Source organism: Achroia grisella, unplaced genomic scaffold (assembly GCF_030625045.1).
Source record: "Achroia grisella isolate CSIRO2021 unplaced genomic scaffold, CSIRO_AGI_Agris_v1 utg295, whole genome shotgun sequence".
Lineage (NCBI taxonomy): Eukaryota > Metazoa > Arthropoda > Insecta > Lepidoptera > Pyralidae > Achroia > Achroia grisella.
The window spans coordinates 1,090,785-1,211,181 of record NW_026712783.1 but is presented as its reverse complement, the minus strand read 5'-3'; the positions used below and the strand labels follow the sequence as shown (position 1 = coordinate 1,211,181).

The following is a 120,397-nucleotide window of genomic DNA, read 5'->3' as shown; positions in this document are numbered from 1 at the left end:
ACACTAGCAGCGTAACAGCACTGCGAATTATATCCACGCAGTATTTTTCCCACAAAATTCTATAACATTGAAATTGCGCTGCGGAAAAAACAGCGCCATTATACCTATAATTAAAAAAATACGCGTCGGACAAAAGCGCAGTGCTGATACAGCTTAATACTCTTGCTCATTTACAAAAGGGGTCATGATTGTATTTCAACAAAACGCCTGCGTATACATATATATATATATATAAAAAACAAAATAATACTTTATATTTTAACGTTTCGTTGTTCAAAGTATTCAATGTTTAAGAATTATTTTGTAGAAAAAAGAAAGTTGTTATACAAGGAGAATAACATTTCAGAGTCACTCGCTTCGAATTCTAAAGGAACTTTTCGTCTTTTCGCTTTTTCTCACCCGTAACTATACTTACGTCACAACCACATTTCTCTTTTTTTTTTAATTAAAAAAAAGTTTTTTTTTTCAAAGAGAGAAGATTATTTTCTTCTAATTCAAAAAGAATAATTCTAAATTGAGCAACGTTACAGAAGTGACAATCAAACGTTATTCCGAACCTTTTGAAAGTTTATACAAGTGGTTTTAGTGGGATTCGAGATAAACTATACTTAGTAGAAAAGTTACATTAATTTTAGATTAGTAGAAAAAAATTGTCGTTAAAGTGGCAATTTTTAGCCAACATTTATGACAATACAAGTTTTATAAAGATCTGGCAAAGTTAAACAGTGTTTAATAGCTTAATGATAGGGGGAGGGGACTGTTAGTAATGGGACCAGGGACTCCATTACTACAATGGCCTCACTGGTCTGACATCATGCTCAGTTTATCATTCTTCACTAGAGCCTCGTCAGCGTATGCCCATAGCGTGTGTGGACCATTTATTATAATCCATTAAAAAAACATAATATTGAAAAAGTACTATATACAGTTACCTAATAAGGTTTTATACGTATGCATTTTAATAGTTGTCTTTTTATTTATGTATTACTTTAAGAAAAAAAATGACATTTTGTAAATTGTACACCATACTTTTTTAGTGTCTATATTTAATTTATGAACATATTAAAGCAATCTACATACGGTCTTTATATCGGTTCAGTGGTAAAAGCGCCATCGATTTCGTAAATCGCCTCGTGTGTAGGCAAATTGTCAGGGAGAATAATAACAATTATTACTATTTGCCTACATACGTTTTTATTTGAACAATACCGCATTTTTCTCAATCGTACATTGTTTTAAATATTTGCATTTATACATGTTAAAACTACAATTACATGTTATTTACATGCAAATATTACGACAAGTATTCTTGTAGAAAACGGCGGCAAAATGTCACATTTTTTTTTATGTATTATACTTTACGGCTCTGGATACAAGTCTTTTTGAGCCAATATATCACGTTTTCCATTTAAGTTTGCCAGATCATTTATTTATATGTATACAAGTGCCTACATAGGTGGGTAAGTAAATACATGAATTGTTTTATAAAAAATGTGGAAATTTTGCTAGGAGAATAATATATAATGGTATTTTTCATGGCAGAAAAATACAAACAATAATTTTGTATTTTAAATTTGCCCAAATGTATTTTTTTTCAAGTAAGACTAAGGACAAAAAGTTAACTTGATGAGATGAGTTTAATTATGGAATAAAACTAATTACTCCATAAGTTATGGGCTGTTTAGTTTTTATTCGTTATGATAATATTATTTTTGCTTTGAGGTGCCACACTGGCCTATACTCTGACATACTTAAGGTCAGTTGAACTAAATTATTTTAACATACTAGTATTATTTAAATTAGTTTTAGTCTGTCCAAATAATTTAGTTCAAAACCGCAAACCGACTCTCGTTGAATTAGTTTTTAAGTAATAGATAACAATAATTTATTAATGCAGAGTAATAACACAATAACGTAATAGAATTACCGCGATACCCTGTCATTTCATGCCCAAAAGAAACTAAATTAAATGCGTCCACATTTCAGGCAATAAAAAAACCTGGCACTACTCTGATTGAACAGAAACAACGTTTCGTATAATTTCAAATAATTTTCGCTATTAGATTCCCTTAAACTCTATCTTACAGTTTAATTAAAGCATCCACTTATGTGTTAACACACATTGTAATTTTTTAAATTCATATAATATATAATAAAACTATATTTAATAATTTAGTTTATACTCCCTTATAACGGTCAATCTAATGCAGATGATGATAATGTAATAACCAATGTGTTATTTTTCTATTAACAACAAAAATATAATAAACTGCAGTCCAACGTACGTAAAATCTTCCTTTACAACATAATACTGATAATTTACATACCCTATACACTACTAAAACATAACTTCTTTATACTTTTATTATAATTATTCGTGTATCTATATGTTCGGGGCGGATTTACACAAATCACTACATTTTTTTATATTATTTACAAACATTTTAAGCGTTACTACAATTTAACTATCGTAATCTAATACAGAAATCATAATATATTTAATTCACTGAGAACGTGTCGCGTAAGAAAAGATGATATACACATTGAGGAAAGAATCGAATATTCTAGAGACAGCGTGGGAATAAGACTGTATTATTTTGACGTGAGTTTTTTTTTGGAGATATGTGTCTATGTGTCTATTCCTTCTGCTGATTATACTTAATACTTATACACTACTTTAACGCCACAGACAGTAAAACAACTTCAACAGACGGCTCCGATTATTAAACCTTGTATAAAAACCATTACTACTGACTAAATTATACATACTTGATACAAAGTAAATTATATTCACAAAACTGATTTAAACTAAATTAATTTCACGAAACTAAATTGCATGCCGTAAATAAATTTAAAGGATTGGAAAGTATTATTTTAACATACAGTATACATTTGTATGCAGAGAATATTTTATGGTCAGAAACGAAATTAGTGTTTGAGTTTTTATAAATATCATTTACGCGAAATGTTCTCAGATACGAACCAACAAAAATTCAATATAGTTCATTAATTCGTTTCATTGGCCTTACATATTAATTTTTGAAGATATTCCTAAAAGCTGTTGCCAGTGCTATGTGCGTTCGTTTTCCACAATATGTTTAAAGTAGTATAGAAAGTATAGAATTATTCGAAATAATACAATTAGATAACAAAACATAAAATGCTACGAAGCGAACCATGTGGCAAGTCTTTGTATAACCCTCACAATTGAGTTCCAGAATATCTAAAAGTAGAAAAACCTAACTGCAGTCGTAGGTATTTGTTTGACACTATCCTTCGCAAAATATTGAGCAAATTGAGCAATAATAATCGACTATTTTAACTATAAGCGATATCTAGAAGCCATCTCATATTTTCCACACAAATAAACTTCTACTATTTCAATATATCCCCCTACTCGTCCATTAGAAAAACAACGTTTTGTACAACTCTGACAAAAATACAAATTTCCGAAATTAATTTATATATACCTATTATATATATTTCAAAGTCCTCACAAAAGTCATCTGTACTGCTTAAGATTATAGTCGCTAATTTATTAAAACGTATCAGTAATATTTACACCTATATTTAGGTAACTTTATTTTCACTAATTATAATAGAATGTCTTTACGGCGACACTGGATTCTTGCACCACAAACGTCACACAGTCCAACAATTTCAATAGACAGCCTCGTATGATATTCTCGTGGAGTCAGCCATTAAAATTTTCGTATATGACTAAAACTAAATTAATTTCGCAAAACTAAATTAAATTCACAATCTGTATTCATGCCACCGTCTTAGTTGCTTCGTGATCGGTATGGCATACATTTAAGTCACACGGGTTACGAATTTTTGTACTCTACTGATTATTATTTTGTTAATAATACAGGTAATTAGAAAAATGAGTGCAGAGTTACCATCAAAATTATTCTCGTCTAGTTTTGATTTTGTATTTAACACTAATGTTAATTTTGTAGTATTAGTAAATATCGAAGTTATATCTATCATTATATTGTAAGAAGTCCTACACCACAAGTGCCATCTTTGTACAGTCTTCTAATTATTCTATAACCAAATAGTGGTTTGATATACACAACCAAAACTAAATGAGAATAAATGGATGGTAACGATAAATGTTCATAATTATCCAATGCATCTTTAAATGCATAAACAATAGCAATATATAATTAACAGCTAATCTCAGAGTCCCCGACGCAATCACCACCGTTGCTACCCTGTTTTATCACTTTACTTCTATTATCGTTCCCAACCACTACCTCGGCGTAATTCTTCTTATTCTTCTGATTTATAAGATTCTGTGCATTGCTACCAGAACTTGATGATGCATTATCGCTGTCAGCATACGGCACATCAGTCATAGGTCCATTCAGAAGACTTGCAGCAGAATTAGACTGTTTTAATTTAACTTTCTCTTCCTTTACCTCCTCTTTTGGAGTCTGTAGATCATCTATTACAGCTTTCTTCGGATCGATTTGTATAGTTTTTGATTCGGATAGCTTATTTGGCGTGACTACGTTAATGTATGGTGGTAAAATATTCATTGTAGTTAAATTCACTGAGCCACTATTCTTTTTTAATGCGTTTAGGTTTTGTTCTAACTGTGCAGCGTCTAAACATAACGGTTTTAATTTGGGGGCCAGCTTTGGTGGGTCTTTCGGCCATGGATTGATTCGTGGTGGGTCAGGGGAGGCGATTGGAGCAGTCTTACGTTCTGGCACTAGTGTGTTTTTATGATTAGTCTTGTCTATGACAGTGGACTCGATTGCTTTTGATAAAACATTTTCTGGAGGTTTCGGTGAGGTTGGCGTTATGCTTATAAGTTTATCGACCTGTGAAAGGGAAACGTAATGTTATTCTACCATATTAACTTTATCAATTGTATTAATAATAATCAATATCGATATCATGTTGGCAAAGATGATATATGAAATGATTATAAAATACATAATCACTTATGGATGACAATGTTTATTATTAAAATTTAGGATGAATTTCTTAATGCCAAATCATATCGGAATCAAATAAAAATTTTATATTAAAAAATAAAGATTACTTTTAGGGTTGCCCATCCTTATAAATTAGATGTATAAAAATAGACAACAATCGATTTTCAGACCTAACGAGTATACATATAAAATTTAATCAAAATCAGTTCAATAGTTTAGCATTCCATCGCGAACAAGCAACGTGACACGAAATTTTTATATATAACTAGCGACCCGGCTTCGCACGGATGCATTAGAAATCTTTGAATTTCTCGGCTTGTTCTACACTATAACAATACATATACACCTTCCTCTTGAATAACTATATTTATTGCTGAAAACTGTATTAAAATACGTACTTTACATGTAACTAGCTATTCGCCCCGGCTTCGTACGGGTGTACATGTATTATACAAATACACCTTCCTCTAGAATCTATATATTAAAAAAACCCGCTTCAAAATCCGTTGCGTAGTTTTATATATTTTATATTATACCACAGTATTATTATATATTACTTAGTTTTGTTATTATTAGTACATATTACTATGTAATGAAGAAGATACTAACGGCGGGTCCATTTTCTCCATTCTGTTGTGGCTCCACGTTGTTAGTCTTGGGCTCTGTGAACGAGGTCTCCCAGATGACTGGCTTGTCATCGGTTTCTGAGGCTGTATCTTCGTCTATTGAATTGCCTTCCACTGAACTTAGTAGTCTAATATAGAAAAGAAGCATTAGTATTAATTTGAGTAAATAATTAAAAATGATAATCCTGGACAAACTCAGATGCAACTGATATAAATACTTTAATACATTTTTTGTGAACACATACATAATATAGATAGAAAACACCTAGAGCAATACAATCATACTTATGAATACAAATGTTTGCATTGTGAAAAATTAAACCCGCGGTTATCAGAAAGTATCGGCGTGCTAAACCGTTACACTACCGAGGGTAAAAAGTATAGAATAATAACCGTAATTCCAAATGGGGTAAACACTGGCACTGTCAATTATAGATGTTGCAATACACACAGTACTTAACATACTCGTTGAGTATATTTGAATCTAACGTGGTAGAGGGTAAACCACCAACTGTCGAATTAGTTGGTAAGCGTTACTACCACTGCTGACGGCTACGGGCCATCGCTTTTGGCACTTTTTAAAGAACTAGAGTTCTTAATGATACATAGAATATTTTTGTAGATGTTTTCTTCTATTATTTCCTCTTTGATTGTATGCACTGTATACTGGAGTTATCTGCAATTTCTATTATAAAATTTATGACTATTTAGCACCTATATTATCATCAGAAAGGAGACTTGATTTTCGTCCTATTGCTTCTTAAATCGATTCTTATATAAGATCGATTGTATACGCCGGAATCTGGAGCTATCAGCTAATTTCTATCATTGTTAAAAATTACTATAGTTTCTATATCTTTTTTACCTCAGGTACTTTTGATGGAAATATTTTATTTGAATGAATAATTGTTGAGTACTTGTGCGTTTGAACTATTGTTTTATATATTGTGTAATGTCAGTTACCTGTCAGTGGAGTTAGACGGCAGAAACTTTGTGGTGGTCCGCGTCTCGGCGGCGGAAGTAACGGAGGATTCGGCGCGGCGGCCTCCCGGTGCGCTCCGGCACACCATTGGAATGTTGCCATATTCTTGTGATGCTGCACAGTTTTATGACCACATCCGATATTTATTATTTATTGCACTTATTTTTTTATGTAATTAGAATGGCAAACAAGCTAAAGCCTATCTGATGGACGTCTATCAACAGTTAGCGTCACCTATATACATTAACAATACTATGGACATCGCGTTATCAACTGACACTCGAAATCACTCATGCATTTCCAGTCCTGGGCACTGGATTATCATGCATGTTATTCTGTAATTACACTACATAATCTGCACCCTATAGCAGAAACATAGCAAGCTGGTTGGTGACTGTAGTAGGTAAGAGATTAAGACAACTTTTTAGCTCTGTAATTTCACTGCCTACCCTTCATACTAAAATATAGCGTACGGCCCAGCTGTTTTAGTTTTTAATATCATTATAAATTTCTTACATTACCCTGACATGTTAGTCTGTGAAACTGGTTTATAAAATAAAATAATTTCCTATCCCATCTGTTTAGACTACATTATCAATGTATACATATAAAATTTAACTGATAGGCTGTGTATTGATAGATTTGATATCACAAATCTATCAATACACAGCCTATCAGTTCAATAGATTCAATCCAGTTAAATGTCTTTATATATAGAGAAAAAAAATATCTTTGTCATTCACATAAAAAAAATGGGTATTTATGACATTTTGCATAAGTTGGCTGTTTTATTATTAATGACATGTCGGTTAAGTATTCTGAAATTCACTCACCTTTCAGAAGAGGTTGAAATTGTGAATCCTCCGTTTCTTGTTTGTCCTGCGCCGCCGTTGGCGATTTGCTATGAAGAACCAGCTGATCCGTTGAGCTAAAACATCATTATTAATTATAGAATAATGGTAAATTTTCAATTATGCGAGTAGAATTAGTAAAAATTTATTAATTTAAAAAATAATTTTTTTTCAATCTTAAGAGATTTTAAAGAAAAAAGAATGTATGTATGGACTGTGCTGTGTTTTATTGTAATATTTAAGGAATTGCATTTAGTAATACTGTATATGGGGTCAAAAAATTTAGCTGCTTCTCTAGTGCATGCTGCACCACTCTGTCTAAAGAGCAGTTTAAATATCTTGTTATTGATTATTATCTAATTATTCCCACAACTTTAAAGAATGCTAATAAAACTAATGTTTTAGTAAAGTAGCTTTTTGGATGCTCTTAAGCAAATATAGTGTTTAAAATGTAGGAATAATTAGACAATACGATTTGACAGTTATTGTATTTGGTTACTATAACAACATCAAATTTGAAAGGAAGTGCCACATATAGAAGTTAGATTTTAATAGAAGTAAGTAATATTACCCGACGAGGCTTGCAGGTATACTAGTTAATATGTACCTTGCTTTTATTAAAGGTTTACATCAAGTAGAGGTGAAGCAAATACTAGTTAAATAAGACGATTCTTAATCTGAAAATCTAATAATTACTATTAATTATTATATATTTGAAATATTATAATATGTGAATTACAGTATTCATTAAACCAATTAATGACAAATTGATTCAAATGACAATTTTGTTTATATTGAATTTAAGTATGAATATTACATTTCATTTCTTGATTTCTAAATTTGATATTATCGTTTAATGTTGTAATTTGTCATTTTGTATTTGGATCTATGAAACTTAGACGAATCTAGATATATTGTTGAAAATATTTGTATATGGTACTGGAACTACGGAATCCGTAGAAACATCTTAGTCCTCAGTTATGGCAGTCACTGATGCTGTTCAACGTTCCATCAGGTGGGTCAGCGTGTCAATATATAAATGTGAGTGTGTTTATCCCTGCGAGCCCGTCGGGGTAGCGTTACCTAGCGTCGGGCGGCGGGAGCTCCTGCGGCGACATCGGCACGAGGTAGTCGCACGCCGGCGCGCGCTGCCAACATGCCACGCTCAGTACACACGCCCGGGCGGAGAGATCTCATTCTTATTGTATACAATAGTCGTACACGGTCCACGGTCTTTCGTTAACTTCTACAGACTTTTTATATTACACAGCGCCATCTAGTCTCAGACTATGTAGACTTGTATTATAAAATACTTATATTAGTACAAATAGTTATAGTTAATAGAATGTGTTGTTTGTATTGAATCCTTTTTGAAATACAATGAGATTCATTGTACGTTGATATTAAAAAAATACCTCTATTAACGGGGGATTCGAGATTTATTATAATCTCTCATTCATTTGGACCCTATGCAACTATTTGACATACATTCATACTACATATTGTATGATCCTATAAAAATAAATAGTTGCATTTTAAAATGTCTTCAAATAGTCTAAACTAGTCCCAGATTATCGTGTTATGCTCATTTTATAAGTATAGCCACGAAATTTTATAGAGTTCAGGATTTTGCTTAAAATAAACTTTTTATTCATAATTATCCAAACATAATTTGCAGTCTTCAGTTTAGGAAACGAATTTTGAATTGACATTGGTAGGTAAGTTTGTGCTAGATATTGTTTCATATTGCGAAGTCACTTTATGTAAAAACGTTGTGTTTAAGCAATGAATGTAAATTTAACAGTGTAGTGTAATTACGTTTACCCATCGTTCAAAAGACAGTGGACACGCTAAAATAGTCTTTATTGTAATATATAAATATAGTATTTTTATAAAAATCTCTCTGCGCCTGTTCCACTTTAAATCTACGCGTGCATAGTTCACTGGTCTTTGTAAAAAATGTTTATCTTTAATTTTTTTCTCTATATTTTTTTACAAAACCCAGTGCGAAGGGGCAAAGGTAAAATAAAAGAATAGATACGTAGGTATAGATTCTCGCTATAGCTACTAGGCAAGTAAACATTAAGTTTTTGAAGTATTTCGGATAAACACAAGAGATTCTTTGAAATGTCACAAATGAAGGCACGAATGATGTTAAAACAAAACGATAACAAAACATACATTTGATTGGTTAATTAATCAGTAAATTTAATGATACATCGCATGCGATGATGATGATTACGTTCACTATGAATTGAAATCCAGACGTATTTAATTGTTGTTTGAATCAATGATGTTTAATGATTTATCCAACATTCCAATGAATCTCTCTCTAACTACAAGGGTATTCTAATCTATGCGGCTCTCATTCAGGAGGGGGTAGAGTCAGAAAAAATGTAAAACAAATTTTTCAAGAGGAAAAAAAACAAATGGTAGGTTATGGTCATGCGCCACTCTTAAGCACGGAGCTCTGTAAATCCATGGATATCTAACACCGATAGTAAAATAAGAAATTGAATTTAAAACTGTATATAAATAAATAAAGAAGTCCAGTTACTTGCTTCTAGTAGCCAGAGCGAAAACATTTGGAAAAAAAAGAAAAACAAAGTTACAAATTAGTATTATGTTTTTATTATATATTATGTTTATTTCTGTGATAGGTTGTTGACTATTGCCAACTAGGGATAATTCTGTTAATCAAATATAAATTGTAATAATAATATAGTAAGTTTTATAGAGGCATCATTCTTTTTTATTGGAACTATGGCAACACATTCCAAAAATTTGTTTCTGTTAATACAATTTACAATAAATGTTTTATTACTAATAGTCGTATATCTCAGTGTATTACAAGAATATTAATTAAAATAATTTTATTGAATAATACTTAATTGTTATATTATATTTACAAAGTTATATATTTTTTACAGTAAAATAAAAAAAAACTTGTGTCAGTTAATTTTTATTTTTAATAGAGAATTGGCGGGAAAAATTGTAGATAATAGAATAACGCCTCTGTTATGTGTGATGGTACAGTCTCGTGCTTATGCTACATTGTAATATAGAATTGTTAAAAAAATAACAGCTTTTTAATCAATGCAGAGTTATCAATTTGCAGAAACATATATATTTATTGAATTTTTGAATCTCATGGAAATACTACTGAAGATTAGGCTGTATGGTGTCGTACCTTTGCCTATCTACTTGTGGATAAAATATACCACTACTACTATATATTTATTTTTAATCTATGCATTTTAAAAATATTTCTAAAAAAGCTCCTAAATCGATACGTAATCAGGTTTAATAATGCAGTTTGTTTTAAAGAAACTGCATTAAAGAGGATGCGGATTAAAATTGGCTTTTCGTATTTTATTTTATTAAAATATAGTTTTTAACAAATAGTTTTATAGTATAATAACTTGTACTAGAGCAGTAGATGAATGACGAACATTTTTCTTTGCACAGATCAGATTACAGAGTTCAGATATATGACAGCTACAGAGTGATAACTTAAACAGTTGACAGTTTTCTCGTTCTTTGATTCTTGTAACTAATATTAGAAATTTTCACAATATCCTTCCGATGACTCCTGTATATTTCATTTATACACCATTATCGAAAGAGGTTCCATTATTATTCAGAAACAATCTTGAACGACCAAAACGGCAGTCTTCAGAGCGTGTAACATTATCGTAATTAAAAAAACTAATAACCATAAAACCCTAATACGTTATAAGTGTACAAAGCACGGGAATGTATCATAATAGCGGTAGTGTGGTGTAGTAGAGTGGTGGTGAGTGGTACCTGCGGTCCGTTGGCCAGCAGCGAGTCCTGCGGCGGCAACAGTGACCGCACCACCGGCAGCGGGGCGCTCACTATCTCCGGGTCCTGTAGGTCCCAAAACCATTAAATAACTCATCATTAGAGGACATCAAAGAATGAGTGCGTAGCGGTTTCTATGTCTATTATCGCATGCCTCCTAATTGTTACTGTGTATTTATTTAAAATAACATTTATTCAAAACAGCAACACGCAAGTTGCTTGCTCGTTCTTCTTGTGATGAGTCTGCGTTTCGATCGAGTGGTAGAATATAAAATATGACTATTTAAAAGTGCTTATATTAAGTTTATTTGAATAAATATTATTTCTATTTCCTATCCATCCTAAAAGTAGATCACACAAATTTAACGATTATTACCCGGTCACGTTTGTCACACACTTCACGGTCACATTTCCCTAGGTGACGTCACATACAATCATTCCTTCCTTTACTAGTAAGAAAAGTTTGTTAAATTTTTAAAGCGTCACAGCTTACTGCCACGTTGAATCTGGACGAGAATAAATATTATTGTGAACATAAAGCGTTATATTTCTCATTATATTTCCAGTGATAATAACACTAATAACAACCAAAATGTACTTATTGCATTCAAATATATCTTAGCGAAATGTTAATCCTGTTGATTATGTTCACAATGCTACTGTCTACCTCATCCAGTATTACAGTCGTCGGCATATTTATTTTAAATTAATAATAGACGAACAGCTCGGTCCCCCGTCCAATTCAAACGGGGATAGAAATTACAACGGCCGGAGCCGACGTTTGAAACCTTAACGGTGCCATCAGACTAAAGTCGTATCCGTCAGGCGGGAGTTGGCCTTCAGCCGCTCCATAAGTCCTTTTGGTTTGGAGTGCCATCTGCGCTCGCCCTCTGTCGTCCGGTGAAGCTGTAAAGGCCAGCTGCAGCCAACAGCATTAGAGTAATTCAGAAAATTACAGTTTATTTTACTGGATTGCTCAACTTTTGTCACTTACCTGTAAGAACCTTTGCAGTCTGTCAAACATGTGGGCGAAGGATGGACGCTCGGTTGGTGTCGGGTTCCAGCACTCGCACATGAGACGGTAGATCTCTTGTGGACAGCCTGCAATGGTGGATGGTCGAATGGTCATTTATTGGGGAACGGGATTAGTGATGTGGACTTATAAACCCATTGCTAATAATGTACCATGTCAGGTTGATCTCCACGCAGTTTTCCCTGGAAACCATTCCTGATAAATGTGTCACGATGAGCTAACTGACATGACCTCATCTTATCATCCTCCACTGATGCCCCACCAGCGTAAACCGTTAGCACAGAAAGGTGCCCCAAATCTCAACCCTTAAAAAAATACGCCTGACTATCTTATTTGGTTTAACAGGCGTAAAGATATTTATTTATATTATCCTAAAATTTCTAAAGTTTTGGGTCGACAACGCACACGTGACACCTTTGGTGTTTCAGGCGTCCGTAGGCTACAGTAACCGTTTACCATCCGATAGGCCGTATGCTTGTTTGCCACCATCGTAGTAGTATTAGATTGCAAAATAATGGTCATCGGCCATTTGCAGACAAAATAACTTAACGGTGCCCCGCGAGCGTATACCGTTAGCGCAGACGGGGACACCATTCTATTATCACTACATAGTATAAAACAAAGTCGCTGTCGCTGTCTGTCCGTCGCTATGTATGCTTAAATCTTTAAAACTACGCAACGGATTTTGAAGCGGTTTTTTTAAATAAATAGAGTGATTCTAGAGGAAGATATATCATACATGGAAACCCGGGCGTAGCTAGTCTAGTACTAGTAATATATATTACCATATGGTTTCTCGAGCCTGCCACCTCCGGAGACCATCTCCATGACCTCCCTGTTGGCGCAGCCGGTGTACGGCATCACACCCAATGAGAATACCTCCCACAACAACACTCCAAACGACCTGATTGCACAAATAGAATAGAACAACTCAAAAATAAGTCATTGAGTGCTATTGTACTCTGTGTAAAAGACTATAGTTACTCAAAAACATGTATGACGGAATTGTGCTCCTGTAAAATAAAAAAAAAAGTATACTACAATATATGTCTAAGTTTTAAGGTTAACTCATTATAACCTTTTTTATGATAATCAAATTTCTTCTAAAACAATGCATTATTTCTGAAGGTGTTTTTATAAAAATGATATTAATCCTTATTTAAATAAATACGTTATTTATGATTAGTACAGGTAGGCGAAATAATGGCACGCGACACAATATTTTGGGCACGTCGTCGATCATAAAACTGTTTGAAGAAGATGTCTCATGCTATTTTAACAATATTTTCACCTACCTACCTATGCCTGCGTGTCATTATTTTCATAGATGAATAACGTTAAAAACTCAGTTAGAAACCGTTTGACAGACGAATCCAGTTCAGCATGCATTTCGCTAAAAGTAACATCGTACAACCCTGATATAAATTATTTGTCATCTAACCTGCAGCAACAGAAGTCACACTAATTTTACAGTAATTTAATTTATGCGTGTAATGAAAACAATCCAAAATGTGCCTCTTTTATTTACTTTATTTCATAGAGAGTTTTGATAGTATTTATTATTATTATTTTCCAAATAATCAGAAAGTCAAAATTATTTGATGGCATGTCAATGACCCCATTAAACGTTTTTTGGAAAAAATGGCACGTTGATGCATAAAGGTCAAACTTTGACCCTACCCTGTAGTTTAATGTTGAACAAAATTATCCTTTACATCATTTGATTTCAACGAACACTTTATAAGACTTTTCAAAGAAATAACGAAAAGGTTAGTCGACATCACAGAAGACCGAAGAGCTGGCAGCTACCTTGGACAAAGAATTAGTCTAGCTATTCAAAGAGGGAACGCTGCCAGTATCTTCGGAACGTTGCCTAAAGGGCATTTTTAATAATATATTTTAGTCATCATATTATATATTTTTTTGGATAAATTAGATTTGATTTATTTTTCATAAAATAAATCAATTATTTACTTTATAAGATATCTTATTTTTAATTACAGCCGTAATTATTATAAATGACGTAGTGGAGTAACTTGAAACAGTCATGCTCGCTATAAAGTTCAAACAAGTGGCGTGAATTTAAGAATCAATCTGTATTATTGTAATATTATTTGAAAAGGTGAGTTTCTTGTCAGTTCTTCTCATTTCGAAATCATTACGAACTGACGGTAGATTTGACATATAAGAGTCTGTAATAGATCTACATGAATAAAGATATTTTGAATTAGAATTTTAATAAAAGAAGACCATTATATTGGGCCCAAGCGAAGTCGGGGCGGGTTGCTAGTCTTAAGAATTTGGACAAAAGAGAACCTCAAATATTTGGCCTGAACGAAGTCGGGGCGGGGTGTTCGTCTTAAAACTCACCAAACATCCGTCTTGATGGTAAATATACCATCAATATACGCTTCCGGTGGCATCCACTTGATGGGCAGCATCGCTTTTCCTCCTTTCTTGTAGTAATCAGCTCGGTATATATCTCGAGCCATACCGAAATCGGCTATCTTCACGACGCGGCCCGGACCACGGGACGTGAGCAGACAATTCCGAGCGGCTATGTCCCTGGTGAAAGAAATGTTAGGGTTAAGAAACCCAACTGATGGCGGAAGAAATGTATATGTGGATAAAGAAACCCACTTGTTGGAAAGTGGTAATCGCCTACATCAGATAACTTTATTTATACTACGAACAAAAATAAGGCATAATTGGTAAATGAAGGTACAGGAAGATTCAATTGATATTTTTTTATGTGTATACAACTGACGGCCGCGGTGGTGTAGCGGTTTAAACCGCTTTAGTTCCGATGGTCGCGGGTTCGTTCCTCGCACGGTGCAAACATTTATAGTCATAAGTACGATATTTTCTATGTATATTACGTATGTATTTACAAAAAAATATCTAAGTATACTAGCTGTCCCGGCAAACGTTGTTTTGCCTTAAAATAAAAAAAAAATTAGGGGTGGACTACCCCTAACATTTAGGGGGATGAAAAATAGATGTTGGCCGATTCTCAAACCTACTCAATACGCTCACAAAATTTCATGAGAATCGGTCACGCTGTTTCGGAGGAGTATGGGAACGAAAACTGTGACACGAGAATTTTATATATAAGATATATGAGTTGTCTAGTACACATAACACAAACTCTGCTTACCGTGGGACTAAATGGCGCTGTGTTATTGGTCCAGATTATTATGTTGTTAATTGACTAACAAAACTATACATACAATGTAATTTATATTATTTATTATTTCCATTCAAAGTGACCATCCGCCATGTATAAAATTATTGTGCGCAAAATAATTAATTAATTAATTAAAATCAAGATCTACAAGTCGGGAAATTTAAGTTTTCCTTCAGGATAGAGACCTACCTGTGTATGAATCTCTTAGCTTCCAAATATCTGCAACCTTTGCAGACATCCAAGGAGCATAACAGCAGGTCCTTCATGGTGAGAGCGCTGGCCCTTTCAGGCTTGGGGCGACTTTCTCGGAGAAAGTTCTTCAGGTCCCCACCAGCCAATAGCTCCAGCACTATGAACCTGGTGACCAATGTTTTCTTCGACTTCAAAAACTGGTATCTTATATACTAACTGGTATCTTGTATACTTGCTAATATTATAAATGCTGTAACTCTGTCTGTCGTGCTTTCACGCCAAAACTACTGAACTGATTTAAATAAATGGTACACAGATAGCCTAGAGCCTAAGAAAGGGCATAGGTTACTTTTTAATGCGAAAAAAGGGTTGTAAGGGGTTGAAAGGGGAGATGAATGTTGTATGGAAGTATTGCCATTTCTAAAGTTTAAAATTATTTTTACGCTTTTGATTAAATATAAATATCAAATCAAAGTTTGTTGAATTTTTACCCTAAAGGGGGTAAAATAAAATAGGGGATGAAAGGGTGTAAGCAAATTCGTAATTTTTAAGCTAGCACGATATCCTATTTGTAAAATAATTAACGTATATAATTACTTGTTTGCACCAGTTATTACCCACTCAGTACCACATATCCCACTGTTTTAGGTTGACTGGAAGAGATCTCTTCTAGGGATAAGTCCACCTTTGCTCACATTGTCTCTAAATTATAATATCTTTGTATTATCTGTGCAATAAAGAATATTATATATTAAATTCTTAAATTTGGAAATATTATATATTATGTATGCTCCCTCCAATAGGTTGAATACAATGATGGCTCTCGCGTCATACTAGTGAACGGGTGCTGTGGGGACTTGTCTGTTCGGGTTACGAACACTGATTACACTATTTGCTTTTGACAAAATTGCAATAGCATATGCTGGTAGTCATTTTATTCTCCCAAATTTGAATTTGAAAATGAATATGTATTATTGGAAACAATATTTGAAAAGAATACGAGCTGAGAATTCTTGTCAGTTTTTCTTAAGTTGATAGCATTCCGAACTGATGGTAGATTTGACATATCGTAAGAGTGTGTAATAGATCTACATGAATAAAGATATTTTGATTTGATTTGTTTTTATTAGACTTGATTTGATTGGATTTGATTATATTGCCAGATATTAACTTACCGTGGATGCCTGTCGAAGCACACCCCAATCAGATGCACAATATTGGGGTGGTTGAACTTCGCCATAATAGCAGCTTCCATGAGAAAGTCAGATTCTGCCTGCCCGGTGGACAATTCTGGAAGTGTCTTGACTGCCACTGGCATCTCCACCGTATCACCAGTTCGATGACGGTACAGCCCCTGGTAGACTTCTCCGAAGGCCCCCTGCCCGAGGGCTCTGAAGAGATAAAATTTTATTATTACATCTTCGATTAAATTAAAAATGTCATTTTTCAAAATTAGAAACTAGAATTGCCGCCTTTTATATATTACTTATAAGTCAGTTAAATTAACTACGCCTTCTTATTTATCTAAATACATTTAAAATGGAAAGGGACATAAGGGACTAAAGGGACCCCTTTTAATAATATATTTTTTATTTATTTTTAGTCATCATATTATACATTTTTTTTAAGCTTTTCAATTTTAGGTTCTTAGTTGTACAATTAGGTTATGTAAATACTAGTAATAAATACAATTTAAAATGATATATAATAGTTCTGTGTAAATTTAAAACTTTAAAGGAAAGAATAAGTTAAATAAATTTAAAAACTTTAAACGCTTGTCTAGTAAAAAATGTACATTTTGAAAACCGACGACATGTTATTTACTGGTCGGTAGTTTGTATTCACACGTTTCGACTTGTAAAATGTGAACTTACAAGGATTGTTTAAAAGAGCAACACACAAGTTTCTTGCTTATTCTTCTTGTGATGAGACAGCTTTCCGAATAAGCGGTAGATTTAAAAAAATGTTGACTATTCAAAAGTGCTTAAATTAAGTTTATTTGAATAAATGATTTTCTATTCTATTCTATTAAACATTGAAATATAGTAGTACTAATACTAGATTTAAAACGAACTTGCTGTGGCTGAGTATCGTTTAGAAAAAGTCAATAGATCTTTTATGGGAGTGGGTATAAAAATTTACAATAAATCACCAGATGATATACTGGAATATTATAAACGCAAAAGTTTGTGAGTATGGATGGATGTTTGTTACTCTTTCACGCAAAAACTACAGAACGGATTTTGATGAAACTTTACAGTAATATATCTTACTAGCTTTTGCCCGCGTCTGCGGTCGCGTTAATTTATGCCCTTAGGAGTGGAATTTATCAAAATCCTTTCTTAGGGGATGCCTACGTCATAGTAGCTTTATGTATACAAAGTCTCAGCCCGATCAGTTTAAAATTGACAAACTTTCATCCCCTATTTTATCCTCTTGAGGGTAGAATTAATCAAAATCCTTTCTTAGCGGATGCCTACGTCATAACATCTACCTACAGGCCAAATTTCATCCCGATCCGTCCAATAGTTTGGGCTGTGCGTTGATAAATCACTATGTCAGTCAGTCACCTCTGAGTTATACATATTTAGGTATATCAATAACATATGTATTAATGACATGATTTTACGCACATAAGCTGTAAAGCATTCCAAATAAATTAATCCACGGATACTACTAAATTAGTGGTTTCTCTTCATCCCATACGAGCTACAACAAGGCTATAAATTAAAAAGATATTATGTAAATTGGGCGAAATATAATGATAACTGTGATGCAGACGAAGTTGCGCGGGTAAGATAGTACAAAATATATGGTAATAGAATAGAATGAATAAATAAAAGCTTGTAATGATATGGACTTACTTGACAAGTTTGAGACTCTCTCGGGAGACTTGAGGCAGTCCCCTAACGTCGATGCCTTGGGGAAGGAAACTCTCGCTGCCGTAGTGAGGGTTGAACGCCATGCTCAAGGGGTTTTCATTCCCACCAGGGGCGTTACGAAGACGATGCAGCTGAACCTCCTGTTCTAGAAGACGTTTCTGCCGCATTTCAGCTTCTTTCTTCCGTTGATAGGAGTTGTCTGTATATAATATGAATAATAAATAAATATATCACTCTGGACAATTAACACAGCGCCATTTAGTCCCACGGTAAGCAGAGCTTGTGTTATGGGTACTAGACAACTGATAGAAATACTTAGTACTTTTTTCATAATATGCATAGAAAACACCCAGAGGGATACAAGCGATCATGCTTATGAACGCAAATGTTTGGACAGTACGAGGAATCGAACACGCGACCATCGGAAGTAAAGCGATATGCTAACCCGCTAGACCACCGAGGCCGTCAAATGATAAGGAAATGAAGAGAAAATTCAATAATTATGAAATAAAATATTAAGTAACTGCCAGAGCAAAAAATCTCTAATAAATTGTAGTTATATTTTTTTCGATCATATTACTATTGAAATAAAAATCATAATCCAATGCAGGAAAAGAAACGGTTGAGTATATGAATTCAACATGCTCAATTAGTCTTCATTACTAGAAATCGCCTCTTCTTAATGGAAAACAAACTAAAAAAACATTGTGTTTCGATTTATATTTCAGACTGACTTTCCGCCAGTGTAAACCGTTAGCGCGATAGTTTAGGAGTAACATACTTACATAGAAATAGGCAGACGCAGAGTATAGCGAGAGCACAGACAAACACAACGATGGACAACACTATGATGACAACCCAGGAGATGCGGGGCCAAGAGTCCTCCACTGCAAAAGAGAAAAGTAAAATATTTATGTTTATTTAAACAGGATATATCATATAGATATCATAATTTAAATTTTAAACTAATAAAATATATAAAATTTCTAAAATATCCAAATGTGAATGCGAGGAATCGAACCCACGACCATCGAAAGTAAAGCGTTTGTTGTATAACAAATCAAATCAAAATTTCATTATTGATGTAAGTCTATTTGCTTTGACAAAATTGCAATAGCATATGCTGGTCATCACTATATTAGGCTGCCTAATTTTGAGTTTAAAAATTAATCCAAAAATGAATTACAATTTTAAATTTATACAGTTACTAGCTACTCGCCTCGGCTTCACCCGAGTGTACATGTATCATTATATAAACATTCCTCTTGAATCACTCTATCTATTAAAAAAACCCGCTTCAAAATATGTTGTGTAGTTTTAAAGATTTAAGCATACATAGGGACGGATAGACAGCGACAGCCACTTTGTTTTATACTACGTAATGATTTACTCATGCATTTGTTTTTCAAAACCGTAATCCATATTTTTTTATGTTTTTTTCTAGTCTGAAAAAAAAGGTATACTCACAGATGCACTTGGTGCGATCATGGGCGTCAGTGCTCCAAGCAACAGGGCAGTAGCACCGGACCACGCTGCGGTGTTCATTGGTCGCCACGCAACGGTAGTCACAGCCGCAGTCCTGTACATACACCATCATTTAAACCAGATCCTTAGTTGTACAGACTCTATCCTTATGAGATAAAAACCATCGCTCCTGAAAATATCCTTAAATTATTGTCCCTCACGGGTCTGTAACAAACTTTGAATGAGGGCGAGCCCAATAGATCTATGTAGATCGCAGTGCTACAGGTCTTGGCACCTGACAATGGCCCAAAACCTTCAATAAACAAAGACCCTTTAGTTGTCTTTACTGACATTATAAATGCAAAAATAAATCTGTCTATCTGCCTGTAACACCGGACCACGCTGCAGTGTTCATTGGTCGCCACGCAACGGTAGTCACAGCCACAATCCCGTACATACACCATCATTTAAACCAGATCTTTAGTTGTTCTTACTAAATAAAACATCGCTCCTAAGAATATCCTTAATAACTCTATTGTTCGGTCGGTAAAGCTAATGCGAGCCATAATATCCATGCTACAGGTCTTGGCACCTGACAATAGCCCAAAACCCTCAATAAACAAAGACCTTTAGTTGGTTTACAGACATTATAAAATGCAAAAGGATCTGATGATGTAACACCGGACCACGCTACGGTGTTCATTGGTCGCCACGCAACGGTAGTCACAAACACCATCATTTAACCTGCAGTTATCGTATATATCCTTAGGATAAAAACCATCGTTCCAAGAATCTTTCACGGGTCTGTAACGAAACTTAATGAGGGCGAGCCTTAATTAGATGTCTGTAGAAGTAAGGTCTTGGCCTCAACTAAAACCCTCAATAAACAAAGACATTTAGTTGTCTTTACGACATTATAAATGCAAAAGTAAATCTGTCTGTCTGCCTGTAACACCGGACCACGCTACGGTGTTCATTGGTCGCCACGCAACGGTAGTCACACAGTCCTGTACATACACCATCATTTAAACCAGATCCTTAGTTGTACAGACTCTATCAAAAAAAATGTCTGAATCTGTCCGTCACTGGTAACATATCGATGAGGGCGAGCCCAATACTATGGAAAGATCTCGTTATTTACAATAAAGCCTCAATAAACAAAGACTCATATCTTTACTGACATTATAAATGCAAAAGTAAATCTGTCTATCTGCCTGTAACACCGGACCACGCTGCAGTGTTCATTGGTCGCCACGCAACGGTAGTCACAGCCACAATCCCGTACATACACCATCATTTAAACCAGATCTTTAGTTGTTCTTACTAATATCATAAATGCGATAATAACTCTGTCTGTTCGGTCGGTAAAGCTATGGACCATAATATCCATACACCGCCTCACTCAACTCTCTGATCGCGCGAGATCCATGACATGGGAATATGCCAAAATCCAAAACCGCCGTATAGGCTTGGAAAATACGCCTCAATCTTTCTCTCGTGAATTAGTGCTGCCACCTGATAATTAGAACATATTTATTCACAGTCAAGGCTTATCAACTCGTGAAATCAACTAACAAACACAATACAAAAAAAATTTTTTTCTGTAATTTTTTAATATATATTATAAAGATCTCGTTATTTAATTAAAGCCTAATTTCATTTAGTAGGATCATTTAATTAAAAAAGTATCCGATATGTTTAAATGATATATGCGGGTATAATCAGGACTTCCCCCGGACCAGTCCGGGGCGCGACGGTCACTTCACTGAACTCTCTGATCGCGCGAGTTCCATCGACATGGGACCAGCCACCGCCGCCGTGTTGCCCTTCGCTCTCGTGAGTGCTGCCACCTGATAATTAGAAAGCAAAGGTTATCAAAGTGCAACTAACAATACATACTTTAATTTTTTTTCTAATTTTTTAATATATATTATAGTTGTATTTTAGTAATAATTCATTTATAGTACATTTAATTAATCGTATGTTTAAATGATATATGGCGGCGCCCCCCGCGGCCCCCTCGCGTGTGGTACAGTGTACGTACCGAGCCAGCCTCCGCCGCCGCCGCCGCGCAGACACCCGCCGCCGCCGCCGCCGAAGCCCCCGTGCGCGCCCCCCACGCAGGCGGCGCCCCCCGCGGCCCCCTCGCGTGTGGTACAGTGTACGTACCGAGCCAGCCTCCGCCGCCGCCGCCGCGCAGACACCCGCCGCCGCCGCCGCCGAAGCCCCCGTGCGCGCCCCCCACGCAGGCGGCGCCCCCGCGGCCCCCTCGCGTGTGGTACAGTGTACGTACCGAGCCAGCCTCCGCCGCCGCCGCCGCGCAGACACCCGCCGCCGCCGCCGCCGAAGCCCCCGTGCGCGCCCCCCACGCAGGCGGCGCCCCCCGCGGCCCCCTCGCGCACGGCGGCCCCGCGCACCTCCTCGAACCCCGGCGTGGTGGGCCCCGCGCGCCCCACCCATCCTCCTCCCGCACCTGTAACGTGTCCCCAAATTTAACCAGCCACTCTAAGTCGATCTCTCCTAAAGTCGATCCCTTATCCCATTTAAATTTTGAACGAAATTACGACGCCCCGAGTCGAAGTTCGAACCCCAAGCGGTGCCCTTGTACTAGATTCGTATCCATCAGGCAAGAGTCGTCCTTCAACCTCTCCATAATGGTGTCTCCCATTATGTCCAAATTAAGGCCAAAAACATTAAAATAGTTCGAAAAAAAACTCAACATCAATTCATATAGTAGAACTGTTAATCAAAGAAATAGTTTGTTTATAATTTTATAAACCTAACATCATTTCATAATATAATATTATTCATAAATAAATCTATTATTATTAAAAAACAGGAAACCATCTTCTTGAAGAGATTAATTCTTCTTGCTTGATTGAAGAAGCTTTCTCGTCCTCATTGTCTACATTTACATGCGCATTATTTGCTGCTTTAAAAGCCTATTCGGCCGTGTAAGAGCTACAGTTAATGTGTGTTCAAATAAATAAGATATTTTTACCTGAAGTTCGACCAGGCTTGCCATACATGTAACCAGACTCGGGCGTGGCATTGGTGTGAGGTCGCGCGTGCTGCGAGCCGTCATCTCGGAAGATGCCCACCGATATTCCACCACCCCCGCCACCTACCAGTAGCGGGTGAGCTTGCCCCTCTTTGTCCAGCTGCGAAATGGACATAGATATATATTTTTTTAATTTATTCATGACCATGGATACAAATCCTTTAGTCGAAACACACGACTTTATTTATTTCCTTGGAAATTTACACAGCGCCATCAAGTTCCAAGTTAAACAAAGCTTATGTTATGGATACTCCACAACTGACATAAAAACTTAAACATATTTTTTTTATAAATAAATACCTATGTATTTATTTATAAAAAAACAGATACAAACAAACAATCATACTTATGACTACAAATATTTGCCTTGTGCGAGGAATCGAATTCGCGATGAACGATAGTAAAGCGTTGTGCCAGACCGCTAGACCGTTAATGATACGAAGTTGTCTGTATCTATGCTCTAATAAAATACGAATTGTTGTTCTTACATCATATTGATTGTTGATAATACTTCTGCCTACCTCATCTAGGTTTACATACTGTTGTGAAGATATACCAATACCAGGATGGATACTCACCAAGAACACATAAGTGGCACCGCCACCACCTCCTCCGCCGTCTGTCACCTGAGTGTTCCTCACTTCGTGGGTTTTGCTCGTGAACACCAATTGCGAATCGTTTTGCTTCCTTGAGCATTCCTGACTCTCTTGTGCTGACAGTGTCTAAGGATAAACAATCAGAGTAGATGAGACATATGCTATAGTTTAGTTATGTCGTATCGTCACTTTGCATACGGTTATGGTTATTATTGTCATAGGATAGGCTAAAGACCCACATTTTACATTCATCTTGTTCATTCTTAAACGCAGTTGGTTTTTTGTTTCTAAGTTGACATTTTTATAAAGAAAAAAAATATTGGAACCACAAGTCACATGGGATGATCTGACATCAAATTGTAATTGCTGTTGGCAAAAGCCTACAATTATCATAGACACCTTATTTCTACAGCAACACATTCTAATTTCTAAGGGACATACCCTTAGAAGAAAACACAATTTTGATTTGTAACCTATTTCGTTTGTAGTTCTTCTTCCGATTGGTTTGTGGAACTCACCTTCTTGCAAGCGTTCAGACCTTGCTGACCGACTAGCATGTACAGTCGTTCGGAGCGATGCAGCTCGAACAGACCCCGGGCTTGAGCTCCATGTGATACTCCAGCCCAGGCAGACCCTAGCCCTCCAGAAGCACCCGTTGCGATTATACTGTGAAATAATTTATTGAGATGATTTTTGATATTGTATTTTTGAGATTGTATTTCTTAATCAGCATACCTTTTGGAAGATATTTCAGTAAATCTATTGTGTTCTAAAATAATATCAAATACAGGGACAAAATATCGCTGTCTGAATATTAATCATATAGATTCATACTAGCTGATCAGACAGGTATTGTTCAAATGCATTGAAATAAAATATTGATAAATTTATTAAAATTATCCAATTTTTTTCATACAATTTTTCGTTGTATAAATATAAAACGTTGTTTTTATAAAGTACATATAGATTCTCTACTTCTTCTTTTTTCTATTGTTTAATAGAAAGAAATAGAGAAAGATATATAAAAGAAGGAACAAAAATAAAAATCCTTCTCAAGTTATGGCGATAAACCTGAAGAAAAACAAGTATTAATATTTACATCTACAGCTTTAGAATTGGCTACGCGTCCGTGTTATTATTATGTGATTGACGTAAATATATATTTATTTTCATGTATGTACATAGCTTTGGAATTTGGTAAGAGCATGTGCTATAGAAGTGGAAATCTTAATCTTATTTATACTTACGTGTACATTCCTTCAGCAGGTACTTCCCAAACTTGGATGCCCTGGTATGGAGGGGTCTGTATCACCGACACAGCAGCAGGAGTGTTGTTGTACGCAGCGTCGCACATGGTCTGATTGGGGCCAAAACGACCAGTCGCACCGCAGGTCGAAAAACGATAGTCTAAACAAAAGATCCAAAGATAACGAGGTAAATTATGTAATTATAACTTCTTTGCATTCAATAACATCAAGTAAATGAGCATATAAGCATAATTTCGAGGATTCAGTCAAAGTTGATACTCTTAAAGTACCAGCGTATGCAATTATCACAACTACAATGGTATCAAAAGCTTTCCACAATATCTTTTTATTATAAAAAACATAATGATCAACAAACTTACATATTTTATCCGCAAACGCAGTGTGCGGAGTCGTTTTCTCTTCAAATATAGGGTCATAATAATTATATTCCCCTAACTCGTCAGGATCTATATTAAGCCCAAAACATTCTGGAGCCATAGAAAAATCGTCTATAGCTGAGTCTGAGTATATTCTCATTCCCATACGGGTCTTAAATTGTAGATAATACCTAAAATAAATACAATTTAGTTAATTATAAATATTTTTTACGATATAAGTAAAATGGAATTCAATTACGATATAAGTAAAATTGATTCTATTGGCATTCTAAACATTAATGTAAACTTTTGCAGTCATACTACTTATTTTACCCAAATTTAGGTAAATTAGGTAAACGTATGTAGACGGTAATGTAAAGAAATATAACCACATTATGTTTACTATTGTATATTTGTTACAAAAATATATTTTTAAAACTTACCTCCTAGTAACGTTTGGTAAGAAAATAGCAGCTCTATACCAATTTTCGCCCTTGTCCTTGGTGGAAAACCATAGAGACGTAGTAATGTTACCTCTTGTAGTAAGTTCTACCACATCCACACTGAGAGACCCGTAATTACGTCCATTTTGTTGATAATAAAATCTTATCTGTTGATAATGTAAATTACAATTTTAACATCATTAAGAGAAATAAAAGTTTCTATTACAAACAAGTAATTCATTTAATTAATTATAAGAAAATAATGATGATACACATACCATACAACAATTATAATATTTAGAAGTTATATTCCCATGGACTTTTGGAGGTGGATTGAAAACGACAGTTCTCATAACGGCAGTTGAAGCAAAGTCAGCTTTCTCCTTGTTGGGTCCAGTGACGTTCATGTTCACGTAGAAATAATATCCCACGCATTGTGACAGGGAATAATTCATGTGAGCAGGGAAGAGAGGAGGTACCACTTGCGTAGGGTACAGGTCTAAGGGACCACAGGTGTGATCGTAGTTCGGTCCTGTTTTATCAGTAGGCGTTGGCCCGTTGTGTCTCGACCATTTTAAAATTGGTCTGAAAAAAAAATATTATCGCTTATTCGCATTATAGTTGTAAATCTTCTAATCGACTTTTTAATATTAACTAAATATAATCAATGATGTTAAAGTTAGTAATGACTGACTAATCAGGAGTTCCTCAGGGATTAATTTTAGGTCCACTTCTATTCACTAATGATATAGAAATTAAATATAATTTAATTGATGATTATGAATATATTCTTAAAAACTTACTGAGGTACATCTTCGAATCCACAATTATCTTGTTCAAAATTACAATATGATCCGAATGGCATTTTATCTGTAAAAAAATATACTTTTAATGATATTTTTACTTTGTACTAAATTAAAAAATATTGTTATACATTATAATTTAAATCTCCTCCAAAACGGTTGGACTGTTTATGACGAAATTTTGTGGTTTATCAATAGCTTCCTGGATAGCTTGAAAATACAATTCGACGCAGTAGGTGGCGGTGTTGTTTTGGAGGCTACTACTAAAATAAATATTAGACAATTACAAATATACGTACCACAATTCTGGTTTTCATCACTACCATCATCACAGTCTTTCACTAAATCACACACTTGCTGCAGTTTTATACACGACTCCTTCTGCAAATTGTATTAATTAATTTTGTTGGTAACATAGTAATTTAATAAATATCTACAAATGTATGGCATCATGCATGGAATTGAACCCGCAACCATCAGAAAGTAAGGCGGTGTGCTAAACCGTTAGATCAAAGAGACCAATTTAGTAACAGACATAGTGAAACTAAGTAATTTATTAGACCGATTTTCTACAAATTGTACACAGTATATGTATAACGGAGGTCTAGGAGGAATTTTACAAATAAATCTTTCAGAAGAAATTCCTGAAATGATAATGAAAAACGTATCAAATCTCTTATGTGGTTTAGTTGAAGTAAAAAAAGACTAAATAGCGAAAAACAGCTACTTTTCTGTATATTAGTAAGTAATTAAGTATAATCGGATTTGATTCTTCTACATTAGCGGCCTTTACACGTACACTCTTTGACGCGCTATTCAAGTTTCACGCAGAAAAAAATGATCATGAAAATATAGACAAAAACAACGAGAAAAACCGCGGGCGCTGTCAGATCGCGCTTTCCCGCGTCCTTCAATCGCGCCTGTTTTAGAGCCTTTTTGTAATAATTAATTAATATTACAAAATGGCTGACATCTATCCATGAAGCAAAGACATAATTATAGAGTTAATGATAATTTACAAATCGTAAACTTGTCTTTAATAAATAAAATATGTGGAATAAAAATATAATTTGAAAAGAAAGGGAAATCGCATTAAATATACGCCATAACCCGCGATTCACGATTTCTCACGCTATTTTTTCCCACACATATTCGCGCGCGTTCAAACAAGTTTCTAGGTTAAAATCTAATATTTAGGGGAAAGAGGATTGTTAACCCCATTGCTAGCATTGTACCATATCAGGTTGACCTCCACGCGGTTCCCCTGGAGGAAACAATCATGACAAATTCCTGATGAATTTGTCATGATGAACTATCTGACCTCATCTTACATTCAACTTATCATACTGCACTGGCGCCCCGCCGTAAAACGCCAGCGCCGGCGAGTGTATCATTCCATTATTATTATTAAAAAAATCTAGTATTATAAATATAATACTCACATTAATTATATTACATTTCAGCTGTCCATATTGGCATTCTCCATCAAAGACGGGGGGCTCCGGTAGACACTCTACCATCCGGATATTGTCTATGGCTATGTGGGGCAACGTCTGCGATATGCTGACGTGGTTCGGCCTCGTGATCTCTATTATTATCCGCACCTCTTGCTGGACCTTGCCGATCATGAACCTCATTGGGTACCAGCTGAAAAAGTAACCAACTTAGAGTGGGGGGAAAGGGGATCGTTAGTAATGTGGACTGATGATCTTATTGCTAGCAGTGTACCACAGGTTGTCAGGTTGATCTCCACGCGATTTTCCGTGGAAACCATCGTGATAAATTCTTGGTGAATTTGCCACGATGGGCTAACCTGACCTCATGCTCATCTTATCATCCTCCATTGGTACTCCGCCAGCGTAAACCGTTAGCGCAGGCGGGTGCACCATTACATTATCATTCACAAAAGAAAACCAACTTAGAGTTTCTATAATTTAAGACATTGAGATACCCTTCAAATAGCGACAATACTTACAAATATTATAAATGTGAAAGTAGGGATCATCATAAAATTTTGTACACATGTTCTTGGAGATATTAGAATGAGCATAGGATACATTTTATTTAAAAATAATAATATTTTTTTATAAAAAAAAAAACAAAAAATGTAATATCAAATTTAACATCAAAACTCCGAAACGGTTTGACTGATTTTTATGAATTTTTGTGTGTATATTCAGTAGACATAAACTATAATATTATTCGTACTTAAGTGATAAAAATGATTCTACCCCAAAAAAATTTTTAATATCAGGATTCCGCATGTTCTATTTGTAGTCTCACACATGCTAATGGTAACGGAATTAAATAAATAATACAAAACCATTGAGTAAGGATATGTACTTTCGCAAAATAACAACTATGATGTTTAATCGCATAAAATATATAAACGTTTGAAACTTACACTTCAAAGTTGTTCCCCGTAATCTCCTGGAGAATCCACTGCACCTCAGAGATTGTAGATTCGGAGACCAGCCTTATACTGGCATTCTGCATCTTACTCTGATGCAGCTTCGCTTCAAACTGGAGAAGAAGGTGAATTTATTTTGTTAATTCGAGAGCGTCGTAGATTTGTAGTTTACTACCTAGACTTAGAGTTTAAAACTGGTCGACATCAAAATCTTCGCCTGTCAACATATATGTATTTCTGACTCAAGATCTTAAGTTGGAAACACCGATAACAAATTGAAAAATTCAGCTGGGCCAGAGAAATTTAGAGATCTAGCCCCTAAAATGTTGAAGTCCAATATACCCAGAGAATCGTGTGGAAATGTCAAATGATGGGTCTACCACGAAATTGTATTCTAAATTAATAATTGTACCGCTTTGTAAATTATAATAATTTTGCCATTGATTATTTAAATTATGGTATTAAAATTACGTAGTATGGACGTAAATTATAATGACCCATGAAGTATATATAGTACAGACAAATCCTTACCTTACAGAATTCCCACAGTCCCCTGAAGGGTGGGGACTTTATCACCATGTTCTCCATGGTCGGATCCACGGGGAGATATAGGAAGTGTCCTGCAAAAATAAAAAAAGTTTATATCAAGTAATATTAACCAACCAACCAACTAGACCCCTCTTCCCCACTGGGCACACGCACGCACACGTGCCCAGGGTCCTCCCATGAATTGGAGCCCCCTAGTCTAGTCTAGTCCCTACTTCATTACCAAACGATAACCAATAGCTACTCTACTCTCGCCTGAAAATCGGTCTTAATAAATGCTTACCGACTATGGTCAATTTGTTCGTTTTTGTTATTTTTTTTTATAAATGTCTTGCAAGAAATTGAACCGGTTCTTCTTCCTTTTAAATTTATGTTTGCCTGGTTTGTTTTGAAGGTAGGGCTTCCCCATATACATCTCTGAAGAGTCATGTTCAAAAACGACTTTGTCTATTGTCACAAAATAGTGCTTTCTTACTATGGTCATAAGAGCTCCGTTATCCTAATGTGCCCAAGGCCTCTAATAGGTGAAAGACGGCCCTATGTAGTATGAGCCCGATGAAATGTAGTAAACATACAACTTTAGCCTGTAGGCACCGCTAGGCTCCGATCCTCCGGCCGAAGTCGCGGTAGAATTCTAACACGACCTTCGGCAATGGCACTCATAAGTACACCGCGTTTTTTAGGGTGGAAGAATTCCTCACACCCCCTCGTCACATCTCTACTTCCGTCCAAAGTACTTCCCCCACTCCCCAACCTAGAGAAGTGACGAGGAAAAATCTTCCAAAGAATGTCCCCTTTTTTCTATACATGGAAAACATACGACAGAAAAAAGGGTGTCTAAAGTCGGCTCAGGTCGTCGTAATTTCGATCCCCGTTTGAATAGGACCTGGCATCGATCGGAGGAGGAACTATTATATATACGTACTATAATATATACATATTACTTAATTACAGTTTATTAAATATACCCACATAATATACATGTAAGTATATATATGGCCTTTTCTGAACTGTGACCTATGAAATTTGATTTTTTTACAATTTCCAACGCGTGGGAAAGGAACGTAGGCGCTTTTGTTTATTATACCTTACATACTAGTATATACTTTGAACATCAAAATTTGAAAGGCTAGTTATAAATTATTGTATACTGTACTAACTAATCAGAAATGTATTTTAATTCTTATGTATTTAAGTTTATAGTTCTGTTATTGTAGATTTTGTTTATACTTCAACTTCATGACAATCGTTCATACATAAAAATCTTCGTATTCCTTAATTAATTCCTCATATTTTTTTATTTCACATTTACCTACATACATATAAAATAGTACCGGACTTTACTATCAAAATACGAATTTTACTACGTTGTAATATTAGTATCTATAGATAATTATATGTATATATTTATTACTAGTATTATGTTATCTGTGCTAGTATTTACATAACCTAATTATACAATTAAGAACCTAAAATTAAAAAGCTTAAAAAAAATATAATATGATAACTAAAATATATTATTAAAAGGGGTCCCTTTAGGCAACGTTCCGAAGATACTGGCAGCGTTCCCTCTTTGAATAGCTAGACTAATTCTTTGTCCAAGGTAGCTGCCAGTTCTTCGGTCTTCTGTGATGTATATAAAATTACATCTACAATATAAATTAACAATGGTGATTTTTCCATGTTAATGTATCATTTATTTTGGTTAATTTTTATGGTATAGGGGCAAACGAGATTGCGACCAGCCTGATGGTAAGTGATTACCGTTATGAGCACCCGCAACACAGCAAGCTAGGAAATGAACTGAAATGAAAATTTATTGCTTAAAATGTGGTACATATGTAAACTACTTAAGGTCTTTAGAATTAGTTTCACACATTTTGTCATTTCTGAAATGCAACAGACAAAACAGATGTCAATTTTCAAGGAGAAGTGGAATGTTACTATTGAAGTACTAACGAAGCCATTACTAGTAATGTACTATGTCAGTGTGATCTCTACGCAGTTCCCCCTGGACACCATTTTTATAAATTCCTGGTGAATTTACCTTGATGTGCTAACTGACCTGACCTCATGCTCATCTTATCATCCTCCACTGGTGCCCCGCCAGTGTAAACCGTAGATGCAAGCGGATGTCATTATCTATAATTACCGGATTTATATAAAAATACTAGCTGACCCAAACGTTGTTTTGCTATATAAATTAAAGTAAAAAAATAGGGATTGGTGATAGAAGGGTGAAAATTTAGGGTTGTATGAATTTTTAATACCCATTTATAAAAAAATAAAAAAAATGTTAGGGGTGGACCCTTATCATTTAGGGGTATGAAAAATAGATTGTAGCCGACTCTCAGACCTAGAGAATATGCATATAAAATTTCATAAAAATCCGTCAAGCCGTTTTGGAGGAGTATGTAACTAACATTGTGACACGAGAATTTTATATCTATACATAAATAAAATTGGAGTGTCTGTTTGTAATATTGAAATAACCGTCTACATGCATATGAATATAAATATGATACATACACCAAAATAATATTTTTTACAATTTTTGTCTCTCTGTCTGTTTGTTCCGGCTAATCTCTGAACTAGCTGGACTTTTTTTGGCAGGTAGCTGATTTAATAAGGAGTAACTTTGGCTACTTTTATTTTAGAAAATTAAAGTTAATTTCCACGCGGACGAAGTCACGGGAACAGCTAGTTTAAGATAAATTCGGCAATGGGTATGGTAATGGGTTTCAGAGAGACGAGTTGCTATGAAAAGTGTATAGACAAGTTTGGACTGCCGCAATCTATTTCTAGTCACGAGATCATCGACTCGAGCATTTATATGTGTGAATGATGGAAAATATATTTAAAGACGTACTATACTACCGCATCTAGAGATGTGTCAACTCGAGTTACTAACTCGAGTTACGCAGAATACGAGTTAACTCGAGTTGAATTCTGCCAACTCGAGTTGGAAGAATTCTGTAGTATATTTTTATGTATACCGGGATTTAAGAGGAAATTACTTATTTTTTTCGAATCGCCAGTGAGTAGAAGAGTAAAATGTAAAAATTGCTCGGATTCATTTTAAATATGTAGGAAACACGAGCTCCTTATTGAATCATATTAAAAAAATGCACTCAAATAGGAGAAGTTGACCTACAGCCATGCTACGTTCCATAAGTCCCTTCCGCGGCTTTAAGTGCCATTTCTATTCGCCCTCTATGGTTCGGTAAAGCTTTCAAGGCTAGCTGCGGCCAAAAACATTAGAATTGTTCGAAAATTTAAAAAAAACTGTTAATTCCAGGTAACTCGAGTTGACTCGAGTTAACTCGAGTTACCTGAATTTCAACTCGAGTTATCTCGAGTCAGTTTTATTACGAGTTAGCACATCTCGAAACGCATCTACTTCGGCAGTATACAACAAACAACATTTCTAGTTACGACATACCACACTTAGACGTGGTCGCTAACTATGGGCCTCATGAATAATCTCAAAGTCACTCTAGAGGGCTATGCTCCGAGTATCTGCGTGATCGAATCAGAAATGAGGAGATCCGCAGAAGAACCAGAGTGACATAGCCCGAAGAATTTCAAAACTGAAGTGGCAATGGTCAAAGCACATAGCTCGTAGGACAGATGGCCGTTGGGGCAGTAAAGTCCTTGAGTGGCGACCACGGACCGTAAGATGCAGCGTGGGAAGGCCTCCAGCAAGGTGACCGACAATCTGGTCAAGATCGGAATGCATTGGATGCGAGCAGCGCAGGACCGATCGTCGTGGAGATCTTTAGAGGAGGCCTATGTCCAGCAGTGGACATCTTCCGGGCTGAGATGATGATTCACTAGTTGTTACTTGTAACGATCATGTGGTATTTAACTTTTTTTAATTAAAATAACTATATCTAAAATAAAAGTGTTAGGTCAGCGAGGAATTTAATTATTTTCTTCATCATTACATAGTATAAAACAAAGTCACTATCGCTGTCTATCCGTCCCAATGTACCTATGCTTAAATCTTTAAAACTACGCAAGTGATTTTTAATAGATAGAGTGATTCAAAAGGAAGGTTTATATGTAGAATACATGTACACCCGTGTGAATATTTGTAATATGAAATATATCTATTTGACATATGTCCATAATTTTTAAATAAAATATTAAATTATTTAAAATAAAAGTAAAATAAAAGTAACCCTATGTGACTTAACTATCTGCAAGTGAAAGACCCGTCAAAATCGGTTCAGCCATTATCTCATTTCAGATATTAGCAAGATCAAAAGAACAGACAGGCATTTTATTATCATTATTTTCATATGCATTTAGTGAAGTTTTTTTTATTCTTACATTTATCTAGAGACTTATCATAATATGATAATTCAGTGAAAAGTTATGAATTAGTAATTACAAAGAGACTCTTCAATTTTTATTTATTTGTCAAGTCAATTATAAGAAAATCAAGTTTACTTTAAACTAGCCGTACACGCGACTTCGTCCGAGTGGAATTTAACTTTACTTTTTCTAAAATAAAAGTAGCCTAAGTTACTCCTTAATACATTAGCTACCTCCCAATAAAAGTCCCGTCAAAATCGGTCCAGCCATTTCAGAGATTAGCCGGAACAAACAGACAGACAGACAATTGTAAAAAAATGTTATATTGGTGTATATACCGTATTTATATTCATATGCATGTAATAAAAAACTGTTTTTTCAATATTACAAACAGACACACCAATTTTATTTATATGTATAGGTTATCCGCGGGATACAACGTCAAAATCAAAAATATTGACAAAAATCAAAATTCTTTCAACCGTTTAGTAGCTAAAAGCTAAAAAGATAGACACACCTTCCTACCTTACTAATGTTATAAACACCAAAGTTTGTGAGTATGGATAGATAGTTGAATGGATGGATGTATGTTGCTCTATCACACATAAACTACTGAACGGATTTTAATGAAACATTTCAGTAATGTAGCTTAGACATCACATCATGTCTTAATCTTTTCATTACATAGTATAAAACAAAGTCGCTGTCGCCGTCTGTCCGTTCCTATGTATGCTTAAATCTTTAAAACTACGCAATGGATTTTGAAGCGGTATTTTTAATAGATAGAGTGATTCTAGAGGAAGGTTTATATATATATAATACATGTACACCCATGTGAAGGCGGGGCGAGTAGCTAGTTAATATCATAAACGAGAGAGATTGTGAGTATGAATAGATGTTTGTTACTCTTTCACGCAAAAATTGCTGAACAGATTCTGATGAAACTTTACAATAATATAGCATATATATCAGAATAACACACATGCTGAATTTCACGCGGATATAACCGCGGGCACAGCTAGTGTATGATATTATAATGGATTAAAGAGTAACGTACCGTTGTTGATATTTTTACTTGTTTCCATTCTCGACATTCTATAATTGGATTTCATTTAAATTCCATTGATAGATTTGATGGAATAATTTTATGCAGAGCGAGTGGGTATTATATTGGAAACTAGCTGTTACCGGTGACTTTGACCGCGTGGAATTTAACATACTTTTATTAAAATAAATATATCTTAAATAAAAGTGTTAGCTAAGCGGGGAATTTAACTTTCTTCTTTTTTAATAGAATGTCTAAAATAGGAGTAGCCTAAATTAGTCCTTAAAACATTATCTATCTGGGAGAGGCAGTCCTGTCATAATCGATTCAGCCGTTTCAGAGATTAGCAGGAACAATCACACAGACAGCCATTTTTTTTTACAGTATATTTTTTGATGTAAATACCAGATATGCCTTTAGATGTATTTAGTAAATAGCTGTTAATTTGAAATTACAAAAAGACACTTGAATTATATTTATTATATATATTCGTAATTATAAATAGAAATTGAAAACAATGATATGTTGTAACATTCTAAGTATTTATAATCGTCTTAACTACTACTAGCACCCGACCTGACTTCGCTCGTTTGCTCAAAACTTTTTATTACGATACCCGTTAACAAGAATTTCAAAATTATAAATTTTAACAAACACCCACATATATGTAATATACATATATACCTATATCTTTAATATTGGTGATATCTTATATATAAAATTCTCGTGTCACAGTTTTCGTTCCCATACTCCTCCGAAACGGCTTGACCGATTCTCATGAAATATTATGAGCGTATTGAGTAGGTCTGAGAATCGGCCAACATCTATTTTTCATCCCCCTAAATGTTAGGGGTAGTCCACCCCTAAATTTTTTTTTTATTTTAAGGCAAAACAACGTTTGCCGGGACAGCTAGTCCTCTATAAAATTATAGTACATCCTTTTTCTCTATTGGCAATCATTTCTGCAACGCTGCAGATAAAAAAAATTCAAAAAAAAGTTACTCAATGCAGATTTTTTTTGTGTTTATTTCACACATTGGGTTACGTTATCGAAATTAGTATAAATAATATTGCACGCTGAGAGGAAGGGGATTGTTAGTAATGGAGTCCCCATTACTGTAACCCTATGGCTAGTAATGTACCATGTCAAGTAGACCTACACGCGGTTCTTGTAAACCATCATGATAAATTTTAGGTGATTTTGTCACGATGGGCTAACTGACCTGACGTCTTATTCATCTTATCATCCTCCACTGGTGCTCCGCCAGCGTATAGCATTAGCGCAGATGAGTTCACCATTACATTATCAATTAAAAAAATATCTTTGGATAGTATATACTCTATCCTGAGGAGATAAAAACCATCGCTCCTAAGAATATCCTACAATTCTCTGACGGGTCTATGCAGCGAACTTTGGAAAAGGGCCAGTTCAATAGATCTCTGTAGGTCGCAGTGCAACCCCGTGTGATAACCCAAATCCCTTAGTAAAAAGAATTGTAAGAGTGACTCGTAAAAACGATGGATGAAAGGAGACTGCATGCGAATATTGAGATAATGTGGCAAGAACGGATAAGATAAAGAATGAATACATTAGAGGAAGTATGAAAGTGGCTTCGCTGTCGGAGAGGTCGAAGAGTAATCGTCCGTCGTGATATGGGCGTATAATGGGTAGGAATGAAGATAATATTTTAAGGAAGCTGTAACATATGATGATTACAGAGGAAGGCCGAAATAGAGATGGATGCACTGAGTGAAAGACAACATGGCAAGAAAGGCAGTAAATAACGAAGACTGCGAACAGGGATGAATGGAAGAGAAAAACATATTACGCTGACCATAAATAAATGTGATAAGGAAGAAGCAAATGATGAAGAGTGACTCGAGCAGACACACCATTCCATTATCATCTTGCCTTTTATGTAGACTGAGCTTCTATTTAAATATGTTGTCAGTATTCCAGTTATGTCGACTCTAACTTGACCGCGGCCCTATTTCCGTCTACATTTGACTGTTCCTTTTCTCGAGGAATGGTAATTAACTACGGTTAACAAAGGAAGTATAAATAAACCCGGGAGCTATGCACTAGCATACATGAATGAGCAGACAACCAGACAAGTCTCCCGTCCTATGAACGAGGTGGCTAGAATTAGAATAATAATAATCATGATAATATTAAAGCTAGATATTTTCATATAGCGCCATCTAGTCCCAAGGTAAGTAGAGTTTGAGTTATGGGTATATGTTATCTGTGGTACTAGACAACTGATAGAAATACAGATACAATTTTTATTTGAAAATATGTAATATTAATATTACATATTATTAAACAGCCCTGGACAATTCTAAAAAATCTATTCCTAAGCTAAGTACAGTTTGTGTTATGGGTACTAGACGACTGATATAAATACTAAGTTTTTTTTTAATACACATGTAGTATATATAGAAACCCAGACAGATGAAACCATCATAGTCATGAATACAAATGTTTGTACCTTCTTAGGTTTATTCTAATAATATAAACATATATATAATAATGTAAAAGACGAATTTAATGATAAGTACATATTGTACATTTAATACAAAACTGCAGTTACTCTAAAAAAATTAAATTATGAGTAAATATTTACGAGTGAATTTTTCAAAAAAAAATTAAAGCTTTGAGAGCTTTTGTTGACAGATTCGAAAAGTTGAAATTTTACAGCATTTACACAATAAAAGAGGTTTCTGGTGGGCATACACTTTAAGGGTAAATTTTTGAGTGAGTTTTTTTGAGAGTGAATTTTTCAACGTTGAAGTATTAGTTGTTTTTTTTATTATTTTGATATACCTATGTTCTTTTTATAGATACAAAAAGTCAAATTTATTTCTTTTTAATTTCATAGCATATTACAGATTTTATACTCTAAAAGAGGTTTCATGGGAATATAGACTTTAATAGTAAAAATATAGAGTGGATTTTTCAAAGTCAGTAATTTTTTTTAGTACGTATTTTTTGACAGATACAAAAAGTCGAATTTATTTATTTCTAACTAAAGCTGTGCCTGCGGTTTCACTCACGTGAAATTTATAGCTTTATTCTGATGTATAAGCTATAATCTAGAACATTACTGTAAAGCTTCATCAAAATTCATTCAGTATTGACGTGAAAGAGTAACAAACATCCATCCATACTCACGAACTTTCGCGTTTATGATATTAGTAAGATCATTTTACAGCTTTTATATTATTAAAAGGTTTCATGTATGAAATAATGGAAACAAGTGTTTTGCTCGTTGAGTGATTCTCCACTGAGCTATGAGCCATTTTGTATTGCTGTGGCACACATACAGATTTACCCATATTCTATTGTATTGGTTTAAATATTTTGTAATATTTAAACATACACATAAACATATATATAATATCTTTATATAAAATTCTCGTGTCACAGTTTTCGTTCCCATACTCCTCCGAAACGGCTTGACCGATTCTCATGAAGTTTTGTGAGCGTATTGAGTAGGTCTGAGAATCGGCCAACATCTATTTTTCATCCCCCTAAATGTTACCTCTAACATTTAGGGGGATGAAAAATAGATGATTCCACCCCTAATTTTTTTTTATTTTAAGACAAAACAACGTTTGCCGGTACAGCTAGTGCATATATAATAATCTCATAATAAACCTATATGTGAGATACTAAGATACAAATCGAATCAAAAATCAATCATTCATGGACATTTTAGCAACTTATAAAATAATCAAGTTTTTTGTATTAGGTAACATTTTTTCCCAACGGTGCAGTTTTGTTTATATTTATTACTTAGAATATTTAAGCATGAATGTCAAGATTTTTGTATAGGTGTATATATCAACTGAAATTCTTTCAAACCAAAAAAAAAAAGAAATTCTTTTTTTTAAAGAGCACGCTTATTTACATTGTTTACTTTATAGGTGTCTATGTCTAACATTAAATGAAAATCCTGTACATGAACAACTATTGCCATGTACGTTGGTCATTTAGTGAGTAATAAGTTTAGTTCAAACTATATGATTTAAATACATAAAATATCTTATCTATCTATTTATTATGAGCTAATAATTATGTATAATTAGGTATATATATCATATATTGCCAATTATATTTCTTATCTTTTAAATACTGGTTGATAAAAACTGGTTGAAAAAAAAAATATAGAATACCCCATAGTAAACCCTTCATCATTACCGTTACCTATATATGTACATATTTGATGACCTCGGTGGTGTAGCGGTTCGATGGTCACAGGTTCGATGGTCACAGGTTCGATTCCTCGCGCAATGCAGGCGTTTGTATTCATGAGTACGATTGTTTGTAGTGCTCTGGGTGTTTTCAACATATATTATTTATTTATTTAAAAAAAAATTAAACATTTCAATCAGTTCTATAGTACCTATAACACAAGCTCTGCTTACCTTGGGACTGCATATAGCAGTGTGAATTGTCCAGGGTTATTATTATTATTTATTATTAACCATATATACCTATTAATCATATATATAATCTATTAATATTGTGTACAATATGTATCGAAAATACTTTATTATAAATTGTTTATTTACTTTTATTTATTTTATTTATGTCTTCAAATGAAATAAATATATTAAGTTACCTACAATTCAGAATTTCTATATTGTATTTCTTTCGTATAAATAATTTTATTCTGTACACTGAATCTTATGAGATATTTTATTAATTACCTAACTGACCCACGCAACTTCATCCACATCACACTTAGTTGACATTTATCATTATATTTCGCCCAATGTACATAATATCTTTTTAAATTATAGTCTATGTGTCATTCTGATGTATAAGTTATACTCCTGTAAAGTTTCATCAAAATCCGTTCAGTAGTTTTTACAAAAAAAGAGTAATAAACCAAACCAAATTCATACTTCACAAACTTTTGCTTTTATAATATTAGAGAGATACGCTTAATTATATTTTAAAACGTAACTAAAAAGCCTGCTTGCATGCGGAATAAAATAAAAAAAAATAGGTACAGAAATAAAAAAGCATTGCAAAAAAAATCTATATAACATATCCATAGACAAACAAACCACAGCATAATCCGACAATCGTTTAAAACGTAACTAATAAGCCTGCTTGCATGCAGAATAAAAAAAAAGGTACAGAAATAAAAAAGCATTGCAAAAAATTCTATATAACATATCCACAGACAAACAAAACACAGCACAATCCGACAATCGTCCTCACCTTCCACATTTCCATCCGCGTCGTTCTTAGGCCCGGAAAACTTTAGTCCTCTGGTCGTCTCATTCATAATTTTTACGTCTTCGGCAGTAACAACTTTGTACCCTAACCCATGGCTGGATACCGTGTGATTCCATTGCCACATACAAATATCAATTAACGAGCCATTCGTTCCATTTTCAAAATTACAATAAACCCCTGTAGCCTGAGACACATAATTGTGCTTATTGATGGCCTCGTACGTCGGCCCTTCCCTCCGTAACACCTTCATCTTCTCCGCCAAAGTATTAGAATCGTTGTCCGGTACTGTCTTCTGATTAATTGCTATTGCGCCTTGGTTGTCGTTCATCATGTCGTCGTGCTTTCTATTCATTTGTAATATTTTATTTAAATGCTCATTCCTCCTGGGCTTCTGTCGTCTATCCTCGGTGCGGTTCATCAAGGAGCTTAGCTTCTGAAACGAGCCACGTTCGCCCTTAGGGTTGGCCGATCTCGACCTCTGTTCTTTCTCCGCCGCCACGGTTTCCTTCGCTTTACTTTCTGTTTTGACTTCATGGTAATCGCTTACAGCGAGTGACACGACGGCGAGTATGATAATAAGCTTTCCAAGCGCCATTAGTGTTCCAATAATGGTATTAGATAGCGAATTTTTGCCCGCTGGAAGCGGTCGATCCTATCAATATAGTGTTCGACATTTTGCGCGTCCGTCACACTGTTATTGTCGAATACGTTCATAACAAAAGGTATTAGAATCCCTGTTTAGCGTCGCACGCTGATCACTCTAAGAGCTGTGTCGACCTCTCGCGAGCCGGCACGGACATGGATAATCTCCAATAAACGATAGTCGAACTCGATACACTGAATACGAAGTCCATTGAAAAACACATTTTCTATGGAAAACGTTCATCACAACGTCACTTAAATGCGGGTCTAAAGTTCTGGAGACACCCTAGAGCGAGCGCTGCGGCCCGCCCGCACAACCCTGGAAAAGCAGGCCACAGAAATGGACGACGAGATACCACCGCACACGTTACAAATTGCGCGTTTACCCGCACCACTGCACCGGCCCAACTAGCGAAGTATTCACATTACGAATCACTGTACGCGATCCATAAGTTCAATTCTAGATACACATTAGCAATTTTTCAATTTACACCACTGATAATACGTTTTAACAGTCTATAACAAGGTACATACATCGTCCCACTCCCGTGCGTAGCGCCACGGCGGGAGTATGCGGAACTAACCGTCCGTGGACCGAAATAATCATTACTTTTCGCGAGATGTGATCTTGGTACGGCGCTCGGAGATGCTGCGCAGGTGTCACTCTATCTTCTGCCGTTCCCGGGCTTTTCGCGCAGGATGCTCCGTATCGGACACCGGATGTAACATTGGCCCAATTAGAATCATTGCTCACGTCAACTGAACGCGATTGGCTGTCGCGTCAAGTGACAGTATGTGATAGGTTAGACAGAAAATTGCCGCGAAAATCAACCAGTAAAATCGTGAGCAGGATATTAGATGAAGAAAATTTCCTCCCGCAGATATTGTTTACGCGAATGGCGGGTGGTCGATTTTGCGATCCGTCTGCAGTAATCTGCACGGATATTAAATTGAAGATGTTTTTATCGACTCCGGGAGCTTTAATCTCCTCAATAAAATGATTTTAGTAATGCGAGTGGAATAAGAAAATCTTTTATAAAATAAGTACTGCAAATGCTACGAAATATTTAACATTCTAGTGATCAATAAATTTTGTTTGTGTTGTTGTTTGATTAGAAAGTCTGTTTTTTATCTAAATATTTATTAGAATATTGAACTTGTAGCAATTTGCTACACAGATATGTAGCAACATTAATTAATGACATGCAAATATTAATTTTTACAGTGAAATGTGAAATTATTAAAAATAAAGTCAAAAGATGAAACAAAATTAATGAATCAAGAAAATGACAAGTAAGTAAGGTAGTAAGTGCAGCAAAAATTTACATTCCGAAAATTTTATAATATATTTAGTCATTTTTCAGTTAAAAATCTTTTGTATGAAGGTTTTATTTAATAATGTATTTTTAAAACAAAATTTGAATTAAAAGTCCATTACTAAGCTTCACACTATACACTATGACAAACCTTCTGGCTAGTGTGTTAATATTAGCTTGAATTCTTTTAATAGTTTTTTTGGAATTGGTGTAAAAAATATATCAATAAAAAACGCAAATATTTTAATAATCACAAAAAAATTTTCAGCCCTCAGAAGGTATTGATACATGTATTCTAAATTCAAGTAAATTAAGTATTATGAAGTCTTATATTTATTTCAATAGAAATTATATAAATCATAAAAATAGAATTTATTTTATGTTATATATGTGTAATAAACAATAAAAAAATTGCATAGTGAAGTTTTTAAATTTTTGATGTATATGAATTAAGAAGTTAATAAGTTTAGAAACATATTTTTTAGTTTTAGCACAATTTAGCTCCTTTATTACAAGAAGTAGGGCAAGACCAGTAATTTAATTTTTAAATGGTCACACTGCAGCCGTCATTTACCACTCCTATACGAGTATATGTGATTCGAAGGAAATTTATTTCGGTCCTGTCTGTTGTGTCTGTTTAGTGTTCCTGTGTGCAGTGGTTTATTTATTAAATAGTATTAATAAAATTCAGTAGAATGTATAACTTTAAATTATTTTAGGACTACAATTCATTGTCGTGTTTTGTTGTGTAAAAACATTTTACGTAAGTAAACAATCTCTATACCTTTATTTCAGAGATGTACTTCATTGTTATAAAAAAAAATCTAAAAAAATCAATAGATATTATAGATAATTCGCAGAAGTAATGTAGTGTTCTATTTTCAAATACGTTTCCATTTATTTTTTGTCTGCATTTCAATTTTTTTTTTATTATATTGTGAAAATTAGTAAAAAATTGTGTCATTGTTTTTGTATGGAGTTTAAGGCAAGGAATAATATTGTTTGTCATAGCTTCTGGTTTCTACATTGTTACATATACCAGGAACTCCATAAATACTTATGTAAACAATTTGAAGGTGCCTAACTCACTGACTATGAAAGGTTGTTTTATACTTTAGGATAAATTATATATTGTGAATTCACCTATTTGTAGGTACTTTTTCAAAACCAAAAAGTATAGTAAATGTACTACATACATCTTAATTTAAATCCCAATTCCATAGAAGGCTAATTGAGAATTGTTTTATACAATCAATGAATTTTATACTAAAAGTTAGAAGTAATTATTAATTAATAAAAGTTATTATATTATCTTTAATAAATATTAATTAACACCTCACAAAAATAAGTGTTTTAACTAAGTATTTGTTGTTTAAGTACTTCATTGAGGCAGATAAATGTAATTATTGTTTCAATAACCCTATTATAGATAACTAAAAGTTTGCTTGTCAACATGGCTGGAATATAACTGGAACTGCAACTATCTGGAATATATATTTTTTAATTTTTTTTTAAATTCGGTCCAGAATGTTTTGGGCTATTGTCAGTTGCTAAGACCCGTAGCACTGCAACCTCAATAGTTCTATTGTGCTCATCCTTTTTCAAAGTTCGCCTCCTAGACCTGTGAGAGACAAGAATTGAAAGATATTCTTAGGAGCAATGTAAAAACCATTGATTTTTCAATACTCCTTTCATTGCTCCAAGAATACCTTTTAATTCCTCTGGATAGTGTAGACTTTCCAAAGGAAATAATTTGTACATGCCTGAGTGGGCATAACCACAGTGTTTCCTTTTCACCTTAGCAAAATCTGCATATTATTGTTAAACTATTACTACATTATTAATATTAACATTTTTATACAAAAAAAACACATTTCATTACATTTATTAACACTTAAAATCTCATTTCATCCGTAAGGCTGATAATAATAATAATAATCTCAGGATAATTCACACAGTGCCATCTAGACCCAAGTTAAGCTAGCTAAAGCTTGTGTTATGGGTACTAGATAACTGATACAAATACATAGATAATTTTTTTTCGTAAATACATACATATTATACATAGAAAATACCCAGACCGATACAAACAGTCATACTCATGAATACAAATGTTTGTGCCATGTGAGGAATCGAACCTGTGACCATCGGATGTAAAACTTTGTACTAGACCGCTAGACCACCCAGTAAAATAAAAAAAATCATTTATTTACTATCAATATTAATATAAATTCTAAGTAATAAACATACTGAGTGTATAAAATTAGCAATATTTATTTAGGCTAACTGTTGCTGACATACTGGCCACTTACTTTTATAGTTAAATTGTATTTTTTTTATTATTAAGAATTTTATATTTGTATATTATATGAATTTTATATTATATTTGTATATAGAACATTTAGTATCTAATACATAATGTGACAGACAACACTAACAATTAGTAATTCATACTCATACATAAATGTGTCCTGTATTCTTTCTGTCTGTCAGTTTGTTGCCTTTTCATGCCTTAACAGCTGAATGGATCATAGGTAATGAAAACAAGTTAATATTCACAACTATATGCTATATATATAAGAAATGGCTTATATATATTTTTTAATTGACAATAATGGAATTATGCACCAGCCTGTGCTAATGGTATATGCTGGCCGGGCTCCAGTGGAGGATGATAAGATGAACATGAGGTCAGGTCAGCTAGCCCATCGTGACAAATTTATCAGGAATTTATCATGATGGTTACCAAGGGGAAACACATGGAGGTCAACCTGATATGGTACATTGCTAGCAATAAGACTAACAGTCCACATTACTAACAATTCGTTTTCCCCCCAAATGGCTTTATATATACTTTAACATTAAAGCATAGAGTTGATTTTCTGAAATTTGTTGAGATAATGTAGTATTGTATTTTTTTATGTATAATAATGTAATGGAGCACCCGCCTGCGCTAACGGTTGCGATGCGCTTGCGATGGTTTACGCTGGCGGGGCACCAGTGCAGGATGATAAGATAAGTATGAGATCAGGACAGTTAACCCATCATGATGGATTCCAGGGGGAACCGTGTGGAGGTCAACATGACATGGTATATTGCTGGGGTCATGAGTCCACATTGCTAACAATCCCATTCCACCTATTAAGAGTGTAAACATATATATTGAGTATTCAAAATATAAACTAATCCCTCTAAAAAATTTATACTAATATCAAATCTCAAGGTTAAGCAGCTGAACATATTTTAGTGAAACTTTACATGGATATAAACTGCACCATAATAAATATATAGAGTTATTGGGTAAAGATAAATTAGGCAGGAGATCAATAGATTATCTGTCTACATACCAGAATTAATCATATTCATATATAATAATAATTAGTTATTAAACATCCAATAACTCTGTAATTAATATTGTTGTATTATCTCTTAGCTTATTAAAGCTTACTATAAAATTGAAGAATTCGTTAACGATAATAATGTTTTTATAGAAAAACTTTAAATCCATAGCACTGACAATATTATCTGATTACACTAATAATGAGTGTGTAGCGATTTCTATGTTGATATCGCATGCCTCTTACTTGTTATACTGTAATTATTCATATAAAAAAAACATCTATTTATTAATAAGAGCAACACACAAGTTTCTTGTTCATTCTTCTTGTGATGAATCTGCATTCCGAATGAGTGGTTAAATCAAAATATGACTATTCGAAAGTGCTTGTAATGAGTTTATTTGAATAAAGATTATTTCTATTTCTATTTCTCAATTACAAATTTCAGGTAGCCAACTCTAAAATTTTAATATTAAAGTTTATCTCAGATTAATAAATTTGAAGTATAAATGTTTATTAGGAGAAAGAAATACGAGGTTTACTATAAACAAAACAAATTAATAAGAGCATGCACAATAAGTTATAACCGTATGGTTGGTAAATGACTATGCAATCCTTTAGTCTACTGATAAAAAGTCAAGTTTAAAACAATTTGTTTGTATGACTAGTACTATTGTTTTATGCCCCATGATTATACAATAATAACTAATTAATGGTTAATAGGCATCATGACTTATTAATTATATTGTACTGCATAATAATAATAACAATCACACAGGACAAGCTAGCTAAAGCTTGTGTTATGGGCACTGGATAACTGATACAAATACATAGATATATATTTGTTTTCGTAAATACATATGATACATAGAAAATACCCAGACCGATACAAACAATCATATTCATAAATACAAATGTTTGTACCGTGCGAGGAATTGAACGTCCGACCATCAGAAGTAAGGCAATGTGGTAAACCGATAGACCACGGAAGCTGTTAGAATAAAATTATTGTTATTATGTTTACATACTATAAAACAAAGTCGCTGTCGCTGTCTGTCCGTCCCTATGTATGCTTAAGTCTTTAAAACCACGCAACGGATTTTGAAGCGGTTTTTTTAATAGGTAGAGTGATTCAAGAGGAAGATTTATATATATAATACATGTACACCCGTGCGAAGCCGGGGCGAATAGCTAGTATAAGAATGTAACAAATGTCTCCCTCAGCCCTTTTTTTATGATAATGGAATGATGAACCCGCTTGCGGTAACGGTTTACACCACTGGTGCCTCACCAGTGGTGTATTATAAAATGAGCACGAAGTCAGGTCAGTTAGCCCAACTTGAAAATTCTTGGAAAATTTATTGTGATGGTAATGTAATGTCAGTTGAACTCCATTCTCCGCAATTAACCTCTCATCCGGGCCGTTATGCGTCTATACCCAAGACTATTAGAGTAGCCAACCAAGCTCCTCCCAAAAGCGCAGAAGTCTCCTGATATCTTCATAGGCTTCACGGAGCGACCTCACCGTTCCTAGGGTTTGTTTTCGTTGATCCTCTTCTCGGCAGCTCTTCCGCGGCATCGTTACTACATGATCCACTGGATAATTACACCATTGTCCGTTGATATTTTATTCATGGCATTGTGATTATCATGATGGTATCCGAGTGGAGTATACTTATTTGTAAATAATTGCTCATATTTAGTACTGAGTTATTGAAGTCGCTGGCGGAAGACCCAAAAAAAACCAATTTTTATAAGTAAACTAAATTTAATTCTAAAAATTAATTATTACAATTATATAGGTGTCTTCGGATCGATGTGTGATCCGTAAGTGCAATTATATAAAATTAAAAATCAGGGAAATGGGTATTATTGCTGTGGGGACTAAAATGCTGATTCGACGCAGGTGGTTTTCTCGGTAGCGCACCTTCTTGCGTCATGCTTGGTGGTCCGATCCGATCGCCGTTGAGGATATGTCGTAATACTTGCTAGGTATCTACTATAACACCTCCCCGTTCAGATTAGCAATTATTTTTGAAGCTTCAGCTGAGAGAATATTGCGGACTGTGGCATCTCGATACTGGTAGGGGTTTCAGTTTCAGGGGGCAGTTCTTCAGGTGTACCTTGATTAGTCTTATATTTCCATACTGTAATTATTATAAGACAGCCCAATATAATGATGTAAAGTGGAATCGTAGTATGAAATAGGAACGATTTTGAGGTTTGCTCGTGTGTAGGATGCTGCAAGATCACCTTGTGCTGAATTTCATGAAGTCTTGTAAGGTCTATTGATTTAAGATTTACATGAGGTATTTTATGGTCATGGAGTTGCATATTCTGGGAGAATTGCAGTATCTTCATAGGTTGTCCTTCCACTCTATTATTAATGTTAGTTATGGTGAATTCCGGGGTATAAAGAAAGCAGTTTACTGGGATTGTTGCGAGATAACTTCCATTCAGAATACTGTAAGTTTCTTTTCCACATAGTGTATGAATTGTAGTAGCATTGGGGAATGATATTATATAGTGTCTCTCATCTAGCTCTTCCATAGCCACTTTAGATAGGTTAACTGTTGCTACTTCGCAGACTGGGTCGATAGATTGCTTGAATATAAGATTCTGTATGCAGTCAGGATGCTGTCGAAGTTGATGATCCATCTTATCTCCGCAGACATACCAATTTTCATACTTCGGGCATTCTGCCTCTATATACACATAACCTTTCCTGTTAGTTGCAATCAATGGATAAGGAGGAATGAGGACCTGCTTATATTTATTGGGAGCTACAGCCAACTTGTATAAATCGTAACTATCTGAGGAAAATATGGGTATTTTAAAACTAATAACTATCTGATTATCTGAATAATAGAAACCTGGCTTAATTATATCGTAGTATACCCTAAGTTCTAAGTTTAATATTCTATCCTTACCATAAATCTTAACTAACTTCTGGACCATTTTGTTTAAAGTATCGATTTTAATCATAGAATGATGCATAGAAGAAGCGCGAATGAAAGCTAATATATTTTCGATTCTAAATAGTTCATTTAATACGTCGTCTATATTTTCAGTTATAATTGCTAAGTATTGAGCGAATTTAGCGTATTTTATTAGGTCGTTATCTGAGTGAGCATCGTTATCGTATAACAGCTGCAAAGTCTCGTTAATTTTTACCTGATTTTCAACTAATTTATTAACTATATCCGTATGTTGAGCCATCCACTCCTTACTGAGGCTGATATGACTTTCAAGCTCATGATTTACTTTTATGTCATTACTTTGGAGAATTTTGATAGCATTGTCATACTTAATAGCGTCAGATTGATCTAGGTTTCCCGTGATACTTTTTATTATAGAGCCTATACCATCGACGAGACCTCTCCGTACACGCTTTGGCTGTAATGTATCTAACTGATCTTTAACCTTACATAATTTATTAGATAAATATTCTATTTGAAGTTCGTATAGTATGTATGTATCATTAGTTAACATAATTTTATAATCTAATAGCTGGTTCTGTACTAATTCTAACGTATTACTAATATTATCTAATTGTACGTGCTGTAGAAAGGTATGGTAATGGGTTATAAGCCTTGTTGTTCCAAGTCGGAATGGTAGCAGTCCAGGACCATCATCGAGACTCTCAAGTGTTATCTCCTGATTGATCTCTTGAGGAGTTATCAAAGGAGCAACCAGGATCAGAAGCACCCTGTAACAATTGGGCACTTTTAGGGGTTCTCTTTAATCTGCGTTTTGCGACGGGTCCCTTTTTCTTTGAGGTATATATATGTATAGGAAGATCGGCAAGAACTGTATCCTGACTATATCTAGGGGCTATTTTCTGACGGCTAGCTAATGGGTTACTAATATATACAGTTTGTTGAGGTTGATATTCAAATTCTGGCTCTCTATTTTTATTACGATTTTCCATTATACGGGTGCGGCTTTCCAGCGATGCCTCTCCTATTGTGTCGTAAACTAACTGCATTCTTTCTCTATGATTTTGTATATACTGTTGAAATAGGTGCCTACTTATATCCATGTCGAGAGGATCTCGGGGATCTAAATGGCCTGTTATAATATCATAAGGTCTGCATTTTGTAAAAGAATGTATAGAACTATTATAGGCTAAAATAGCATACGGAACTAGATTAACTACGTCCTCGTCGTTATGTTTTAATTTGAGGATACGTAAATGTTCTAATAAAGTACTATGGAATCTCTCTACTATTCCATTATCATTTGGGGAATGCGGTAAAATCTTATGATGATTTATTTTATGCAAAACAGTAAATTCATTAAATAACATATTTGTAAATTCTGTGCCGTTATCAGATACTATCGATAACGGTAGACCATGGTGTGTGCAGAATTTTAAAAGGGCTTGTAATATACTAATAGCTGTGCTATCCCGTATGTGGTATGCCTGTGCATATTTAGAAAACACATCTACGATAGTTAAATATTTTTCATGATGTATGGTGAATAGGTCTATATGTACTACTTCAAAGGGCTTTGTAGCAGATGGAACTATACGGAATTGTGGTCGTATAGGATTACGATCGTATTTGGCTTGACCACAAATGGCACAATCATTAATTATTTTTGTTACTTGGTCCTTCATTTTAGGCCAGTAGTAACGTCTTGATAGAGCTAAGTAGCACTCATTAATGCCGCGGTGATTAGTTTTCCCTTCATGATAATTTTTAATTATATCCTGTTGTCTTAAGTATTCTTTTACATTCTCAACTTCAGACGTAGTCAATACAAGTTGCATCGCAGAGCTTTTAAACTTATTTTGAATAATTGGTACTATATCATACATTGCTAACCGTGGGTTAATAAATAGTGCGGTTTTAATTTTAGGATTAACATATTCTTTCATAATTTCTACGATATCGCTTTCTAAATTTGTCTCGGATACTTGAGCAGATATCCTTGTGTGTGTTTCAAAAGGCTTCGATGTGGTAGCACGCTTTCTGATGTCACTAACTACGGTAATGACGAGCTGTCTATGAAATTTATTCAGTGGTTGGTCAACTATTGGAATCTCTAATATTGGGTTTTCTCTACTAGTATGAGCAGATAGAGTGGATGAATTTGAAAGAGGGCGTTCAGATGGGTTGACAACCAGTGAATTAGCTTCCTCGTTGTGAATTTCAATACGAGAAAGGGCGTCGGCGTTAGTATTATTTCGTCCCTTTTTGTAAACTACTGAAAAATCGAACTCGGATAATTTTAGCTTCCAACGAATTATTCTCGAGTTCGGTTCCTTCAAACTCATTACCCATTGGAGGGGTTTATGGTCCGTGACAATTTTGAATTTACGACCAAATAGATACGGCCTAAAATATTTAGTCGCCCAGACAATAGCAAGAAGCTCCTTTTCAATCGTACTATAGTTGGCTTCACTGTCATTAAGGGTACGCGATGCAAAGCAAATGGGTTTGTCTGAACCTAATGTACCCTGGGACAATATCGCGCCTAAAGCTACATTAGATGCATCAGTCGTTAAAATGAAGTCTCTTGCAAAATCCGGGTACTGTAAAATCGGATCGTTAGTTAAGAGAGTTTTACACTTCTCGAAACAACTAACATATTCTGAATTAACTGTTACCTTCCTACCTTTTTTCAGACATGTCGTTAATGGTTTAGTAATAGTAGCGAAATCGGGAATAAACTTTCTGTAATATCCAACCAAACCAAGAAATTGTTTGATTTCTTTCGGTGTTTTTGGAAGAGGATAGTTCTGAATAGCTGTAATTTTGTCGGGGTTTGGTTTAATTCCATCCTTGGTGATTATATGCCCTAAATAAGCGGTTTCAAGCTTGAGAAATTCGGATTTATCCATCTGGATTTTAAAATTCGATTCTCGTAGTTTTTGAAATACCTTGTCAAGATTGATCATGTGTTCCTGGAGAGAGGTACTGAATACAATGATATCGTCTAAATATACTAAGCATACAACGTTTTGAAGGTCCTTAAGAACATTGTCCATTACCCGTTGGAAAGTAGATGGGGAATTTTTTAAACCCATGGGCATGCGTAAAAATTCATAATGTCCGTTCTCAACGTTGAATGCTGTTTTAGCAATATCACTGGGTTCCATCTCGACCTGATAAAACCCACTGGCAAGATCTAAAGTAGAGAAGTATTGACAGTTTCCGAGTTTATCTAGAACATCTGTAATATTAGGAATAGGGTACTTATCGTCATATGTTTTTTCGTTTAATTTTCTGAAGTCTACTACTAATCGCCATTTAGTTTTACCCGAAGCGTCAGCCTTTTTGGGTACGACCCAAATAGGTGAGCTCCATGCAGATTCTGATGGTTGGATAATACCCTGATCTAACATCTTGCCTATCTGATCTCTAACTTCATCCCTATGTACGTATGGGTACCGGTAATTCTTTCCGTGCACTGGTATTTCGTCCGTAGTCCTAATTTTATGTTTAACTTTATTCGTAAAAGTTAATGATTCTCCGTCAATATAAAACACATCCGCATATTTAGTACATAATGTTTCTAAGTTAGCGCGTTCCTCCGGATTTAAATGATCTGTGCGTAGTCGTGAGAGGACTTCTTGTACTCGCGAGGGTAACTGCTTAGTACGGAATGATTCCATGTTATATGTTTCAGCTTGAATAGCACGATCCATGGAAAATATTATATCATGATTTGTTGGGTTTGCAATTTCAACAAATCCGCGACTATTTTTTACCATAGTTACACAGTCACTAACGATACAATTAGAAAAAAATTGTTGCTTAATAAAAGCTTCACCGTCTTGTAAATTAATTGGAAGTCTTAGCAATTTCTTTGAATAAGCAGGAATAACATCCTCGTATAAATTAACGTTACAAGAATTATATAAATTAATGGGGATACTACTATTACGGGTTTTAAGTAATTTATTTTTAAGATCAATATTTGATTCTAGTTGTTCCAGTAAATCATATCCAATTAAACCATCAAAAGTTTTATGAAATTTATAAATGAATAATTTCATTCCATCTGGCTCCCTAAACTCTTTAAAGTAAGGAATAGTAATAGAATAATTATGTCTAGACGTAGTATGGGCATTCGTTACTTCAAACGGTTCATAGTTTAAGTGAACATTATAGAAAAATCGGTCTACAGCTTCTGGAGATATGAATGATTGATTCGCTCCAGTGTCTATAAGAAATTTCATAGGTGGATTTGAAATTTGTATAAATGGTAATTGCCTTTGAGTGTGCATATTAATTTCTATTTTGATTTTTCTGATTTCCCCCGCTTGGGAAAATCCTGCTCCTCAATAGAACTTGTTGAAGGTTGAGGATCCGCAGGGTAAGTATGATCCTCATTCAAGTTATTAAAATCTTGGTCGTTATAATTAAAGTAATCCGTCTTATTTTCTAAATCATAATTATGTTCGAAATAATAGTTATCATAATCGTAGTATGGAGAAAAATCGGTATAGTAATAATAATCATTATAATTATAGTCAGAACATTCATTCATATTCATATCCCTGTGTTAATAAGGTATAAAAGTGGTGAAGGTATGCTCCCAGTCTTAAAATAGTTCGATGGAGGCGGATTTCCATGTCTATGCCAATCATGTCCAGTTAATTGACCCTGTATAGGTCTTTCCCTAGCGACATAATGGCTTACACCACTCATGGGTTTAGGCCCTTGAGTTTGCGGAGCTTGCCTTGAAGGTAATTGAAATTTATTAAATTGAGGGTTATAATTTGGGGGTGTTGACCTAAATATCTGTTGTGTGCGTGAAGGTATACCTGGAGGTCTGTATTGTACAGGCTGGTTAGGCGGATAACTAGCTTTCCATGGTTGTTGCATGGGCGGTGATTGCCACTGATGCAAAAGAGGTGGTCGTACTAAGGAATTGATCGGCTTATAAATAGGCATAGTACTAGATGGTAAGGCCAAAGAAGACGGTTTAGGTAGTGGATTATGCATATGTGCCTTTTTATCATTATTTTCATTACGGCCTTGCAAATAAATGACGTTCAATTCCTCTTGTACAAACTCGAGAGCTTTCTCGACATTATCAGGACGCATGCAACGTATTCTAGAACCTAATGGCTCTTTTAAGCCTCGAACAAATGCATCTTTAGTTAGTTTCCTATATAAAATACGTTTCGCCTCGACAGTAGTGCTAATAGTGTCGTGCAAAGTCACATAAGTCATTATAGTGCTGAACATGTTAACGCAATGGTCATAAAATTCCTGTGGAGACCTATTTCCTTGTGTAGCTAACATAAGATCATTGTAAAGAGCGGTCTCGTCTCTTTGATCCGAAAAATTATTAATTAAATCTTTTTTAATGCTATCCCAATTCTCAGATAATCCGTTAGAATTTACTATGCGCGCGGCTGGTCCAGTTATTTTATTTAAAATAGCATTTACAATACATAAATTAACAAACTCGTTGCCAGGATTTTCCTTAATACAATACTCATTAACAAATTGGTCACAAAGACGGATAAATCTAGGTAAGACGTGAGGATTACCATCAAATTCTGGTACTAGGCGCATGGCCTTCAGAATATTATCTACGTCACCCATATTACTATATTCCGACTCCTCGGACACTGATTCTAAAGTTAAATCTCTATTTCTATCTAAATTGAGCCTACGGGATAGTCTATCGCGCGCAGGCCCTCTAGGGGTGATTTTCCTAGGGTGGAAAATGGTTGCAACTAAACTATATAACTATTCACTAAATTTTACACCTTGAGAGCAACTTTACAGGAAAAATGTATAGTGTACTCACATGCGCTGCATATTGGTAGTTCTAGGATCGATGTCTTGATTTCTCTTCCAGCCAGGAAACTTCAGGTTCTTCTTTCTGGATACTCGTGGACGCGAATCGCTCGCGACGACGATAGCGATCATAGACGACACGGTAATCGATGTGAGATATACCCTATTTCTAATCTCGATACGTCTCGAGTATCCTACCGACTGCGCCAGTTATTGAAGTCGCTGGCGGAAGACCCAAAAAAAACCAATTTTTATAAGTAAACTAAATTTAATTCTAAAAATTAATTATTACAATTATATAGGTGTCTTCGGATCGATGTGTGATCCGTAAGTGCAATTATATAAAATTAAAAATCAGGGAAATGGGTATTATTGCTGTGGGGACTAAAATGCTGATTCGACGCAGGTGGTTTTCTCGGTAGCGCACCTTCTTGCGTCATGCTTGGTGGTCCGATCCGATCGCCGTTGAGGATATGTCGTAATACTTGCTAGGTATCTACTATAACAACTGCTATGCCTTTATTTACTCTAGTCCATTTTGCGCCATCTACCACTTTCTGTCTTCTCTCCTCTACTCAAATATTGTCTCGAAGAGATTGCTTATGCGATAAACCGCCTTTTGTATGTTATTATTTTTTAAAAAAAAAATAAAAAAAATGTTATTACTTCTCTTTTGTTCTTTGTAATTTACTTCTGGTGCAATAAAGAGGAAATAAGCAAATAAAATAAATCTCATAACACTTCCCCCTCTCAGCCCTTTAGTTATCATACCATGAAAACATTACCATCCTATTTTAGGCAGTTGTGTAAAAGTAAACTAATTGAGAATGGCGACCAAGGGCTAATAGTAATTGCTTGATAACAAGTCTTGTTACTACATGCTAATGATTCATCATGCTAATTATAATTAGCCTAATATAATAACGCTAATTAATTATCATACCCTTGTTCTTATTCCTTTGTTTTTTTAATGGATGAATATGGATAGGTGCACCCGCCTGCGCTAACGGTTTACGCTAGCGGGGTACCAGTGCAGGATGATAGGATGAGCATGCAGACAGGTCAGTTGGTCCTCCTGATGAATTTACCAGGAATTTATCACGATGGTTTCCAGGGGGACCGCGTGAAGTTCAAGCTGAAGTAGTACATTGCTAGCAATGGGGTCATCAGTCCACTTTACTGACAATTACCTTCCCCCTGTATTTGGTATATTATAACTGGCAGAGAAGATAACCAAATTCAAATTCAAATATTCATATAGGACATTTTAGCCGCTTATGAACGTCAAGTTTTTACATTATATTTTTTTCCCCTACCGTCCAGTTCGGTATATAGATCCAATTGAGAAGAACATTACACCTTATTAGTAATAAGAACCTTTAACTAATAATATATACTAGGACTTGGTAGTGTAGCGGTTAGCACAGTTGCAATGGTCGTGGATTCGATTCTTCCACGCAAGCACAAGTTTACATATAAAATTTTAATGTTTTATTAAAAAACTTAAATGTGATATTACAAAATTCTATTCTTAGGATAGTAGGGAGGGTCATAGATTTCGTGAAGTAATATAGACTAGGTCTAGCGGTTTTTGATTTTTTTTTCTTTATTCATTTCGTCCTGGATGTCAATTTCTAGATTTTTTACTTTTTTAGAGACTATACTAATTCCACAGTTTACATTTTTGGTCTTATTGTAATACATTCTTTTGTCTTCTAACTTGTTGCTATTTGATTTTAATTTACATTTTTGCCTTTCTTCTCTTTACATTTCCTTATCATCTAGTCTAACGGTTAGCACAGTTGCAATGGTCGCGGATTCGATTCTTCCACACAAATGATCACGTTTTTTCAAATTTCGTGTTTTATTATTGAAATGTAAATGTGATATTTTGTTACAAACTCCTATTCTTAGGATAGTAGGGAAAGTCATAGATTTCGTGATTAACAAACTTAGTAATTTAATTTATCCTTTCTTTAACAATGTCATGCTTTGTGATAACCCTATACTGTGCGTTATACCATGTGCATTGCTATGCTATGCTACAGCATGGTACTGTAATGTTTCGTTTCACTCTTAATTTAAATGTTGCCGCGATTTACAAATTATGACTTAGTATGTCAGCTGTAACACATACGTAATGTATTATATCACTAGCTACCCGCCCTGTTTTCACACGGGTGCACATGTATTATACATATAAACCCTCCTCTTGAATCACTCTATCTGTTAAAAACCGCATCAAAATCCGTTGCGTAGTTTTAAAGATTAAAGCATACATAGGAACAGACAGACAGCGCCAGCGACTTTATTTATACTAGGTTTTGCCCGCGGCTTCGCTCACATTAATTTGTCCCCTTAGGGGTGGAATTTATCAAAATCCTTTCTTAGGGGATGCCTATATCGTAGTAGCTTTATGCATGCAAAGTCTCAGCCTGATCGGAAATTGACAGTTTCATACAAACTTTCATCCCCTATTTTAGCCCCTTGGGGTAGAATTAATCAAAATCCTTTCTTAGCGAATGCCTACGTCATAACATCTACCTGCATGCCAAATTTCAGCCCGATCTGTCCAGTGATTTGGACTGTGCGTTGATAAATCACTATGTCAGTCAGTCACCTTTGAGTTATATATACTTAGACTATGTAATGATAATGATTAATAACTGTATTAACTTAAATGTAGCAATTGTTAAATGTAAAAATAGTAACACATAGTGTAGTATAGATAGTCATCCGCACTATGCTACAGAGAACACAGTATAACCTATTTCATAATGCCTTATTTTATATGATGATAAAAAAGTGTGAATAATACAATGACTGTATAGTTCAAAGATCAATTACGCTGTGTTTCAGTCACAGACTACAGAATATATCCATTAACAGATTAGAAATTACAATTTTATCATATAGTTTATCTACCATCAAGTAAAGGTAACTATTAGTGTTAAATAAAAATGAATATCTTATCTCTCGTAAACTTTTTTCCATCTCATCCTCATGACTTCTCATTCATTGACGTATAGCGGGTATAGCGGTTTAGCACATAGCTTTACTTCGGATGGTCGCGGGATCGATTCCTCGTACGGTGCAACATTATCTATGCAACATTATATAATTTTACTATGAAATTGAGTTTGTTTGTTACCTCTCATAATCTTTTTACCATCTCATTCTCATGACTTCTCATTCTTTGACCTTCGTGATTTAGCACATCGCATTTCCGATGGTCGCGGGTTCAATTCCTCGAACGGTGCAAACTATTCATGAGTATGACTGTTTGAACCGGTCTGGGTGTTTTCTATGTATATTAGTATGTATTTGCAAAAAAAGTATGTAAGTATTAATATCAGTTGTCTAGTACCCATAACACAAGCTCTGTTTACTGTGGGACTAGATGGCGTTGTGTTAATTGTCCAGAGTTAGTTATTTATTATTATTTATTGTGTCCATTTTGTTACAGTTAAAATGCAGTAACAATGTCGGGTGGTAACTCATCCAAGAATAAGCGCTCCTCCAAACGTCAGGAAGGATGGGAGGAGGCTGGCGGGGAGTTCTACCAGGAACTGTACCCTGGTCAGGAGCAGGATCTGATCGAGAACCTGCACAGAGCTGATGCTACTAAATTGGCGACGCTGTTGCCCTCCAAACAGGCCAGGAATAGTAAGTAATAATTATCATTAAAGTGGTCGACCAGTGGTCAAAATTCGACCATAAATAATTTAAATAATAAGTTTGAGCATTATGGTTCTATCCTTACTAATATTATAAATGCGAAAGTTACTCTGTCTGTCTGTCTGTCTCGCTTTCACGCCAAAACTACTGAGCCGATTTAAATGATATTTGGTACACATATAGTCTAGAACCTGAGAAAGGATATAGGCTACTATTTAATCCGAAAAAAGGGTTGAAAGGGATGAAAGGTTATATGGAAGTATCGACAATTTACGCGGACGAAGTCGCGGGCAGATCTAGTTATAAATAATGGCAAATTATAAGAATAACCAAAAATTACATTTGTTTTGTCTGTTGTATGTCAGAAATGACATGTGTGAAACTAATAGATCTTTAAACCACATATGTACCACATTTTTAAGCAATAAATATTAATTTCATTTCATTTCAAAAACTATAATTTTATAATCACAGAGGTAATTTTGATATTCAGTAAGACTATAGATAAATAATATTCAAGGCAACATTAATCTATTCTCAATTTGACCATAGACCAACTATAAACAAAAGAGTGTGTGTCAAATACATGGTAGTGTGTAATGTTTTTTTTATTGATTTAATGTATTTTCTATGCACAATTTAAAAATAAAAATATTAGTATATCTACTGCACTCCTCTATATAAACTATAAGTGTTTGAAATGTCATATTTCTCCATCTGCACAATTTTGTAAAAAGACGCACAAAGTTTTTGCCTCACGTATCATTACATAGTATAAAACAAAGTCGTTGTCGCTGTCTGTCCAGTCCCTATGTATGCATAAATCTTTAAAACTACGCAACGGATTTTGAAGCGGCTTTTTTAATTGATAAAGTGATTCGAGAGGAAGGTTTATATATATAATGCATGTACACCCGTGCGATGCCAGGGCGAGTAGCTAGGTAATATATAAATTAAGATTAAAATATGAACCAGCACATTACAAGATAAGAGTCATACATGTTAGTCTCTGGTATGGCAACGCCTGATTGATATCACGGATTCAACGGCTTGTTTGCCATTACAATTATAAAGAAAAATACCACAAAATGAAAAGAAACATCACAAATACTATTGAAAATAGACGGGGAAATGTTGGGACACTTGATTCTTTTATACTACGACAGTGGTAATTAAGCATACGGCCCATCTGATGATACATCAGATGGGCCGTATGCTTAATTACCACTGTCCACCAATGGGTTACCTATGGACGCCTAAAACACCAAGGGTGTCACGAGCGGCTTGCCGACCCTTAAGAAATTAATATACCCTTGAAAAACACCATGCTGTAGTCTCTAGAGAAAACCTCGGCAGGTAGTTCATTCCATAATGTAAGTGTCCGCGGTAGGAAGCTCCTCTGAAACCGCACTGTCCGAGACCACTTAGGTTCCAGCGTGTGTAGATGAATACCTTCACCAATTTTATACCGTATTGTGTTAATAAGGTATAAAAGTGGTGAAGGTATGTCTCTAGAGAAAACCTCGGCAGGTAATTCATTCCACTACGTAAGTGTACGCGGTAGGAAGCTCCTCTGAAACCGCACTGTTCGAGACCACTAAGGTTCCAGCGTGTGAGGATGAAAACCTTGACCAATTTTATATCTTACTAGCTTTTGTCCGCAGCTTCGCTCGCGGTAATTTATCTCTTTAGGGGATGGAATTTATCAAAATCCTTTCTTAGGGGATCCCTATGTCATAGTAGCTTTATGAATGCAAAGTCCCGATCGGTTTAAAATTGACAAAGCTTCATACAAACTTTCATCCCCTATTTTATCCCCTTGGGGATAAAATTAATCAAAATCCTTTCTTGGCGGATGCCTACTTCATAACATCTACCTGCATGCCAAATTTCAGCCCGATCCGTCCAGTGGTTTGGGCTGTGCGTTGATAGATCACTATGGCAGCCAGTCACCTTTGAGTTATATATATTTAGATTGTGTTAATAATGTATGAACAAAACCTCGGCAGGTAGTTCATCCCTCAATCTAAGTCTGAATTCACTTGATACAGCACGATAAATAAATAGATCAATTTTATTATTGAGGGGGAAATAGAAGATAACAATGAAAAAAATCTAAAAATAACCAAATGGATTAAGGAAAAACTTGTAGTCGTATTACTATGATGTATGTAATGAAGTTCTAAAATGTGGTGACAAGATTTTTTTTGCAATATATGATAACACTTGTAACATTTTATCATGTAAACTTATTGTTTTCTTAGAGATTAGAAATAGTGAACTATACATACTTATACTAGTAGTAACTTTGGGTTTTATTTACCTAATAAGTTTAGGATAGGATATATCTAGATATAGTGCCGTTCAGTTCTTTAAAATAATAAAATTTGAATAGAGAGAAACCCATTAAATCAATTTAAACGTTTTCCGTATCAAATCGCAACCTTTGTGCAAGGCCAGGCGGGAGTTGTTCAGCCACTCCGTAAGTCCTTCCGCGGTGTGGAGTGCCATCTGCACTCGCCCCCTATGGTCCGGTGAAGCTGTAAAGGCCAGCTGCATTAGAGTAGTCCGAAAAAAAAGCTGAATTAGTTACAACACTACGTTGTTTCCCAATTAGTGGTACGCGCGGTGGTGGGGGTATTAGTGGTGGTGGGGGTACCCCCAGGGGTACGTGAAGTTGCAGCAAGGGGTACGTGCGGCTATCAGTAAAACAAACGTACATACACACTCATCAACTTCACATATATACATTTAAATAAAATTAGAGTGTCTGTTTGTAATATTGAAATAACCGTTTTTACTACATGCATATGAATATAAATACGGTACCAAAAAACCACTTTTTACAATTTTTGTCTGTCTGTCTGTCGTTCTGTTTGTTCCGGCTAATCTCTGCAATGGCTGGACCGATTTTAACTGGACTTTTTTTGACAGGTAGCTGATGTAATAAGAAGTAACTTAGGGTACTTTTATTTTGAAAAATTCTTTTATTTTAGAAAAATAAAATTATATTCCACGCTGACGAAGTTGCGGGAACAGCTAGTTTATAATATTAGTGTGATTGCTACAATAAGGGGTACGCAAGGTTTGAGGTCTTTTTTGAAGTGGTGCGCAGCAAAAACTAATTGTGAATCACTGCAATAATACATTTGTATTATTGCAGTGGTTCACAATTAGTTTAATTAATGTAAATAGTACATAAACAATGAGAAATTAATCATAATTAGCTAAATTTGATTTTCTTTTTACAGAGCACATAAAACTTATACTGGTTTATTATTCCCGCGTTTTATCTATGACAATGAACCTGGCAACACTAACCATAGATAGACATTTGACATTTATTATTATTTGACATTGACTTTAATATTTGTAATTTATATTATAAAACATTGAGTTGGGCTAAAAAGGAAAGGCTCGTATCCGAAGCCGTAAAAGATATTAATAAAAAAAACAATGTTTCAGCCACAACAGTGAAGCGCGTGCGATCCCAGAATGAAAGGAGACAGTCGACGTACGCTCGTACCACGCAGAGTCGTGATATACACCTGTCCATGTTGCCCGATCTATCCGGTAAGTACATATAAAATAAATTATTATATTGTAATTTCCAGCACATATAAAATACATTATTGTATTGTAATTTCTAGCACATATAAAATACATTATTGTATTGTAAATTCTAGCACATATAAAATACATTATTGTATTGTAATTTCTAGCACATATAAAATATATTATTGCATTGTAATTTCTAGCACATATAAAATAAATTATTGTATTGTAATTTCTAGTACATATAAAATACATTATTGTATTGTAATTTCTCAAACACTAGTTGCCTAATAACTATCACCCCTGCGCAGCGTCAGGTTGTCTGAAAGACATCTCTTTCAGAGTTACGAGTAAGCCCACCCTTGCTCACATTTGTGTATAACTTTTAATTTTATACTGTTACAACTCGTATACAACAAATATTTAATATAAACTATATATACACGTAATTTTCTTTTATTTTTCCTAAATAATACATTATTGTATTGTAATTTCTCTAACTGCCACCTGTCGCAGCGTAAGTCCACCTGTTGCGAACTATTTTTTATACCTTTTTTTATTATCTATGTTTTTTTATAATATTATATGTTTTTTTACATGTGACATAACTATGTCAATACAATATTCTGCTATACCGGTTGTTATGAATCCTCTTTCGTTAAACTTTTTATATTTAAAAGTAATATGTTTTATAATTTTGATAGTTCGTTCCTCAGATTGTTTGTGAAAAGTGATATTATATTTTTCTTTCTGAATTTACTAAATTATTTTATTTCTTTATATATATTAGAATATATATACATTTAGTATACATCAATCAAAAAGTATCTTTTCTATCTATAATCCACTGTCTGTCTGTGAGTATGTCTGTCCTTGTCTATTACACGAGATGTGCATTTAAACTAGTTGTGACGCAAACAATTATTTTACCGATTAACTTAGTTTATTTTAAATATTTGTCTGTTCGTACATACCTATACTTCAAACTGCTTATTTATTTGAATAAGAGTTAAACTCATTTACTATAGCAAACTTTCTGTGACGATTACTGTTTCTTTCTTATTGGTTATTGAATTTAGTCTAGATCTATTACAAACAAATATACTCATGAACTCATATAATGTTAGTATCGGGCGAGGAATCGAACACACTCTTCGAAAGTAAGGCGGTGTAATAACCCACTATACCACCAAGACTATCAAAATAATACATGTATATACATCTTTTTAAATATATAACAGGTACAATATGTAACTTAATGACGTCATAATTTGATAACCTTATCAGGTTATCAAATTATAACATATATGTAACTTTAGAATGAATAATTCTACAATCTATACATCTATACATATAAATAAAATTGGAGTGTCTGTTTGTAATATTGAAATCACCGTTTTTTACTACATGCATATGACTATATATACGGTACATATACCAAAATAACATTTTTTATAATTTTTGTCTGTCCGACTGTCGGTCTGTTTGTTCCGGCTAATCTCTGAAATGGCTGAACTGATTTTGACGGTCCTTTTTTTGGCAGGTGATGTAATAAGGAGTAACTTAGGCTACTTTTATTTTAGAAAAATAAATTTAAATTCTACGCGGACGAAGTCGCGGGAACTACTAGTTGTACAATATAAGTTAAAAACACGTGTACGTGATGATGCGGCTCGAATGAATAAATGTTAGTACATGATGGCTTCAGTAGATTCGGGTTGTAGAAATGATATAATTTGCTTATATTCATCAATTTAATACGTAAATACTATTATAAATTACAATTTTGGTGGAATTAACGAAGGTACGGTAGATCGATCGGTTGACTTTTTAAAATCAGTACGTTACGTTGCGTATTTAAATTGGATGGGTGTGCGCTCCTATCAGAACGCTCCCTTTGTGTTTTGTTGCTGCTTGCTGTAAGGCTGTATTTTATATTGAAATTTAACGCAGGTGAAACCGCGGGCGCAACTAGTATAGATATCATCATCTGCTTCTTCCTTATCCCATTTATTTGGGGTCGGCGTAATATGTTTTTCGCTTCAGTTGTTTAGTACCCATAACACAAGCTTTGGTTACTTGTGCAGATGTGTGTTAATTGTCCATTCATCCCTGTTCGCAGTCATCGCGTTATTTACTTCCTTTCTTACCATATCATCTTTCACACAGTCCATCCAGCACAGCTAGTATAGATATAATAAGTAATAAATGTCAAATTAATACACAGTGAAAGTAAGTTAAATTAAATTCAAGTAATTTAAATAATCATACTGTTTTAATAAAAACATTCGAATAAAATTATAGATGTTTTTTTATTGGAGGATAATGGAATAGTGCTCGCGCCTGCGCTAATGGTTTACGCTGGCGAGGAACCAGTGGAGAATGATAAAATGAGCATGATGTCAAATCACTAAGCCCATCTTGGCAAATGGCAATTTACCACGATGGTTTCCAGGAAACCACGTGGAGTGAAAAATTTTTAAGCAACGTCCTGAGTTTTCTTCGCGCATATTTAATACGTATAATTTTAGAAGGGGATTGTTAGTAATGTAGCCTAACCCTATTGGTAGCGATGTACAATATCAGGTTGACTTCCACGCGGTTCACCCTGGAAACCATCTGTTAGAGTATCCAAATACTTAATATTTAGAAAAAAATATTTTATTATTTCGTACTCTGTGCTTAGATTATTTCTGAATGTTGTCGTCCGCTTTTATTATTTTATAAAACCCAAGTCGCCATCCTCACAACACAAGACACGATCGTGATAAATTCATAGTGAATTCAAAGTGAACGGTAGGGAAAAAATAAAATTATAATGTAAAAATTTGACGTTCATAAGCGGCTAAAATGTCCTACATGAATATAACAAAAAAAAAATTTACCACGATGGGCTACCTGACCTGACCTCATGCTAATCTTATCATCCTCTACTGGTGTCCCTCCAGCGTTAGTCGTTAGCGCAGGCGGGTGAACCATTCCATTATCATCTGAAATAATAATGTGATTAACCTAACTTCCCTTTCCCTAAACTATACGTCGTGAAATAGTTATGAAATATGCACGATATTTGAAATTTAAAACCCTATTCAAGATATCTGATGATACAAAAACTAGTACATGTCCTAGGAAAACATGGAAACTATATTACACTCAACTTTGGGAACATTAAAAACACCTTTAATTACAGTTAAACATGCACTACAGTTAACTAAGAACATTGAACTGGAAACCGAGTCAGTCTAGATCGAAATTATGACTTATTAGTTCATTAAACTCGTTTAATAACTGGATGATAATTGCTGAGATGCTACTGGTTCTAAAGATAGCTATCTTCACCCGGGGTCACTTGTTTAGTCATAAAGTGTATTGTGTTTATAAACACAGTTATAATGAAGTGGCTTCATTGTTAACTGCTAATCGTAGCGGTTGGGATCGCCGATAGGTCGTCAGTTCAAATCTGAATATTACCGATAACAAACTAAATTGATTCGCAATATAATTGCAGAATTAAGCAGTAGGTACACTAAAGCGTGAGTAACAGGCTAGTCTTCCGAAATGGCATCTTTATTAACAACTAGCTGTACCCGCGACTTCTTCTGCGTGGAATTTAACTTTATTTTTCTAAAATATAATTAGTCTAAGTTACTTCTTATTATATCAGTTACCTGCCAAAAAAAAGTGCCGTCTAAATCGGTGCAGCCATTTCAGAGATTAGCCGGAACAAACAGACAGACAGACAAAACTTGTAAAAAAAATATTTTGGTGTATGTAATATAATTATACACCAAAATATATTGGTAACAACAACGAAATTTAAGACGACGCATCGCAAATATTGACGTTAGAAATCTCAGTTTTTCTCACCAATAACAAATCGGGGCTGATATTTAGGTATTTCATTTTTCACATCTACGACATCATATACACTGATGATTGATTAACTTTTGCAGCAGAGAAATAATCTCAAAGATTGGTCTTATAACATATATATTTAATTTGTATAAGAAAACGGGACTGATTTAAGACTCGAATTTTCCAATATACATTATACTAAAACACACTTAAATAGAACCATTCAGATGTATATAAGAACCAATAGTTTTTTATTTATTTTAAACTACAAGATAAACTGTTTTTCCCCACACAATCCTCCGCTCACAAGTTGTTTTGTATGAGAGTCACTGAAAGTTAGACCAAGTCAGTTAGTCCCCAGCTATTTATTGCAAGGTCGGACATGTGCTAGCGCGCCTGAGAACGCACATGTAGCGCACAAATTCTCTTGCTCACAAGTTGTTTTATATGAGAGTCACTGAAAGTTAGACCAAGTCAGTTAGTCCCCAGCTATTTATTGCAAGGTCGGACATGTGCTAGCGCGTCTGAGAACGCGCATGTAGCTCACAAATTCTCTTGCTCACAAGTTGTTTTGTATAAGAGTCATTGAAAGTTAGACCAAGTCAGTTAGTCCCCAGCTATTTATTGCAAGGTCGGACGTGTGCTAGCGCGCCTGAGAACGCGCATGTAGCGCACAATTTCTCTTGCTCACAAGTTGTTTTGTATAAGAGTCATTGAAAGTTAGACCAAGTCAGTTAGTCCCCAGCTATTTATTGCAAGGTCGGACGTGTGCTAGCGCGCCTGAGAACGAGCATGTAGCGCACAATTTCTCTTGCTCACAAGTTGTTTTGTATAAGAGTCATTGAAAGTTAGACCAAGTCAGTTAGTCCCCAGCTATTTATTGCAAGGTCGGATGTGTGCTAGCGCGCCTGAGAACGCGCATGTAGCGCACAAATTCTCTTGCTCACAAGTTGTTTTGTATGAGAGTCACTGAAAGTTAGACCAAGTCAGTTAGTCCCCAGCTATTTATTGCAAGGTCGGACGTGTGCTAGCGCGCCTGAGAAAAACAAATTGAGACAAACAAACAAAATGAGAAAGACAAATTGTTTTGTATCAGAGTTAGACCAAGTCAGTCAGTCCCCGGCCATTGCCAACGTTGGACCTGTACTGCGGCGGATAGCGCGCCTGAGAACGCGCACTATCTAATCGTAATTATTTCGTAGTTATCTATACATATAAATAAAATTGGAGTGTCTGTTTGTAATATTGAAATAACCGTAGTAAAACTACGTGCATATGAATATAAATATGGCACATACACCAAAAAGTATTTTTTACAATTTTTGTCTGCCTGTCTGTCTGCCTGTTTATTCCGGCTAATCTGTGAAATGGCTGAACCGATTTTGACGGGACTTTTATTGGCAGGTCGCTGATGTAATAAGGAGTAACTTAGGCTACTTTTATTTTAGAAAAAATAAATTAAATTCCACGCGGACGAAGCCGCGGGAACAGCTAGTTTAATAATAAAATTAATAATTTATACATAATTTTCTTTTCTAGAAAATCTGTCGAACGAAGAACGGACGTGGGATGAAATCATGCAAATAAAAGCAATGCCAGTCCCAATGATGGAGAAGCGGGAGATGAAGGCGAGACTTCAGGTAAGTATAGTTAATAACCACATATGTATTTAACCAGCTGTGCCCGCAATGATATGCGCGTGGAATAAAGACCTTGCATAGCATAAAATATTTAATAATCTGACCCAAGAAAGCCAAAGAAAATAGTTTCATCGTTCTAGCTTAAAAAATGACAAATAACACACAACCATGCCATACCAACTTTCATTCACTATTTTATTTTACTACCTAAAGTGTAAAATTTTTACAAACTTTGAATGTCATATTTATTTATATTTAATCAACAGCCTAAAAAATAAATATCAGGCTTCCAGCTTTAAAAATAACGATACTTCAATACAAATGTATTCTATTTAATATTAATTTATTTAAACTTAATGCTACGAACTTTTGTTCTTGTGTTACGAACCGTCATTTTGTTCATTCAGGATGCAGATTCAGCCAAGATTTTTATTTCTTTTAACATAAATTATGAACTATTCTGAAATTATATATTTATAGAACGCAACAAAACTCCGTCTGCAAGGTCTGGAACACCTGCATTGGAAGCAGAGGAAGGTGTGGCATCGCTTCCGCATACGATTCGGTGAGATCATCGGCAAACTGGAGCTGTGGCAGTCTGCGATGCGGAAGATCGAGGGTAACTTCGGCACTGGAGTCGTCTCCTATTTCCTGTTTATCAGGTGGCTTCTTTTCCTCAACATCTTCGTGTCTATAGTAGTTATTCTATTTACTATCTTGCCAACAGTATTGCTAAACGAAGAACAAGATAATTGTAAAGATACCGACAAGAACTCAACCGTGTGCTGCTCAAAAGCGTATCTAGATAGAAATTCTACGGACTCCAGTGTGATACTTGATGTTATACAAGGCACAGGGTGGATGGAACGCACTATACTATTCTACGGTGTTTATAGCAACCAAATATATAATTATAGTCTATGGGATACATTATTCTACTACAATATGCCGCTAGCGTACATACTAGTTCCTATATCGTGGGCATTGTTCTGTCTCATTTCTGTAGTCAGGTCAGCTGCGAAAGGACTCAAAGAAAAGCTGGTGGAAAGCGAAGGTCAGTTCTACAAGTTTTGTAATTTGATGTTCGGTGGCTGGGATTTTTGTATCCATAATGAGAAGTCAGCTAAAATTAAACACAAAGCACTGTTCAACGAAATAAAAGGATCTCTGCAGGAGCAAAGGTTTATAGAAGAAAGACAGTTACGTTCAAAAGAGAACCGAATCTTAATACATTTTAAACGATTGTTTGTCCATATTATTGTTTCTATTATATTAGGCGCGTCCGGATATCTCATTTATAAGGTATATAATTATTCACTAGACCAGTTGAATGATATGGCGTCACAAAGTGACTATGCCATGTCACCGAATCGAACTGCACAAAGGCTAAGTTTCACCCAATTGAGTTTAGACAAAAGCGAAACCCTGCGTAAATACAAAGAGAGTTTCGTTGGACAATTACGTGTTACTCTCCTAGAATTCCTACCGTTTCTCTGTATAGTTGTATTAAATATAATTGTCCCGGAAATCTTCAGTTATTTAGTCAAATTTGAATATTACACCCCAGCTACTGTCCTCATCGCGACGTTATTGAGGACTGTTATTTTAAGGTTGTCATCATTATTTGTTCTGCTAAGTCAAATATATATGTACACTAGAGAAAATGTGTTCTGTTCTTATAATATGAAGGACCAAATCGGTCACGAATGCTGGGAGACTTACGTAGGTCAGCAACTCTACAAATTGACACTAACAGATTTAGTCGTTCAATTCATTATTACATTCCTAATAAATTTTCCCAGAGCGTTCTTAGCCCGCCACACCAGGAATCGATTCTTCAAACTAATCGGCGAACAAGAGTTCTACTTGCCCAAGCATGTTTTAGACATTGTATATATACAAACAATTATATGGATGGGCTCGTTCTCCTGTCCGTTCCTACCAATTATAGGGGCTATATTTTACATCCTAATATTTTATATCAAAATGTTTACATGCTTAACTAATTGTACGCCCTCTCCTGTAGTATACAGAGCGTCGAAATCTAAATCTCTATTTATGTACGTATTATTGTTCGCATTTATAGTATCTATTGCACCTGTAGCTTATTCAGTAGCAGAAATTCCACCATCCAGAAATTGTGGTCCTTACCGAGGCTACAGTACTGTATGGGAGTATGTTGTAACGACTTTCAACCAATTCCCAGACTTTTTCAGGAAGGCAATCTTCTTAATAGGTACTTCCACGTTCGCCGTACCAGCGTTTGCTGGTTTATTATTATTGTTGTATTATTATTGGGCAGTGGCAAAGGCTAATAGACATATGGTGACGGTGCTGAGGAATCAGCTAGTCCTAGAAGGGCACGACAAGCAGTTTCTGCTAGATAAACTCGGTGAGGTTATACGACAGCACCAACGGAAGTGCGATAACCGACGGAACCGTCCCAGTTTGGATGATGACTCCTCAAGTAGACAAGGGTCTAGATTATCGGCCTGAATATTGGTGGAATAAGGGAGGCTGGTGTTAAATCTTTTAAATTCTTATGAACAGTTTTCACTATAACTAAATTAAATTATATTGAGAAAACCTTCGCATCGCCTTCTCTCATTAGAGAGTGAGTCAAAAGTTGCGTTCACGACTACCTTGACAGATGACAATTCCTCTGATTACCCCATCTGGGATATCAGTCAGCATAATATTGTATATATTTAAATTTATTTTCAAAATTTAATAGACTCGATTTTAAGTAATCGAAAATAGGGTTTGTTAAATTTATAAAATAAATAATATATGTAAAAAATATGTATTAATTAACTAAATTAATTAGTTTTAAACATATTTATTTGATTAATTGTTTACAATTGACACAAAATGGTCACATGTTATGTAAATATTAGTGTTATAATACTCGAATTCTGTAATTTAATAGAATATCGAATTGTATCCAGTTAGTGTAAGAATAAATGTAAAAAACATGTTACGTATATGATAATTTCACGTCATATGTTAAGAGCATCAGTTTTTTACTAATACACGTATACATATATATGTATTATTTATTTACGTATACATATCTTTTTATGTACGGCTAATAATCTGACAGCCCAATGGATTTTAAGCAAGTGTTGTACTATGTGAGCGATACGATCACGTGATGTTCGTGGTACTGTTAATATATATAGGCGACGGTTGCTTAGCATTCCAGTGTCATGAAAAAAATGGTTCAACTGTTTAAACCAGAAGTTCCCAAACTTTTTTGTATCGTGTACCCCTTGCCATATTTTTCGGTTTTGGGTAGAGCCCCATTCTTACCTGGTACTGGTACTTACTGGTACTTTGGAATCACAATTTTCAAATGTTTCGTACAAAATCGAAATCTCATAATTTTTAACTATTGCAATTGAGAATTGCAAGCAACTGTTATATAATAAAAAATTACTCTAATAGTTCAATATTGTCCACTGTTGGACATGATCTATCCCACACAATGACAACCTTTCTCTCTACAACGTAATCTCGACTTTATTACTTTTTTATATTAGCTGTACATGATTATGCGAAATCTATTTTTAATTTAGCTAATTTTCAGTCATACATTGAAATATATAAAATCTCAACTGTAATCTTCATGGGCTATCCGTTAAATATAATAATATTTGTATGAATATATATATTAAGTTATGTAAGACTATAAAGTTAGACAGAACTTTCTACCTTTCTCACCTTGTACCAAACATGACGATTATTATTCCATTAATAATAATATAACATCTCAAGACAACTCACACAGCGCCATCTAGTTCCAAACTAACCAAAACTTGTGTTATGGGTACTGACTGTTGATGTAAGGTACTAGACAACAGACATAAACACATAGATTTTTTTTTAATAAATGCATAATATTTTTTTTTTATTTATTAATTGTACAATACATTATACATGAAAAGCATCCAGACCGATACAAACAATCATATTTATGAATACAAATGAATGTATAGTGCGAGGAATTGACCCCGCGACCATAGGATGTAAGGCCGTGTAAGATGTAAACTTTTTTAAGGCACATCGCCTTAAGGTGGATCTATATTTGTCTGATGTATGGTGACATGTCGTGTCATGGAGTGATGACTAATTTTCACATTTATTTTTCACTATTATACATATAAACCTTCCTCTAGAATCACTCTATCTTTTAAAAGAACCGGTTCAAAATCCGTTGCGTATTTTAAAGTTTTAAACATACATAGGACGTACAGACGGCGACAGCGACTTTGTTTTATACTATGTAGTGATGTTCTAACGCCTTCTGACGATATTTTGAATCATTACAGCCGTATCTCTAGGAAAGGTGACATACAATGTTCTACGAAATTGTACCTACATGACAATATACAGGGACTCCGACGCGTCACAACACAACATGACACACTTGTGTGACGTGTCACGCCCCGCTCCCCCACACCTCCGCTCTTACTCAACTGGAAGCGTTTCTGATAAGACAGAACAGAAGCCTACACAACACAACACGCATTGCTAGTATGAATGTACTAAATGAACTAAACCGATACCGTTCTGACGCGTCATGTCACGTAACATTAGTAAAATGTAAATCCACCTTTAAGTCACAAAATAAAGAATTCTGTCACATTATAACAAAGAATATATGTATAAATCAATGACTACATAATACTATTTTTCATTATAATATTGTCTTTTCAAATTCAAATTCAAAATATCTTTATTCATGTAGGTCTATTACAGACTTATGATATGTCAAATCTATCAGTTCGGAATGATTTCGAGATGAGAAGAACTGACAAGAAACTCAGCTCGTATTCATTTCAAATAAATGTTTTACATGTCTATGTATAAATGTTATAGAAACACTCCTATATGCATTTACATTTAATTTTAAGTTGTTGTTTAATTTACAAGTTCCTACCACGTCCTTACCATGACTGACTCGACGATGGGCGTAGATAGAGAATTACATATACTATATATTGAATATATATGACACAAATTATATACTACATGTAAGTAGATACAAAAAAATCTTTGTCTACGATGTTATTAAAATTATAATGCATTTTCGTAAAAATGTACATATATATTGAAAAAAGAATTTTGCAGGATTTGCTGTAATATTTCCCCTCCAATCGATTCCCCGTCCAATTCAAACGGGGATCGAAATTACGACATCCTTAGCCGTTAAAAACCTTAGCGGTGCCCTCGGACTAAAGTCGTACCCGTGAGGCGGGAGTTGGCCTTCAGCCGCTCCATAAGTCCATCCGCGGGTTGCAGTGCCATCTGCAGTCGACCCTATCGTCCGGTGAAGCTGTAAAGACCAACTGCAACCAACAGCATTATAGTACCTAGTCCGAAAAAAAGGACATGTTCACATATAAAACAATTCTCTACTAGCCAGTACATTATTAATTTTATATATTAGTTATATATGTACATTTATCATATAAATGCGTGCAGAGAAAGTTTGTAACATCAAATTCTCTATAATTTATGATAAACCATACACCATCGTTTCGAGTGAAATTTTTATTGACTCAATGCCCAATGAGAGTTACTATTATATGTTTAATTGTTTCATTAAATTGAAAACATTAAATTGTTAACTTTTTTATATCCAGTGAAAACATAAAAAAATACCTACTGTAAAGTAACATTTATGTTTGTTTAAATTAAAAATATATGTATTTATCACGTTGTTTTTCGAAGCGTTTATTTATTTAATGGATGCTTCTCTATATTTACAAATAGTGTTCTTGGCAAATTAACTTGTCAGATTTTTAGTCTATATTGTACGCCAAATTGAATAACATAAAATGCTCATTGTTTGTACAAATTGTCAATTTGTAGCTCAATCTGATATTTCGACTAATAAATGCTCATATAAAATTTAGAAAAAAAAACTGCCTCGAAAGGTAACGTAACGCCGCCCTAGCGGATAATAACTGTAACTAAAACAATTTAATAGATTTTTTCAAATTTAACCGTCATTTCAACGATATAAAGTTGAATTTCATTTTTTTAATCAAGCGACATTAGGAACCGAAGTACGGTATATCGTACCGCGTTTATTTTATTCATGTATACGAATAAGTAATTTATTCTAAACTAACTACCCGCCCCGGCTCCGCGCGGATGTACAAGTATTATACATATAAACCTTACAAATCATCTTGAATCACTCTATCTATTGCTAAAATTCGCTGATTTAAAATCTGTTGCGTAGTTTAAAAGATCTAAACAAACAGACAGCGGATGCGACTTTATTTTATACTATGTAAAGGTGCATTTTAATTACTTAAAATAGACATATGCATTTATTGATTCAGATTGAAGAAATGCCATAGAAAGTTAATTTATATTAAGCTATATTTGACTGTACAATTGCGTGCAATGGATTCAGATTGACGCTATATTATATGATACTTATATACATTGCACGTGATTGTACCAATTATATTTATTAGACAATAGACAGTTTTTTTTAATGATTAAGGATGGCATAAGCCCTAGTTCATACACACGTTCTTACCATGTAATTTTTCATTTTTATACTGTGTTTTGAGAAAATAAATTATTATTAGTAAACAGCGTTAAGGTTATGTATTATTATTTTATGTGTATTCTCCACGCTGGCGTGAAGAAGATAAACAATATTTGTTATAGTCTAAAAGCTTGTGAACCCTTAGCATGGTCTTCTGACAACAAATATACTGATTTATTAAAAAGAACATAAAAAGCTACTACAATACTATACTAAATTATAATAAAATTAAACTTTGTGTAATTCTTTCTTTGTTTTAGTATTTTCAGAGAATTTTGAGCGGCAGTACCCCTAGTATTTGTTAGTCTTGCTTGGTTAATCATAAAGGCATAAGACGAAGTAACCAGGGTTTATTAGCTCTTAGGCTATTTTAGATAAAATTAGCCACTGCTAGCCCAGTGACTGCGATCTCATCTTTTACACGTGTCTTTGTGATATTTCTTATCTGTATCTTGTACCGTCAGAAGTAGAGAAAAGAGTTTCGGTATATATTAAATATTCTTTTGTTTAATTTATATTTATACATACAATTATGAAAAGTTACGGGATCTTACCACGTTTTTTTATTTTTATTGAGTTCCGGATATTCTGACAGTGTTTCAACGGCCATGATCACGGGTAAACTGAAGAGCAAAGGGTAGATGGTAAACAAAATATTTTATAACCAGACATATTCGTCTACCTTCATACGTCCTTGTTTTTTGCTACTATTGAAACTCGCTCAATACTCATCTGGACAAACTATACTCACAGTATATTCCCGTGATTTTTCCTAATGTTTCCCAAAAATGTTTTTGTATGTTTTAATTACATGTTAAAATACAGTTTAATTAAAGTCCAGCACAAAATAGCTCTGTACTAAGGATAGTTTATACTACATACTAAATGTCTAATAAAAAAGCCAAAAAAAATAGTTAATTATTTTATAATTTTATATTTAAATCTGGCCTCTCACTTTGAGGTTCTGTCGGACGATTTTCCTATGCGAGTACCGTTTGATTGGTGCATTTGACACTACGCCACGCCCCTTTTCGTAACGCACCAATTAGAACAGATACATGGAACTGTCATCCGACTGAACCGAATAATGTGAGTACAGGTTTAGCTTCAATTAGACAAAATTTTTAACAATTGGACAATAATGTGAAACCGAATTGCTAACAAATAGTCTAGATCACATAGGCAATTGTAATTTTAATTTAATAGAAACTGAACAAACAACTGACATTGTTAGAAATTTTATTCTTTATAACTACACTGCCATATAACTATGTAAATTTAAACAGATATTGAATTAAATTATTGTACTGACTTATGATGTTTTATTGCATTAGTACCTGACTCGGCATCACTCTGTTTTAGAAAACAATGTATAAATTTTACTTAATATTATGAACGTGGAAGTTTTCTATATGGATGGATGGATGTTTATCTCTTTCATCCAAAAACTATTGAATGGATTTTAATAAACTTTACAATAATATAGCTTATACATCAGAATAACACATAGGCTATAAATTTCACGCGGATGAAGCAGTGCGCATAATACTACTAGTATTATATTATTTTTTAAGTTTACATATTCAGCTAATCACGTGGCCGCGCATTTTAGTTTGTCTGTTTGTCACCTTTTTACTTCTAGACTGCTGAATGAGTCTTAATAGAATTCGACGTGAACATAGACTGTGTCACTAGGGTCGACGCATGCTACCTTTTATTTAAAAAACAGTAGACGACATTACGGTTATTGGTTAGTCCAGTATAATTTTGTTAACGTTTGTTTGCAGCGCCATCTAGTATAGTTTTGACGTACTAATACGGGAAGTATTGTGAACTTTAGAATTACTTCTATATATACTGAATAATCTATAGAAAGTTATTGGTACAATATAAATAATGAAATATCCTACCTACAGTATATCACAGTATAGTATAATAGTATTTTGAGAAAACAAGACAGTTTAACGGGTCTTAAAGTCTAGTAAGTGATGTTAGGTTATCAACAAAAATACACGAGTATATTATATTATATTTTTTTATTATGAATCACTTTTGCGTACACAAAATACAAAACTAAATTAGTTATTCATTTTATATATTCTATAACGAGGTGATATTCTAATTGCAACCATAGTGTAAATAAATTGAGATCTAATATTATCATAATTTATATTTGTATAGATTGTATAGCAATAAAATTACATTTAATTTCATAGAACTTTATAGTATCTAGGATACAGAGCTTCTTTTTTATTTTTTTATTCTTGTTTGCTTTGTAGTCAAAACAAGTATTGTTTTTCGTCTTGTTCTGTACAATAATGCTTCAGGGAAATATGAATAAGAGAAAACTTATGACATTTTTAATGACAATATAATAAAGTCTCAAATTATTTACTCAAAGTGCCCATTAAATATAATAACATATACAACTACATTTAGAAAACTATATACCCTGTTTATTTTTGTATATATTTACACGGGAGTATCCGTAGATATTCTGGGATCAATTGCTCAGTTTTCTATAATTTTCAATCTAACACTGGTTGTATATAATTTTGGTAATTAGCTTTAAAATGACGTAAAAACAGTTTATAGTTGGTTATTGCAGGTATATTTATCAAACCGTGCTTACTAAGTGCCTTATGATGGTTACATCATTGTCTTTGATAATTAGCTGTCTAGCTCTCGTAAAGTTATAACACACGAGGTGGAATTTCAGCCCGTGCCATAGGCGAAGGTATTACACCTTCGCATACGGCACGGGCTGAAATTCCGAGCCGAGTGTGTTAAATACGCACGTACGTCGTACGACGATTTTCAACGCACTTGATTTTAAATAAACTCAACCTTAAAACTGATGCACACGGTTCCCGCCGTTTTACTTTTTTCAATCAGCGCCCTGCCTACTAGCTGACACCGCACAGAGATCTTCGAAATTTTATAAAAAAATAGCAAATAATGCGATTATGGAATATAACTTCGCTATTGGCGTTTATAGAGGACGCATGTTTTATGAGCGCTATACATACCGAAACCCGGTGAAATTAGGTCCACTTTACGAGCGAGTTTGTTGAAAAATATTGTTTCCTTATTATTGTATGTTTAAAAAGAGGAAATTGTATGACTCTGAACACAATCTTCGTTATAATTTTAGATTTATTCCAGTTGTATCAAATTTATTATAGTGAAATAAATATAAAACAAAGATAAATATATTAGGTTGTTCGGAAAGTAATATCGTTTTTCGCTGCTGTTCTTTCTGGCTTGAACAGCATTTTTGCCCTTTCTGTAGTAAGATATGTCGAAAATGCTGCCTATTGCTCTCCATATTTAAAAGGGCACCAACCAAAAACTATTGCGTAGAATTAATTGTAATTTTTCACACACAAGCCTTAGTATATGAGCTCTCAAAGCTCAAAAAGCAAAAATTATACGGCTTAAGTGTGAAGTTGAATGCAAAAAATACAATGAAATCCTAAGTTAGGAAAAAACTAAATTACTTTCCGAACAACCTCATAGTTAAAACCCGTCCAACTGTAATAATATTGTGTTCTAAACAGAAAAAATAAAAAATACGTACGTAGTAATATGTTTATGACAAAATATTAATACCAATCTAATATTTACAAATTGTTAATATTATTTTAAATATTAACTATTGTTAGGCATCTGTTTAGTCATATAAACTTCAGCCTATTTATTAATTATTATTTTGTAAAACAAACATAGTTACTTGTGACTATTTATTTAATTAAATTCATTGAGTATATGTAAATATAGTTAGAAAGTTCTGTTAACCGTAAGTTAGTCTGGACTATAGTTTAGTACATGACATATATGTATTAAAATTATATATTTAAATATTATAATCTACCTACATATTAATTAATATTTTAGGCACTTAGGTTTATGTTCCCCACGACTGCGATCAGACCCGTGTTGGCAGTAATTAAATATTTTTTTAATCAATTAATTAAATAATAAAACTATATATACATATAATGTTCATTATACATTTATATGGTATATTTATTAATATATATAATTCGTATTCCATTTAGTAGTAATTTTTATAATTTCTTTATGCACCAATTATTACCCACTCCATAATTCTTATTCATTAGTTTCAATCATCAATCAAATTAATACACTACCAAAACTGAATCAGACCAGCGAATTATGTAATTGGAATTGATGGTAAGTGGTAGCCGTCGCCTGTATACAAGAATAGCACTACTGACATCACATCATCATACAGCCGTTCAAGTACTCCGTAAGCAGATTTATTACAATTATTTATCCCCCGCCGCCATCCTCCTTGTCAGTAAAAGTAAGCGGAGCTCGTAATCCCTCCCTGTATGCTTACGTAAACATTTTTCAATTAATGTGTTTTTTTAGCAACGACGAATGGCAACTCTCAAATGAGTTGCCATTCGTGTAAAAAAAGTAAATAACTGCCGATGACGTAATCATCATCTAGATTCCCCCACTCCCCCATGTTATCCAAAATAAGCAAAATAAAGTCCCCCCCCCCCCCCCCCCATAGTGCTTCCGTAATACTTGAACGGCCCCCATGTGACGACCGTGATACCACTTTTTTTTATCCTGTAAATATAGAGTTCTTCCGAGGATATAAAGGCTGTTTGGTGCTAGTTGGCGGCGGCAGCATGGTCGAAGTCGCCCTTGTCGTGGCGACGCGGGGCTTTGGGTTCGAATACCATCATTGACACGCGCTCAGGACTCGTCTTGTTGCGATGCATATCTGGAATAAATGTTCGTGTCATTTATGATATATATATCTTACTAGCTCGCCCCGGCTTCGGACGGGGTACATGTATTATATATATAAACCTTTCTCTTGAATCACTCTCTCTATTAGAAGAACCGCTTCAATATCCGTTGCGTAGTTTTAAAGATTCAAGCATATATAGGGACAGACAGCGACAGCGACTTTGTTATATACTATGTAATGATTAATATTATAAATGCGAAAGTTTGTGAGTATGGATGGATATTTGATACTCTTTCAGGCAAAAACTATTTTGATGAAACTTTAGTGATATAGCTTATACATCAGAATAACACATAGGCTATAAATTTCAGACGGGTGAAACCGAGCGCATAGCTAGTAAACTATAAGAGTACGAAATTTCACACGCCTCCATCCGCACAGTTTTCTTAAGTTTTTGCTTCATAATAATCAATCAATATATCTTACGAAGATTATAAACGAGGAAGTTCGTGAGTGTGGATGGATGTTTGTTACTCTTTCACGCAAAAACTACTGAATGTATTTTAATGAAACTTTACAGTAATATAGCTTATACATCATCATCTGCTTCTTCCTTATCCCATTTATTTGTGGTCGGCGTAATATGTTTGTCTCTTCCATTCATCCCTGTTCGCAGTCATCTCGTTATTTACTCCCTTTCTTACCATATCATCTTTCACACAGTCCATCCATCTCTTTTTCGGTCTTCCTCTACACTTATAACCATCCATATTCATATGTAAGATCTTCCTTAAGATACGATCTTCATTCCTACGCATTACATGCCCATACCATGATAGACGATTACACTTTAACCTCTCTGACACCGGCGGCACTTTCATACTTCCTCTAGTGTATTCATCAAAATAATAACAATAATAACCGCGGGCAAGATAAAAAGTCTACAGCCGAAGGGCGCAAAAAAAACCAAAAAATATTATATATTAAATTTAATTGAAATATAAAAATTACAATTTAACTTATTAACTATTATAGATGCCAATTGGTCGATGTTAGAACCAAGAGTGATTCAACTCCGATAGCGTTCTTTGGTCGATTTCAACATTTCAGTTTTGCTGACTCGACGGCACGTTTCGGCGCATGGTACGATGCGCCGTATTGAGGCCGCTGCCTATACAGCGTTTTCAATGTTTCATGATTTCGTAACGCCTCCCCTCGAAGATAGGCAACTATTCGTAAGCTGTACTGAGAAAGTTGCCGGGATGCTGTTAGTGTCGATCTTCACATCTTTAGGTTGGATATTTCTCACCTCAGGTTGTTCATTTGTAATGTTCACTGTATCCATTACATCAGTTGAATTTATTTGTCCGCAATAGCTACGGAATCGGCGATATAATTTAATAGTTACAAAACTTGCACTGATGATTACTATAATAGTGTAGATAGGTATAGTTGTGTGGTAGACACTATCTACATTGACTTGTTCTAAGATTGCTGGCTGCTGCAATGATATTCTAGCATTTGTCTCGTGAAGATGTTCTAGATTGATAGAATTTAATCTTACTATAGGTTGAGGTTTAGATGTGGCACGCTCGTCATGTGGTACTTCCGTCAGCGTAATCTGCACGGCATGTCCTTTAATTCTATCTTGAATGTTAGAGATGGTAAAATCTGGAGTTGACAGCATACAATTTATAGGAATTGATACTAGATAGCTTCCTTTAAGAATTTTGTAGTACTCGTGCCCGCAGGATATATGTACTCTAGTTGCTTTAGGTAGTGTCATGGTGTAGTGCTGGTCGTCGAGCTTCTCGAGGGCTGCTCTGGTAAGATTTACTGAAGTCAGGTCACAGGAAGGACTGACCTGTTGTTTTAGGATAAGCTGTTGCATGCAGTCTTGGTTATCACGAATCTGGTACTGGTACTGGAGCTGTTCTTCACAAAGGTAGTATGTGCTTAACTTCGGACATTCTGTCGCAATGTACATAGAACCTGTTCTCTGAATTGCTATGAAGGGTTGGTTAGGTATAAGTATTTGATTATGTTGGTTTGGTATGATTGATAGTTTATACAGGATATAGGTATTAGGAGAGACAATCGGCACCTTAATAACTATAACTATTTTATTTCCTACATAATATGAACCCGATTTTATAATGTAAAAATATTCCCTTAATTCTATATCTATAACCTTTTCCTTAGAATAAAGTTGTCTAAGTTTAATTAGCATATTATTTAATGAATTAATATTAATTATAGAGTGAGATATACTCTTAGTCTGAATAAAAGCTAACGTATTTTCTAAATTAAGTAAATTTTCTGACAAATTATCTGTATTATCTGTGAGCATCAATAGATACTGAGCTAGATGCGCATACTTTATTAAGTCAGTATCTCTGTCTGCATCTGATTTTAGTATTAGGTTAATAGTTTTACTTATTTCATCCTGATTTTTTACTATGTTATTTAATATTACAGAGTGATCGGTTATCCATTCTTTACCTAAACTAATGTGTTCATTCAACTCTGTTTCTAACTTATTTTCATTATTTTGAAGAGCTTTTATAGCACTGTCATATTTCACAGCGTCAGAATAATCAAGATTACCTGAAATACTTTTAATTATTGAACCGAGACCATCTATGAGTCCTCTTTTATTACGTGACTGTAAGAAAGTTTGCAACTGTTCGCGTACTCTTATGAGCTTATTATTAAGATGTAAGAGATGGGGTTCATAGAGAGATAACGTTTTATTTTTAAGTTGAGGATTAAAATTATCTATCTGACTTATAACTGATTCTATTTTTGTGAACATGTCATCTAGGTCTATGTAGTATAAAAATGAGTGATAATGGGAAATGACTTTTGTGGGTCCAAGGTTGAAGGGAAGAATTCCTGGTCCATTGTCAAGGGTGTCAAGTGTTACGTCTTCCGCTCTGGTCAGTTGTAATGTGATCGTCAGGAATGTTCTGTAACAACGGGTTACTATTAGGTCTTCGCTTAAGGCGTGCTTTAGCAATGGGACCTCTTTTCTTTTTAGTATATATGTGTATTGGCAGATCAGCCAGTACCACATCTTGGGTGAAACGTGGAGCTAATTTTTGTCTGCTAGCCATAGGGTTACGAATGAAAACCTGCTCATCTGGACTATATTCATTTTCAATTTCTCGATCTTTATTCCTAGCCTCTGTAATATCCGTACGATTGTGTAAAGATGTTTCATTAATGATGTTATAAACCATACTCATTCGTAACTTATGATTTATTACGTACTGTTGGAAAAGATGTTCATTTATGTTCGTATCTATAGGGTCACGTGGGTCAAAGTGACCTGTAATAACTTCTATAGGCCTACATTTCGTAAAGCTATGGATAGAACTATTGTATCCTAGTACCGCGTACGGCATTAAATTGACAGCTGGTTCATTGCGATGTTCTAATTTAAGAATTCGTAGATGTTCCAGAATAGTCGAATGGAATCGTTCAACTATTCCATTGCTATTAGGATTATGTGCTAAAGTCTTATGATGTTGTATTTTATGTAATCTAGTAAATTCTAAGAATATTTGGTTTGTGAATTCAGGACCTTGATCAGATATTAACATTATGGGAACACCGTGATGAGTAAAATATTTAAGTAGCGCTTGTATTACGCTTACAGCTGTACCATCCCGAAGGTGATACGCCTGTGCGTATTTAGAGAATGCGTCAACCAAAGTTAAATATTTCTCATTTTCAGCTGTAAATAAGTCAATGTGTACTGTTTCAAATGGCTTAGTAGGAGGTGGTACAATAGAATATTTTTGTTTTATTGGATTACGGTCATACTTTGCCATTCCACAGATATTACATTCACTTATATATTTAGAGATATGATCTCTCATCTTAGGCCAAAAATATTTATTTGATAATGCAAGATAACATTCACCTGCACCTCGGTGGTTAGTCTTACCCTCGTGGTACTTCTGAATGATATCCTGTTGACGTAAATACTCTTTAACATTTTCAACTTCTAATTTGGTTAAAATGAGATTCATAGCTGAGCTCTTAAACTTTTCTTGTATTATTGGAATGATCTTGTACATTGCTAAGGGTGGATAAATTATTATACCAGTTCTAACTTTGGGGTTGACATATTCTTTAATCGCATTTATGATGTCCTGTTCTAGATTATTTTCAGATAATTGAATATTAGTTCGAACGTGTGATTCGAAAGGTTTATTAACAACTGGACGTCTTTTTACATCGCCTACAATCGTGAAACATATTTGTCTACTAAATTTATTAATAGGTTCATCCGTAATAGGTATCTCTAAAATAGGATTTTCGTCACTAGTATGAGCTGTAAGGGTTGTAGAGTCGGCTCTTGATGGAGGTTTTTCAGAGGGTTGCACGGCAATGGAGCTTAAATCTTCGTTATGTATTTCAACTCGAGATAAAGCGTCTGCATTTTGATTGCATTTGCCTTGCTTATAGATAACAGTAAAATTGTATTCACTTAACTTTAATCGCCATCTAGTTAATCTAGAATTAGGTTCTTTTAAACTCATAACCCATTGAAGAGGTTTATGATCTGTAACTATAGTGAATTTTCTCCCAAACAGATAAGGGCGAAAATACTTAGTAGCCCATACAATTGCTAGCAATTCCTTTTCAATGGTGCTATAGTTTATTTCGCTTGTATTTAATGTTCTCGAAGCATAAGCTATGGGTTTATCGGCACCAATGGGTCCTTGTGATAAAATCGCGCCTATTGCCAAATTTGAAGCGTCAGTTGTTAAAACAAATTCTTTAGTGAAATTTGGGTATTGTAAAATTGGATCATTGGTTAATAAAGTTTTGCACTTTTCGAAACAATTAATATATTCTGGGTTATTGATGGAAATTTTTGAACCTTTTTTTAAGCATTGTGTCATTGGTTTCGTTATGCGAGCAAAATCGGGAATGAATTTGCGATAATAGCCTAGTAATCCTAAAAATCGTTTTATTTCTGTGGCTGTTTTAGGCAAAGGAAATTTTTGAATAGCAACAATCTTATCTGGATTAGGTTTTATACCGTCTTTACTAATAATATGTCCTAGATATGAGGTTTCTAATTTTAAAAATTCTGATTTGTCCATCTGAATTTTGAAATTTGATTCTCTCAAACGTTTGAATACTTTTGCTAAGTTAACCATATGCTCTTGTAGCGAGACGCTGAATACAATTATATCATCTAAATATACGAGGCATATTTCATTTTGGAGGCCTCTTAGAACGTTATCCATTACGCGCTGGAACGTGGAAGGAGAATTTTTAAGTCCCATGGGCATACGCATGAATTCAAAATGTCCATGTTCAACGTTAAAGGCGGTTTTCTGTATATCATCTGGATTCATTTCGACCTGGTAGAACCCGCTAGCCAGATCAAGAGTTGTGAAATAATGACAATTACCCAACTTATCCAAAACATCAGTTATATTCGGGATAGGGTACTTATCATCAATGGTCTTTTCATTTACTTTTCTAAAATCTACAACGATACGCCATTTAGTTTTTCCTGATGCATCTGCTTTTTTGGGAACCACCCAAATGGGAGAGCTCCATGCTGATTGTGAGGGCCGTATAATACCTTGCTCTAACATTTTAGATATTTGCTCTCGAACTTCTTGCCTATGAATGAAGGGATAACGATAGGTTTTAGTGTAAACTGGTACCTCATCTGTTGTGCGGATGTGGTGCTTGATTTTATTTGTGAAAGTTAATGGTTCACCTTCTATATAGAAAACGTCGGAATATTGACTACAAAGAGATTCTAAGTTAGCTTTTTCTTCTGGATTTAAATGATCGGTACGCAAACGTGATAAAACTTCGTTTACGCGATTGGACTGCTGTTCGGTGCGAATGCACTGAATATTGAATAGCTCTGCACTAACTGGTTTGTCCATAGAAAAAACTATGTCATGTCTAGTCGGGTTAGTAACTTCTACTATGCCGCGGTTATTTTTAACTGTAGTTACACAACTTTTAATTTGACAGTGTGAGATAGTCTGATCATTTATTAATGCATCACCATCATGAAAATTAACTGGGATACGAACTAATTTAGATGTATTTGCGGGGATTATATCCTCATATAAATTTAAATTACGAGAATCGTACATTAACAGAGGTATTTTCGAATTCCGTGTAACTAAAACCTTATCCTTTAGATTAATGCTAGATTCTAATTTTTCTAATAAGTCATAACCAATAAGGCCGTCAAAATAATCATGAAATTTATAGATAAATAGAGTAATATCTTCATTCTCTTTAAATTCTTGAAAGCACGGTAAAGTTACGGAATAATAATTTTTCGTGGTTGCATGAATGTTTGTTACCTCAAAAGGATCATAATTACATGGTATATGCTGAAAGAACTTTTCTACTGCCTTGGGGCTTATAAAAGACTGGTTGGCACCGGTATCAATGAGTAGTTTAAGGGGCGGATTTAATATCTGAATATACGGTAATTGTCGCTGTGTCTGTAAGTTTATTTCTATTTTAGTTTTCCTGATTTCTGAATATTCTGAAAATTTTCATTTTCAGTAACTTCGTAATTTTTGTTTTCAGTAAATTCGTCTCGAGTTTCCTCTACATACGGGGATGGATAAGTCTGTTCGTCGTTTTCTGTATAATAGTCGGGATAGTAATAGTCACTGTCAACGTTATTATATGTGTCGTAATAGTATTGGGGTTCGTAGCATTCAGTTAAGTTTAATTCGCGACCTTTAAGGTAATTAGTAGGTGGTGGATTTCCATGTTTCCTCCAATCATGTCCAGTCAACATCGGTTTTGTTGGGTAGTGACTGACACCGCTCATAGGGCGTGGCATATTATTCGAATTATATGGTCGTTGGGGTAGTGCAAATACATTACTACGTGGATTATAATTAGGAGGGACTGCGCTAAATATCTGTTGAGTTCTAGTTGGACCTCTAAATTGCGATTGTTGATTGTAGTTGGGTTTCCACATCACGGGAGGACGTGATGGTTGAACCATATGCATGGGTTGCGAACGTGATGGTCCGGGCATATTAAATGTAAATGGTTTAGATGGACCTTGCTGTGGTGGTATATTATTAAATTTATTATTATAATTATGCATAAATAGAGGATTAGTCCTCTTTTCAGGCATACTTTCATTGCGATTTTGCAAGTAGAGTGTGTTCATCTCTTCATGAACAAATTCTAAAGCTTTTTCGATAGTTTCAGGCCTCATGCACCTTATACGCGATCCCAAGGGATCCTTAAGTCCGCGTAGATATGCTTGTAATGTAAGTTTTTTATAGAGTTCGCGCTTAGAATGTATAGTGGTGGCAATAGTTTCATGTAATGTTACATATGTTATGATGGTACTATACAAATTTAAACATTTTTCGTAAAATTCCTGAGGAGTGCTTGAGCCCTGAGTTAATAAAGCGAGGTCGTTATAGAGAGAGGTCTCGTCTCTCTGATCTGCAAAATTATTTATAAGTGCGTTACGGATACCCTGCCAGTTCTCCGGTATGCCGTTAGAGTTTATTAAACGTGCGGCGGGCCCCGTAACCTTATTCAGGATGCCGTTCAGTAGTGCAGCATTTAATAAGCCATTATCAGGTGATGAATTGACATACTCGTTCACTAAATGGTCACACAAGCCAATGAAACGTGTTAAAATATTCGGGTTACCATCGAATTCAGGCACCATTCGAAGGGCCTTCCATATGTTGTCTAAATCTGCCATAATTAAATTAAATTTATCTCCTATAATAAAATTACTGCTTGATGAAAAAGATTTTTCGCTGCTAGTGTCACTATCACTAAAATTTAAATTCCTATTTAAATCTATATCTTTATATCTACGGGTCCTCGATTGCCTCGATTGGAAAATCTTGGAAAATTAAATTACACAGGATCTAAAAAAAAATGACACAGGAATATAGATAGGAAAGCAACTCTAGATCGATTCTAGTGGTACTTACATGAGCATTCTTTAGTTGTCTCTGCAGTATCGATGTCTGGATACCCCCTCGTCTGTAGCTTCTTAGGTTCAGAATCGCCGCCGCCAGATGCTTGATTCACTGACTCTACTTTACAGCGATCCTACCGACTGCGCCAGATAAAAAGTCTACAGCCGAAGGGCGCAAAAAAAACCAAAAAATATTATATATTAAATTTAATTGAAATATAAAAATTACAATTTAACTTATTAACTATTATAGATGCCAATTGGTCGATGTTAGAACCAAGAGTGATTCAACTCCGATAGCGTTCTTTGGTCGATTTCAACATTTCAGTTTTGCTGACTCGACGGCACGTTTCGGCGCATGGTACGATGCGCCGTATTGAGGCCGCTGCCTATACAGCGTTTTCAATGTTTCATGATTTCGTAACTAGTATATAATAATACTAACATCTAAGGCTGAGTCTACGTTTATGCTGGGCCGACAGTTCCAGTTGTCTCCTCACCAGCTGCGATGCTGAGGCTGGCCGTATGCTGAGCGGCAACGTGGCCGCCTGCAGAGTCACCTCGGACGAGGCTGTCTTACTTGCATAGTCTTAAAAAAATACAATTTAGTATTTGAGAGACGTTTTTTATAAATTCTTGGACCGTGGACAATTCAAGCAACGCCATCTAGTTTCATGTTAAGCAATGCTTACATGTTATGGGTATTAGACAAATGATATAAAAAAATAGTTTTTTTTTGTAAATACATATATAATTTGAGGGTTCTATGGTCTAGAGGTTTAGCACATCGTTTTACTTCCGATGATCGTAGGTTCAATTCCTCCTTCATGACTATGATTGTTTGTATCAGTCTGGGTGTTCTCTGTGTACATTATGTATATATTTACGAAAAAATTCTATGTATTTATATCAGTTGTCTGTCCATAACACAAGCTCTGCTTAGCTTGGATCTAGATGGTGATGTGTGAATTATAGAGAGATATTATTATTTTGCTATACATGTAGGGGAGAAAGGGGTAAGTAATTTGGACTAATAACCCAACAGCTACCAATGTATTATAACAGGTTGACCTCCAGAAGGTTCCCCCTGGAAGCCGTCATGTTAAATTCCAGGTGAATTAGTCACGATGGGCTATCTGACCTAAGCTCATGTTCATCTTATCATCCTCCACTGGTGCCCCGCCAGCGTAAACCGTTAACGCAGACGGGTGCAGCATTCCATTATCATCCATAAATAAAACAACTTATTCAAAATGTTTGTCTGTATCTTTATTCACGTAGGTCTATTACAGACTCTTTTCATATGTCAAAAACTACCATCAGTTCGGAGTGCATTCAAACGAATAAAACTCAGTTCTTTTTCTTTTCAAATGTGATGTTATCATACCATACCACATTTGATACACACATACAAATTCATTTTTAAATTCAAATTAGGCAGAAAAGGGTGACCACCAACATATGCTATTGCAATTTTGTCAAAAGCAAATAGTGTAATCAGCCCCGGATCTAGGGGGGGGCAGCTGGGCCCATGCCCCGGACGACAAGTTCTGGCAAATTCGAACTTGGCAGAGGAATACAGAACTCATCATTAACGTGTCTTAGACAACTTGACCACTGAGACGTCAAGTAAATTGTGTCAGTGGTCGTAAACTGAACAGACAGAGATATTTATACTGTTAACATGATATATTACACTTACCTTATACAAAACCTACTACTTACCTTATAAAAAAAAACATTTGAGTTTCTTGCCAGTTCTTCTCAATTGGATCTATATACCGAACTGGACGGTAGGGAAAAAATTAAAATGTAAAAATTTGACGTTCATAAGCGGCTAAAATGTCCTACATGAATAAAGGATTTTTGTATTTGAATTTACCTCGTTCGGTCAACACAATTTCCCTCTGCATCTGCGATAGCTCAAAATCGTTGACTAAAACACGGTGTTTGCTATCCGTGGCGTCCCAGGTTTGGTTCCCGTCGCCGAGGCACATGGTAGCGTCTGGTGCATTCACTTTTCCGTCTGCCTCGATCGACGAATTGTTGCTTAGAGATTTAGTCTGAAAAAAAAACTTAATCCATAAATTACGGCCCACATTAAAAGGAACAGGACTTTATCCGGACCAAAAGTATCCTGACACTGAGGGTGACGCAACTGGAATCGAGTCACAACGCGAGCCTCAAAGCGTTCGTGGCCCGGCTCCCCACCAACATGCTGCTTACCTTCATGAAGGAGGACTACTGACCGTAGAGACATTTTGAATTTATATTTTATTCTTTCTTACTTCTGATGGTCGCGGGTTCGATACCTCACACGGCACAAACATTTGTTTTTATGAGTATGATTGTTTGTGGCAAGAGCTCCACCGACACTTAAATTATGAATGAATGAATGAATGAATGAATGATTGTTTGTATCGGTCTGGGTGTTTTCTCTCTCATTCTAGGGACCGCAGAAACACTCCAAGGAGGTTTAGTTTATGAAATAAAAATTTGGTTTTAGTCCGCCACTGTTTTACGGGTATGGGGTCGTTCAAGTATTACGTAAGCAGATTTATTATAATTATTTATCCCCCCTCCATCCCCCATGTCAGCAAAAGTAGGTAAATCTCTTTCATGCTTGATCCTCGCTCCCCCCATTCTTACGTAAACATTTTTAAATTAATTTGCTGCCATTCGTGTAAAAAAGTAAATAACTACCGATGACGTAATCTCATATAGACTCCCCTACTCCCCATGTTATCCAAAATAAGCAAAGCAAAGGCCCCCCCGTCCCCCTATAGTGCTTACGTAATACTTCAACGACCTGTAAAATATGAAAAAAATACCTTTTGTCGTTTCTTGAAGGTTGGACTTGATTGGGGCCTATTTTTAAAATCTATATGATTGGCACCACTGTTCCTTACAATTGGCGATAATTTTCTAAACTCATTCCTCGGCTCCAATTCTATTCTGACAGTTTCCGTTACGGAACTATTGCTGGCCCTCCCGAAAAGGGGGGAAAGTTTAGGCTTCACACTTGTATTGTCTGAATCTTCCATACTTTCAACGGTCAGAGTTGTGTCCACGCTGTTATGATTGTGTGTGATAGGTTTCACAATAATTACACCTTTGTCTAATGCTTCTTCACGATCTACGACGTTATAATTAGGGTTTTCAAAGCCCGTTTGAGTTGCTATATCATCGCTAACTGTCGTAAATGTCTGGGATGCCATGTTAGAATTTTTATTGAGCAACCGTTTCCGACGTTCTAAATCTGCGTGTATGTCTGTCTGTACGCGTAGGTTGATGTCGCCGTATCGACGCACTATATAGTTGAGGAGCCAGTGGTAACCCTTGCGTAAGCCTGGGTCGATTTTTATTTTTTTTGTTTTCGTGTCGGCGTAAGCGCTGTACGATTCTACTAGAGTTGGACATCTGTATCTATGGTAAGTAATAAAAATAATATTAGACTCATAATTTGCACTTACTAGTTATTTGGTACTTATCAGTTGTTTAGTACCTATAATATAAGTTCTGCGTAACGTAAAGCTAGATGGCGTTGTGAGAATTGTCCTAGATTATTATTATTATTACTGTCTATGGTACTGTTCTACATACTTGTATCATTATAAATAAATTCTAGTACCCATAATATAACTTCTGCTTAGCTTGATTCTAGATGGCGCTGTGTGAATTTTCTAGGCTTATTATTACTAATCGTTTATAAAATTTATACGACTTACTTGTTGACTAGTGGCTCAATATTTAACTTCTCCACAACATCTATGTCATCCAGTGCTCCTGTCTTGTCTTGTTTATTAGCCAAAACAAGCACTGGCTTGCCTGTTTGCATTAACATATACCTTTATATATTTTTTAATTATAATAATGCTACATATACTATGCCAAAAAGCGTGAAAAAAAAACAGCAAAAGCTGTGAAAATGAGGCCAAGGGTAATAATAATAATAATAATACTCTGTATTGGGAATGTTATGTGGAGGAACTAGGAACATGTCTTAAGGAAAGTGTATAATATGAATGTGGATGGATGGATTGTGTAAAATATATGATTAAAAGGAGAGTATGCTCTGATATGTCGGCCGATAGGGATCAGTGACATAAACATACTGCGCCGACCACAATTATTAGGATAAGTGCAAGGCAATGATGATGAATACAATTTATTGTGCATACAAAAAAAAATTATAAAAAGAAATAATATAAAAATAGGCTAACAAAATTTGGCCCCTTATCACTAAAAGCAATTTTTTACAGACAACATGGGAGATATAAGTTTTGAGTAAAGGAAGGTAGGTGCTGTTCTGTAAAAATAAAATTAGATACATATATACTAAATACATATACATATAAAACTATATACATAAATAAAAAATATAGATAACTAGGTGATTGGTATATATTATTTTGCCACATAAATTAATATTGCTATAAAAAATAATGGTTGATTTTAGAAGGGTGAAAACTTAGGGTTGTATATCTTTTTTAGTGCTGTATCATACGACACATACAATAAAAATTAGTTAAAAAAGTCCATAAAAATAATATTAATATTTGTGAATTTGTTTATTAATGGATGAATGAATTTAAATCAAATTTTGTACATCTATATATAATTTATACCACATGGGCTAAGATCTCCCTATTATAAGAATGATTCTTCTTGAGGTAGAGTAAATAATAATAATAATTTATTATTGCAACCTTAGGTTGCATTACACAGTATTATATTAAATTATACATATACTGTCCAATTTGCACAGTTACTTCAGTTAAGAAGTGGCAAGAAACTCAACTGGAACATATTTTATATTCAAGTACCCTCATTTTTCTCAGTTGGAGAAAGTTATGCAATCACCAAGCAAGTAATAATTCAGCATGACTCAATCGAAAGATTGACTCAGTTCTAAGAAAATATTAATGACTACAATTTCATGCATTACATACATACATACATTTCATCATGATGTGGATGAATTTTTCATGGCACTACTGTACGATAACGATTATCACTCATGCATAACACATAATAGTCTGATAAAAACATCTAATTGGAATTGTTCAGTGGGTAGAAAAAACTGCTTGTTGCTTGTTGAAATCTATGGTTGCTATGACGATTAATTAGCGAATATAACATTACCTGATATCTTGTCGTGAGATAATACCTCTTCCAGAACAGCCCTGCACTCATCCAAGCGGGAAAAATCACTTGAATCTATCACGAAAATGACACCATGGATTTCGCTATAATATTGCGACCATATTTGTCGGAAATGCGGCCCGCCGCCTAAATCGTAAATGGTCACAGGCGTGTCTTTATGCACTAAATTAACCGCTTTAAATCCAACCGTAGGTAGAACTTTATCATCTTTTTCACCAGCCAAATTGTTCACTGTTTTTGTCTTCCCCGCGTTGTCTAACCCTATCAGTATCAAAACTATATGCCTACGGATATTCCGTCGACGGAATAAACCCGTCCAACAGTTCCCCATGTTTATAGAACACGCTATTTATTAAAATAGAACTAAATTTATTATTTAATACACGCACGTAAGAGGAACAACTTCAAATTTGTCGCCATTAGACATTTGTAAACAAAAAAGTTTTGTTGACATAACGGTTACCAATGGCGATCGACGTCGATGTGGCCAGTATCAAAAGAGTTTGAATACCATTTTGTTCATAAAATATAAAAACAAGTAATATAATTTTCTTCTTATTTCTTGAAAAACATATATCAACGATTTTAAACGGCATTTATATCAGTTATCCACAATTTTTATAGCTAATATAAACGGGAAACCATATTACACTTTCATATTAGTAATTTTAAAACAATGGAAATTGAAAATTTAGATAAAATGAATTATTTTTCACACACCACTCCATCTTGAACTATTAAAGATAAACTCAGTTCACGTTTAATTCAAGGTTAGATTTTTATGATCTGAAGGTTGCAGGTGTTCAGTTTCAATATACACAGATGTTTGTAGGTTGTACTCTTACTGGGATAAATAAATTATTCTTATTGAAAATACTAATAATTTGTTTATTACAATATATTATAAACGAAAGTATACATACTCACTCTTGGGCATAGAGAGAATAAACTACACTTGCAGTGTCATACTGAGTTTCTATAATTATAAATGTATTATTTGATATATTTTTATTTTTATGACTATGATTCAATGTTCTAAATTTAAATTAAATTCTATGGTCGATTATTTTATACATGTAGGCATACCCGTTAGCCTCACAATCCATTGTAAATATGAAATCAAAAAGGCTAATAATATTTTTTTATATTGTCTTTGCTTCCTTAATATTTCAATTTTCAGATATTTGGACCGTGTTCATAAAAAATAAATAAAACATGTAAATGAATAGATAAATAAATTATATTTATTTCTGATACATAGATGTCGGGATAAATATTAATTTAGAAATAACATTATTTACAAAGCTTTTTTCATAAATGAAATACATACATACGCAAAATTACCGCCAATTAAACGTAACCGTCTTCTTGTGCTGCCAGCATTAATAATTATATATTTGTTAATTATCTGAATTTAACAAGAATGGTGTCGCCATTTTTGACTGAGAAATACGTTAATTCTTTCATCACGTTGTCTAAATATATTTCAGCGCCTTTCATTTGGTCGTCGACAAGATAGAGTTTTGGTGCGCCAGTGTTGCCAGGTTTTGTGAACAGTCTTTGAGCGAGTATTACCAGTTTCTGAACTATCATTGTGGATGGGAATTTCTTTTTGATTTTCTTCCCGTTTTCGTCTTGAAGCGTTACTTCTAGTAATTGGGATGTGAGGGTTGTTGTCTTGGGTTGCTTCACTAGAAGGCTGTCTTCAGGAACGCCATATTCTGTAAACAAAACCATTGTCTTTTTTATAACAGTGGTGTCAATAAAACAAACCGCCCGTTTAATGCTAAACGTTTACCGTAGCCTACGCCTGATGCAGGAGGATATCAGCTCGTCAGCGTCAGCGTGGCCGAAACTGTTATTTTAAGGGGTTTGGGCAATAGCTTATCATAAGCTTTTGCCCAAACCCCCCATAAGATCATATCTTATTATAGCACTGCGACTTGCAGAGGTTTTTTGTGTTTTCTCATTTTTAAAGTTCACTACTAGGTGGCTAGGGGCTGTCAAGGATTGAGATTGTTTCTTAGGAGCGATGGTTTATATCTCTTCAGGATAGTGAGTACTTTCCAAAAGAGATATTTCGTTATGTATTTTTGACCCATATGAAACGTTAATATCTCTTTCTTGAAAACCCCATACCGTATTTATATATAACTGTATATATAATTTGTTAATCAAATAGCAGTCTTGTAGGACTAAACCAAAGATAGACTTATAACAAAGTTGTCTTTGTATGTATATCTATCTCACCTATTTTAAGCACCAAGCTGTTCAATTTGTAAATTGTTTCCATTGGGTGAGACATGGCAGTGAAATTACGGACAACCTATTTTTTTTAAGTCAGTTAAAAAACAAGTTTAGAAGATGACAACCTTTTGGATTATATGTTTTATTCCTGTATTTGTTTGTATTCCTAGGGTTTTATTTTTTTATGTTCTCAGAAATTACCGCACTTACTTTTAATTAATTCTTCGAAGCGACAATGTTCCAATGTGAATATTGTTTGTTTTGCGAAATCCTTTTGGGATACTTTCCACTCGGCGCCGTATTGTTTCATATAGTCATACTCCGCCCCGCGGCGTTCCTCGCGTGTTATTATTGTTCCATTTAGTTCCTGGAAAGATGTCAAAGCAATTTTGAGATCATTTATTTCATGGATAAATATATTGATTTTATAAAAACCATCCATAAATATATAATTAAAAGATTATTGCTTTATGTACCATAATTGTTAGTAATTATTAGGGGATTTTCTCCACATTTGTTGTAACTGGCTAATCAAAAATATATTTTTTATTCTAAATTTGTATTTGTTTTGAACATTTGATAATTCTTTTATATTACATTCTTGTTTATACATTCATTCTGTTGTCAATAGTCTTTCCGAATATATTTTCTCCATATTAGATATATGGAGAAAAGTCTTTTTTCATTTTACCTATATACAAATAAAATAAAAGTTTCTTAAGGGGCGACAACGCGCATGTGATACCCCTGGTGTACGGTAACCATTTACCATCAGATGGGCCGTATGCATGATCGTTCACCACCATCGTAGTATAAAAAAAAATTTCAACAACATTATTAACAACCCCTTCCACCCTAGTCGTATATATTGATACGGAGAAACAAAACATACCTGTAGGGTGCCAATTTTTGCGGTGATGAGTTGTGATGCGTTGTCATACGAGTCCGTAGCCTGGATTGGGTTTTTCAGGAAATACAATTTTTTCAGTCGACTCAACTTGTCCAATTCACTTACTGATCGCCACTGAAAAATAATAAAAAAATCTCAGGACAATTTACACAACGCCATCTAGTCCCAAGCTGAGCAGAGCTTGTGTTGTGGGTACTAGACAACTGAGTGAATATATGAATATTTTTTTTGTAAATAAATACATAGATATTAAATATAGATAACACCCAGACCGATACAAACAATCATACTCATGAATACAAATGTGTGTACCGTGCGTGGAATTGAACGCGCGACCGTATAGTAAAGCGGTATGCTACACCACTAGACCACCGAGGCTTTCAAAACTACTGAAAAATATGCATCTATAGATGTAGGGGTAACTTGTAGAGTATATATACTAAGCTTTAATTTAACTCGTATTGAGACCAGGGTAAGCCGACTTTCATTATTTGAACATCATATTTTTTATATACTGGACGGTGACAAACGAACATACAGCCCAACTGATGGTGAACGGTTGCCGTAGCTTATGGAAGTCTGAAACACCAGGGATGTCAGGTGCGCGTCGTCGACCCTTAATAAACCTTAATATCAAGAACTCTTCTTTAAAAACCCTATGCTGTAGTCTCTTGAGAAAACCTTGGTAAGTAGTTCATTCTATAATTTAGGTGTACGCGGGAGGAAGTTCCTCTATCAATTAATAATCTAACTAGAATACTCAAATCAAATAAAAAAGAATTTATTTATGTAGGACATTTTAGCCGCTTATAAACTTTTTTTTTTATATTAATAATTGAATGTGAATGAATATTAATGTGGATGGATGTAAAGGGAGGGGACGCCCTAAGAAAAGATGGATAGATTGTGTGAAAGATGATATGAATAAAAGAAGAGTATGTTTAGATATGACGACCGATAGAGAGCAGTGGAAGAGAATGACATACTGCGCCGACCACAAATAATGGGATAAAGGCAAGGCAATGATGAATATTTCATTTCCATAAATCCCAATTGCATAAAACATAAATCTTATTAATATTATAAATGCTGAAGTTTGTGAGTATGGATGGATAGATGGATGTTTGTTACTCTTTTACGCTAAAACTACTGAATGGATTTTAATGAATCTTTACAATAATATAGCTTATACATCAGGGCAACACATCCTCAAATTTTCATGGTGATCGGTTCAGTAGTTTTTGAGTGTCCCTCCATTCCTACTTTCAGATTTATAATACTAAGTATTATAAACGAGAAAGTAGGGATGTTTGTTACACTTTCACTCAAAAACTACTGAACCGATCACCATGAAATTTTGTACAGATGTTCTTGGAGATATTAAAAAGAACATAGGTTACTTTTTTATTAAAAAATAATAAAAAAATATATTGATTCAATGCGAGCGAAGCCGCAGATATAAGCTAGTAAGCTATAAAATTCACGCAGGTGAATCCGCAAGCACAGCAAATTGGAAATAAATACTTACATCATTGACTCTATTCCTGTTCAAAAACAACACTTCCAAATTCTGGAACACATCCACTTTCTTATTATTTGCCTCGTCATTAAACCTTATTTCACCGATATGACAGTCGTTCAAACTGAGAACTTTCAAGTTCCTCATCTTCCCCAAATTCAAAATCTCCCGCCACGAGTCTATGGGGTTGCCATCTAATCGTAGGGTTGTAACGGTCTGTAGTGTCAATTGCGGTGCGGTGATCCATTTAATTCTGTTATGAGCTGCGATCACTTCATTCACGTTAGGCCAGAGATGGGATAACGCTATTATATCCGCCCACTCATATTCACACACGGAGATGTTCAGTTTCTCCAAATTGGAGAAGTTGATTGATAGTTGTGCGAGAGTTTCTTCGGGAATGTCAATTGCCATGCGGTTTTTGCTGTAAATAACAAATTATAAATTTTTTTTTGCTCAGGCATGTTAATATTATTGTATAATAATATTGACCCAATATTAAGGACTAACATACATATGTATAACAATCAAATTCAAAAATCAATAATCCTTGTAGGTCATTTTAGCCGCTTATGAAAGTCAAATTTTTTATATTATAATTATTTCCCTACCGTCCAGTTCAGTATATAGATCCAATTGTGAAGATCTGGCAAGAAACTCAAATAAATTACTTTTTTTTAAAGCCAGTTTATTCACAAACAAATAAAATAATACTACATATTGTCTTTGTGGTCACTCACTATGGCAATGTGAGTGTGTGTGGTCAATCCCCTCTGATCGATCCCCCGTCCAATTCAAACGGGGATCGAAATGACGACAGCCTGTCCCGAAGTTCGAACCTCTAGACGTGCCCTCAGACTAAAGTCATATCCGTCACACAGGAGTTACCCTTTATCCAATCCATAAGTTCTTACGCGGGTTTTTTTTTATGGATGATAATGGAATGGTGCACCCGCCTGCGCTAACGGTTTACGCTGGCGGGGCACCAGTGGAGAATGATTAGATAAACATGAGGTTAGGTCAGTTAGCCCATCGTGACAAATTCACTAAGAATTTACAACGATGGTTTTCAGAGGGAACCACGTGGATGTCAACCTGACATTGCTAGTAATGGGGTCATGAGTACACATCACTCCCCACAACAATCCCCTTCCCCCCCCCCCCTTCCGGGGGTTTGAAGTGCCATCTGCACACGCCCCTATAATCCGGTGAAGCTGTAAAGGCCAGTTGTGGCCAACAGCATTAGAGTAGACAGAAAAATAAGCTACGTTTGGTAGAAGACATTAAGAAGTTACATACTCATTCTACAGACTATTTAAAGAACACGGCTACAGTGTCCCAATTACAAATTAGTAGTTTTCATTAGTATACTGCTAATTTTCTATTAAATCTGAAAAACACTATGTTCTTGTGCAACTGTTTGCATTACGACTTTTGAGGTACATTGCAATGTTTTTATGAAATCGAACTAATGTATCTTCATTCGTCTGATATGTCAAATCTACTGTACCCGCTGATCTGTAATAGTTAATAATCATCTGGCAATTCTTTTGTGGACTCCCGCGATACAGGTTCGCCTAGTGCGGGGCCCAATGTATAACATAATCAACTATATAATATTTGTATGATTGAAAATGAATAAATAAATTTGTTCAAACATCGAACCCTGTCACAGTTAATTTAGTTATAGTAGTTACCAAGAATGTTTACAGTATTTTATTATAAATTAGCTGTTCCCGTGTGGAATTTAACATGATTTTTCTAAAATAAAAGTAGCCTAAGTTACTCCTTATTACATCAGCTACCTGCCAAAAAAAGTCCCGTCAAAAGCGGTCCAGCCATTTCAAAGATTAATCGGAACAAACAGACAGGCAGGCAAAAATTGTAAAAAATGTTATTTTGGTGTATGTACCGTATTTATATTCATATGCATGTAGTAAAAAACGGTTATTTCAATATTACAAACAGACACTCCAATTTTATGTATATGTATAGATATATAGATTAAAGTTATGTTTAAACTCAAAGGTTTTTATGACTACTGTAATTAGATAGGACCGTCAGCGCTATTAAACTTCGCTAGTGGCAGGCGCTACTGGGTGAAGGGTGTGGTGTATCGACGCTATCATGGCAGATTGCCATCGTCAGTAACATAACCACATAGAAATTAAATATTTTAATTTTATAATATTATTTCATATGTATACTAGTCTATAAGGTATTTATAATATAGGCCTAGTAGCCTGAAATAAATAAATAAATAAAAATAACGGATGATACAGCCATTATTGTTGGCAATATGTTCATCGGTTCACATTATTAACAATCCCATGTCATGTTGCGAAGACAGAACCGTTACATTCCAAACATCCATTACAAAACTACTTCTGACTACCCCATCTGGTATTATAGTCGTGTGGATATTTTATAAACCAATATAAAATTACGTGAAGGCCATCGAGACAAATACAACGTGGGCGCAGTTTTGATAGTGATCTTGTAAATCTGCGTGGGACGAGCTGTTGCCGCAACTTGAGGTTTGTTCACTTTCTGTTTTGTTTTAAAATATCTTCACGCATATTCCCTTACGGGGTAGACAGAGAGGACTGAGTATCATTAAGAGGACTGACTACACATTTTCTTTTATTTTACTACACATTGCTAGTAATTAACAGAAATAAAAAACCCAACTTCAAACACATTTCCAAGGACATCTCAAAAACTAATGGTCAGACACATGCTTACAATTAAAAAAAAATATCAAAATTGGTTCACATAGAAAAAAATCGTAATTGATAACCTTCAGCTGTGAAGACGGTTGAAAAGCAAACATTACTCACCTAACATCCAGTTCACGAAGATCCGGTAGTTGAGACGACAGTTGTATCACCTCACGCCAATTGGAGAACAGGTTCCTGGAGACGTCGATACTGCGCACGTTGGGGCACAGGGCTGCCACGTCGCCCGCCTTTGACACGTTCTGATCGTGAACGCATACTTCGAGGAGACGATCGAACTTCCTGTAATACATTAAATGGCAATTCTAGCTTTTTTCATTTACAAATCGTGGGAAGTGCAATGCTAGGGTCCTGCAGGTCCCTAGGATTGTACTGAAGGTATTATTGTAGAGATTATTTATATTCTTTGTAAATACATGCCAGTGTTACTTGCTGGTAACATTGGTTTATACCCATGAAATATTTTTTTAATTGTATATATTAATGCTTAAGTTTATAAAAAAACAAATCTTTACTTAGAATATTCAGTTTTGTAGATATTAATATTCGCTGTGGAGTCGCGGACTTCGTCTGTGTGGCATGGCCAAATAAAGAAAGAAATATTTAATAATCTTACCCAAAAAGTCAAAGAAAAAAGTTTCATGATTGTAATATTACTATACTTCTATACAACCTTTGATCTCACCTTCCAACCACTTACAACCCCTTTTTTGGATTAAAAGTAGCCTATAACCTTTCTCAGGTTATAAAATATCTTTGTCTACTTAATTTCATTCAATTTTCGATTCAGTAGTTTTTGCGTGATATACATATAGACAGTTACTTTCACTTTTATAAAATTAGTAAGGATAATATATGTATAGCCACTCACTCTGGGGTGGATACCCTATCTATAAATATCAAACAGTGAAATTTTTTTTTTAAATTGGTCAAAGTAAGTCTTAATAATTTTAAAAAATTCTCAACAACTTGAATAAATGTTCAACGCAATATAACATGCAAAAAATCAAATCTTTCCTCTTTATATTATTTAAATGTACCAATGTACTAGTGGACAGGTCAGACCAAACTTAATGCGCTTTCCCTGGTTAACAGTTAATTGCCGTTGAATCATCACAATGGGCTAACTAACCTCACCTGACCTCATTCTTCTGATTTATATTATTTGTATGGACCAAATTACCCCTTGACATATGAGGTCAACCTCCATGTGGTTCCCCCTGGAAATCACCTCAGTTCATTCCTGGTGATTTCATCACAATGGGCTTCCTGACCTCATTCTTATTGTCAGCACTGTACACTGTTTCATTATCATAAAAAAAACATGATAGACATACTGTTTCTGATGTATCTTCTCAAAGCCAACCATTTCAATAAATGGTGCACCCATCTCTCTTTTCCACTCATTGATGACTGTTCTGCGGTGGGCAGCAACAGTTTCATCCTGAAATATAGAATATAAAACATACATTATAAGAACAAAAAAATATATAGCCAGTAAAACATGGGAAGGTCAAGTGTTGCATTTACAATGATGTCGACAATTGGCTCTGACTACCTCATCGATAGTCAGAGTCGATAAGTTGTGATGATATAAATAATATAATTATAATAATCATCTTTATTTGTTTCAAATAAAAACTAATACAATTGCTGCAATAACAAAGTAGACATAAAAATTGTCAATGACCAAAATGTGTATGGTCTTATGGCTTATGGCGCTACCATGGCATATTGCCATCATGAGTGACGTGACCACAAAGGCAATTTCTAAAAAAAAATTAAATTTTTTACTAGTTGTACTTGTGACCTTGTCCGTGTGAATTTAACTTTATTTTAATAAAATAAATTAATTTTTCTTAATCAAAAGTAGCCTAAGTTACTCCTTATTACATCAGCTACCTGCTGAAAAAAGTCCCATCAATCAGTCCAGCCATTTCAGAGATTAGCCGGAACAAACTGACAAAAATTGTAAAAATTGTTAATTTGGTGTATGTACCACATTTATATTCATACTAGCTGTCACGGCAACCATTTTGCCTTAAAATAATAAAAAAATTAGGGTTGGACTACCCCTAACATTTAGGGGGATGAAATATAGATGTTGGCCGATTCTCAGACCTACTCAATACGCTCACAAAATTTCATGAGAATCGGTCAAGCCATTTCGGAGGCCTTTGGGAACAAAAATTGTGACATGAGAATTTTATATATATGATGCAAGTAGTAAAATGGTTATTTCAATATTAGAAACAGATGCTCTAATTTTATTTATATGTATAGATTAACTATATCACTCACATGTATGTTAATCTGTAAGGTGTTTATAATATGGGCCATTAGCAGCCAATTTAGTAGTAAGTAAATGCTGTGTGGGAGGCACTTTCAGGATTAAGTATGACTAAGTTTTAACTTTGAAGCTGTTGTATATACAGTACAAACATTATTGTAAACTCTACTAATACTGATGTAATGCTGAATAAATATCTGCAATTTATATGTAACACCTTAATGTAACTTGGCTATCATATTTTAAGCAAATAAAGATTATTTCTAATATGATTTATACAAGGAATTACCTCTCTATCACCATAATATTTCCTGATAGCTTCAGCACAAGTCTTGAATGGAGTTATTTTGTTTGGACGAATAAAAGAACCCGCCCCAGGTTTAGACGTCTTGAAGTACTGGACATCATCAACCGAACCATCATGCTTCCCCCTAGCAGCGTCATCCCATTCAACCCCGTACCACACACCATTATATCCCTGCACTTCTCCAATAAACTTCACTGTGCCAAATTCTTCTCCACACTTAACTCGACTGCCAATATACACTTGGAAATCACTATCGTCCGTACCATTGTGACTGTTCATGGTACCGTTGTAAAATTTTGGTATCAAGCTAACAGGCATAGCGCCCACCATTATTTTTGTGTTTTCAAAAAAGGAACCTTTGTGAAAAGAAAAACAGGCTGTTCCCGAAAAACTCAACTGTCAAGTCAGTGAACGAAGTCAGTGAAATCACATCACACAACAATAATCAACACACTCATCAAAGCAATTTTGTCATCGCAAAACAATGTGTACGAAATGTATGAATTTTGAATGATTGAGTGAAAGTGAACGAATGCATCGTTTTCAACATATGTCAAGCAATATTTCAATTGGTTGACTTGACTGATTCAAGTAATTAGTAATTAATAGAACATATGAAAAGAATGTAAACTTATTTCTTTTAATTAGACTATACAGAATCCAAGTAGGTACAAGTAATTACAACCAATACTTATTCATCGAAATTATATCGAAAGATAGATAAGGATCGAAATTAAGACGGCCTGAGCCGAGAGAGGTGCAATTAAAGTCGTATCCGTCAGGTAGGAGTTAGCCTTCCGTGGAATTTGTCTGCCACCTGCATTCGCCCCCTATCGTCTGGTCTATAAAGGCCAGCTATGGCCAACAGCATTAGAGTAGTCCGAAAAAAACATAAATTGATAGATGTAAAAAGTAGTATTGTTCACTATTCTGTCAGTTTCAAGTTAATGTCAAAGCGGAATGAAACTACTGATCAATAGATGGCGCTAAATGTAACAATTGAAATAATTTCCCAGCAGCTGATTGGCTACGTACAAGATAACGTATTATCCGACCAAATTTAGAACGCTGAGGACAAAGTGTAGAACAGAATTCCGAATTTTGTCTCAGTTGTTTTGTAACTGCATAAAGTCGTGGTGAACATATGACTAAGGGTGTGTTAGAATTTTTATTGTAAAGTCATATTTGAATCACAAGCGTAGAACGGACAGAACTCGGCATGATCGCCGGTTCAATGATCCACTTATTTTCATTCGTGGTTAGGTGCGGTACTGAATAGCGTCCTCTCGCTCATCACTTTCCGAAATTGGGAATAGGGACGTAAAAAGTGTTTTTTGACAAAAATGGCTACCCTGCTAAGTGACCTAGACGTATACGCCAGTCGATAATACGGAAATGTTCTTTTGTGTCTGTGAAAATATGCATTTTATAAGTGAACAATTGTTTCGTGCTGTGCATTAGTGTTTAAGGATTGGTCTCGAAACGATACGAGCGTCAAAATGAGGTATGTACAATTGAGTTCATCGCACCATCGGGCTTTATTTAGCAAAACAAATAAATAATTATCCCGTACATGGTCCACAAGCCGATCTATTTTGGCCCTCGATTATTTACCGTGTGTTTGAGCATCTGGTGTTCCTTATACCATAATTCGCGTACTTAAAAAAAAGTAAACATGAGCTAACGCGAACGTCACTGCCCATCGATTATTTGATTACAATCGTAATAAAGACAGTTTATGAATGAAATAGTATTAAAAATTTGTGTAATTTAGCGAATAAACTAGTTGCGCGTTCAGATAAAAATTATGTTACATTTTTCGGCACGAATATTGATTTTTTTCACGCGTTACCAAGGGGGACCACACGCGAAGGATTTTCGAGTTATTTTAACGTAATATACCCCAAATTTGGATATTAACAACGTATTCTTATCCATTTTTAACTGACTTTGTGTGATCTGACACGTTAATTTATTAAAAGCGTATAGGAACTCGTGGGGGTACAATTTGTAATTCGTGGAATAGGGTTGAACCTCCTTAGGGGAAAGTTATTTATTATCATACTTATATGATGACTAATACTTCCATCGTTATATAAAAATGTAATTGTATGAGACAGTTCTGTAATAACTTAATTATAGGTACTTAAATTATTTCTTTCCAGCAATTTTTACATTAATCATAAATACAGTTAACCCTGTTTTACATAATTAGGTATGTTCATATTAAGAAAATTTAGTCATCTTATGGTTTATAGCCGTCAGAGTGACTAATATGGGAGTGTAAATAAATAAGAATAAGTACAGGAAAATAGGTAGGTACTCTGTACTTAATTAATCCTTGTTTATAGAAGTAAAATTGCAACTAAGCTAATGCAATCTGTTGCAAATTAACAATTGTTGTCTGTAGCATGGAGTAATTAATAGTACACTTTACAAGAGCTAGTACCAAGAGATTAATAAAAAAACTTTTTTAAACAATCTTTAATGTTTCTAAAAATAGAACTTAGCACAACATCACACAAACTAGTTCTATTTTTATTGAGGCAGACTTGCATATGTCAACAGAACATTCTTCTGCTGGAAACAAGTTGTCACACATTTTCATATAGAAATTATTTTGTTCTTAATTATATAAGCCTGGTTGGTAGGACAGTACCACAGACAACACAAAATACACAGTATTAATAATAATAACCCAGAACAATTCACACAGCGCTATACTCCCAAGCATTAAATAGAGATTGTGTTATGGGTACTAGACAACTGAGTAGAGATATTTTAATTTTTTTTAAATGCCTACATAATATACATACTTACATAGAATATGACCTAATAAATACAAACACTAATAAGTACAAATGATTGATTCATGCGAGGAATGCGATGACTCATGCCTCCATATCCTGTAATTTACCATCAAATTTTAGAATTTGGAGAAATATGTGAGACATAGGACAACTTTACGGGCATAAAGAATTATAACTGGACCGCTTGTATAGGAAGTTAACTGAAATATTTATATCCAATTATACGCAATATATCTGTAGTATTACATATTTTAAAAATTAATTTATTTGTTCTCACAAACATTAATGGCAACAAATACATGTAGTATTTTTGGATTTTTGGATTTTGGACACATATCTACATCACATAATCATATCACACATGAATGGCAATGCTTGAGAGGCTAGTATCCCTCAACTCTTGCCATCCTTAGATATGGCAATGCTTGAGAGGTACTAACCGCTCAAGCATTACTATTACTGAGGATTATAACTAATACACAGCAGACAGTTACAGCTATGTTGCATTGTTTTACTATAGTTTCATCATCATCAGCCCCAGATCTTTATTATCCTCAAGGTGTGGCAAAAACTAAAATATGCCAGTCCCCTAGAATTCCCCCCACCCTCTGCCAGTGGTCAAAATTTTTGCAATCTACATATTAACATACAATTTGTCACATTAGTATTGCTATTAAAGATTGTGGCTTTTTGGACAATTATATCTTCATTTTCAAATGCATTGTACACAAACAATTTACTTGACTGTCTGACAGTGGTCAGGTTGTCAGGTGAGTCAAAAATGATGAATTGTGACCTCATATTTTTTTTCATGGATGATAATGGAATGGTGCACCACCCTGCGCTAACGGTTTACGCTGGCGGGGCACCAGTGGAGGATGATAAGATGAACATGAAGTCAGATCAGTTAGCCCAACGTGACAAATTCACCGGGAATGTGTCACGATGGTTTCCAGGGGGAACCGCGTGGAGGTCGATCTGACATGGTACATTGCTAGCAATGGGATCATTAGTCCACATTACTAACAATCCCCTTCCCCCTGCCCCCCCTAGACCTGGGACTAATCGTCATCATTCATCATTCTTTATCGGATGATAAAAGATGATAGTAGCCAGTTTATGGGACAGTTGCATAGTTTTATTTACAGATTTTCATCAACAATTTGTCTACCTTTTTTTCGGACTACTCTAATGTTGTTTGCCGCAGCTGGCCTTTACAGCTTCACCGGACGATAGGGGGCGAGTGCCGATGGCACTCCAAACCCGCGGATGGACTTATGGAGCGGCTGAAGGCCAATTGCCGCCTGACGGATACGACTTTCGTCTGAGGGCACTGCTAGGGGTTTGAATCTCGGCTAAGGCCGTCGTAATTCCGATCCCCGTTTGAACGGGGGATCGATCGGATCAACAAACTGTTTGTATTCCACAAATTGGCAAAAGCGTCATCCAACATTGCTATCTCTCTCGTATCTCCAACTACCCTTGTACATATACCACCTGCTACGGTTAATAGCATATTAATACACAAGTATTTTATACTTAAAAGAGAACTGTACAGTCTCAGTAAAGGTTTATTTTATTACTAGCTGACCTCTGTTTCGCCTTAGATTTAAATAATATGTCAAAGGTTTTTGAACTTTAATAAAGCAATAAATTTCTGAACGAACCCTGTTTGATGACAGGTACGAACAGTTTGTATGGGAAAGTAAAATTGTTGTTTTTATTATTTTCTAAGCAATTTCTTCATATTTTATCACCGTTTGAACCTTCCATGGACTTCCACGAATATTTCAAGACTAAAATTAGCCAAATCAGTTCAGCCGTTCTCGAGTTTTAGCGATACTTACGAACAGCAATTCATTTTTATATAGGTTTATAGTTATTTGAATATCTAGAGACCAAACCAGAATCAATTGTGATAAAGTTTCTATAGGACTTAATCGACAACATCCTTTCAGATAAAAAAAAAATCAACTCATTTCATCATTGCCCTGCCTTTATCCCATTATTTGTACCTTGTCCATAATTTACCAAATCCTTTATTTAAAAAAATGTATGACTGAAAGAGTTCTAAGAAGACATTAAAAAGAACAGGTATTAACAACTTGTTCTTTTTTTTTAAACTTGTTTAAAAATACAATGTCACGGAATCAAACAAAGATTTATAATCGTAAAAGTCAACTCTCACTAAACAGGTTTTGTTCAAGGATGTATTTCATCAATTATTTATTGATTGTTCGTATCAAGTTGTGGCACATCTGTTCCTTTAATAATAGTTACCTATGTTGTAACAGGTTTGCAAATATTTAATTGTTTACTTGCTGACTTATCTGTGCGGTGACGGATTAGGAAAATAATGTGTCACCGTTTTTTTTTACCAAGAATGTTCTAGAATCACTGCAAGTTATTCACATTTAGAAATGTAACTGTTCTCATTATATATAGGAAATTAATGTGTCACCACTCCATTTTATTCCGATAAGGTCATATTTCTTAGATTGGTTTGGTTTTTTACCGGCGTTTTCATCAACAGAGTTCTAAATATAAAATGACGAATAAATATAAAAATAGATGTATAGATATAAATCTTTATTCAAATGAACTTAAGCAGTTTTGAAGTAATATTTTTTTTTATTCTACGTATTGGTTATTTAGTCATATTTTATTGGTTTTGTATTAATTTAAACATATTTTAAGATTGCAGTGGTTTATGAATGATTTATTTATTACTTAGTTATTACTTAATTAAATATCAGTCATTCACAATGCAGACTAATCAATATAAAAAAATAAAGTCGAAATGAAAATCGCGTATTTTTTTAAATTAGTTGTAAAAGCAGAAAACGCGTGTTTTTTTCTAATATTATGGATAATGCAGTTTAAATTCATAACCTCCATAAAGCTACTGTTCAAAGTACTTAAATACATTTTGTTATAGAAATATTTGACAGCCTCGGTTTCTATGTATAATATGTATACATGTATTTATATTAGTTGTCTAGTATCCATAACACAAGCTCTGCTTAGCTTGGGACTAGATGGCATGTGTGAATTGTCCTGAAATATTATTATTATAAATATATATTATATTATATTATTATAAAATAGAAATAATCTGTATTAAAATAAACTCAATAGAATCACGCAGACTGATCACAAGAAAAATGTGCAAGAAACTTGCGTTGCTTGTTGCTATTTTAAATAAATGTTGTTCAGCAGTACATTTTTAAGAATTTTGTTATTGTAAATATGCTTATGCAATGCAGATTAATACTGATTAATAAATAAATAATATTGATACGTATATTGTCTAATGATAAGACAAAGATTATAAGGTTCAGTGAGTAATACTGAATGTTAAACTTCGCAAAGAGACTTTGCACATCTTCATTTTGTCGCAATATTGGCCAATGGGGAAAAGGAATTCTTAGTAATTTAGACTGATGACCCCATTGTTAACAATGTACCATATCAGGTTGAATCAACCTTTTAAATTCCTGAAATTTTCGAGGTTAATTTCTGTTGAATTCATCACGATGGGCAAACGGACCTAACTTAGAGATAGTCCATCATTTACCATCAGATGGCCCTGTTTACCACCATCGTAATAAAAAAGTTCACTGCGTGGGTAACTCAGTCTCGATGGGAACTGATTACTGCGGAATTTCTTATACGTAACATTTTTCCCGATTCTTCTTTTAACCGTATACTCTTGACAGAGTGGTCGTGGCTTTCATGATGGTATATCTTCGTTGTCCTCCTTGGTGACAGTGCTTCTCGCAATTTGTCTCCATTGACGGTCTCGGTAGTCTAGCGGTATAGGACATCGCTTTTCTTCCGATGGTCGCGGGTACGTTTCCTCGCACGGTACAAACATTTGTATTCATGAGTATGATTGTTTGTATCGGTCTGGGTGTTTTCTGTGTATATTATGTATGTATTTATAAAAAATATATATGTCTAAGTAAATACTTAGTAGTTGTCTAGTACCCATAATACAAGCACTAGGACTAGATACGCTGTGTTATCCAGGGTTATTTATTATCTACTACAGTTTTTGGCTGTACGAGAACATTGTACAATTGATTTATTATTATTGTCTATGTGTTATTCTGATGTGTTTAGTAGCTTTTCCGTGAAAGAGTAACAAACATACATCCATACTCACAAACATTCACGTTTAGAATATTAGTAAGAGATGTAATTTAAAAACATTTTAGGAAGTTCTAAAACGTAACACAGTTTCAAGGGCAACACAGACATACAAATTTGACATACAGACGCGTATGGCGCAATTAAATTTGCTTCCCCTCGTATATAGAGGCGGACGTTGTAACAATTGGGGTAATTAACATTTTAGTTATTTGAGGTCCATAACATGTTTGTGAAGGGTGTCAAGGGAGTTTGGTGAAGGTCATTGGAAATATAGTCATCTGACGGTCTGCCTTATCTGTGGACAATTTATTAGTATTAACCGAAAGTTTTTTTTTTAATATTTAAATTTGAGCGCGTTTGACCGCAATCTTATCTGATGTTAAGTGATGATACGGTAGACCGTATCATCACTTAACATCAGATAAGATTGATATTGCTACTACTTAGAAGTAGTAGTAATGAAGTATAGTATATAGATAAATTTTGTCTGTATTTTCATCTGACTCTTCTCTTCTAAATCTAGAGTTAGAATTTGTAATGTCGAGATATTCCGAGATATTGTATCTCTGTGCATTTTCTACCGCATATATCACGGTCAGTGTTCTAAGGAATTGTTTGGATTAATAAACAAAGCTAAAGAGTTTCACCATGATATCTTTGGAAACTAAAATACCATTCTGATCTTCTGGATGAATGGCGGTCCTCCACAGTGCGGTTTTCTAACTTTTTGTGACGCACAACTATTTTTAAAATCACCTTCCAGCGATAGTATTTCCGAACCGATACGATATTGAAACCTTCAAGAAAAGAGCTTTTTTTATGGATCATAATGGAATGATGCACGCTAAAGGTTTACGCTGGCGGGACATCATAATAAGGATGATAATATACATGAGGTAAATTAGTTAATATGGAAAAAAAAATGTCACGATGATTTCCAGGGGGAACCGCGTGAAGGTCAACCTGACTTGGTATATTGGTTAGCAATGGGAGTATTAATACACACTACTAACAATCCCCTTTCCCTCTAAAAAGAGCTTTTCCTCGTTAAAAAGCCGGCAACGGCAAGTTGCAATTCCCCTATTGTTGCGGGTGCTTATGGGCGGCGCTGTGTGAATTGTCCAGGATTATTATTATTCATTCACTAACCGTACCCGCGACGTCGTCCGCGTGGAAATTAAGTTTATTTTTAAAAATAAAAGATTTTTCTAAAATAAAAGCAGCCTAAGTTACTCCTTTTTACATCAGCTACTTGCCAATAAAAAACCCGTCAAAATCGGTCCAGCCATTTCAAAGATTAGCCGGAATAAACAGACAGACAGATAGACAAAAATTGTAAAAATTGTTATTTTGGTGTATATACCTTATTTATATTCATATGCATGTACTATAGTAAAAAACGGTTATTTCAATATTACAAACAGACAATCCAATTTTATTTATATGATGATGATGATGATGATGTATAGATTACGATAAGGTTGAAAATACAGACTATACTTAATATAGTAAAAAAAAGGAAAAAAAAGTGTAATTTTACCTCGTAATACCTAATTGTAAATGTAATGTAATACCCATAGAATAAGATAATATAAGAAATAATCTGTATGTTTTAAGAAAGTAAATTATTAGGTAGACAAATGCCTAAAATTTGTTATAATATTTCAGTATAGATGGCGTTCTAGTGTTAAGTAATGGAAAGCGCATTTACTTTTTTTTATTTATGATTTCTGTAATGGCAGTCTTTAATACAGATACGTCAAATCTATACCGATGTTTAAATTAATAACAAATTAGGAAGTTAAACTATCAATAACATTATAAAAAATACAGGACTCGTTTGAAAAATCTTTTAATATGGCGTCAAACGATGATCCATATGCAGAACTGGCCCAGTACAATGTAAATAAACACAGATGTTCGGCCTAAATATAATATTAGTGTTAGCGATCGCCATTGTTGAAAAAATTTACAAGAAATGTTTTACAACTAACATACCGCACATTTAACAGTAAGCAGTAACTCAAATCTACAATTTTTGGATAATCGACTTTACAGTTTTAGATTAAAGTCGATTATGCAAAATTTTTGCTGTTAGAGTTAGTACAGTTTATACGTGATACTGGTGAACGGGTGCTGCTTGTGGAGTCTGGTCTGTTCAAGATATATCTCTCGTTTCAATCACGGAATATTAGCGAGGAACTCGATTGTTATTTTATTGAAAATTTATGTTTTATACAGAACTTAATATTTTTAGTCATAACCCAAAAAAAATTGGATTTCGACATTGCCATGTTATCAACAATATATTATGTACAATAATATTGTACTAACTAACCTGGCAAACATTATTATGTCATATTTATTAGTATCGCTATTTAAAAATGGGGTTTAATCGTAGAATTTACGGTTAGAATGTCGAATCATAAAAAGAGAAAAATATAAAAAAAAATAGGGCTCTGGTCACTCTTATCATTGAGGGGTATGAAAATAGATGTTAGCCGTTTCTCACTATGACCGACTTGCCCTATATGCATACAAAATTTCATAAAAATCGGTAAAGCCGTTTCGGAGGCTCCTAACAATAGCCCAAAACCGTCAATGAAAAAGGTACATTGTAAAAACTCGTCCGCGTTGGTACCTCATTCTCACCTATTTCAGCCGTCAAGCAGCTTACTTTGTAATAGCCCAAGAGCCCACGACTGCCAGACATACGTCATTTTAATAAACGTGAAAGTTCTTGTATGTGTGTCCCCAACACTGGTAAGAACGATCCTTTTTTTTACAAATATGAAACCTGGATCATGGTTCCTCCTGATGGAAAGGTAACAAAGGTGCCTAAAAAATATATCAAATTCGTTATTTTAAGAAACTCCATATTTTCATATATTGTTCGTAGCACTATTATTTCCGCGTTGCCATTCCAGAAAACTCGTGTTATTTCCAACCCCCGTAAATTCACTACCATACACAGGTAGTCTATATAGATAATATACATATACACATTTTAATAAACCTGAAATTTATATATATTTTATAGTGCTCTCAAAGATTGTAAATTAAAGACAGATGAAAGGTTGTATAAAAGTATTGTCATTGTATATTGTGAAACAACTTTTTTAGGTTATAATCTAAATATATTTCTTTATTTGGTCAGATTATACCATTTTTTCACATATTCTCGGACACACCTAATATACATATAAGGATGGGACCTTTAAATCAAAACAAAGCCTTGAAAACACAACTATTATATATAAATAAAATAATTATTTTAAGTATAATATTTATATATATTAGTGAATATCTCAATAATGTATCCGACTCTTATAATAAATTATATTGTATCCATTAATAAATAAACCGAATATTGTAAAAAGAATTAATTAGTAAATTTTATTTTATAGATTTCATTTTTCCTTATCCCAATTATTTGTTACTCATATTACTTAAGGTTTTGGCTTTTAGTTGTATAATCTTAGTGCATCCAACATCGACCCTCTAGAAATAATATAATAAAAAAATATGTCATTATTAAAGCACTTTGATATTAAGAGAGATCACGTTATTTAAAAAAATCCAATAAGTAGTTTATGTTACTCAGTTAAGTAGAAACATATCACATTATTAATTAAAATATTACAAGGATCAAAATGGTTCATATCTAAATCCATATTTTAAGATGCTCCATTTTTTGCACATGTGTGTGTATTATAACTTGTATGTTGTCGAACCAAGAAAACTGTCTGGCAATTTAGGAAACTCAGTTTAATAGTTCTCTCAATAACATATATAAAGTTCAGTATTAAAATAACGACTTAAATTTATTTATAAAATAGTATAGTTGAGGGGGGCCCGGCGGGGGGTTGGAACCACACTAAGGGTCTGGCAATGAGCAGAGCAAGTTATAATACTGTTACGAGCAATATGTGAAAAAATGGAGCATCTTAAAATAACGAATTTGTTCTGAAATAGTATAAACCGTTGTTAACTAATATACGGTTTCAATGATCTTCTGGATGAATGGAACCAAGAAAACTGTTTTCTAATTTTTCAGTTTAATAACTCTTTTTTAATATACATATATAAAGTTCATTTATTAAATGACGATATTTATTTCAAGAAAAGAGTATAGTTTATGGATCATAATGCAATGATGCATCCACTGCGCTAAAGGTTCTGGCAATGGCATCAGCAAGTTATAATACTGTTACGAGCAATATGTGAAAAAATGGAGCATTACTTAAAATAAAATTCTGACATGAAATTGTATACACGATGATTGTTACCCAATATACGGTTTCAATGACTTGGTATATTGGAACCAAGAAAACTGTCTGGCAATTTACACACTACTAGACGATCTCTCAATAATATATATAAGCTTTCAGCTTTATTAAAATGAACGGCAAGTTTATTTATAAAATAGCGGTTTAGGGGGTCGGCGCTGGTGAATTGTCCAGGATTATTATTATTCATTCATAATACTGTTACGAGCAATATGTGAAAAAATGGAGCATCTTAAAATAACGAATTTGATATGAAATTGTTACATCGTTGTTATTTGTCAATATACGTTTCAATGAGCTGGTAGGATAAGGAACCAAAAAACTGTCTAGCAATTTAGGAAACTCAATTTAAAAATTCTTCAATAATATACATAAAGTTCAGCTTTATTAAAATGACGTAAGTCTATTTATAAAATAGTATAATTTAGGGGGATCCGGCGGGGGGTTGACAATCCTAAGGGTTTATTTATATGATGATGATGATGTATAATTACGAGCAATATGTGAAAAAATGGAGCATCTTAAAATAACGAAAAAAAATGTAAAAAAAAGTTTTTTACCCAATATAATTGTAAATGTAATAATACCCAAGAAAACTGTCTGATAATATAAGAAATAGTCTGTATGTTTTAGAGAACTCTCAATAATATATATAAATTTCAGCTTTATTAAAATGACCTAAAATTTATTTCTAAAATAGTATAGTTTCAGGGGGGTAGATGGAACCATACTCTAGGGTTAAGTAATGGAAAGCACATTTACTTTTTTTGTGAAAAAATGGAGCATCTTAAAATATGATTTGATATGTAATGGCAGTTGTTAATACAGATACGGTCAAATCTATAAGATGTTTAAATTATTTGGATAACAAATTAAAGTTAAACTATCAATAATATTATAAAAAATAAAATGACTCGTTTTATAAAATCTTTTAATATGGCGTCAAACGATGATCTAATGGAACTGGCAATGAGTACAATGTAAATAAACACAGATGTTCGAGCAAATATAAAAAATGGAGCATCTTAAAATAACGAATTTGAAAAAATTTATAAGACCGTTTTACAATATACATTTCAATGATTTAACATAAGCAAGAAAACTCAAATCTACAATTTTTGGATAATCGACTTTACAGTTTTAGAGAACTCTCAATAATATATATAAAATTTCAGCTTTATTAAAATGACGTAAGTTTATTTCGTGAAATGGTGAACGGGGGCTCCGGCGGGGGTTGGAACCATACTGGTCTGTTCAAGATATATCTCTCGTTTCAATCACGAAAAAATTAGCGAGGAAAATCGATTGTTATTTTATTGAAAATTTATGTTTTATACAATATACTTAATATTTTTAGTCATAACCCAAAAAAAAAATTGGATTTAGACATTGCCATGTTATCAAGAATATATTAATATATATAATATTGTACTATTAAAATGACAAACATTATTTTGTCATATTTATTAGTATCGCTATTTAAAAATGGGGTTTAATCGTAGAATTTACGGTTAGAATGTCGAATCATAAAAAATGAAAAATATAAAAAAAAAAATTGGGCTCTGGTCACTTTATCAAATGAAAATAGATGTTAGTCGATTCTCACTATGACCGACTTTGCCCTATATGCACACAAAATTTCATAAAAATCGTTTGTAATCGTTTTTCCTGTGTTGGGGACTAACAATAGCCCAAAACCGTCAATGAAAAAGGTACATTGTAAAAACTCGTCCGCGTTGGTACCTCATTCTCACCTATTTCAGCCGTCAAGCAGCTTACTTTGTAAGCTGTGTTTCGGTTGTAAGGTCCAGATTAGGCAGTGAAATTACTGGTTTAGGTCGACGTCATAAATATTGGAATGTACAATAAAGATAAATAAACAATTTACAAACGCCACATCGAACGACCACAAAACAATACAAATACTCTTATCATACGGTATGCATGTTAAATTTAAACAATAATTATTAATATGGACTTATTTATTCATATCCAAAAGCAGAAATATTTTATACCATTAAATAATTCAAATTCCTAAACTCGAATTGCGAACGTTGTGGCGTAGTGGTTAGCTACCTAGACTTGGACCGACAAGAAGTTAGTTCGATTCTAGCTGACATAAAAATTGTGTAAATTGATGACAGAAACATCGAACTGGAACTAAGGTTTCGTACCTTTCCTTCTGTAATTTCATTATTCCTGAAAGACATAAGTTAAAAAATATATATCTAAAATGTTTATTTCTCTTAAATACAATTTCATTATAGTAATACCACTGTGTTACTTACTTGTATGTTACGTTGCAGGTCATATTATTGTACATACAAAACTATACCTACTTAAGGGAAAAGCTAGTCGAGAAACTAGTTAATATAGAAAACTAATTCTACTGAGTAACAATTTCAGACGTCAGAAATCGTGTTAATGTCAAAAATATTAATACAAAAATCTTAACGTTAATAAATGATTTTCATTTTATTTAATTTCATATATATATTGTATGTTCTACACCAATACAACATACTTCCTTCAACAAACACATAAGGAATGCACACTGCATTTACAACATGTCTACTTACATATAAGTGTGTATGTTGGCACGTCTAACTGGAACATCCTTACACGGTCGAGATCCAATACTTATGTCGAGAGCTGCGCTTACCAACCTATCTTAAAATGCGGCCGCGTTAAATTTAATATTTTTTTTTTTAAACTATAACGCCAAACAAAGCGAACAACAGTAATATATGAACAGGGGGAAGGGGACTGTTAGTACAGTGGACTGATAACTCCATTTCTAGTAATGTACCATGTCAGGTTGACCTCGACGCGGTTCCACCTGGAAGCTATAGTGGTAAATTATCATTTGCTAAAATGGGCTCACTGACTTGACTTTATACTCATTTTAATATCCTCCACTGGTGCCCCGTCAGCGTCTGGTGTACTCTTCATATTTTTACAGAACGTAATGGAGTGATACACCTGCCTGTGCTAACGGTATAAGCAGCATTGGAGGATAAAATTAGCATGAGGTGAGATCTCCCGTTCAGAGGCGGAACACGTGTCGCAATATAAGTTGAGACTCAATAACAGTCGGAATTTGACTAGCAATGTTAGCGGAATTAAATAAGATAACATAAATCCATTTAGTAAATAACAAGAAAACATATTAACGTTAAGGAAATTATAAGTAACTGATAAGATAAATCTCTCGACGAAGCGACCCTGCCTACATAGTTATGCGACCCACCCGAAATTTGCGACTCTAGTCTTGATTACCTCTGAACTATAGATCCAGTATACAGTGCGGATGACGGTACAGTCGTCCGCATAAGAATTATTAAACGTTTAAGTATATTTTGTATTTTTTTTTATGTAATTGGAATAATAATGAAGAAAAGAAATCGTGCGCATGGCCTGTGTGACTACCTCAATCTCACCTAGTTATGCCGACATTTTTTCGGGCTATTCTAATGCTGTTGGCCGCAACTGGCCTTTACAGCTTCACCGGGCAAAAGGGGGCGAGTGCAGATGGCACTCCAAACCTGCGGTAGGACTTATGGAGCGGCTGAAGGCCAACTCCCGCTTGACGGATACGACTTTAGTCTGAGAACACCGCTAGGTATTCCAACTTCGGCTCAGGCCGTCGTAATTTCGATCCCGATTTAGAAATATAAATAATCTTTATTCAAGTAAACTCAATACAAACACTTTTATATCTTTTTTTTATTCTACCGCTCATTCGGAACGCAGACTCATCACAAGAAGATTCGATGGATCGATCGGGAGAGGGCCAAGTAGCTTTTTTAAGCTATAAGATATTGCAATGCAATTACAGGATGTTAATACTGGTTGATACCACTCATGCGTTGCAATTACACTGTTATATGATAACATGATTTAGCATTTATAATATTAGTACAGATAAGTAATCCTGAAACGCATATCAGTGTTAACTTTACAACGCGAAGCGATAACAGTTTTAATGCAATTCTTAATTATTGCGTTTTTAGTACTGATTTTAATGTTAGTTTGAATGGTGTTTCGCTGACGTACTGGCCGTTAAGTTTTATATTTCATATTTAAATCGTATTTTTTAATATAAAGAATTGTATTATATATTTTGTATACAGAACCTTAGTGTCGAATAAAGATTGTGACAGACAACAAAATGGCGTATATCATTTTCTTGACATATTTGACATTATTTTACCACTAGCTATTCGCCCCAGCTTCGCAAGGGTGTACATGTTATGTATATTTAAACCTTCCTCTTGAATTACTCTATCTAACAAAATTCGTTGCATAGTTTTAAAGATTTGAACACACAGAGATAGCGACTTTGTTTTATACTATGTAATGATATATACATATGATTGTTTTACGCTTCCACATATCTGATGGCAAGGAATTAGACAGGCTCTGGCACACGTAGTAGCAACGGTCTTCCTAATATTTTAATAGTTATGATAACATTTTAGAACAATTCACACAGCGTCATCTAGTCCCAAGCTAAGCGGAGCTTGTGTTAATGGTAATAGACAACGGATATAAATACATGTTGCTTTTATTTGTAAATGCATACGTAATATACATAGAAAACATCCAGACCGATATAAACAAGAATTTAAAACAATGTATAAAATGAAATCCTGACTAAGCGAAAAATTTCACTTAAAACGGCTAGATGGATTAGGATAAAATTTTAACAGAATATGTAACAGAATATGTATTTAATTGATATATTAATTTTTGTAAATATTTATAATACCACACCTACTAAGACTTTTTTTTAACTACTCTTATGCTGTTGGCCGCAGCTGGCCTTTACAGCTTCACCGGACGATAGGGAGCGAGTGCAGATGGCACTCCGAACCAAAGGAAGAACTTATGAAGCGTCTAAAGGCGAACTCCCGCCTGACGGGATACGACTCTAGTCTGAGGGCACCGCTAAGGGTTCGAACCTCGACTCAGGTCGTAATTTCGATCCCCGTTTGAATTGGTCGGGGGATCGATCGGAGGTACTGCTACTATATTATTATTAATTAATAATCTATAATAATAATAATCTCAGGACAATTCACACAGTGTCATGTAGACCCAAGTTAAGCTAGCTAAAGCTTGTGTTATGGGTACTAGATAACTGATACAAATACATAGATTTTTTTTGTAAATACATAGAAAACACCCAGACCGATACAAACAATCATACTCATGAATACAAATGTTTGTGCCGTGCGAGGAATCGAACCCGCGACCATCGGTCGTAAAGCGGTGTGCTACACCGCTAGACTACCGAGGTCGTCATTAATTAATAAAATGATAGATGGTGTCGTATGATTTTATTTATTGTTGTCGTTGGATTTATCATTAATACTTGGCGTACTACTGTAAATGTAAGAGTGAAGATATCTTATCTTTAATAAATTAAAGGTGAAATACGAATGAACATTGCACATATAAAATAATAATAAAGAACCCTGAACAATTTACACAGCGACATCTAGTCCCGCGGCAAGTAGAGCTAGTGTTCTGGGTACTAGACAACTGATATAAATTCTTATATATATTTTTTTAAATAGTAAGTATGATTGTTTGTATAGGTCTTATATATATATAATATACATAGAATACACCCAGACCTATACAAACAATCATACTCATGAATACAAATATTTACAACGTGCGAGGAATCAAACCTGCGACTACCGGAAGTAAAGCGGTGTGCTAAACCGCTGGACCATCGAGGTAATAGCCTAATTTTACCATAAATATGCACAATGGATTTGTGCGTGACAATACAGGATGCATCACTCATATTAGTATATACAATAACACAGGAAGGATGGTCACCGAATGTACATTACAATATACATATTGTTACCTAAATTTGGTAACGTGTGATAGTGTGAATGGATGAGTCTGTTTTTATCTAGCTAGGTATATTATTATTATATTAAAATGTAATATATATGTAGTACCTACATGTATGAAAAAAACTTTATATATCAACTTACCTTTTTACGAAAATTACGGGTAGTATGAAATTATAGCCTATTCTGTTGTCTATATGTTATTCTGATGTATAAGTATTGCTGTAAAGTTTCATCAAAATCCGTTCAGTAATTTTAGCGTGAAAGAGTCACAAATTTCCATCCATACTCACAAAATTTCGCGTTTATAATATTAATAAGATTATTCCTACTAATATTTTATTGTAATTTTAACGGTAGGTGATATTCAACTCCTATATACATCAATATCATTTCGAATACGCTTACGGTTTTTTTTTGACGATTTCAAAGGTCTAGTGGTGTACACTGCCTTACTTTCGATGGTCGCGGGTTCAATTCCTCGCACGAACATTTGTATTCATGAGTATGGTTGTTCGTGTCGGTCTGCGTGTTTATGTATTATATATGCGTGTTATTGTATATGTATATTATGTATGTATGTACGAAAAAAGAAATAGCTAAGAATTTGTATTTTATACTACAGAAATCAGAAGTGGTGCTGACCGCCACAAATCGTGCAGGACTCAACACATGTGCTTATGATCTTGCGACTGATCGCCGATTAAAATACAGAAAAAACAGTATTTCTATCAGTTGTCTAGTACCTATAACACGAGCTCTGCTTAGCTTGGGACTAGATGGCGCTGTGTGAGTTGTTCTGAGATATATTATAACTATATTACTTATATTTTTTATTTTTTTTATTTATAAAAACTTCATGCATATAAAACTATATTAACACCATATATATGTTGATAGTGAAGTGATTCATACCCGTGGTTCATCTTCAGATGGCCGCCAGACGGGCAGAAAACGTTAACCCGCCCCGCCGAAGTGGACCTACCAAATTAACGAGTACTATTTTGGACCTTATATGCTATATCCGAAAACCCGAAGTCATTACTCATCCTATACAATGATCGTGACTCGGTTTTGGACGATTATTGCCTTGCCTTTCTAATGTCTTTCTTTGGTGTTTCTTTGAGTGACATGCCCTAATTTAAGTTAGGGCGGGAGAAAGTTACGACCTTGTATAGTAGGTTTCCTTCAATATATACATCGTATCGAAATGTAATGTTTTCTACTGATTACAAAAGTTTGAATATTGTCAGTTTGGCTGGTTTTTTTGGTGTATATTTGAGCTATTTTTTTTTTGTGGATTATAATGGAATGATGCTCCCGCCTGCGCTAATTATCCACCAGTGGATAATTTATACAGCGCCATCTAGTCCCAAGCTTTGTCTGATATAATACATGAAATTATGGATTGATCGAATATACATTAATTAAGTTAGACATGTACTTATAATTACAATGCGGTGGCCTTATTGTTGAAAGTATCTTGTCAAGACGACATTAGGAATTATAATGAAATTGAATGCGAACATTAACAGAAAAAAGTATTTTTTTTCAAATTGTTCTAATGCCAATTTCATTGCAAAAAAATCTTCCACAGCTACTCTTCACAATTCACCGAACGTTAGGGGGCGAGTGCAGATCCATTCTAAACCCGCGGAAGGACTTATAGAGCGGCTGAAGTCCAACCCCCTGACGGATACGACTTTAGTCTGAGAGCACCGCTAAGGGCCTCGAACTAAATTCAGCCCGTCGTCATTTTTGTACCCGTTTCAATGGGATAGAGAACCGATTGTAGATCATAATAGTAACTACAACTGCACTGTCATCGCTTTACTAAATAATCAGTGGACAGTTAAATAAATAATTCGCAGGTTAATGCGTTTAAATATGTGCGTTGTAAGTTCACGCTTGGCCAATTTTAAGCCGACACCGT

General features: G+C 34.5%; 4 protein-coding genes across 6 annotated transcripts; 1 reads left to right on the top strand and 3 right to left on the bottom strand.

Annotated features, from left to right (window-relative positions):
- Positions 1 to 3,111: 3,111 nt before the first annotated feature.
- Positions 3,112 to 41,230, bottom strand: LOC131843320 (tyrosine-protein kinase receptor). Its single transcript, XM_059191946.1, has 29 exons — positions 40,079 to 41,230; positions 29,463 to 29,551; positions 28,926 to 29,044; positions 27,964 to 28,168; positions 26,821 to 26,902; positions 26,522 to 26,588; positions 25,997 to 26,303; positions 25,719 to 25,885; positions 25,279 to 25,466; positions 24,899 to 25,058; positions 24,170 to 24,317; positions 23,634 to 23,777; positions 22,996 to 23,155; positions 22,288 to 22,467; positions 21,706 to 21,844; positions 19,998 to 20,116; positions 19,316 to 19,417; positions 18,513 to 18,729; positions 16,824 to 17,039; positions 15,646 to 15,813; positions 14,640 to 14,834; positions 13,055 to 13,173; positions 12,231 to 12,337; positions 11,219 to 11,302; positions 8,495 to 8,559; positions 7,394 to 7,488; positions 6,542 to 6,674; positions 5,562 to 5,706; positions 3,112 to 4,835 (listed from the first exon to the last, which is right to left on the bottom strand). Exons 1-29 carry the CDS (start codon positions 40,689 to 40,691, stop codon positions 4,173 to 4,175), a joined length of 5,196 nt encoding a protein of 1,731 aa, XP_059047929.1. The 5' UTR covers positions 40,692 to 41,230; the 3' UTR covers positions 3,112 to 4,172.
- A 458-nt stretch (positions 41,231 to 41,688) lies between these two features.
- Positions 41,689 to 70,051, top strand: LOC131843332 (transmembrane channel-like protein 7). Of its 3 annotated transcripts, none has more exons than XM_059191959.1 (5): positions 41,689 to 42,031; positions 57,627 to 57,826; positions 61,304 to 61,411; positions 66,788 to 66,888; positions 67,369 to 70,051. In XM_059191959.1, the coding sequence occupies exons 2-5, from the start codon at positions 57,643 to 57,645 to the stop codon at positions 69,382 to 69,384; spliced, it is 2,409 nt and encodes an 802-aa protein (XP_059047942.1). In that variant the 5' UTR covers positions 41,689 to 42,031; positions 57,627 to 57,642; the 3' UTR covers positions 69,385 to 70,051. The 3 variants fall into 3 exon arrangements, with proteins under 3 accessions (XP_059047942.1, XP_059047941.1, XP_059047943.1); XM_059191958.1 differs by lacking the exon at positions 41,689 to 42,031 and adding an exon at positions 42,679 to 42,817; XM_059191960.1 differs by lacking the exons at positions 41,689 to 42,031; positions 57,627 to 57,826; positions 61,304 to 61,411 and adding an exon at positions 66,369 to 66,435.
- Positions 70,052 to 78,079: 8,028 nt separating this feature from the next.
- LOC131843319 (uncharacterized) lies at positions 78,080 to 91,720 on the bottom strand. The gene is made up of 6 exons (XM_059191945.1): positions 91,306 to 91,720; positions 89,889 to 89,988; positions 88,992 to 89,586; positions 88,043 to 88,223; positions 86,606 to 86,749; positions 78,080 to 78,221 (listed from the first exon to the last, which is right to left on the bottom strand). Exons 1-6 carry the CDS (start codon positions 91,655 to 91,657, stop codon positions 78,109 to 78,111), a joined length of 1,485 nt encoding a protein of 494 aa, XP_059047928.1. The 5' UTR covers positions 91,658 to 91,720; the 3' UTR covers positions 78,080 to 78,108.
- An 828-nt stretch (positions 91,721 to 92,548) lies between these two features.
- On the bottom strand, positions 92,549 to 101,935 carry LOC131843330 (tubulin-specific chaperone E). The gene is made up of 7 exons (XM_059191956.1): positions 101,320 to 101,935; positions 100,078 to 100,184; positions 98,843 to 99,022; positions 96,012 to 96,426; positions 94,466 to 94,597; positions 93,784 to 93,940; positions 92,549 to 93,047 (listed from the first exon to the last, which is right to left on the bottom strand). Exons 1-7 carry the CDS (start codon positions 101,665 to 101,667, stop codon positions 92,731 to 92,733), a joined length of 1,656 nt encoding a protein of 551 aa, XP_059047939.1. The 5' UTR covers positions 101,668 to 101,935; the 3' UTR covers positions 92,549 to 92,730.
- Between the last annotated feature and the right edge of the window lie 18,462 nt (positions 101,936 to 120,397).

Excerpts from the sequence above, each read along its gene's own strand:
- LOC131843320 (XM_059191946.1), bottom strand. The coding sequence starts at position 40,691 with ATGGCGCTTGGAAAGCTTATTATCATACTCGCCGTCGTGTCACTCGCT. Across the intron at positions 23,778-24,169 it reads GTCTGAACGCTTGCAAGAAG|ACACTGTCAGCACAAGAGAG; the intron begins GTGAGTTCCACA and ends GTTTATCCTTAG. Across the intron at positions 15,814-16,823 it reads TGCTTCGACAGGCATCCACG|GTTCATAGTGCTGGAGCTAT; the intron begins GTAAGTTAATAT and ends ATTGGTCACCAG.
- LOC131843332 (XM_059191959.1), top strand. The coding sequence starts at position 57,643 with ATGTCGGGTGGTAACTCATCCAAGAATAAGCGCTCCTCCAAACGTCAG. Across the intron at positions 57,827-61,303 it reads CTCCAAACAGGCCAGGAATA|CCACAACAGTGAAGCGCGTG; the intron begins GTAAGTAATAAT and ends ACAATGTTTCAG. Across the intron at positions 61,412-66,787 it reads CATGTTGCCCGATCTATCCG|AAAATCTGTCGAACGAAGAA; the intron begins GTAAGTACATAT and ends TTTCTTTTCTAG.
- LOC131843319 (XM_059191945.1), bottom strand. The coding sequence starts at position 91,657 with ATGGGGAACTGTTGGACGGGTTTATTCCGTCGACGGAATATCCGTAGG. Across the intron at positions 89,989-91,305 it reads ATCTCACGACAAGATATCAG|GCAAGCCAGTGCTTGTTTTG; the intron begins GTAATGTTATAT and ends TAATGCAAACAG. Across the intron at positions 88,224-88,991 it reads CCTTCAAGAAACGACAAAAG|ACTAAATCTCTAAGCAACAA; the intron begins GTATTTTTTTCA and ends TTTTTTTTTCAG.
- LOC131843330 (XM_059191956.1), bottom strand. The coding sequence starts at position 101,667 with ATGGTGGGCGCTATGCCTGTTAGCTTGATACCAAAATTTTACAACGGT. Across the intron at positions 99,023-100,077 it reads GAGAAGATACATCAGAAACA|GAAGTTCGATCGTCTCCTCG; the intron begins GTATGTCTATCA and ends AATGTATTACAG. Across the intron at positions 93,048-93,783 it reads CTTCGAAGAATTAATTAAAA|AATATGGCGTTCCTGAAGAC; the intron begins GTAAGTGCGGTA and ends TTTTGTTTACAG.